The 144,179-nt window shown below is 33.7% G+C and overlaps 2 protein-coding genes and 3 non-coding genes across 7 annotated transcripts; 1 reads left to right on the forward strand and 4 right to left on the reverse strand.

Annotated features, from left to right (window-relative positions):
• Positions 1-27,879: 27,879 nt before the first annotated feature.
• LOC121214340 (small nucleolar RNA R71) lies at positions 27,880-27,986 on the reverse strand. Its single transcript, XR_005909923.1, has one exon. It is a non-coding gene; the product is annotated as a small nucleolar RNA R71 (small nucleolar RNA).
• A 35,298-nt stretch (positions 27,987-63,284) lies between these two features.
• On the forward strand, positions 63,285-66,450 carry LOC107920956 (RNA-binding protein 48). Its single transcript, XM_041087372.1, has 8 exons — positions 63,285-63,501; positions 63,668-63,751; positions 63,855-63,935; positions 64,100-64,239; positions 64,395-64,503; positions 64,597-64,666; positions 65,936-65,998; positions 66,120-66,450. Exons 1-8 carry the CDS (start codon positions 63,440-63,442, stop codon positions 66,195-66,197), a joined length of 687 nt encoding a protein of 228 aa, XP_040943306.1. The 5' UTR covers positions 63,285-63,439; the 3' UTR covers positions 66,198-66,450.
• Positions 66,451-80,319: 13,869 nt separating this feature from the next.
• On the reverse strand, positions 80,320-87,072 carry LOC107922333 (E3 ubiquitin-protein ligase BOI). 3 transcript variants are annotated; one of them, XM_016852324.2, is made up of 6 exons: positions 86,758-87,072; positions 86,607-86,659; positions 82,174-82,242; positions 81,899-82,076; positions 81,389-81,750; positions 80,320-81,020 (listed from the first exon to the last, which is right to left on the reverse strand). In XM_016852324.2, the coding sequence occupies exons 4-6, from the start codon at positions 82,002-82,004 to the stop codon at positions 80,469-80,471; spliced, it is 1,020 nt and encodes a 339-aa protein (XP_016707813.2). In that variant the 5' UTR covers positions 82,005-82,076; positions 82,174-82,242; positions 86,607-86,659; positions 86,758-87,072; the 3' UTR covers positions 80,320-80,468. The 3 variants fall into 3 exon arrangements, with proteins under 3 accessions (XP_016707813.2, XP_016707815.2, XP_016707814.2); XM_016852326.2 differs by having other exon boundaries at positions 82,166-82,242; positions 86,758-87,039; XM_016852325.2 differs by having other exon boundaries at positions 81,899-82,242; positions 86,758-87,039.
• A 3,745-nt stretch (positions 87,073-90,817) lies between these two features.
• On the reverse strand, positions 90,818-90,924 carry LOC121214271 (small nucleolar RNA R71). Its single transcript, XR_005909855.1, has one exon. It is a non-coding gene; the product is annotated as a small nucleolar RNA R71 (small nucleolar RNA).
• A 44,361-nt stretch (positions 90,925-135,285) lies between these two features.
• LOC121214146 (small nucleolar RNA R71) lies at positions 135,286-135,392 on the reverse strand. Its single transcript, XR_005909733.1, has one exon. It is a non-coding gene; the product is annotated as a small nucleolar RNA R71 (small nucleolar RNA).
• Positions 135,393-144,179: the final 8,787 nt, after the last annotated feature.

The following is a 144,179-nucleotide window of genomic DNA, read 5'->3' on the forward strand; positions in this document are numbered from 1 at the left end:
TGTCTTTGCTAAAGCTCAACATCTAGAGGAGGAACGTGCAAATCAGAATTGAAGCTCAAACTTGCTTGTTTGAACATATTTTTTTCTTAAAGAGCTAAGTGTGGAGATGAGTGATATTAAGGGAAATTTGGTAAATTGGTCTGATTATGTGTTAAATTAAAGGTTTAATTGGTGTTATTAATGACTTAATTGCATATTGGATGGTTGGATTTGCAAAAATTGGTTTTATTTTATAAAAGAGAAAAATGACAATTGGTTTGGTAAGTTGTGTATTATTCTTTTAGCATGATTAAATTGTATAAAATAAATTGATATTTGAAGCTTGAATTTCTGATTTATTGAACATTTGATAAATGTGTTCTACTTGGTATATGAATATTGGGAAAATGGTATTTGCTATGCTTAATTTAATTGATATTAAAATTGCTTACAAACATGCTTTTACTTGCATTTTAACATCCTAAAATAAGTGATTAAACAGAAGATTTTATTCCTTGTATGTATGATTATATTGAAAACATTGCATGGTGGACCCATCGGATATAGTTGTCATGCCATAGGAATTGTGAGTACTTACCATTATTTGTGATATTGTGAGCATATGACTCTTGGTGGACTGATTTGTTTGGAGTGGATAAGGGAGTGTTGAGCTTGAGTCTCCACTCATTGGGTTATTTGAGGTGCTATAAGGGAGTGTCTGGCTTTGGCCCGCTCAATTCGGAGGACTGTATTTGATTTGTGGGAGTTTAGAGATTCGTTTATTCAATGTATGATCACACATTTACTTATTTCCATGGATGTATTATGCCAATATAATTGATTGATTGTGCCAATATAATTAAATGTTTATCTTTTAAAAGATTATTTTACATGCCATGGAAAAATTGATTCTTAATTCTTGAAATAACATGTGATGTTATGGTGAAATGTTAACATGTTGTTACTGAAAATTTAATGCTTAATTGATTTGATTTATGTACGATTAGGTGCAAATTAATTGATGTTTTTACTACCATTCATTGAGTTTTTAAGCTCACACCCTCACATTTCGTGCAGTGAATTTCTAGGCGTAAGGAGTCAAGAAGCGAGTGTAAGGGCGATCCAAGAATAAGGCTCGATAGTGGCTTAAGAAATGTACTTTAGAGACTATATAGGGGCCTTGTGATGCTTTTGGGACTAGTGTTATTTTACTTGTAATGGACATTGGACATTAAATTTTGGACTTTAATTTTGGTGATTTTATAATTGCTTTAATACCTGATTTTATGTCTAATTTATGTTTGATTTATGGTATGTTGATGAGTGTTCATATACGATGGTTGATAACACAATGTATGAAGCATGTATTTTATACTAGCAATTTTTAATTGAAGCTTACCATGGAGTGGATTGCTTGCTACTAAGGTATATAACTTGTGTGAATTAATTGGTGTTTGCTAAGCGTGTAATTGGGTATTAAATTTTGATTAATTGTTGCATATTTGTTGTAAATAAATTAAATTGGAGATGTGTGGAAGTTTATGATAAATAATTGTAGCTATTTCAAGTTTAATGGGAAACTAAAATATGTAAAATTGGTTAATTAAAATGAATTTTTGACAAAATAGGTGCAGTGGACTACACATGGGCGTGTGAAAAGGGGACACGAGTGTGTGGAGGCTAGGTGTGATCACACACGGGTGTGTGCGATCGGCCTGAATTTTTTTTGAGATTCAAACACGGGTTTTTAAATGACACACTGGCTGGGGACATGACCATGTGAGTTTTTGGTTTTTGTAATCTAGTATTCTAATTTGCTTAATTTATAATTTAGTCCTAAAACTTGATTAGATTAATTGAAGCCTTTAATGATAGGGAAACTTGGTAATATTTTAGGATTAGACTTGTAACTGTTAATATTTGGTAGAAACACTCTTAATTTTTAATTTGAAAAATGTACTAAAATTTTGTAAAAGTTACAATTTAGTCCCTAATAAAAAGTTTGAATTAGACATAGTAAATGAACTCGAATTAAGCTAAAATTTTTAGAGCTTGCATAATTTGGCTAAAAGAAGGTAAAAAACTATTTAGAAATAAAATTGGGATAGTTTAAATTTAGCTGGTAAAATGACCAAAATACCTTTATGTTTAAATACTTAGAAAAAAATTAAAAATGGTTCACAAATTGCTTCCGCATTAATAAATAATAGCTAATTATTCATAAATGAGGTATTATAAGGTTGGGGTGTGTGTCGGGTGGTCGTTAGCTGGGCAGTCACTTCGGTGGCTAATGTAACGCATTGAAATCAGGTCGGCCCGTCCCGGTCAGGTTTGGGGTGTTACAATTTCAATGAAGTCCACTCCATATTGCTGGCTAAACCCTCCACAACCAATCTCACTTTATATATGTTGACTAATCCATCAAGATTCATCTTGGTTCTGAACACCCATTTAACACCAAATACTTTCTTGTTTATTGGTCTATCTTCCAACTCCCATGTCTCATTTTCTTTATCATGGTAATTTCATCTTTCATAGTTGATCGCCATTAAACTTCTTGAGCAGCTTCTTCAAAAGTGACTGGTTTTAGCTTCGCCAATTACACTGTTGATAGATTTCTGTGATGAACCTAGTTCCTCGTACTGGTTGTTCATCAAATTCATCATTTTTAGTTTGGTTCCAGTGGTTCGCAGATCAGGTCTTGGACTCCCTTGTTCACACATCTCCTTTTCTATTGCAGTCCAATTCCAGATTTTTGTTTCATCAAACTTCGTATCTCTTCTTATGATCATTTTCTTGGTGAAAGGATTATAAATTTTGTATCCTTTCATAACACTAGAATATCCAACAAATATTCCTAGTTGTGATCTACTATCTAGCTTGCTTCTTTCTTCTTCTGGAACATGAACAAAATAGGTGTAACCAAATACTTTTAAATGTGAAATAGAAGGTTTAACTAGACTTCAAATGGTGTCTTTCCTTCAACAAATTTAGTTGGTAGTCTGTTTAGCAGATAAACAATAGTGTTTACTACCTCTTCCTAGAAATCATTTAGCAATTTTCTTTCAAACAAAAAATAGCGAGCCATGTTCATCACAGTTCTATTTTTTTCTCACTTACACCATTCTGTTGTGGAGTGTATACATTGCTTAGTTGATGACGGACCCCAGCTTCTTAGTAAAATTTTTCAATTTTTTCTGAGGTGTATTCTGGCCCATTATCTCATCTTAACATTTTGAGCTTGCAGTCACTTTGGTTCTCAACCATGGGTTTAAACTTGAAGAAGATTTCAGCTACCTTAGACTTGTTCTTCATAAAGTACACCCAACAGAACCTTGTACTGTCATCTATGAACAACACAAAGTATCTACTTCCATTTAGCGAACTTGTTTTCATGGGTCCGCAAATGTCAGTATGTACTAAGAGCAATTTTTCAATGGCTCGCCATGCTGTGTTCACAGGAAATGAAGACCTCGCCTGTTTTCCAAGATGGCATACATCATCATTATCAACCATATTTGATAAATTTTCAACCAAGTTATTCTTGGGCATTTGACTTAAGGATTTGTAGTCAACATGTCCCATTCTTCTGTGCCACAATTTTGTTTCATCCAGCGAGCTGGTATATGTTGCTGAACTTGCTAAGTTCAAGTTGACAAAAAAACTTCTATCTGCCATCTTTATTGATATGAGCTCATATCCACTTGGATAAAAAATTAAACATTTGTTGTCTTTGAATACCATAGAGTAATTTTTCTCGAGCAGCTATCCTACACTTAGTCGGTTTTGGTCTATCTTAGGAACTAAAAGAACATCTGTAACAAGTTTAGTACCTAATGGAGTTTTGATAAAAACATCTTCCTTTCCAAATACTTCAATATACTGGCCATTTCCAACTTTCACCTTGGAATGGAACCTTTTGTTAACATTCTTGAAGATGCTTACTCGTACAACCACTATCTATGAGCCAATTCTTTCTTACTTCGCTAGAGAGTTCGCATGGTGTGGAAAGCTGGGCTTCACAGGAAACTATGAACATCAGTTCTTCTGCTTCCACTATCTGTGCCACAACATTTTTTTTGTTGAGTATGCCCTTTGTTTTTGCATGCTTTCTCTACATGGCCAAATTGCTTGTAAATTTTGCATTGAGCTTTAGGCCTGAACCAGTAGAACTTCTTAGGATGCCTCAACTTTTTGCATGGTGGTTATTTTTTCTTTCTTCCTTCTTTCTTTGACTTTTCCTTCTTATTTGACCAAATCTTTTTTTTTATTTCTGACTTGAGGAGCTCGCAGCATCTTTGTTTCTAGCTTCAAAAGCTCCTTTAATGTAACACCCCTTACCTGTGTTCGACGCTAGAACAGGATACGAGGCATTACCAGAACATAAACACATGCAATCGTGAAAAACCAAGAATTATATATATTTTTTAAAATTAAAACTTTTCGGTCAAGTCATGCAAGCTTGTACATCCACGAAATGCATCATCAACTTGATCAATATTAGCCAACATCAATGGCTTTATACAAAATAAAGTATCAAATAACATAGACCAAAATTTTAGGCCAAATCATTTATGACAGATAAAAAAATAACGAAACCTTCTATACATGCCATAATTCAAAATATTGATTTCAAAATACCAAAAGAGTATTGATAGTGTGGATGTATCATCGACGATCTTCGTACCCCGAGCTAGCTTAGTGACACTATAAGAAAAGGGGAAAAAACAAGGGTAAGCATATAGCTTAGCAAGTGAATATGTAAATAATAAACAATTTATTAATATGTTTTTATCAATCTTCACAATATGTTCTCAAAATAATACAATCATAATTGCACATAGTTTCAATATTTACTCAAGTTCATATCTAGCTGTCTACTCAAATCATAGTCACTAAATTATTTATATCTTGAGTTACAGAACTCTAAATTAAGTTCTACAAATTTTCTCTAAAACTAGACTCACATATCTTCCTACCATAAAATTTTCAGAATTTTTGGTTTAGCCAATAAGTACACTTTATTCTTTAAAGTTTCCCTATTATGCTGTCTGATAGTTTCGACCTTTCTGCACTAAAAATTTATTATCTTTTGGTACAGAATTCAGATGACATTCTCGTTTGTTTCTCTTAAAAATAGAATCATTTAAGATTTTAAACATATATATTCTAACAGTTAAATATTTTTTTTACAATTTTTAATAATTTTCCAAATTCAGAACAGGGGATTCTGAATCATTCTGAACCTGTCTCACAAAAATTTAAATATCTCATAATATGAAATTATTTTACTCATACCATTTCTTTTATGTGAATATAGACACAATAAGCTTTAATTTAATATCTTATTCAACTTATAGTTCAGTTTCCACCATTTTCGGTGATTTTTCAAAGTCACACAACCGCTGCTGTCTAAAACTATTTTATTTCTAAATTTCACTCTTTCATGTTTTCTTTATAGTAACTTTCATTGTAACACTTACTCCGTATCAATCTTACCAAAGTTGGATCATATATCGATTACATTGCTCATAAGTATACACACAAATACCTTCACTTATTCATCACATAGTCATATTCGTTTACACTTAGTCATTTCCCGTTGAACACATCGGAATAATAACGGATACCCGGTGGCCCACACATAGTACCACCCTTGTAGCCAAAGCTACATTCTTCACAAAGTGACCTTCACATAGTACCACACTTGTAACCAAAGCTATCTTTCTTCACAAAGTGGCCTTCACATAGTACCACACTTAAGTCACTAGTGACATGTCACTTGTATCGTATTCTATTCCTAATGTTCAATTGAGAAATTCCTCACTTTTCGATACTTGTCAATTTCATTCAATATTCAGCCACATTTCATAAAACATAATAAAATATGATAACGTAAGTAAAATCGATGCATTATTTTCATACAAACTTACCTCGGTGCAAGATATGACGAATTTGCAATTTAGTCTAGAACCTTTTCTTTTCCCCGATCAAGGTCAATTCCTCGCCTTTCTTGATCTATAATAACACATTTAACTCATTTAATACTCACATTATTCAATCTAGTCCAAAAATCATATTATGGCAAAATTACATTTTTGCCCCTAAAGTTTCACATATTTACAATTTTGCCCCTAGGCTTGTAAAATGAAAAACACTTATTTTTCTCAAATCCTAAGCCTAGCTGATTCATATTCCCTCTTATAGCAGCCCACATTTTCACTAAATCACATTTTCCTACACATAATTTTACAACTTTTACAAATAGGTTCTTTTATGCACTTTCATCAAAAATCTCTTAGTAAAAGTTGTTTATCACACCCCAAACTTTCATATTCTTCCATAAAACATCAAAACACATGCATGTCATCCATGGGTAAATTTTTAAACACAAACCTTAGATCAAAATAATGGTAGAAATAGCTAAATCGAGTTACGAGGATCTCAAAAATGTAAAGAACATTAAAAAACGGGGCTAGGATGTACTTACTATTGAGCTTGGAAGCTTAAAAAAAACCTAGCTATGGAGACTTAAAGAAATTAGGCCAAGCATGGAGAAGATGGAAACAATTTTGGCCTTATTTTCCCTTTTTTATTTCTTTTATTGACCAAATGACCAAAATGTCTTTCATTAAAAACTATGGTATTTTATCCTTCCTTGGGTATTTTGTCCAAACTAAGTGTAATGGTCTAATTACTATCTAAGGGCCTCCACTTTAAAAACCCATTACAAACAAGTACCTTTATGAACTAGAACACACATTTTTCACCTATTGTAATTTAGTCCTAATCCTCAAATTGGACACCCAATCGATAGAATTTCATTGCGAAAATTTTACACAGTCATTCAATCACACAGTAAATATTAAAACTTAATCGCAATAAATTTTTCTACTTTGGATTTTTGATTTTGAAACCAGTATTCCATTTAGGCTCTAATTCGGGCTGTAACAACTCTCCCCATTTTAGGGATTTTCGTCCCCGAAAATCTTACCGAAAAAGAGGTTTGGGTACTTTTTTTCATGGCTTCCTCCGGCTCCCACGTAGCCTCTTCTACTCCATGTCTTTGCCATAACACTTTCACTAATGCTATACTTTTATTTCTCAACTGTTTAACTTCCTGAGCCAAAATCTTTATCGGTTCCTCATCATAAGTCATATCCTGTAGAATCTCAATCTCTATTGGAGAAATTACATGTGAAGGATCAGAACGATAGCATCGCAACATCGACACATGAAATACATTATGTATCCTTTCCAACTTTGCTGGCAAAGCTAACCGATAAGCCACGGGTCCAATCTTTTCAATGACCTCATACGGCCCAATAAAACACGGACTCAACTTGCCTTTTCGACCAAATCTCAAAATCTTCTTCCACGGAGATACTTTCAGAAACACTTTATCGCCAACTTGATACTCGATCTCTTTTCTTTTCAAATCCGTGTATGATTTTTATCGATCTGAAGCAGCTTTTAGACAATCACGGTTTACTTTCACTTTCTCTTCAGTTTCTCTAACCAAATCAACCCCGTGAATCTGTTTCTCACTGAGCTCAGTCCAATACAAAGGAGTTTTACACTTGCGACCATACAATGCTTTGTACGGTGCCATCTGTATACTTGACTGATAACTGTTGTTGTAAGAAAATTCAACCAAAGGTAGGTATTTTTCCCAACTACCCTCGAATTCTAAAACACAATATCGGAGCATGTTTTCAAGAATCTGAATTACTCTTTTGGATTGACCATCGGTTTGTGGATGAAATGTGGTATTAAAATTCAATCTCGTACCCAAGGCTTCTTGTAACTTTTTCCAAAAAACTCAAAGTGAACCTCAGATCTCTATCCGAAATAATAGACATAGGCACTCTGTACAAGCTCATAAGTTCAGCAATACAACTCAGCCAACTTATCAAGTGAGTAGTCGGTACATACCGATATAAAGGAAGCCGATTTTGTCAATCTGTCAACAACAACCCAAACAACATCTTTCTTTTTAGGAGTCAGAGGTAAACCTGTCACAAAATCCATCGTGATTTTGTCTCATTTCCACTGGGAAACCATCACTGGCTGAAGTAAACTCGAAGGCATCTGATGCTCAGCCTTCACTTGTTGACAAATCAAATACTTTGATACAAATTCAGAAATATCTCTTTCCATACCTTGACACTAATATAATTTCTTTAAATCATTATACATTTTAGTACTACCCGGATGAATTGACAAACAACTATTGTGCGCCTCATGTAAAATTTTATGAATCAACTCATCATTCTTCGGTACACATATCTTGTCTCGGAACATCAAACAATCTTCTGAACCAATCCGAAAATCTTAATCACTACCCAATTCACACTGAGCTATTTTAGCTTGCAATTCCTTGTCATTCTTCTGAGCTTCACAAATCTGTTGAAGGAATAACGGTCTAGCCTTCAACTCAGCCAATATCAAACCATCATCAGACAATGTCAAACTCGTACTCATAGCTTTCAAAGCATACAAGGATTTTCTGCTCAAGGCATCTACAACTACATTTGCTTTCCCCGGATGATAATCAATCACTAGCTTATAATCTTTCAATAATTCGAGCCACCTCCGTTATCGCAAATTTAAATCCTTTTGATTCATCAGTTACTTCAAAATTTTGTGATCCGTAAAGATTCGAAATTTCTCACCATACAAATAATGATGCCAAATCTTCAAAGCAAAGACGATGGCGGCCAATTCTAAAATCTTTCTCCGACTCAGGTTGTACAAAAATCGGTGCTTTAATCAATCGTGCTTTCAACTTCTCGAAACTTTGCTGACATTTTTCTGTCCACTCAAAATTTACATCCTTTTGCAACAACTTAGTCATAGGAGTAGCAATCATCGAAAATCCCTCGACAAAACATAGATAATACCCGGCTAAGCCCAAAAAGCTTCTAACTTCGGTTACATTCTTTGGCGGTTTCCAATCAACAATTGTCGAAATTTTGCTCGGATCAACCCAAATACCATCACCCTAAACTATGTGTCCCAAAAATCTGACCTAACAAAGCCAGAACTCACTTTTACTGAATTTAGCAAACAATTTCTTCTCTCTCAGAATCTGCAACACGGTCCTCAAGTGGTCGACATGCTCGGATTCATCTCGAGAATAAATCAACATTTCGTCTATGAACACAACCACAAACTTATCAAATACGGTCAAAAAATTTAGTTCATCAAGTCCATAAAAATAGCTAGAGCATTAATTAAACCGAAAGGCATCACAAGAAATTCATAGTGTCCATACCTTGTTCTGAAAGCGGTTTTTAGCACATCTGACTCTTTAACTCTCAACTGATAGTAACCAGATCTTAAATCGATCTTTGAAAAAACTATTGCCCCTTTCAACTGGTCGAATAAATCATCAATTCTCGGCAACGGACACTTGTTCTTTATAGTCACTCTGTTGAGTTGAAGATAGTCAATACAAAGTATCATAGAGCCGTCTTTCTTCTTCACAAATAATACAGGAGCACCCCAGGGAGAAAAACTCAGTCTCACAAATCCTTTATCTGTCAACTCTTGCAACTGAGCTTTTAATTCTTTCAATTCGGTCGAAGCCATTCTATACGGAGCAATAGAGATCAGTGCAATCCCAGGTAACAAATCAATAGCAAACTCAATCTCTCTAATCAGAGGCAACCCAAGCAATTCTTTTGGGAATACATCCGGAAACTCACAGACTACCGGCACTGATTCAAGCTTCGACTCAGACATCTCAGTATTCAACACATAGGCAAGATAAGCTTTACATCCTTTTCTCATGTATTTCTGAGCAGACATGTGAGAGATCACCATAGGCAATTTATTTGATTCATCTATTTCAACCTAAAGAATCTCACTATTTTCACATTTTAACTCAAGGGTTTTCTGTCTACAATTTACCTTAGCATCATGTAGTGTCAACCAATCCATACTCAAAATAACATCAAACTCATCAAATGGTAACAATATCAGATTAGCCTGAAAACAGTGACCTTGAATCATCAAAGGACAATTCTTGCAAACCTTATCAACTAACACATATTTGCTTAATGGATTTGACACTTTAATCACAAATTCAGTAAACTCAACAGGTAAATTCTTACTAGACACCAAATTCACACAAACATAGGAATGAGTAGATCCGGGGTCAATCAATGCAATAACAGTAGTATCATAGAGAGATAAGGTACCAATAATCACATAAGGAGATGACGCCTCCTTAGAAGCACGTATGGCATAAGCTCTAGCAGGTGCTCTAGCTTCTGATCTCACAGTTGAATCTTTCACCACACTTTTACTGCTAGCTTCGCTTCTGGTATTTCTTGGTAGTCTACCTCTGCTGGTAGTATTACCCAGTCTAACACTCTGAAATTTTTCTTTTTCAACTTTCTTAGAGCAATCTTTAGTGTAGCGCTCTTAAGAACCACACTTGAAACAAGCTCAGCTAACTAACCAACCCTCACCAAAATGTCACCTACCACAATGCTGACACTCGGGTTTATTAGACCTCACATTACCCACACTTGCTATTGAAGTAGCTTGAGCTTTAGAACCCGAATATGATCTCCCATGGTCTCGGTGCGAATACCCAGCTGAAATAATTAATCGAGGATTCATCTCTTTGGACTTCTTTGACTGAGATTGGAATGACATACTCATTGGCCTTATTCTTACAGCTCGGGCCTCAATTACAGCTTTTATCTTTTCTTTGTTCAGTTCTTCAGCCTTGCAAGCTCGACCAACTAGTAACACAAATTCTTTCAGTTCTAAAATCCCAACTAACAATCTGATGTCTTCAGTTAACCCATCCTCAAATCTCTTACACATGATAGCCTCTGTGGACACACACTCCTGAGCATATTTACTGAGTCTAACAACTCTCTTTCGTATTCTGCCACAGACATTCGACCCTGCTTTAACTCAAGAAATTCTTTGCTTTTTTGATCAATGAACCGTTGGCTTATGTACTTCTTTCTAAATTCCTCCTAGAAGAAATCCATGTAACCATTTCTTTCGGAACCACAGATACCAGTGTCTTCCACCAATGATATGCTGAATCCCTTAGTAAAGATATAGCACATTTCAAGCATTCTTCGGGAGGACAAGATAGCTCATCAAATACCCGAATAGAATTCTCAAGCCAAAAATTTGCTTTCTCGGGATCATCATCTATATTAGCCCTGAATTATTCATCCCCTTACTTTCAGATTTTATCAACTGGAGGCTTATTCAGTCTTACCAAATCAACATTTGGGGAGCTACGGGGACCAGTTGGGGAATAGGAGGGGCTGGAGGAGGTTGAGCATTCGGATTCGCTCAAAAAAATTTTGTATACCAATTATTCATTATATAGAGGAAGGCTTCCCGAGCCCCATCTCCTTGACTATATGTTTTAGGTCTACTATCCACTGGTGCGGTCCCTTGCGTGGGATTTGGTGCATTACTCTCTACGTCATCTGCTACAGCTCGGTTGGGATCCATTTACTATATAAAAACACAATTTAAATTGTCAGGATTCATTACACTATCACAGTATATTTATCGATTGTATAGATAGACTTTCACACCCATTATGTTAATCTGAGAACCGACTAAACCATATCTCTGATACCACTAAAATGTAACACCCTTTACCTGTGTTCGACGCCGGAACAGGGCACGAGACATTACCAGAACATAAACACATGCAATCGTGCAAAACCAAGACTTATATATATTTTTTAAAAATTAAAACTTTTTGGTCAAGTCATGCAAGCTTGCACATCCACAAAATGCATCATCATGAACATATAACTTGATCAATATTAGCCAACATCAATGGCTTTATACAAAATAAATTATCAAATAGCATAGACCAACATTTTAGGCCAAATCATTTGTGACACATAACATAATAACAAAGCCTTCTATACATTCCATAATTAAAAATATTGATTTCAAAATACCAAAAGAGTGTTGATAGTGTGGATGGATCTCCAACGATCTCCGTATCCCGAGCTAGCTTAGTGACGCTATAAGACAAGGGGAAAGAAAGGGGGTAAGCATATAGCTTAGTGTAACGCGTAGGTTTGTGCAAGTGTACACAGTCGTTATCAAGTAATAAGTAAGTATCGAGTTATCGTCTCCACAGGGATTGTATTTGTGCTAAGTCACTTAATTTGTGAAATTATATTAACAATTTGGTAAATAAAAACACAATATAGTTGAGAAGTGGTGATTAAAATATATTAAACTAAATGCAATGATCTCTAATACAAATTATCCTAAGTATGCAAACTATATGAATGAAATAGATTTTAGTAAAATTAAATACAATTTGCAACAATTATAACATAAATAAACTAGTACAATTACTTTAATTAAACTCAATTTATTATCAACATGCTTAATAACATTCGGAAAAATATTCCATGGCAACTCGATCTTTAATGAGTTTGGAAACCACATTAGGTCCTTTTGGAATCCTTTACTTAGTAAATACGCATTTTACTGATCCTTTTTTACTAAAGGTTTCTTAGCATTTGTGTGAGGTAACAGGGACGTATTAGGTTTGAAACAATTTAATCACATAAATCTAAAAACTATGCAGATAACAGAGCTTGGTTAGAGTTGTTATGCAGCCTACAATTTAATCAGGTTAGGATCTAAATTGAGCATGCACATTTCTATTATGCGTCCATTAGCCGTCGTCTGGTTAGGATCGCTCAGCTAATTCAGGTGCATTTCAATCACGTATGAACGAAATACAGACTTGATTTTAATTGAAAACAAGATTGATTGAGGCACAAACATTATAAGCATGAATCAAATAAATATTATTTAATCAAAGCAATCATCCTAGCTTAAATAAAATTAAGCTAACATTGTTCTAAACAAGAACAAAGAACACATGTCAATCATCTTTAAATTAAATTAAAGAAAAGAAAGATTAAACCCAATTCAGAGTAGCTATCACCCAAGACTTTGACTGAATAGATTCCTTCGTTCCTTTGCTTTGCTTATTTGCTGATGATTCTCCAAGGTGGCCGACCAAGGGTTCTTTAAGAGGCTTAATTGCTAAAATCTCTATGAAGAGATGATGCTAGGCGTGGGAATGGAAAAGGCTAAGAAAGAATGATGCTTGATGGGTGATTGAAGAATGATTGTGGGATGCTTGAAGAATGAATGAGAAGGTCTTATTTATAGGTGAAGAGAGGGGGATAGTTTACTAAAAATAGGAGTTTTCATCCTTTGAAGAATCTTCCATGGGTGGTCAGCCATAAATCAAGCAAATTAAGCTGATTTTTCCTTGATTTTTGGTCAATTTGAGTGCCACAACAACTCAGGACTGAGACTCGGTCAAGTACAAATCTTGAGGTAAATCTCTAATTTCTTCAACTCTTCAAGGACCTTATACGATTAAACCAAAGAGTGGTTTTTGGACAGCCATGTGCAGCCGAATTTTGGGTTGACTTGGTCTCAAATTTCGACGGTTTCGTAATCCGAAAAAGCCGTTAGACCTGTCCAGAATAAATCAACAAGTTAGAGAACCAAAGAATAAAATTTATCCAATTTAATTAATTAATTAAAAACCCAAATTTATTAAAGAAATATTTAAAAATAAATTATTAAATATAATTTTATATTTTATTATTTAATTTAGTCATACATTGCCCACTTTATGTCTTAAAAAATATAATATATTCAAATTATATAAAATAAGCCATTTATTGCATGAAAAGTATATAATAAAGCATAAAATCACATTTTAATAATTTCTATGTCCTAATTTCATATTTTCACATATTTCATTAATTTATTGAACAATTACTTAATTTTAACAATGGATTTAAGTAAAAAGGTGATAATTTACATTGGAAAAATCCTATATATTTTTCCGTTTACACACCCCTAAACTTAAATCATTGCTCGTCCCGAGTAATGTTTATGCACAGCAAAAGATCTTGCTGAGGAAAAATTGCTAATTGTGCAAGCAACATCAATCTTTGTCCCATAATCATGCATTAATAACTTTATGCTTATAGATCTTCTTAATTAACAAGTAATTCATATGCAAACATTCCTTAAGATTATACTAAGTTTCAAAATATGCCAACATGAATCATAGTTTGCATGTATGTCAAAGCCATAAATAACATTCTTTAATCAACAGAATTTCCTATCAATCAAGAAAACAATCTTTATTCAACATAATTTCCTATCAATCAAGCAAACAATCACAATGTTGATTTATGATCTTCATATGTTGAACTTAGGAATTCCTCTCCACTAATGTAGGTGACATAATCATCAAATCAATAGGTCTTTTATAATGTTGTAATGGGGCTCGATTAGAGGTAGGGATTTTAAGAAATGGAATATTTCAATTTAAAAATCTTAACCTTTAACTTTGTCTTGGTTTTCTCGTAATACAACCTTTTCCTTTTCCTTTAAGTGAACCTTTTGAACACCCCTAAACTTATTTTGAACTCAAGCTCATACATTTTTCCTTTTTTTGGAGACTGAGCGAACTTTTCTTCACTCTTTTTTTATAGCATGAGCACATACATCTTTATGAAAATTTCCTCAAATGTTGATTCCCAAGACAACTTTAGTTAAGATAGGTGCACAAGATTAGGATAAAAAAATGGTAACTGGCTTATAATGTAGGTTTATTGCAAAAGCAGACCTTTAAGCTAAAAATTACAGTTTCAAAGGTCTAATATCATAGGGTTGGCTCGAAAAGGCTCGAAATAGTGCCTATATCATTTTAGATTTTTATGTCCCCTAGGATTTTGCCTCAAGAAAGTTACTAAGTCAATTCTAAAGATATAAACCTTCATGCATGTCTAATCTCAAAAGAAACTAAGTTTTCATGGCAAACATTACTAAGGCTAAGATCATACAAGCATTTTATTCTTCATGATAACATACTTTCACTTAGATAAAATCATCATTCATACTTGCATACAAACAATCTCAGTAACAAGAATATGTCTAAACATTCATTTATTAAAACATACTTATGAAAGAAATGATTAAAACATACTTGAAAAAAATTTAAACTTTGAGCAATTTATTTGCCGTACCTCCCCTTTAAAAAGAAGCAATGTCCTCATTGCAAGAACAAAGTAATGAATGAAAACTGAACACCAGGTAGGGTTGTAAAGAAAAAGAGGTGAGTTATTAAGATTGCTTAAATACGAAGTCTTCCTAATAACCCAATCCTAGACATGTTCATTCCCATTACCACATCACTTAGTCTTTATTCTTTCTAAAGAAGTGTTAAGTTGTTCATGCTTGCTATGTTTTATTTTGCAGAAATTAAATCCTAATTACGAAAGAAATAATTTCCTAAAGACCTAAAAATAATTAAATAAATAACAGGACAAGAATCCCCCCTTTTATTTTTCTGACTCATTCCCCTTATCTTCTTTAGCCCCATCTCCGCTTGCATAGTCAGTATTTTCTGTCCATGTCTCAAAGATAGCATCTGGGAACAAAAGTATTAGAGATATTCTTAAAAGTATTTCGAATTGAATCATCTCTAATTTTTGCATATTTCCAGTAAGTTTGTTGTTGATTGTGCGTGAACTTGCACATATCTATCAAAATTGACAACTGGATTTCCTTGAAGTACTTGCAGAAGCCGGCATAGGAGTTGTATATTCAGGTTCGACACTTATCTTGACTGGTTCTTCTTCTGGCTCAAACCTTGGTTCAGGAATGTTCGGTTCCTTATCAAATTCTTCCTCTTTAGTGTCTGTGACTGAATTAGCTTCAGTTTCAGTTCCATCTGTTAACTCCTTTGTATCCGGCTCAGTTGGCTCTTCTTACTCACCTTGATTCAGCTCATGCACCCTCTCTACTAAGCTTTCAAGATCATAATTTATAATGCATCCTTGAACATACCGCCCCTTCAAATTTGCTTGTGTTTTAACACGGGCCCTTAAGTAAAGTGAAGTGATTAATGATGGGAAATAAGCACTTCCTGCCTTCTTTTTAGCACAATTGTGAATCTCCTTGAGGATAATTTTCCCAACATTAATTGAATTTTCTGTCAAATTTTCATATAACAAAAGCATTCGTTCCATCAAGATGGTGGAACTATGTGAGATAGTCATAAAATTGTACCGAACAAAATAAAATCATACCTTTGCTACTAGTTTTAAGTATTCTCTTCGATAAGAAAGACTCCCATAGTTTCTTATAATCCATTGGGATCCTGAATTTGTCACAACATCAAGCACTTGTTGAAGAAAATCCCAATTGATATTGGTCATCATTGGGTAGTACTCATCTTCTTCAACATCAGGTAAATTAAACAAATCATTGATGGACTTAGAAGTAAGAGGTACCTTTTTCTTTCGAACGATGACTTCAGTAGCATCTTACGTAGTCAAACTAACAGAGAATCCTCGAACTAGTTCAGCATCGGGAAGTGAACAAGCATCACAAAATCATTCCCACTTGAGAGCATTGATTTTCTTTCGAATCAGTATAGGAACAACCATCAAATCATTATTCTTCAAGTCAAAACCTTTTTCCGGCATCATAGGTTGATGCTTGAAGATTGAATCAAATCTCTCTTTCACTTCTTCATCGATCAAAATCAGGTTTTCAGGAGTAGTCTTTGAAGATCTGGTTCTTTTGCGAGACATGGTATATTTTCTTGAAAATTCAGCAAATTTTCTACATAAGAGAGACAAGAGAAATCGGCAAAGTAAGTAGAGCTTGCCATGGAAAAAATCTTGCGACGACAAGGGTGGAACGGCGGTGACTTCTTTACTACGGCAATAGGGAATTTTAGAAAAAAAAGAAGAAAAGAACTAGGGTTTCTTTCAGGATTTGAGGTTGATGGTACAAAAGGGAGATTTAGGGATTTTTAGGGTGTAAGCAAATTACTTTGAGGGATATGAAAATTAGTAGAATGGATAGGGGTTTATATAGGGAAAAATTAGGGCAACATGTAGCAAAAATTTAGCTACATTAAAGTTACTTGGGCGAAAAGTAATGAGTGTGACGACAAGGCATAGATTTTTCCTTCCTTTTTACTGTCTTGGGCCTCAAACTCAGACTGTATCTTAAAAAAAGCTGATTAGTACTTGAGCCAAATTTTACCCCTTTTATTAACATAAAAATTTAAAATTTAAACTGAACAAATGAAACTTAAAAATTTTATTTAGAAAATTTCTTATTAACAAATTACATTAAATTAATTCCCATGAAAGGTTGGAGAGGTCACAAGGTTCCGCTTAAGTTCCAATATCCTTAGATAGAATTAATTAAATGTAATAAATTAAGAAAATAAGTTCTAATTATTTATTTATTTACACAATGAGTTCATGAAAAATTAAGGGTTTGCTAGTTTGAGTGAGGATTCAATTCGCTCAACTTCACCATCCTAGTAGTGTTTGAGACGTTGACCATTAACTTTAAACGTACCTCTATAATTGTCGTATAAATTCAATAGCTCCATAAGGATAAACTCGGTAGATGGTATAAGGTCCTTTCCATCGGGATTTAAGCTTCCCAGGAAGTAACTTCAACCTTGAATTAAACAAAAAAACCTTCTGACGTTCTTTAAACTCACGAGGTCATATATGACTATCATGCCATCTCTTTGATCTTTCTTTACACATTTTAGCATCATCGTAGGAAAGCAAACTCAGCTCTTCAAACTCATCAAGTTGTAACATCTTTCTCTTACTGGCTAGCTTAAGATCAAAGTTCAACTACTTCAAAGCCCAGTGAGCTTTATTTTCCAACTCTAATGGAAAATTACATGCCTTTCCAAAGACTAACCGATAAGGAGTCATTCCTAACAGAGTCTTAAATGTTGTTTGATAGGCCCATAATGCATCATCGAGCCTTCGAGACCAATCTTTTCTACTAGGGCGTACTACATTTTCAAGGATACCTTTGATTTCGCGATTCACTCTTTCAACTTGTCCATTAGACTGGGGGTGATAGGTAGTAGCAATCTTATGCTTCACATTATATTTTTCAAGCAACCACTTAAGCCATTTGTTCACAAAGTGAGAACCTTCATCACTAATAATAGCTCTTACTGTCCCAAATCGTGTAAACACATGCTTATGTAGGAATCCCATGACTGCCTTAAGATCTAACATGTGATCCATAAAAGGCAATGGAAAATGGTCCTTTAGAGTGGCTTTGTTCAACTTTCTGTAATCAATATAGATTCTCAAACCGGTAACAATTCTCATTGGAATTAACTCGTTATGCTGATTTTAAAAAATTGTGATTCCACCTTTCTTCGGCACATACTGCACCTGACTTACCCATGAACTATCTGAAATAGGATAGATGATTCACGCATCTAACCATTTGATCACTTCATTTCTCACAAATTCTTTCATAATAGGATGAGCCTCCTTTGCCCATTAATCTGAGCTCTTTGACCTTCTTCTAAAATGATTTTATGCATGCAAAAAGAAGGGCTTATACCTCGAATATCAGCTATGGTCCAACCAATTGCTTTCTTAAATTTCTTTAGAACAGCAATTAGTTGCTCCTCTTTATCTTTAGTCAGTTTTGCTGAAATAATCATAGGAAAAGTAGAACAATCACCTAAATAAACATGTTTCAAATGGGAAAGAAGTACCTTTAGTTCGAGTTTAGGTGGTTCTTCAATTGACATCTTGGGTTGCACAAGTTCTCTGACTTCCAACTCCAACGGTTTAAACCATGTGGATTGAATAAAATTTCCCAAATTGAATAAATAATTTCACGAAAAATGACTGTGGCAATAGTTGACAATCCCCGGCAACAGTGCCAAAAACTTGTAACGCATAGGTTTGTGCAAGTGCACATAGTCGTTGTCAAGTAATAAGTAAGTATCAAGTTATCGTCTCCACAGGGATTGTATTTGTGCTAAGTCACTTAATTTGTAAAATTATATTAACAATTTGGTAAATAAAAACACAATATGGTTGAGAAGTGGTGATTAAAATATATTAAACTAAATGCAATGATCCCTAATGCAAATTATCCTAAGTATGCAAACTATATGAATGAAATAGATTTTAGTAAAATTAAACACAATTTGCAACAATTATAACATAAATAAACTAGGACAATTACTTTAATTAAACTCAATTTATTATCAACATACTTAATAACTTTCAGAAAAACATTCCATGGCAACTCAATCTTTCATGAGTTTGGAAACCACATTAGGTCCTTTCGGAATCCTTTACTTTGTAAATACGCATTTTACTGTTCCTTCTTTACTAAGGGTTTCTTAACATTTGGGTGAGGTAACAAGGACATGTTAGGCTTGAAACAATTTAATCACACAAATATAAAAACTATGCAGATAACAGAGCTTGGTTAGAGTTGTTATGAAACCTACAATTAAATCGGGTTAGGATCTAAATTGAGCATGCACATTTCAATTATGCGTCCATTAGCCGTCGTTTGGTTAGGATCGCTCTGCTAATTCAAGTGCATTTCAATCACGTATGAACGAAATATAGACTTAATTTTAATTGAAAACATAATCGATTGAGGCACAAACATTATAAGCATGAATCAAATAAATATTATTTAATCAAAGCAATCATCCTAGCTTAAATAAAATTAAGCTAACATTGTTGTAAACAAGAACAAAGAACACATGGAAATCATAATTAAATTAAATTAAAGAAAAGAAAGATGAAACCCAATTCAGAGTGGCTGTGCTCCTTTGCTGATGGTTCTCCAAGGTGGCCGACCAAGGGTTCTTTAATAGGCTTAATTGCTAAAATCTCTATGAAGAGATGATGCTAGGCGTGAGAATGGAAAAAGCTAAGAAAGAATGATGTTTAATGGATGATTGAAGAATGATTGTGGGATGCTTGAAGAATGAATGAGAAGGTCTTATTTATAGGTGAGGAAAGGGAGACAATTTACTAAAAATAGGAGTTTTCATCCTTTGAAGAATCTTCCATGGGTGGCCAGTCATAAATCAAGCAAATTTAGTTGATTTTCCTTGATTTTTGGTCAATTTGAGTGCCACAAAAACTCAGGACTGAGACTCAGTCAAGTGCAAATCTTCAGGTAAATCTCTAATTTCTTCAACTCTTCAAGGACCTTGTGCAATTAAACCAAAGAGTGACTTATGGACAGCCATGTGCAGCCGAATTTTGGGTTGACTTGGTCTCCAATTTGGACGGTTTCGTAATCAAAAAAAGCCGTCAGACCTGTCCAGAATAAATCAACAAGTTAGAGGACCAAAGAATAAAATTTATCTAATTTTATTAATTAATTAAAAACCCAAATTTATTAATGAAATATTTAAAATTAAATTATTAAAGATAATTTTATATTTTATTATATTATTTAATTTAATCATACATGGCCCACTTTATGTCTTAAAAAATATAATATATTCAAATTATATAAAATAAGTCATTTATTGCATGAAAAGTATATAATAAAGCATAAAATCACATTTTAATAATATCTATGTCCTAATTTCATATTTTCACATATTTCATTAATTTATTAAACAATTACTTAGTTTTAACAACAGATTTAAGTAAAAATGTGATAATTTACATAGGAAAAATCCTATATATTTTTTCGTTTACCCTTGTGTTCGACGTCGAAACAGGGTACGAGGCGTTACCAGAACATAAACACATGCAATCGTACAAAACCAAGACTTATATATATTTTTTAAAATTAAAATTTTTCGGTCAAGTCATGCAAGCTTGCACATCCACGAAATGCATCATCATGAACATATAACTTGATCAATATTAGCCAACATCAATGGCTTTATACAAAATAAATTATCAGATAGCATAGACCAACATTTTAGGCCAAATCATTTATGACACATAAAAAATAACCAAGCCTTCTATACATGCCATAATTCAAAATATTGATTTCAAAATACCAAAATAGTGTTGATAGTGTGGATGGATCTCCGACGATCTCCGTACCCCAAACTAGCTTAGTGACACTATAAGACAAGGGGAAACAAATGGGGTAAGCATATAGCTTAGCAAGTGAATATGTAAATAATAAAAAATTTATTAATATGTTTTTATCAATCTTCACAATATGTTCTCAAAATAATACAATCATAATTGCACATAGTTCCAATATTTACTCAAGTTCATATCTAGCTATCTACTCGAGTCATAGTTACTAAGTTATTTATATCTTGAGTTAAAGAACTCCAAATTAAGTTTTGCAAATTTCCCTAAAACTAGACTCAAATATCTTCCTACCATAAAATTTTCGGAATTTTTGGTTTAGCCAATAAGTACAGATTATTCTTTAAATTTTCCCATGTTCTGCTGTCTGACAGTTTCGAACTTTCTACACTAAAAATTAATTATCTCATCATACAGAAGTCAGATGATGTTCCCGTTTGTTTATCTTTAAAATAGAATCATTTAGGATTTTAAACATATAAATTCTAATCATTAACTATTTTTTTACAATTTTTAATAATTTTCCAAAGTCAGAATAGGGGATTATGAATCATTCTGACCTTATCTCAAAAAAGTTCAAATATCTCATAATATAAAATTATTTTACTAACACCATTTCTTTTATTTTAAAATAGACTAAATAAAATTTAATTTAATACTTTATTAAACTTATAATTCTATTTGTACCATTTTTGGTGATTTTTCAAAGTCACACAACCGCTGCTGTCCAAAACTGTTTTATTTCTAAATTTCACTCTTTCAGGTTTTCTTTATAGTAATTTCATTGTAATACTTACTCCGTATCAATCTTACCAAAGTTCAATAATATATTGAGTACATTTCCCATAAGTTTACACACACATAACTGCACTTATTCATCACATAGTCATATTCGTTTACACTTAGTCATTTCCCGTTGAACATATCAGAATAATAACGGATACCTGGTGGCCTGCACATAGTACCACCCTTGTAGCCAAAGCTACCTTCTTCACAAACTGACCTTCACATGGTACCACAATTGTGACCAAAGCTATCTTTCTTCACAAAGTGGCCTTCACATAGTACCACACTTGAGTCACTAGTGACATGTCACATGTATCCTATTCTATTCCTAATGTTCAATCGAGAAATTTCTCACTTTTCGATACTTGTCAATTTCATTCAATATTCAGCCACATTTCATAAAACATAATAAAATATGATAACTCAAGTAAAAACAATGCATTATTTACATACAAACTTACCTCGGTGCAAGATATGACGAATTTGCAATTTAGTCCACAACCTTTTCTTTTCCCCGATCAAGGTCAATTCCTTATCTTTCTGTATCTATAATAACACATTTGACTCATTGAATACTCACATTATTCAATCTAGTCCAAAAATCACACTATGGTAAAATTACATTTTTGCCCCTAAAGTTTCACATATTTACAATTTTGCCCCTAGGCTCGTAAAATGAAAAACACTTATTTTCCTCAAATCCTAAGCCTAGCTGATTCATTTTCCCTCTTATAGCAGCCCACATTTTTCACTAAATCACATTTTCCTACACATAATTTTACAACTTTTACAAATAGGTTCTTTTATGCAATTTCATCAAAAATCACTTAGTAAAAGTTGTTTATCACACCCCAAACTTTCATATTCTTTCATAAAACATCAAAAAACATGCATGTCATCCATGGGTAAATTTTTAAACACAAACCCTAGATCAAAATAATGGTAGAAATATCTAAATCGAGTTACGAGGATCTCAAAAATGTAAGAACATTAAAAAAGGCTAGGATGCACTTACTATTGAGCTTGGAAGCTTGAAAAAAAACCTAGCTATCGAGACTTAGAGAAATTAGGCCAAGCATGGAGAAGATGGACACAATTTTGGCCTTATTTTCCCTTTTTTTATTTCTTTTATTAACCATATGACCGAAATGTACTTCATTAAAAACTATGGTATTTTATCCTTCCTTGGGTATTTTGTCCAAACTAAAGTATAATGGTCTAATTACTATCTAAGGACCTCCACTTTAAAAACCCATTACAAACAAGTACCTTTATGAAATAGAACACACATTTTTCACCTATTGTAATTTAGTCCTAATCATCAAATTGAACACCTAATCGATAGAATTTCATAGCAAAAATTTCACACAGTCATTCAATCTCAAAGTAAATATTAAAAATTAATCGCAATAAATTTTTCTACTTCGAATTTGTGGTTTCAAAACCACTATTCTATTTAGGCCCTAAATCGAGCTGTTAAATTTAGCATGTCATTTTTCTCTAATTGTCCTTCTTTGCTTTAGAGCATACAGAACATTGATTAGCTCTAAGAGTGAGATGGTTGATAGATCCCTTGAATCCTCCAGTGAGGATATCTTTGATTCGTATCTCTAAGAAAGTGTGGTAATCATCTTCTCAACTACTTAACTATCCACAAACTTATCACCTAATAGTCTTATCTAGTTAACAACCACCATGATTCGATTTGAATATTGCTTTACAGTCTCAACTTCCTTCATCTTAAAGTTTTTAAAATCTCGTCTGAGATTGATCATCTTCTGCTGCCTTGTCTTCTATGATCCCTAGAACTCCTCATTAAGCTTATCCCAAGCTTGTTTGGGAGTTTCACATGTTATGATTCTTGTAAAGATCACGTCTGAAGCATCGTTTTGTAGGAGAGAAATTGCCTTATGTTTTCTGGCACATTCTTCACTATGCTGTTTCATTTAAGCAAGAGTGGGGTTTGGCCTCAACACGGGTGGTTTTGTTTCAGCATTTACAACCTCCCAAAGATCAAAGGCTTGAAGATAGGTTTTTATTTTACTACCCAGATGTAGTAGTTTTCACTTGTAAAAATAGGCCTTTAAAGATAAATGGCTCTCCATACCAATTGTTGGAAATTTGATGAAGGGAAGGATTGAAACAGAAGCAAAAACAAATAAAAATTGAGTGAGAACAGGATGAATTACTGTTTCTTTAACATGAAAGCCTGATACAAAGATCACATGAATCATAAAGCTTAAATAGGCTAAAAATAATAAAATAATTACAACTTGGCTTAATCTAGTGACTTGATTCGTATAACTTTCTTATTGGCTGGTTTCTATCTAATCACCAACCAAAATGTCAAATCAAAATTTATCAAAATTTCAGTGCAACTTGGCAAGTTGGTAACTTGCAGAGTGAAGAGCTCACAGATGAGCTCTCAAGTTTGGTGAGTTCGCACTTTAAGGTGAGCTCACAATTTTGTAGAGCTCGCATATTTGTAGCTCGCAGTTCGCATCGATGATCATTTTGCAACATATACATATACAAAATTAGTTTTGGATTTCCAAACCAACAATGCCCAAAAAATTAGCAAGTCTTGTAGATATTGGATTGTAGGAAACGCAGATTTGATTAAATTATCTTAGTTAATATATTTAAGGGCAAACTAGATCAAGTTTACTCTATATTTTTTCTCCCAATTAAGCCACTCTAGTTAAAATTGTTTAAAGTAGTTATTCCCATTACAATTATCTATTTTTCATTGAATTGCTAACCTTTCACATTAGCCTAACTGACATGTAGCATTTCATGTAGTTGAGTGCTTCTTTTTCTTTTATTTCTTATGGTTTTCTGAGATTGCAGATGAGCCTTTCTGTCCTCCAATCAAAACCCAAGTTTCTGACACATCTTTGAAGACGCTCATGGTGGATTTATCTTACAATATCACAAATAATCTCTACACTAACTCTTCTTTAATTATCCTATTGTTAGTATAGGGTCAAAGTAGTTTGATTCTTTGAAAAGATGTAAAGTGACTCCTTCCATGGTTTCCATGCGTGATTTGAAACTTAATACACCTCTAGTCCCTAAACTTCAATTCGAGTCCAACTCCATTATCAGACATGCCATTTTTATAGGTTTTTTCTTGTGTTTAATTTCTTGATGAAAGTTATTTTTTCAAGAGAAATATTTTGTGTTGAAAATATGGAAAGTATGAATGAGTGTATGAAGGAATGCCCAGTCCTTAGCTAACTGCAAAGTTGAGACTATTTCCATATTTGTGTTAGAGATAGGAGAAGTGAATTTTGGAAAGGCCCTCTGTGACACTGGAGCTAGTATTAACCTCATGCCCCTCTTTATCTATTGTTGTCTAGGCTTAGGAGACCTTCATGAGACCTCGGTAACTCTACTGTTAGCCGATTGATCCTTAGTTCACCCCAAAGGTGTTTTAGAGGATATGTTAGTAAAGGTGAGGCAATTCATTCTTCCTATTGATTTCATCGTTTTAGATTTTGGGGAAGATTTTAAAATCCCCATCTTGTTGGGACAACCATTTTTAACTATTTCTAAAGCCTCCATAGATGTCGAGAAATGAGAGTTATCAAAGAAAATAGATGGCGAAATAGAAGTATTTAAATGTGCTAATACATGCCCCAACTTGATGGATATGTCTACTTCTCCTGTTCATGCTTGTCAATCAATTTGGGGGCGAAACCAATCACACAAGAAACACTTTTTAAATTTTCCTTTGGGAAATTGAACATTATTTTACATAATTCAGATGTTCGAGTTGTTAATCTGCCACAAACTGATGTGGCAAATTAGGCTTTTACAACGCCTTTAAGAAGTTTTTTCTCTAGAAAAATAGATTTTTTAGCATAGTTTTTCCTTATTTTTGTTATTTTTCATATTTTCGGTTAATAAGTGAAAATGTCTCGTTTTTGTCTATTTTTTAACCCAAATAGGTTGATAGTGCCATTGGAGGCCTAACATGTGTTTGAATGATGTAGGGACGTGTCAGAGGCCAAAAACGAGTGAGAACGACACCTAAGGCAAGGGTATCGCGATATCCAACCCTTGGAATCGTGATACCTCTGATAGTATAGAAGACCAAAGGTCCCCTTCAGTGGTATCATGATATCCTCTTTGGGTATGCAATATTCACCTCCCAAAGAAGACCCCAAGTTTCAATACTTCCTGAGATCTCATAATAGATATTGCAATATCACATTTGTCAAGGGGAAAAACTTGGACAAAAATGGCAGTCTTTCTCTACTTAGCCCACCAATCACACAAGGCCCGTGTATGGGCATTTTTGGTAATGAAAAGTCATCAGAATACACTTCAAAATAGACAAAATTTGCTCAAAAGAAGAGAGGCACACATTAGCTTAGTTTTAAGTTTAGTTTTCTCTAGGTTTTCTTTGCACTTTTCTAGGTTTTTATTTTTCTCTTCTTATACCTTAGATTAGAGTTTATTTTTCTTCATTTACCTTTTGTTCTTGTTGTTCTAAGTGTTAGTTAAGTTAGCTATTACTGTACCTAAGGTTAATTTACATTTTTAGTCCCTATACCTTGCTTTTAAGACTCTTTAAGCTTTAGTTTAATATATTTCAGTTTATTTTACTTTAAATCTTTAAAGTTTGTTCCTTTTATGTTTCTTGCTTTAGATTTTCTTGTTAAATGTTTTTGGTTTCATGTTATTTAAGTTTTCTTACATAAAAATCTCAACTTTTATATTTTTCTCAAGCTTTACTTTTATGGCTGCCTTATTTTCCATTGTTATGTCTATTTTATTTACTTTGAGCATGTGTAGCTAAACCTTTAAGGAGGTTGGTTGCTGGAGATGTGGGTAAACTAAAATCCCTTGGACAAAGGACTAAACCGTAACATATTGGACTAATTTGAATAGAACTAAGAACTTAGGTAGTGACATCCCAAAAGGAATATCAAAATAAAGTGAGACCGGAACGTAATCTTGTCGCGCACCCATTTATTAGTCTTGGATTAATCGGGGAGATCGGGAGATAAACTAGACCTAATTCGTCTAGGTCAGTAAAATTAAGATCGGAAGATAAAATGGACCCACTTGGCAATTTACACAATTTATCTTCCTAGTCCAAGATTTGGTGAACCACATAGAAGTCAACCAACCCCCATTAGTTATTTGTTGGATAGTCCCTCTACTTTTATATTTCTTATAATTTAGTCCTTAGAGTCGAATATTTAATTTTTTTTGCGAACTCATCTTGTTATGAATTGTCGTACTATAAAATTATATAAGTAGCCGTTTAGACTCTATTGTGTATGTTAATTATTACTCGACTGCCTCTTCCTTTAGGTTCGACCCCTTAGAATACTTCCTGTTCCATTGGAACTATAAATATTAGAACTGACACTATACGCTTGTAGTTTAAAATTTTTCTTTAAATGATTTCATAAATTTGTTGTTTTTAGCAAGAACAAGTTAGGTCAAGTTGTTGGCACCGTTGTTGAGGAAGACGGTGTAAGATTGAGTAATTTTTAGTGTACACTTTTAGGTAGAGATGAGTAATCAAAGTAGGATTTTTAGATAAGACCTTATTTTCTGTTTGTTTTTATTTTATTTCCAAGTTAATTAATTTTCTTCAATTTCTTATGCTTGTAAGAAACGTTTTATGAATTGAAACGATAACAGTGTCTTACCATTTGAGCCAGAACCAAAATGTATCATCACACATGCAAGAAGGGCACAACACCCTAGAGACATCCCAATTCCACCGAGAGAGCAACCTATTGAAAATCCGTAAGGAGAGCTTCAACCACCACCACAACTACCCATGGAGCAAAGAACTTTCCACAACTACGTGATGTCCAACTTAGATAGCATTAATCGTCTGATGATTAATGCTAATAACTTTAAAATTAAACTGTCCATGATCTAAACGATGCAATCAAACCTTCAATTTCAAAGGTCAATGAATGAGGATCCAAATCAGCACCTTAAGCGGTTTCTAACCATTTTTTACATTTTCAAGTATAATGGGGTATCCGATGATGCTATACGTCTTTGGTTATTCCCTTTCTCTTTTACTGACAATGCTTTTATGTGGTTAGATTTGTACCCAGTAGATTCAATCAACACTTGGGATGAGCTAGCGAGTAAGTTTTTGGAAAAGTATTTTCCCCCGAGCAAGACCATGAAACTTAGTATGAATATTACGAATTTTAGACAATTGGAAGCAAAGTCATTATATGAGGCATGAGAGAACTTTAAGTTAATTTTCTGTAAGTGCCAATACCATGGTCTACAAGATTGGTCGCAACTTCAAGCTTCTACAATGTACTTGACGGGAACTTACGCTCTAGTCTTGATGGAGCATCCATAGGAGCATTCATGTCCAAGACCTACGCCGAGGCTTGTCTATTCACCAAAGACATGGTGATGAACTCTTACTTGTAAGCCAACTAAATGGTTCAAATCGAGCCAAACAAGCAGCAGCTAACACTGTGGGTAGAGAGGATAAGTATCAATAAGTCCTTGAAAGGTTAAATCAATTGGAGATGAATGTGGCCACGGCACAAGTCCAAAACCAACCAAATCTAACCCATTTTAATGCAGGACACGACAATGAAGGCAACCATATGGAGGTGAATTATGTAGGGAATAGAGGATATAACCCTTACTCTAACATCTATAACCTAAGATGGCGTGATCATCTTAACCTTAGGTGGGGATGGAACCAAGCGGGACCATCAAACCAAGGGAACCAAAATGTTAACCCTCTAAACCCTAACGCACCATACCAACCTCAATTACCTTTTAGGGCACCCCAAGACCAAGAGAGAAAACCTGCCTATAGTAGTGACCGTCCATTGGTGATTAGGGTAAGTAAAGTAGAGGAAGGTTTGCATGTAGTGACCAAGTTTTGTAGTTGTTGTAAAAAGAAATTGAGCCTCTAGCATACCCAGTACTACCGAACCTAATCTGAAGAGGGAAGGAAATGAGAACGCCAAAACGATCACCCTTAGATCTGGAGTTATGGTTAAGGAACCTATCCAACCAAATTGTGGAGAGAAAAAAGTGGGTGAGAAGGACAAGAGCACTCGCACTTCAAAGATGGGGTGCTAGATAAGGAGAAACCAGAGAGTGAACCCACAGAAATCGAACCCGATGATAGAACAATTCCACTACCATCACCGAGCCCGAAACCCTTACCTTTTCCAAGTCGTTTGGAGGAGAAAAATAAGAGGGATAATGAGGAGTTTTTAAAATTCCTCAAAATGTTTAAAGCCTTAAATGTAAACTTCCCCTTGTTAGAAATCCTTGAGAAAATGCCCAAATATGTCAAATTCGTTAAGGATGTTATGTCTCCTAGGAGGAGAATAAGGAGAGGAGAGCAAATTACTCTTAATGAGGAATGTAGCACGGTAGTGTCTAAGAGATTTCCTCCCAAACTAAAGGATCTCAGTAGCTTTACCATCCCCATTGAGATAGGTAGAGTGAGTTTCAATAAGGCCCTGTGTGACCTAGGTGCCATCATAACCTCATGCCATTGTCAATTTATAGGAGGATAGGTTTCGGAGAGCTTAAGGAAACAACAGTTACATTGCAATTAGCCGATTGATCTTTAGTACATCCTAAGGGAATCCTTTAAGATGTGTTAGTGAGGGTTAGGTTATTCATTTTTCCTGTGGATCTAGAAATCCCTATACTCTTATGGAGACCTTTCTTAGCCACATCTAGGGTCATCATAGATGTAGGACGTGGTGAATTAACTATGGACATCGAGGGAGAAACCAAAATTTTCAAATGTGTCGAACCCGAGTCTAGGTCTAAGGAGGTGTTAGCAACCACATACTCATTTAGGCATACATTACCTTACACATATATACATTTTAAGATAATTTGAATAGCAACCACATACTCATTTAGGCATACATCACATTACACATATATACATTTTAAGATAATTTGCATAGCAACCACATATCATATAATCTCGTAAGCATATTTTAAGATAATTTGACACTTGAGCTATGAAACGTAAAAGTGGGGTCTATCATCACTCATCAGATACACGGATCTCCAACACACCACATAGACTTATAGAGTCAAATATGTCCCAAAAGTGAAGTGTAAAGCTAACACTCTCTAACACACCAAACATGTCTTGTTGAATGGAGCTTAGCTCACATTCCCTTATCTCTCCAACATGACCCAAGGCCTCAACGACCAAATCACAAAACACATATAGGTGAGTACTCACAATCCTATGGCATGCCATCTATATCCAATAGTCTCATAAGGTCACAAGACCAAAATATCCACAATTACACAATTTTAATTACTGATTTAATACACATCATCTCTGTTCATATTCATCAATTCACATCACAAACTTGTACACAATACATGCTTATCGATTTCACATTTAATTGCACTTAAAGTGCCACAATAATGCTCATTGAGCCATCACATAACCACATATGTGTGCATTAAAATCGGTACATCATATATCACATACAAGTATTCTCACATATTACTTGTCATAATAATATCACATTCCACAATTCAACACATATATACTTACCGAAATTCTGCTTGCTTTCGCTACATATTTGCATAATTAGCATATCATTATCATTTTCATTTGGCATGTATATCATGCCCACACACAATTCATAATAGTCATCACACATGTCTCATAACACAATATCTCATCATAATAATCAATCCACAATTATTCATATAATCACATAATTTGCCAAAATAAGACAAGGGAAATAGAAAGCTTACACTCAAAACTTAGGACAGTGTTTTAGGTTATTTCTAAGCTCCCATTTAACACTATGAATCATTTCTACAAGTAGCAATTTCAAACACTTAAAGATTACGCTTTCACCGAAAAGCTGAAAGCTTAAACTAGCTTTTTCTTGCCTTTTGCCTTGCTTGAAGAAGGTTCCAACAGTTTCAGCACTTCACACATAATAACCACACAATATACACAATCAATATTTAGCCAAAGACTCGCTTAAACCAACTAAAAACGCAAGTCTAAGCTATATTCCTCATGAAACTGAAATTTCGACTAACAAACTTGAAACTCAAATACCTTCCTTTATACTTAATATTTTTACCTAAAATTGATTCTGTTCATCTAATTATTCACCTATGACTAATTCTACCTTTAAACTACACAAAACTACTCAATTCATGGTATCAAAATTTTTAACATGTTCATGGCAATTTTCAAGAAAATTCATTAAATCCTTAGAAATCCTTAGAAATCCTTAAAAAAAACTTTAAAGTAAGTTTAGAAACCTTCTAATCATGTTAAGACAAGTTGAAAGACATTTTGAAACCATGTTTTTGCTCAAAATCCTAAAATCTGCCATTAACGAGCCAATTTTCAGATTTATTCAGAACATGTGATTTATGGCTAAAAGCTTAGTTTTAAAGACTAAATAATATATTCAAATATTTAGGAGTTGAATCGTTAACTTAAACGATGAAAAATCAAGCATTTGATAAAAACCCAAAAAAAAAAAAAGCTTGACAATGGAGAAATCAATGGTGATTTTGGGTGTTTTTCTTAGTATTTAATGGATGTTTAATGATCTAGAAAGCGATGGGAATCAAAGGAATGTAGGTTTGACAAAGAAAATTGAATGGGAGGAGTTGGGAGAGCATGGACGGTAAGAGCAAATAAAAGGGAGAAGTTAACGTGAAAATAAAACTAAGTGGGGGAACATATAGGATGAATTTTAAAATTTGGTTTACTTGCCTCTTAAAACTCTGAGTTTTGACTCTTTTACAAATCAGTCATATTTTCAAAATTAAAATTATTTAAAACTCATTTTCATAAATTGATTTAATTTTCTAAAAACCATATTAAGAAACATGATCGATCTACCATGTTGCAAAATTCCAAACACTCTAAGGCTAAAATTCCTAAAATACCCCTAAAACTCTTAGGCCCTATTTTAGGGTGTTACAAAAAGAATATGAGGAAAGCTGAAATAAGGTGGTAAGCCTAATGATCAAAATATAGGGAGAAATGGGGACAATTTCATATGCTATACTATTTTTAGTGCTTAAATCATTTTAAGATGACCTATTTTTTTTTAATCCATACAGCTTGTAACACCCCATATCTGACTTGATCGCCAGGTTCAAGCTATGGGATGTCACATCCGTTGTCAAAGCAACTATGATCAATTATAAACAATGTACACATGCAGATAAGTATATTACATATTCATAATATGTTAAATAATTATTTTTGGGTCTTATACGAGCTTACGAAAGCTATTTTTCTAACCCAAGGTCGAATTAGTACAAAATTATAAATTTTGTAAAATACCAGATTGGCGTCGCAACTTTGGGGGTTCCTTGTCGTAATGCAATGTTGGTTCTAGTGCCTAAGTGTATTATATTCATTTGTATACTTGTAAATTTTTCAAACAAATTGGTTTAATAAAATTATCAATGAATTACATTAATATCATTTATATATTGTCCTCAATGGTTTTTGCATGCAAAGAAGAATGGAAGAAAATACTAGCTCACTGATTATCTAATGTCTAACTAATACAAAGCAGTATTACGTGGCCAGATCATGATACGAAAATGTAACTTATATTAGTAGATGAACCTAAACATATCCTTAGTCTAATCAGAAATTAGCAAATTGATTCAAAGACTAATATGTCATCTATCAAGTCTAATTGGAGAGATTTTTTGTCTTAGGCATCGAAAAGGATGACTCCTAGAAGATAGAGACATATATGTGACTAACTAGACTAATAATACATTGAACAGGACCAAAATAGAATAGATCCTGAATCCGTTTATGGATTTGTTCACTTGTGACATTCATAGCGTGGCATGCTTTAATCCTGAGTAGATGATTGACTATGCATGGGTGACTCGTATACTTTGATTTAAGTAAAAGTCTGAGTTTAAATAGATAAGGAACCAAAAGCTAAAGCATTAAGTACACGACTTCAATAGCATGTAGCATCATTCACAGTAATGAAATTCATAGCCCAAGAGATGGGTAAATGATATACTCTCATTCGCATTACAAGATAGATGAAAAGTAAACGTGGTCACGGGTCATTTGTCTTTGTGATGAATGACTTAATTATTATATGATAGAATATGATCATACTAGGAGAACATTTATCCCAAAAAGATTAAGAATATCCTATGAGGGTAATACACTTCTGACAAGGTCATTGGATGAGCACAATCGAGTAGCTTTCGTAATGGTATGTTATTAGGGAGAGTTCATTCACGATGTTATAGTGGAATGACTTCTTGGCTAAATGAGTTTATAATTAATTGGAAAAAAGCTGGAACTTAATTATAAATCATTTGAGCCCTAATTATATATGTCAAATCAGTCCCTCCGCTAGCTCATTGAAATAAAAAATAAATTGAATATTGAATCAAATGAACATAAATGGATCGAAATGATAAAGTTAGAGAAATGAGTTACATTCAGAAATGAATATGGTTTCTCACTAAGTATGAAAATGACCTGAGAATTAATTTAAGTTTTTTAAATTATTATTTAATTAAATAATTAAAGTTCAAAAATGGAATTAAATTAATTGGTCATTATTCTACCCAAAAATAGTCAGAATTTATTTCTAAGTATAAATTCTATTTTTCAGGAAGAATAGTTATTTTGATTTCAATAAGAGAGAGATTTACTTTCCTATTGAAAGTAAGAAAATAATTTCTAGTTCGATGTCTGATTAGAAATTTTTCGAGCCCACACTCGAAAAGTAAGAAAATAATTTCTAGTTCTATTGATGATTAGAAATTTTTCGAGCCCACACTCGAAGTAGTTCATGATACGAGAATAGTAGATAATGTTGTTTGGTTGAAAGCTAGAAAAATCTAAGATCCGTCTCGCTCAAAGTACAAGTACTTGTCAGGAAAAGTTTATTGCTATAAAAATCACAAACTGACTCGATTTCCAAATTTTTATTTTTCCGTTGCACAAGAAAACCATTTTGAAACCAGATTTTTTTCCAACAATTAGTATCAGAGCTAGGTTGTGCTATGTTTATAATATAAACAAATTCTGAAATTTTCTCTCTTTTTCATGTTTGGTTAATTTTTTGATAAGATGTGACATTCTTATAACTATTAGCAAGTTCTGAGTTATATATGTAAATGGGTGTATTTTTATTATTTTATTATTTACATGATAAAATAATTTTCCCGAAGTTTTGATACTTAGAAATTTTGGTTCTAATTATTACTTTTTTTGGGATATGTAATTAGATCGTGGACTATCATCTCTACGTAGGAATTATTTTATATATTTATCTTTACAATAATTCATGTGAACCGAAAACGGATATAAGTATTATGTAATCAATTTTCCCCATGAATCTCGGAGAATTGAGATGCATCCAAGACTTATGAGAAGATGAAAAATCGACCCAGCTAATCAATAAAAGATCGATGGTAGTTTGGTGACGAAGGCTATTGGTGGTTCAAGGGTGTTGGCCGACGATGGTCGGCGAAGACCCGACGGTGGTCTAGCAATGGCCCGATGGTGGGTTGGAGGTGGTGGCTATGGCGAATCAATGATTATGGCAATGATGTCAACCATGATAGCAACGGAAGTTCGTGGTGGCAATAACAGTTCAATAGCAGATCCTCTAACGATTATGTTTCAAGTGGTGCTAGAAAATATGGTTTCAGGACCTTGTTTCTGTAAACCAAGTCTATAAATATTAAATAAGGATATTTACGGAGTTAGTGTATAGATTAATTTAAAATTGATTAAGCAATTTAGCTGAAATTGTGAGTAATTAAGGCTTAAAAACTAAATTGTAAAAGTTTAATCGTTATAGATTTTTAATTAGAATAAGGCTTGGGGACCGAAATAACAGTTATTCAAAGGACCAAAATAGCACATGGACCTAATTGAGATATTTATTAATGGGTTGTGATGTTAATTTTCATTAGATTAAGAAATTTTAAGCCTAATTAATTATAATTCAGTTAATTAACTAAGTTTAATTAAAATAATCTTAAGTACATAAGTAAATTTAAATGGGAAAATGATGAAAAAAAGTTGTCATCTTCTTCCCAAAGACCGTCGAAACCATTTTAGAAGAAAAGAGAAAGCTTTCAAGCTTTATTCAACATTCAACCCTTAATAGCAAGTAAGTCCCTAACCATTTTTCTTTAATTTTTATGGAAATTGAATCATGGGAGCTTGATTTAGCTAGCCCATGTACCACTTTGTGAAACTTTTAAAGTTTTTGAAGGTTATCATTGTTGAGAAATAGATGAAATTGATGTGAAATTGTTAGAAATTAAGCTTAGATTAAGAAAAAAAAGACTAAATTGTAAAGCTTAATTGTTGGTTTCATACATTATGGACCAAATTGAATAAAATGTGAAACTGTTATGAAATTTCATTGGAATAGGATGTGAAGGGTCTTGTGAAATGTGTCAATATTGTAGTAAACATGTAACTATTTTCTATATATTTGAACGATGAATAAATAAATTTCACATTTCACTATTATTTCTTTTTTATATTTTTGTCTTTCATATTTAGCATGCATAGAAAAATTGTGATAAGAAAATATTAGCTCATTGGTTGTCTAAGTTCAAACTAATGATAAGTGGCATTGTAAGAATGTTACATTGTGAGAAAGCCAACTTACTTTAGTAGATAATTTAAATGAATCCGTAATGTCATAAAAGAATCAGAGTGAGCATTTGATTCAAATACTAAGAAGGATTATTATGTCGTCTACAATTCCAATTGAAGAGATGGCTAATCTTGGCTATTGGAGCAGTTGACTCCAACGGTAGAGGTATGGGTGTCTTCATTGGCAGAATAATACATTGGACTGGACCTAACATGAATTAATTTTGAATCTATTTGTGAATTAATTCACTTGTGACATTCATGGTGTGATTTACCTAAATCCTGAGTTAGTCATTGACCATGCGTATATAACTTATGTGCTTTGATATAAGTGGAGTCTTATGCTCTAAAGATGATCAAGCCGATAGGCATGTTGGGTACATGTCTTCTGTATGGCATGGTTTTACTAGCAACAATGGAATTCATAGCTCAATTAAAGAGTTCACGATACCCTCTCGTTAGCATTGTGTGGATTGATAAATATGGAACGTGACCACTAGTTGCTTATTCTCGAACGTGCAATTTATCACAGTCATTTGTTGACAGTGATCATATTAATCATTAAAAAGACACAATAGTAACAATAAGATAAAATATAATTGTATTGAGTGAACGAATTTCACTCAAAGGAATCAAGGATATCATATGAGGGTAACACACACATGACGAGGTCATAGAACAAAACAGTTGGATGAATTGCTTTCGTAAAAAGTATACAATAAGGAGTTTTCAATCATGGTACTTATTGTGGACTCTTTCATGAATAAGTAATTGCAAATTATCGGAACAATGCTTCTTAACATAATTGTAGTTATTAGAGCCTAATTGTATATGTTTGATTAGCCCTTCCGTTAGCTCAACAAAAGCTCGATTGGACTTTGGAAATAAATTTAATTGAGTTGGTTTATTCAATGTGAAATTAAATTGGGCAGTTGTAAGAATTGTTCGACTAGAGAATTTGATTAAAGAATTTTCTTAAAAAATAATTTGGAAAATCTAAATGATTTTTGGAAAAATTAATTTTGATCAAATAAAATTAAATTAATCAAATTAATTAAAACTAATATGATATTTTTGGAAATTAAGTTTCAAGTCAAACAATTGGCCTAATGGGTAATTGAACTTGAAAATTGGACCTCAGATCGTAAATTGGGCCCTAGAGCCTAAAATCGAGACTAAGACCCAAAAATTGTTCAAACCGAGCCTAGTATGTGACATCGGGCCGACAGTCTAAACCAGTAGAAACTGAACCAGCTCGAGGTGTTGGCTGCTGTGACGGTGGCATTTCGATGGCCGAAAGATGGTCGGCGACGGCAGTTCTTTAGTGGTTGAGCAATGGAAGAATTACACTTCTACTGAGACTTTACTAGAGAATTTGATTTTAGATTAACTATTCCAAAAATAATATTATTTTAATATATTTAATATTAAATTTAATTTAATGTTTATCTTATAGATAAATATTCTATTAATTTAATAAGATTTAATATTAAATTTAATCTAATATTCATCTTAAGAAATATTATATTAATTTAATATTAAAGTGATTAAGTTTAATGATAGTTGAACTCTCTAAACTCTCCCTATATAAAGAGAGCCTTGGATCATTATTTACACACTTGAATTCAAGAGAAAATTGTAGAGAGAAAATTATCTGAAGAAATTATTTCAAAAAGTTTCTAGAGATATTTTTCTTATTTGCAACTTAGCCTAAAAGTTTAGAGAAATTGCAAAACTACCTTATTGGTAATTTTTGTGAAATTTTTGACAGACGTGAGCTTGAGGATAGAGGTGAAGACTATTCGGTCGAAGCGTTTATCCTAGATGAATCGAAAAGGTATACTTTTGATTAAGTGTTTATTACTTTAGTTATCACAACCAAGTTCTTGTTTTGGAAATTTTTTTAAAACTCTGGTTTTTCCGTAAGTATATTTTTCATTGCGTTTTTCAAAAGAGGGTCCCTAATGAATATATGTGAAATTGGATTTTAATCCGAAGCTCTTGATTGAAAGTTATGCTTGTCCTGATTTTAGAGACTAAATTGAATTTATGTGAGTGACTAGACTAACAGTACATCAAACTGGACCCAAGAAGAATAGATCTTAAATCCGTTGATAGATTTATTCACTTGTGACATTCATAGATTGACATACCTAAATCCTGACTGGATGACGAGCTATATATGTGTGACTCATACATTTTGATTTAAGTAAAAGCCTAGGTTCGAATAAATAAGGAACCGAAAGCTGGTGTGTTGGGAGTACGACTTCTACAGTATGTAGCATCATTCACAACAGTGAGGTTCATAGCCTGAGACATGGGTAAATGATATCCTCTCATTGGCTAATAAGAAAGGGGCGGAGGAAGGATTGTATTCAAGTTGTTCGGTTCGAAAAAGAAAGATTTGGAAGAAAAATTTAGAAATTAAAGAAACTGAAAACACTAAAAGAAAAAAATTTAAAAATAAGAATAAATATTCTAAATAAATAATTATATGAAATTTAAAAGTGGAAGATGGATCGAATAAACCTATGGATGTGATGGATAAAAAAAATTAGGAAAAATATTATGCTGATAAAAAATGAGTGACAAAAAAAGACAGAAAAGTTATCATTACGTTTATCATTATGTTATAAGAAAGAAATCCACTTGTTTAGTTCTTTAGTTCTTTAGTTCTTAAGGAGCACAAAAGAAAGGATAAAAGGGGAGGGGCCGATTGAGAAAAGAAAAGTAGAGAAAATTTACAAGATATGATCTATCTGTATCTAACGTATCAACTCCAAATATTGCAAATAAAAAGCGAAAGTCTTTATTTCGATTTGATATATGAGATGAATCCAGTATTTCGATTTCTTGCTTATTTTGTTACTGAATTAAGTTGAGCGGTTTTACATTTACAGACGCATAAAAAACTATTTTTGTGGACAAAAAAAACTGTTTTTTTATGTTATGACTGTTTTTTGTGTATAAGTGTCCAATTGAACCCTTTGAGATATAAATCCCAAAAAACTCAATTAACAGCTTTAATCAACCCTCCAAGAAATAATCCATGGCAAATTTAAGGACGAAGAATCAATTCCCACAACTCATTAAAGAAAATTGAAAAGAAAACTACTTCTAAAAATCACAAAAAAAAAATTGCACAAAGAAGCTAACTCCTAAAGTTGAAAACTTTATTAATGAAAATAATCGTATATTAATGAATAATGAAGAAGCCTTTATATAGGCTAGATAAGTACATCCAAATAAAATTCTAAAGCATACTAAAACTCTAATTAATTTAAATAAAAAGTAGCTTTAAACTGAACTTTCTTATTTGACTAAGAAACAAAACTCCTAAACAACTTAAAATACTTAAACAACATCCAAAATTTGAGATAAATAAATAAATAATAAAACATAATAAATACAATACTGGGATCATATATAATAAAAATTAAGCCTAAAAGTCAAACTCAATATGATTTAAATACGAACTAAAAGCCTGAAACTCATAATTTCTGTCATAATCCCGTCCATAAATTTTGCTTGAGTTGTCTTCATTAAAATGGTCATAACTTGATCTCCCAAAGACAAAATCGACTGGTTCAAAGTGCATTTTGAATCTAAGAGACAGATCTTCAAACGCTATGTAGATATATAAGCCCATAAATGTCTAGATCATGTCAAAAATTCATCGCAAATTGACAAATATTTTCAATTTGAAAATTGGCAGCTTGGTTGAATTTACTTTAAATTTCAACTATTCCATGCATGTATCATTCCCCGTTTCTTCAAAAATATTTATCCTCACATATTTTCTTTGATTGAATCTTGGTTTGATTTGCTTAGGCTTTGACCTTATTGTTGGGACTTGAGGTAGTGTAAGCATATCACATCCATGGGTCTAAAAGGTCGGAGGAAGGATCGTATTCAAGTTGTTAGACTCGAAAAAGAATTGGATCTAACCTGAAAGAAGAAATAAAACAATTTAGAAATTAAAAAAGTGACTAAGAATAAATATTCAAAATAATAAATAAATAAATAGACGAAATTTAAAAGTGGAAGATGGATCGAATAAACTGATGAATGTGATGGATAGTTTGATAAGTGTCCAATTGAAGTCTTTGAGATATAAATCTCAACAAGCTCAATTAATGACTCTAACCAACCCTCCAAGAAATAATTCTTGGTAAATTGAAGGATGAAGAACGAATTCTCACGACTCCTTAAAGAAAATCGAGAAGAAAAATAATTCTAAAAAATCACAAAAAAAAAAGAAATCTTGTACAAAGAAACTGACTCCCAGGGTTGAAAACTTTATTAATGAAAACAATCGTATATTAATAAACAATGAAGAAACCTTTATATAGTCTAGCAAACTACATCCAAATAAAAATCTAAAGTATACTGAAATTCTAATTAATCTAATTAAGAAGTAGTTTTAAATTAAACTTTCTTACTTGACTAAGAAACAAAAATTCCTAAACAACTTAAAATACTTAAACAATATCCAAATTTTGGAATAAATAAATAAATAAATAATAAAATAATAATACCTAATAAATACAATATTGGACTCATATATAATAAAAATTAAGCCTAAAAATTGAACCCATTATGATTTAAACTCGAATTAAAAGTCCATAACTCAAAATTTCCGTCATAATCCTGTCTATAAATTCTGTTCATGCAATCTTCACTAAAACACTCATAACTTGATCTCCCGAACTCAGAATCAAGTGATTCAAATTGTGTTTTGAAGCTAAGAGATAGATATTCAAATTATATGCAGACATCTAATCCCATAAATGCTTATGGATCCCATCCAAAAATTTATCGCAAGTTGACTAATCTTTTCAGTTTGAAAATTGGTAGCTTGATTGATTTGACTTTAATAAAATTCACTCATTTTGTGCATGTATCATTCCTTGTTTCCTCAAAAATATTCATCCTCACATATTGTCTTTCATCAAATCTTGGTTTGATTTTCTTTGCTTTTGACCTTGTTGTTGGGCCTTGAGGTAGTGTAAGCCCATCACATCCATGGGTCTGAAGTAGGGCCTTGAAACTCATATCATTGACATTACATGGTTGATGAAAAGTAAATATGACTGAAGATCATTTGCCTTTTTGATGAATGACTTGATTACTATTTGATATTAATTGAATTTTCATGAAGGAAGATGTAATGGTTGTCATGAGATAAAATAGGATCATATTGGGAGAACGAATATTATCCCAAAGAGATTAAAGATATCATATGTGGGTAACATACTTATGACAAGGTTATTGGACGAGCACTAATCGAGTTGCTTTCATAATGGTATGTCGTTGGGGAGAGCTCAGTCACGATACTATAATAGAATGAATTCGTGACTAAATGACTTAATAATTATTAAGTGAAAATCTGGAACTTAATTATAAATCATTTGAGCCTCAATCGCATATATCCAATCAGTTCCTTCGCTAACTCATTGAAACCAAAAATGAATTGTGTATTTTAATTGAAATGAATAGAATGAATAGAAATAGAGAAATGAAAAACATTCAGAAATGATTATGGTTTTCTCCAAAATAGAGAAATGAAATTATTTGGAAATAAATGTGGTTTTTTCAAAATGAGAAATGATTCATTTGCAAATGAACATGGATTTCTCAAAAATGATTGGAAGAACAAGTTTATATTTTTGAGCTATTTAAAGCACAAAAATGAAAATAAACCATTCGGTCATAGTGAACAAGTTGAATGATTAGATATTAAATATATTTTCTAGAAATTTTACTAGGAGTAAAATTGTCATAATTTTATCGAAGGTAAAATTAGGATGAAAAAATTATTCGATATATATTTATAACGGTTTATTTTCGGAAATATAAAAGCAAATATTGGGTTGATCAAATTATAAATTATTGGTTAAAAGTCCGCTAAGTACCTGTAATTGAACCCGATATGGAAGAGGCCCAAATGGAAGAGGCCCAAAAGCCCCTCATGTTAATAGGGTGGATGGCTAACCCTAGTTAATATTAACTAGGGTTGTCGCCACCTATACTCTTAATTAGATAAGGAGTTCATTTTTTTAGTTGAAATAAACTTCTACAATTCAAAAAAAGATTTACCTTCTCTTCCTCTAAATAGATGACACAGGTAGAGCTAAAAATACAACCTTTAAGATATTGTTACTCTACCGAAAAATAGAGAGAATTTATTCTTAACTATTAAATATATTATTTTGAAATAACAATTCTATTGTTATCTATTTGAGAAGAGAAATTTTCTTTCCACATAAAAGAAAAGAATTTCTAGTTCTATGTTTCGATTCAATTAGTTCGAGCCCACACTCGAAGTAGTTCATGGTATGAGAATAGCGGAGAAGCTCGTTTAGTTGAAAGTCAAGAATGACAAAGATCCATCTATCTAAAAGTAGAGGTACGATTTCATTTTAAGGTTTATTGCTATAAATATCACAAACTGGGTCAATTTTCAAAATTTTTATCTTTCACTGTGTAAGAAAACGATTTTCAAATCGATTTTTTTCCAACAGATAAGCATGTCATATAGTTTAGGAAAAGAATGACACATGTACTTGTCATGAATTTATTAATCGTTCATGTTTAAAACTGGACATAAAAATCTTACCTATTTTTAAAAGATTGAGTGGGAGAAGGTCCCTAAACAAGACCTACAGTCTCCATTAATGGTCTCTTGTGATTCTATGACAATATAACTACCCCATAGTAGGATTTTCATATGTATTTCACTGAGGATATTTCCTAAAAGAAAGAAGAATTATCTTGAAACCGTATGATAGTTGGTCAGCCATGTTATAGGTATCATCATGCGGTATAACAAGAAGTTTTTTTAAAGAGGACAACTAGTCACAACATGTTACTCGGTGAGATTGTCCCACGATGACTCATTTGTGATACATGATGCGATAGGTGTTGAGTTGATGGTTATATACTTAAGATTTTCTAATTAAGTAACTTCCCACGAAGATCTACTTAAGCTAGAATTATGGCCAAATGTAAAATGATTATTAGTACGTGTGAATGCCTAAGGAATGAGGTTCATGTATTAATTTGATAAAAATCTATGTTCTTACTAGTTGATTAAGATTGTTCCACAGTGGTTTAATTCAATGGGTGTAGGAATTCTCTTTGCAATGACTTACAAATGTTTTAAAGTTTTGATGTAAGACGCATGCATCATCTTAATGCATATCATATTGTTGCAAAATATTTTCTCAATATTTGCTAAATACAAAGATATTAAGGAATGAATATTTTATTTTTCAGTTAAAAAATGACACCTACTCCCTTACTACACCTTCTTACTAAGAACAAACTAAATGGAAATAACTATAAGGAATGAAAAAAAAACCTCATGATTGTCCTAAGCTGTGAGAAACTCAAATTAGTCCTTGATAATAAATGCCCTCTGGCCACTCAAGCTAAGGATATATACCATTATCAAACATGAAACCTAACTATTTGGCTATATCAAATTTACCATTTCTAGCTTTACATATCAACAAAATCTAATATTATGCAAAACTGACTCAAACCTAGGTACATACCATATATCAAAAAAAAGGAACTATATAAACATCATTGAGTCGAGGACCACAAATTGGATGCTAAAATCACCTCTCGAAACTTTGAGATCTACCTAAACATGCGCACAGAATAAACAAACCGTACACTGAGCAATAAAGCTTGGTGATACTTTCATGATACAAGTCAATATAATTCAAGCATTAATCAAATGCATACAATCAATTCAAATTCAAACTTTAGCCATTTCAAATACACATTCATGCGAAAAGCTTCCATTATTTCTAACCGGTTCGCATAATCTTTTTATACTTTCTTTATCATGAATTACATATATACACACATACAATTTCATCTCCTCATATCATTTCATATACTAATATCAATTCACAAGATCTTACCATTTCAATTCAAATAATACATTATACTAGTTTACCAAAATTTGATTTATTTCATTTTTCAATTTCAAGATTTGATTTCAATGTTTCACCCAATGGAACCCTAGTAAAATGGACTTGGATACATGGATGAACTACACGACACCAAGGTAGCTCGTATGAGCTTAAACTACACCAGACCAAAGCACTGAAGCACAAAAAACTCGTAGGCATCAATGTATATACATATAAAAACACATCCCTCCACCACACCAAAGTCTCCATAGAGACAAAGAATACTCGATGATCCGCAACAAATGCTGGATCTCGATATGACCTGTCATAATCTCCAAATCACCAAATATCCCCTACAAGCATGCAGATGACCTTATTGGCATGCCGCTCGTATCCTAACCTTTTACTAAGTTCACATAGGCATCAATTATCCATATTTGCATTATCATACCCTGTAATCGTTCATATTTGCATATTCATACTCTGTAATGGCTTACATTTACTTGTCATACCCTATAACCGGTCACATTTTCATTTCATACCCTGTACACTATACTATTACATAACAGTCATTTATCTCATTTCATTTCAATTCAATTCAATCCAATTCATCATCAACACACAAATATTTCATATAATATAACATGTTTCAATCCATTCTCATATTACACATCAAATGCCCACTAAATACTACTACTTTTCATTTTTTAAAATTCAGTCCACTATCTCAATAATCATTATCAATCATAGCAAATCAATTAATACAACCATTGTTAACTAGCTTCGATACTTAATCATGCAATAAGACATGAATATGCAAATAAATAGATTGATCTGGAATCATAAAAGCACGGATCGAAATCTCGTGTTACTTGTCAACAACTCTCACTTTTCCTTTCCTCTTGACGGCCTGGTGTTGTCTTTAGCTACGATCGATAATTAATAAAGGAACCATATCAAAATTAATCCAATTCAAATTCAAATGTAAAACCAAGCATATTTTTCATTTTATTCAATTTAGTCCCTAAACTTGGTATAAGCCTATCTTTCAGTTTTAGCATCGGATCAAAATCTGATTCGACATTCATTCATTAGGGACCCTATAATTTTTATTCCTAGCATAATTTCATAATAGTTTTTCACTTTATTCAGTTTGGTCCCTAATGTTACAAAGTTAACAACCAAGCTTATAAGCTTTACAATTTTGTCATTTTTATAATCTAAGCTTAATATTTATCAATTTCAAGCATATTTCATCAATTTCTCAACAATGGAAACTTACTAAAAACTTAAAAATTGCACAAATTGATACATGGGTTAGCTAAATCAAGCTCCCATGACCATAAATCTATAAAAAAAATTCATGAATTTAACTTGGTTACCTTATTAGAATTGATGGTCGAATGTATAGGATGGTTTCTAGCTCTTTCTTTCTTTTTCTCTTTAGAAATCAGTGGAAGAAGATGATAATATCATTTTTCTTTCCACTAAAATGCTATATATACTAGGATTTACATTTAATTAATCATAGTTAATTAGATTTGTAATACCCGATTTTTGCCCCGGGTACAAATAATAAACGGGCCCAAATGAAACTGCCCAATTACAACAAAATATGCCCAAGCCCAGACCCGATTAAACTAAATAGGCCCAAATACAATGGCCTGAAAAATATTAGAAACCCTAGGGTTTCTAAGTCATCTGCGCCGCAACCGGGCCAAGCTCCAGATCCTCGCAATCTTCACCTGCAAACACAAAAATGGAATGGGAATCAAAGATTGGCAAATCAAATCGGAAGGAAATTTGTTACTTTATTTATTTTTATATACGGCTATAAGAAGCTTTTGAACAGACTGTAATCGAGATCCGATTTGGGGGGAAATTAATAAAAAGAACTACTTTCAATCAAAAAAGAAAAAAACTCAATACAAAGCAAAGATAAATAATAAAGGTAAAGAAACGACCTGTTTGTTTCTGAAACGGTTGAGGGAGCCATCCCCGAGGATCGGTGGCTGGAAACTGAAAGGTTTCTTGACATTTTGAGGCTTTGTGTCGATTTTTTGGAAGTTTCGAACCCGGAATCGGGCTTAGAGTGGCCGAGAAGGCCAAAAGGGGGATTTTTCCCTCTTTCAGCCACCGCATACGGCGGGGTCGGCACCGGAGATCAGCGGCCGGCGCGGTGGCTGACGAAAGGCCGATGACCGGCTAATGGCTGGAGAACAGAGGAGTTGAGAGAGAGTTTTTAAAGGGATTTTTGTTTTTTCTTAGAAAGGTTTTAAAATGAAAATTTTTGAAGGAATGGAGGCTTTTATACGGTACCAAAATGGTACCGTTTGGAGGGCCTCCAGACGTCCAAAACAGCATCGTTTTGGGGAGGCCGACCTGTCTCCGACCCGACCCGGCCTAGGATCCGCGTGTTTTTTAGCAGAGGGGTAAATTGCTTTTTTAGCCCTTCCGCCTTTTAATATATTTCCAATTAGGTTTCTTTATTATTTTAAATTCGGCATTTAATTTATTTTAAATTCTAATTTAATCCAGTTGAATGGCGCCGTTTTAGAGGAGAAGGTAAAATTTCCCTTCCAGCCCCTCTATGTAATTCGCACGTTCAATTTAGTCCTCCAGACTTTATTTATTTGTGAATTTACCCCGAATTTTTACTTGCAATTCAATTTAGTCCTTTTTTCATATTTCTCTTAAAATCAATATTTTTAATAATGTATTTGTTTTTTTATTTTATAATTTCCATAAGTAATTATTATTTTATATATATAGGTTTTTTATGTATGTATTTATACCTTTGAAAAAACCAATGTTTTTCGTATATTTTATACACATGTTTAATTTATTTAATTAATTTTGATATTATTTTAATTGTTTTAAACTTATGTATTTTTTATGTGTACATGTATATTTTTTTTGTTGTTTATCATTTGCTTATTAATTTATGTTTGCATATTTTTATTATTATCTTGCCTATTTATTTGATATTTTGCATGTCATTATTTTATTTGTTTGTTTGTTTATTCATATTATTTCTATGAAATTGTTGTATTTATTATTGATATTTGTTTAAAGGGCATTTATTCACATATTCAACATAACATTACACTATCTTTTATTTAATTTTAAAATGAAACATTTCAAAATAGAGATAATACTCGTATTTAGGACTTCTCAAGGAAATTGAGCCCTAACGTATTGGGTTCCGATTTTTTTTGTAAAATCTAACAATGGAGGATTGCTCTTTAAATCAAATAAAATAAAACTTATCATTGGGAATTCAACGTGTTGTGTCCTAACGTATTGGATGTGACACGTTGATTTCTCAAGATAAAGATTTTTAAAAAAAATAAAGGAAATATCGAATGTTTGGGATTTTAAGGAATTGTGCCCTAACGTATTGGGCCGCGATTTCTCTATAAATTTTAAACAATTAGATATTTTCTTAAATTTTATTACACGAATTTTTTACCAACTCATTGTGAGGAGAATAAAATGTTGTGCCCTAACGCATTGGGTGTGATGTTTTTCTTTTCAAAATGAGAAGGTCTTAATAAATAATTTAATTTAAGGATCGCGTTTGTTAACTCTCGACTTCAAGACATTTTTTAATCAATTTGGTACAATATTTTGGGCGTTATAAGGTGCTAACCCTTCCTCGTACGTAACCGACTCACGGATCCATTTTTCTAAAACTCGTAGACCAAAGTTTCTTTTTAGGTGATCCAATCACACCTCAATAAAAGATTGGTGGCGACTCCCAATTTTTGTTTAAAGTCGACAACCTAAAATTTTTGTTTTCGAAAAAAACGGTTTCGACAGCTTGGCGACTCCACTGGGGACATTTTTTTTAAAAAAAATAAGAGAGTCGAGCCACAAAGTTGATTAAATTTTGTCTTATGGTCGAGAAAACATTTTAAAGAAAATTTTTATCCTTTTGCATTTATTATTATTGCTTAAATTGATTATTTTTTTGCATTATACATTACATGAGTCGAATAATTTACCCTTCTAAGTGGGAATGAGAAACTATTCCTTTGTGAGGTTTTCACCTCCGTATAGGATAGTGGATTGCTTTCGGAATACATCGGTACTTATGACTTCGTGAGATTATCATCTCCGTATAGTTATAAGGAAAATGTGTTCTCCTAAACCGAACTTGATCTATATGAGCCTATAATGGGTGAGGATCAAGGAATCTACTGGTTCGGGTACCTTTGCCCTAGAAGCCGAACTTCATATAATGAACCTTAGGAATCCACCCTAGATAGAACTATACCAAACCCTAGAAGATATCCGATTAGGTGTGTTGCTATTTTTTGCTTATATTTTATGTTCTTATATGATACTGACTTTTTTATGTTTTATTTTGATTGCATGACATGGCATCTCATTTCATCATAAAATGCGTCAGTCCATATTCAGTTGCTAGATAGAAAGCTTATCATGGAGAGAGGGTTCCTTGATAAAGTGGAGGACAATGCGACTGTCAGAACTTGGTCAGAAACAACGCAGCAAGAAAAGGGTGATAGTTTGGTTGATGGGTACATGTCGGAGTTATGGGATTTTATGCGCATCAGTGTAACTTAAAACAATTTGCAAGAATTGAAGGAGATATGGGATCAGTGGAATGACGAGGTTAAATAGCTATTTTATGATAATTATGGAGATTTGCCTTATTTGCTTGACGTAAAGGTAGACAAGCATTTGTTTCGAGCCCTCGCCCAGTTTTAGAATCCTACTTACAGCTGCTTTACATTTGGGAAGGTTGATTTGGTGCCTACGATATAAGAATATGTGGCTTTACTTTGATGTTCAAAGTTTCAAGTAGACAGGGTTTACTCGAGAGCGGTAAATGTGCCAACCTTTTCAAATAAGCTGATGAGTATAACAAGGATTAGTGAGCAGTGGGTCGCCGCACGGATTAAGCAAAAGAGGGGATAGCAAGTGCATTCCTTGGAGAAGCTTGAAGGATTCAATTCTCACACACCCAGACGTAAGAAAGAGGTTAGATGTCTTTGCTTTAAGTATATACGGCTTGGTTGTCTTCCCTAAAGCCTTGGGGCATGTGGATGAAGCAGTCACTGATTTATTCGACCAACTCGATAAGAAGGTTACACCGATTCCAGCAATTTTGGAAGAAACCTTCAGGTCATTGAGTGCATGCCGAAAGACGGGTGAAGGTAGATTTATTGGATGCGCACAGCTTCTACTCGCATGGTTTCACAGTCACTTTTGGAAGGTGGATAAAGTTTCGTATCGGGTTTTCTCTGAAAATTATTCACCACTAAATGAGATAGTTGCTACACTGAGGAGAGACGACATTTCGGAGGAGAAGTGGATGGCAATTCTTCAAAATCTTTAAGAGGAGGACGTTGAGTGGAGGGCTCCTTGGTTACTTCCAGATGATATCCTGTATCGGTGTGGTGATTTTGATTGGGTTCCTTTGCTGGGTATTTGGGAAGCTGTTAGATATGCCCCATTATTGGTGCTAAGGCAATATAGGTCAAGGCAATTTATACCTGTGACCTAAGGGATAGCTGATTGTGAATTTTTGTACAATGATTATGGTTACAGAAAAAAGATTCAAGAGATGTCTAGTGCATGGAAATAGACTCACCAAATGAAGAGGTTAGCTGTGAGGCCGATGACAACTCCTGAGTATCATGGATGGTGGGCTAGGAGGATTAATGATAATACACCTAAGTTAAATCAGGAAGACAGCCACTCCATAGAAGAGCATTTGCGAGTCATCCCTTTCGAGTTGGAAATTATAAGGCAAGATTTTGAGAGAAGAAATACAGATTTAGAGAAAAAAATAGAGCAAATGGAGTCAAAAAAGACGAACTTGAGATTGGATATAGGCGTTCAGAAACTTGAAAATGAGAAGTTAAAGAAAGAGAAAAACAAGGCTGAGGAGGAGTTGGATAGTTTGAAGACAAATTATAAAAAGTAGTGTTTGTCAATAAGAACTGCCGGGCTGAGAAAGACTTCAGAACAGTGGTGAGCAGAAATTCGAGAAGAAAAGGACAAAGCTGATAGATGGGAATAGAAATTCCAAGAGATGCAGAGACAAAACGAAGCTTTAGAAAAGAGTCTGTCAGAAATCCAAAAGGAAAAGGGCGAGTTAAAGGATAGGGTGATCATGTTGGAAGGATGCCTTCGTCAATATCGAAGTCAAAATTCCGCAATAGAGTTGAAAGCAAGCTTGAGCAAGATTGAAGAAATGAAGAAAAGAATCAAAGAGCTAGAAACGGTGCTGTAAAAATTGTGAGATCCAGATCAAGCACTTAAAAGCAAATGAGAGTCGTAATAATGAACAACTTCATCACTTTCAGAGTCAAGTTAGGAGTAGAGATCATCTTATAGAGGAAGCTGTGGTCCAGAGTCGAGGAGTAGCTGATCATATGCAGACTTTAGCAGTACAGGCTGACATGGTGAGTGTGAAGTATGAACTAGAATCAGATCGAGGGCAAGAATTAGCTTTGTTACTTAGAAAGATTAGAGTTCTGGGTACTAGGGCAAAGTCTTATTTGTAATTCACTTTATGTAAAGGAATTTAATTTCTAGTAAAGTTTTCTTATATGGAATTGAATCAAAATTGACGCTTTTTTTGCATTCATTTCATGCATCGCATTGTTTCATATACATTAAAAAATATATCAAGAGATTCTAATTAATTTAAATCACTCCAGAATCTGGAAACCAATCAACCTGCCAAACACCGCTACGGTACTCGATCAAAAACTAAAGGCATGGATCAAAGGCTAGAACAGTTCCAAAAGGAAATGCAAGAACAAATGAATGAGCAGCTCGAGAAGATTCAACAAAAGATGATGGATAAAATGATGGAATCTCAGGGGAGTATGATGGCTAAAATAACTCAGTTGTTGACTGGTGGAGTTGATAAAGGGAAGGGCTCTATGCTCAATATTGAAGAAGGAGATAGCGAGGGACCTGTTTATTCCCCAGAACTTACCTCTCAACAAGCGGAGGTATATCCGCGCAAATCCTCCGTCACCATTAAGCCTCAAGGCGGTGCTGTAACACCAATGAACTTTCAAGTTAGATCAGGCTCTAACCCTGGAGACAACCTTGCTAATCCTGCTATCCCTGATTTCGACGAGACAGTTGAGAAAATGAATGGTGAATTGTTGAAATAGCTCGAGCAAAAGTATAAATGGCTGGAGGAAAAACTTAGAGCGATGGAAAGTACTGAGAGCTACCATGGAATTGATGCTAGAGAATTGAGCTTGGTTCCAGGTTTGGTACTTCCCCACAAATTCAAAATGCCAGAGTTCGAGAAGTACAACAGAACTAGTAGCCTCAAAGCCCATATTACTATGTTCTGCAGGAGGATGATGGGATATGCTAGTAATGACCAGTTGCTGATACATTGCTTCCAAGATAACCTCGCAGGGGCTGCATCCAAATGGTACAATCAACTGAGCCGTACCCAGATTAATTCATGGAGAGATCTAGCACAAGCGTTCTTAAAATAGTACAGCTATTTGACTGACATGGTACCTGATAGAATTACCCTGCAGAACATGGAGAAGAAGTCTGGTGAAAGTTTCAGGCAATACGCACAGAGATGGAGGGAGGTTGCCATCCAAGTTCAGCCATCCCTTTTAGAAAGAGAGATGACAATGCTTTTCGTTAATACGTTGAAGGCCTCATTTATTACACATATGTTAGGGAGTGCTTCCAAAAGCTTTTCTGACATAATCATGAACGGGGAAATGATAGAGAATGCTATTAGAAGCGGGAAAATAGATGCTGGAGAAAGTAGCAGAAGGTTGGCCTCGAAGAAGAAAGAAAATGAGGTCAACAATACAAGTTCATATTCAAAGACGATCACGGTGAATCAACCGGGAAAAATGGCGGGTAACCAGCAAGGGTCATCAAAGCAGAGATCTGATACAAGACAAAATATAGAGAAGAGTCAATTTTACGCCAATTCCAATGTCGTATAGGGAGCTATATCAGAATCTATTCAATGAACACATGGTTTCCCCTTTCCATTTGAAACCCCTGCAGCCTCCATACCCCAAGTGGTACGATGCAAATGCACAATGCGACTATCACGCGAGAATTGAGGGGCATTCCATAAAGCATTGTACGCCGTTCAAGAAGCTGGTAGAAAGACTTATAAGCATGGGTGTGGTTAAATTGGATGATTCGCCCAGTACAGAGAATCCGTAACCAAGTCATAATGATAAGGGAGTGAACATGATAGGTGGGAGCATGGGTAGAAAAATCAAAGAAGACATAGCAGAAGTGAAAATACCTTTGAGGCGGGTCTGGAGAAGTATGGTAAAAAGGGGATTGATTGTTCTGAATTCAGAGAGAAGCTTCGAAAGGGTGGAAAACTACTGTGAGTTCCATCACGATGAGGGACATGAAATCTAGGAATGCGCAGAATTCAGAGCCCTGGTTCAATGCCTGATGGATAATAAGGAGATGGAATTTTATGAAGAAGTTAAGGAGGAGGGGAGTATTTGCGCATCCGAGTCCTCGAAGGTTCCAAGAGTAGTGCAGCCTGTGGTCATTATCTCGCGACCAAAAAAGGATGAGGTGAGAACACCAGTAATGCCAAAATCATAATAAAGAAACGTGCAACCTTTCCTTTCCAGGACAGTATGAAGGTTCCATGGAGCTACGAGTGCAATACAACTGTCCCAGGAAAAGAGACTGCAAAGAACCAGTGTGAGAGTGCCAATCCAGAATCTATGAAAGGGGCCATAATAGGGGAGCAAAAAGGGAAAATAGTTGAGCCGGTGAAGGAGGAAGAAGCTGTGGAATTCCTCAAATTTTTGAAGCATAGTGAGTTTAATGTCATCGAGCAGTTGCATAAACAACCGGCCCGCATATTTGTACTGGCCATACTCTTGAATTCAGAAGTACATCGAAATGCGCTGATGAAGATGCTAAATGAGACCTATGTGTCCAAGAATATTTCTGTCCGCAAGCTAGATCGGTTGGTCAATAATATTATACTGATAATTTCATATTTTTCAATGATGATGAAATACCTCCTGGGGCATGGGATCTACCAAAGCTTTGCATATCACTGCACGATGCAAGGGGCATATTTTGCCGGGAGTATTGATTGACAATGGATCAGCTTTGAATGTACTACCATTATTCACACTTAACAGGCTACTCATAGACAGTTCACACATGAAAATGTGCCAAAATGTAGTGAGGGCGTTTGACGGTACAGAAAGGAAGATCATGGGAAGAATTGAGATACCCCTACTGATTGGCCCAACAGTTTATGAGATAGATTTTATTGTGATGGACATCAGACCTTCCTATAATTATTTATTAGGAAGACCATGGTTACATTTGGCGGGGACAGTACCGTCACCATTACATCAGATGTTGAAGTTAGTGTCAGATGGTTGGCTAGTGACAATAAATGCCGAAGAGGATATAATAGCAGCAGTATCCAATAAGACGCCATACGTGGAGACCAATGATGAGTCAGTAGAATGCTCATTTCGATCTTTGGAGTTTGTAAATGCAGAATTTGTTCCTGAAGGGTGCAAAATTTTGGTGCCAAAATTATCCAAAACTACAGAGATGGGTTTACAGTTGCTGGTAGGAAATGGAGCTTTACCCGGAAGAGGACTGGGGAGATATCTTCAAGGGAGGACTGAGGTTCCAATGCTGAAAGAAAAGCAGGATCACTTTGGCTTAGGATACAAGCCAGATAGAGGACAGAGAAAAAAGGAGATAGAAAAAAGGCAGGAAAGGAGAAGGGCGCGTCTGAATGGGGATGAAGCTAAGTGGGAGCCAATGATAATTCCCCACATATCCAAAATGTTCGTATCTGGAGGAGTTATTCATCATGAGAGAAGGAAATCGGCTGAGGAAAACATCGAGGAGACGTTGGGAAATATGCATCAATGCCATTCATGAGCATGTGAATGAAGAAATGAGCTAGCTGGACATTCGTCCTTATGAGCCTGGAAGTGTTCTAGACAATTGAACTGCGGAAGAAATACCTAAAGTCTTTAGAGCTGTCTCAGAGTAATATTCAGAACAAACTTGTTATTTTAGCCTAGAAATAACAAGAATTCTTTTGTGAAATAGGTTTATGTTTAAACATAATTATTTTAATAAAATACATCTTTGCAGTTGTTTCGAGTAAATATTCCTTCATTCTTTCCATACAAGTAAATATATTCTTTCATTACACAAATAATTGTACATAAATTCATACATTCTTTTGTAACCATATTAGGTCCTTGTGTATCAATGACGTGAATGACGCCGCTACGAGCTCAGAATGCCCTTTTGAACGAAACGTGTGTTTAGAGGGATCGCACGACTTTGAAGGTGATGAAGATAGTGGTTTATCTTTGGGCTTGTTGAGGATGGTAGAACAAGAGGAAAAGCAAATCCTACCTCACAAAGAATCAGTAGAAATTGTGAGCTGGGAAGAAGGAAAAGAGGTGAAAATTAGAACTGAGATATCCGCAACGACAAGACGAGACCTCATTGAATTACTCCAGGAATTCAAGGATGTCTTCGCATGGTCATATCAGGATATGCCCGGATTAAGTGCAGACATTGTAGTGCATCGTCTACCTATAAAAGAGGATTGCAAACTAGTTCAACAGAAGCTCAGAAGGATGAGGCCTGATATTGTGCTCAAAATAAAAGAGGAGGTTAGGAAACAGTTCGATGCTGGGTTTTTACAGGAGGTCAAATATTCTGAATGGGTAGCCAACATCGTTCCAGTCCTTAAAAAAGATGGAAAAGTATGAATGTGCGTGGATTATAGGGATTTGAACAAGGCAAGTCCAAAGGACAATTTCCCATTGCCACATATTGATACTTTGGTGGATAATACTGCGGGATTTTCATTGTTTTCTTTTATGGATGGGTTCTTAGGATATAGTCAGATAAAGATACATCCGGAAGATATGGGAAAGACCACGTTCATTACTTTGTGGGGAACATTTTCCTATAAGGTGATGCCATTCGGATTAAAGAATGCAGGAGCAACATACCAAAGAGCCATGGTTGCCTTGTTTCATGATATGATGCACAAAGAAATTGAAGTATATGTTGATGATATGATTGCCAAATCCAGAACAGAGGATGAGCATATGCAAGTCCTAAGAAAATTGTTCTTAAGGTTAAGGAAGTTCCAGCTCAAGCTTAATCCGACAAAATGCACTTTTGGAGCCAAGTCAGGAAAGTTGTTAGGCTTCGTAGTCAGTGAAAAAGGAATCGAGATTGATCCAGACAAAGTCAAGGCAATACGAGATTTATCGCCACCACGTACACAGAAAGAAGTTCGAGGTTTCTTAGGAAGATTGAATTACATTGCTCGGTTCATTTCACAGCTGACCGAGAAATGTGATCCCATATTTCACCTTTTGAAGAAACATAATCCTGATGTCTGGAATGAAGAATGCCAGAAAGCCTTTGAGAAGATAAAGCAATACTTATCCAATACTCCAGTGCTGCCACCACCTAGCCCAGATAGACCCTTGATTTTGTATTTAATGGTGTTCGATAACTCCAAGGGATGTGTGATGGGTCAGCATGATGTGACTGGAAAGAAATAAAGGGCAATATACTACCTCAGTAAGAAATTCACCGATTGTGAAATGAGATATTCACCTATCGAAAAATTATGTTGCGCCTTGATATGGACAACCAAGAGGTTGAAGCAATACTTACTCTATCATACGACTTGGCTAATTTCAAAATTAGACCCTTTAAAATATATGATGGAGTCAATGGCGTTGAATGGGAGAATGGCTAGATGGCAAATCTTGCTCTCCGAGTTTGATATAGTATATGTGAGTCAGAAGACCATCAAATGGAGTGCGATAGCAGATTTCTTGGCTAGTAGAGTTTTAGAGGATTATGAGCCTCTGGATTTTGATTTCCCAAATGAAGACTTGATGTGTGTAGTGAAAGTTGAAGGGGATCCCCAAGAAAATCATTCTTGGAGGTTGAACTTTGATGGAGCTTCGAATGCATTAGGCAATAGGATTGGGGCAATTTTGGTATCTCCAGACGGAGATTATTATCCTTTCACCAGTAAATTGGACTTCGATTGCACTAATAATATGGCCGAGTATGAAGCCTACATTATGGGGATTCGAGCAGCCATAGAACGGAAGATTAAGATATTAAAAGTGTATGGAGACTCAGCATTGGTAATTTATCAACTAAAAGGGGAATGGGAAACGAGAGATCCCAAGTTGATCCGTTACCGGAGATTGGTTCTGGAATTGATTGAAGAGTTTGACAACATTACTTTTTGTTATCTCCCACGAGAAGAAAATCAAATGGCTGATGCTCTTGCTACTTTAGCTTCCATGATTAAAGTGAATCAGTTAGAGGACATGAAGCCCATTCAAATTAGTATTTATGAGATCCCAGCCCACTATTACAGCATTGAAGAAGTGGTGAATGATAATTGTCCCTGGTACCAAGATATATTGCAATATGTGAAGAATCGCGAATATCCTGATCAGGCAACATTTACGGACTCGATTTATGGATATAGGATTCCAATATCGCATTTTTCGACACCATTGGAAACTGGGTCGTTACACCGCCCTAAGCCTTAGAACGTTACAAGTCTAAAAGTCTTGTGCGACTTTAACATCTCTGTTTATAAAACCAAAACTTGAAATACCTAGTGAGAAATGAATAAGTTAAATTCCTTCTTGTGTATATACATCATATTTGTCTAGCTTATTTTGATGGAATAATATGAAGTATAATGCCTTTCTATAATTGCCTCTATATCTATTACGGTAAAGTTGTTATGATTTTAACGGCATTAGAATTGGGTTGAGTAAATTATTTAATTAGAAAATTAATTTAATAAATAATATTTATTTTGAAAAATAGGAAAACATGTATTGGGTTGGATTAAATTATAAAACGCTAGGTTAAAAGTCTAGAAAGTACATATAATTGGATCTGATACAAGAGAGGCCCAAAACCCCCTTATAACAAGTATGAGGGGCGAAAACCCTAGTAAAATAACTAGGGTTAGCTGCCACTCTCTCTTTTAATTCAACTAGGGGGTTATTTTTCTATTAAGTAAATATTTTTTATATTATACTAATTCAATTAGGGTTTCACTACCTCTCCCTATAATAGATGACATTGGTAGGGCTGAAAACACAACTTTAAGATATTGTTATTCTACCTGAAAATAAGTCAGAATTTTTTTTCTAAGTACAAATTCTATTTTTAGGGAATAACAATTCTATTGATTTCGATAAGAGAGATTTACTTAATTTCCTACTAAAAGTAAGAAAATTATTTCTAATTTTGTGTTTGATTCGAAATTGTTCGAGCCCAAACTCGAGGCAGTTTGTGGTACGAGAATAGCGGATAAGGTTATTCGGTTGAAAGTCGGGAACGCCTAAGATCTATCTCACTCAAAACAAATTTACTATTTCGGGAAAAAAATTATACCATAAATATCACAAACCGACTCGATTTTTTAAAAAAAATTATATTTTCTACTGTGTAAGAAATTTATTTTCAAACCAGATTTTTTCCAACAGACAACTACAACCAAACCTTGAGGAAAATTGCATCTAATGCCAGGATGTCGCGACACTAATGCCAGGATGTCGCGACACTAAACCTTTTCCACCTTAGTGGAGCAAAACTTCAACGAGAAACCAATCTAAAGCAATTTGCCAAGGGTGTCGCAACACTAGGTGTGCTGTGTCGTGACACTGAGCCCAAGGTCGTGAATCCATTTCTCCAAGGTCGTAATTCCACTTCTGATGGTTAAAGTGAAGAAGTCAAGGCCACTTTTGAGGATGTTGTGACATAAAGAACCCTCAAAGCTAAGATTGTGCCACTATCGAGGATGTCGTGACACCAAAGCTTGGGTGTTGCGACACTAAAGTCTGATAGTGTGAAAATATTGCAAGGGTAATTTTGTGTCCAACACCAACTTAAGTCAGCCCATACACTCAAAAGGTATTTTTGTCAAATTTGAGGGTTGTAACTTGGTTGTATTAAAGGCACTTTTGATTCCAAACAAAAGAGAGAGAGAGAGAGAGGGAGAAAGTCACATTTATCATCTTTCTAGCTTCTCTTTTACTCTCTTAACCATTTTTAGGTTTAGAGTTCTTTCCTTTCTTAGCTTAGTTAGTTGATATTTGTTAGTTTCTTTAGTTTTACTGTAGCTTTAGCTTTCTTGCAATTAGGTACAAAAACTCTTCTTTGAATTTTGATTTCTCTTTAAAGCATCTAATAGATTTCATCTTTGTAACCTTAAAAAGTGTAAAAATCTCAACCTTGGTTGTGCTTTCATCACCATTGGTACTGCTATCATCTTCCACAAAAACTCCATCAAAAGTCACTAAGATTTTCTCAACCTTGCTTTTTATGCTTTCTTTTATGAATCATTTAAGGATGACATTATCTAATGTTTGTATTTTGATGATGGGTAGTTGCTAAATTTTATGGTGGTCGGTTGATGGAAATGTTGCATGGTTAGTTTTTAGGGCAGAGACTAAATCATAAAAAATGACTAAATTGAATAGACTTCAAAACCTAGAATTGACGCCTCTAGGTGAATAATTAGATAGGCGTGACTGAGAGAAGAGCCTATCGAGAACCAATTTGGTTCTCTCGATTTAGTTTAGTGAGATTGAGAATAAACATGACTAAATCGTCTAATCGGGTAAAATGGTGACCTAAAGGTAAAATTAGACCAATCAGGAGTTTGGATGATTTAGATCCTTAATCTAAGAATTGACTAGCAACATGGAAGTCAACCAGCCACTTTAGTCCATTGAATTGATATTTGTGTACTTTTGTATGTTTTGCGATTTAGTCCTCCTAGGTGTAAGTTAGTGTAATTAATTCATGCTGATGATTTTCCGTACTATAATGCTTACTGAGTAGCTAGCTAGACTTTGTAATTGGATGCATTTTCATTATTAGTCACTTTATCACCCAATCTCTCTTGGGTTCGATCCTCGGAATACTATGTGTTCCGTTGTAACACAAATATCACAACTGACTTGTCACACTTGCAGTTAAGCCGCATTTATTCTTAATATTTTGTGTTGATTCTCTACTTGGTGTTCATACCCCGTGGCGCAATCAATTGACCATTGTTGAGTGGTGTTGACTGGCCATTGATCGTCCGTGTGGCACTATTAGAACATGTTACATGTCCCTTTCTCAGTTTTTAAATGTTATATATATCATATTGATTAAAATGTAAAAAATATATATAATATATAAATAATTAAAAAAATAAAAATTTTTATAAAATAATTTTTATAAAATTCTAAAATATATAAATATAAATTTTAAAAGTTCAAAATAATATATATAAATTGTAAAATTTTATAATTTTAAAAAAAGGTATTTAAATTTAAAAATTGTAAAAAGGATACTTAAATTTTCAAAAATATATAATTTAGAAAAAAATTAAATTATTTTGAAAAAAAATAAAATGTATGAATTTTTTAAAATTATATATTTTTGAATTTTTATTTGTTTTGTAATTGTTTTAAATTTAAATACCTTTTTAATTTTTATATATTATTTTGAATTTTTAAAATTTGTACTTATATACTTTATAATTTTTTAATTTTTTAAAATTATTTATATATTATATATGATTTTTACATTTTTAATCAATAAAATATATATAATATTAAAAAAAAGACATGTGCCACGTTCTAATAGCGTCACGTGAATGGTCAATGGTGGTCAACGCTAGTCAATGGTGGGTCAAAGTCAAATGTATTTTTTTAATATTTAAATATTTAAAATTTTAATTTTTTAAAAATTTTAATTTTAATTTAATTTTTTTATTTTGAATAAACTTAATTGTCACATGACACATTTTGATTGGAGTATCATGTCAATTGATTTTTTTAACATCATTACAAAAAAAAGGGTTGAACCAAGTAATAAAATGATAGTTTAGGTACCAAAGTGGAAGAACATGTATAACTCAAGGGCCAAATGAGTCGGGCAAGGTAGCCAACCAGGGCGGGAATAGGTCTATTGACCAATCAACAACTACATTGACATTAAACAATCAAATCGGGTGAGCCAAGACTTATTTGGAGTAATGATTAAAACTTTCATTTGACATACAACTGGCATGAATTGAAACCCTATCATTCCCCTTACATTCCTCTAATATTGTAACCATAAAAAATATGAAATCGGAAATTAGTGTTACAAAACTTCATGGCCTTGAAAAGTCTTAAAAAGAAAAAGGAATAGTATTAATGTTTTAAGAAGATGAGCAAATTATACCATAGGTCACCCAATTATGGGCCTTTTTTTTTGGGTCACTCAATTATGAATTTTTTTAAATTGATCATTGAACTATTGATTTGTTTCTTTTTTAGTTTCCTAACAATGATTTTTTTTAAAAAAAATTGCTCACCCAACTAATCAAGATTGTTTTTTCTTTTGTCAATTTTCATTAATTGCATTAATTTGAGGGCGACATGACAAATAAAAAATTGATCTAATAATAAATTTAGCCATCAACTTTTACATATTATATCGGCTTAGTCATAATTTTAAAAAATTAACCCTCAAAATTTACAAATGGTCTCAATTTGATCCTAATTCTAAAAAATTCAAAGAAATATATAAAAATGCATAAATAATTACAAAAAAATATAATAATAAATTTTAAAAAATATATAAACATAAAAAATAATTGTTGACAAGAAATAATAATATATAAAATTTTAAAATATATAAAAGAAAATAAATATTTTAAAAATTTGTATAATAATGAATTTAAATTTTATATTAGTATTAAATAAAAAAGCCCCTCCATCAAGTTGGGTTTTGTGGATACTCCATAAAAGTAAAAGAAGCAAGAAATCATATGAAGAGGACCAGAAAAATTGATAAAAAAGAAGAAGAGTGAAGCATAGCTAAAATATGAAACAGAGTATTCAACTTGCCTGTAATCAAGTTGGGTTTTTAATGCAAAGATAAAATAAAAATAAAAATTATTATTTAAATGTTTTTTACTAAATGACACTACATAATACATAATTCACACTGCATAATATAACAAAGAAGGGGAGAGAGGGACGCGAGTGGGTGTTAAACAATACAACAAAGATAGAAACATAATGCTTAAAGTTTCATTTTCATTCAATCTTTCATGCCTGAAAATACTTGAGCTAGGGTATTTATACAATAAGGAATACTTTTGCTACCAACAATAATAACAACACTAACCACATTAACTACTAGTAACTAACTTACAATTGACTTACAACTGACTTAACAAACAATATTTATCTTAACATTTCCTTGGTTTCTAACTTTTGCTGAATTGATCTTCACTTGACAACACTCGTAAAGCTTCTCTAAAAGTAGAAAACTTTTTAATGTAATTGGCTTTGTAAGCACATTAGCCACCTGTCTTTCTGATGGAACAAAATTGACCTAAAGCATGCCATCAAGAACTTTCTTACGCACAAAGTGATAATCAATTTCCACATGCTTCACCTTATCATGATAAGTAGAGTTTGTAGCCATTGCCATTGTTGATGTGTTATCACACCATACAACTAGTGGTTGTTTTACAAACACACCAATCTCAGTTAGAAGTTGCTTTATCCATAACAACTTAAAAACACAATCTGCTAGGCTTCGATACTCTGCTTCTGATGAGGATCTGGACACAAAAACTTACTTCTTGGAGCACCATGCAACTGGATTGGAACCAAGATAAATGCAATAGCCTGTAGTTGATATTCTATCTTCAACAGTAAAGGCCCAATTAGCATCAATGTAGCCAACTAGGTTAAACTGTCCTTTTTTGAAATACAAACCATAATTCATAATGTCATTCAAATACTTTAATACCCTCTTTATAGCCTTCTAGTGAGTGTTACAAGGTTCATTCATGTACTGACTAAGCTTGTTGACATAGAATGCAATCTCTGGTCGTGTAATGCACACATATTGTAGTTTGCCAATAACACTCTAATATTCATGAACATCAACAAGTGGACTACCATCTGTAACAGTCAACTTGGGACTGCCTACCATAGGTGTAGGTGTAGCAGTGGCTGTAGCCATGCATTTGCTATGAAGCAAATCTAAAACACACTTCTTCTAAGAGAGAAACAAATCAACACAGGAGGTGCGGTGAACCTCTATACCCAGAAAAAAGTGAAATTCACCCATGTCTTTGAGAGAGAACTTGTTGTGAAGCTGCATGATGACTTGGCTGATTTCTTCAGATGAGCTATCTATCACAGCTATATCATCTACATATACCATTAGAAAAATTTTTGAGGCATCAGCTATTCAAAAAAACTGTGATGGATCAACTTTAGAAGCTTGAAAACCAAGGTGCTCCCCTAAATGTTGCCTCAAGGTATGAAACCAGGCTCGAAGGGCCTGTTTTAAACCATACAGTGCCTTGTTCAATTACACACAAGCTGTTCTTAATTGGATCTATACATCTTAAAACCTGGTGGCTGATCCATATAAATTTCCTCAGTCAATGTGTCATTAAGGAAAACATTATTCACATCAACTTGCCTTAACACCCATCCATTAATAACAACAATTTTCAGAACAGTCCATATTGTTATAGCTTGAACCATAGGGCTAAAAGTATCACAAAAATCAAAACCAGCATGTTGAGAGAACCCATTAGCTACTAGTCTTGCTTTATACCTATCCATAGATCCATCAGGCTTCTTCTTCATTCTGAGCAACCACTTACAACCAATTGATCTCCTAAAAAGTGGGAGAGGGCAAAGGCTCCAAGTATTATTTCTGAGAAAAGCTTGTAACTCACTGTTCACCGCTTCTTACCAGTAAGATGAGCTCATTGCTTCATGAATATCAATAGGTACAGTAGCAGATAAACCATTAGTAGGCACATATCAGATGAACTGGTTACCTTGGTGACATATACTTTTGGTTTAAAGGTTCATACTTTGTTTCAAGTAACCATAGGATGAGTATTAGTGGCCTGAGATGGCTAACTTTGAGGTGGACATTGAGTTAGTGGATGGGAAACAACTAACACATTTTTAGAAGGTGAAGATGTTGACACACTAGGAGAAGTTGATATAGAAGTTGAATTTATTGTTGTATTAGATTATATAGATAAACTTGTGGACTCATGAGGTGACCCTTGATTTGTAATTAAGGACGATGGAAATATAACTAATTTAGAACTAGATGGTACAATTGAGGGACTACTAGACAATTTGGATGTATGTAGAATATTTTTAAATGGAAAAATACTTTCATGAAGCATGACATGACGAGACACAAACACCTTACTTGAAGGATCTCGACACCTATAACCTTCTTGGTGGAAAAGAAGCGACTATCAAAAATTGAATAAAAAACCATTGTTGGTGCAATGGAACAACCATGAATGCTCCACAAATCCTCAAAAATTCGTAAGGAGATACCTTTGATACCATGTTAAACAATACAACAAGGATAGACACAGAATGTTTAAAGTTTCAATTTCATGCCTGAGAATACTTGAGCTAGGGTATTTATACAACAAGGAATACTTTTGCTACCAACAATAATAACAGCACTAACTGCTTTAACTGCTAGTATTTAACTTACAACTGACTTAACAAATAATATTTATCTTAGGGGGAAAGAGGGAGAGGGATGGGGGAAGGGGGATAGTGGGAGAGAGGATTTTTATTATTTAATATTAATATTAATATAAAATTAAAATTTATTAGTATATATATTTAAAATAATTATGTATTCTTATATATTTTAAAATTTTATATATTATTATTTTCAACAGTTTTTTATATATTTTTAATTTTATTATTATATTTTTGAAAATATTTATTTGGTTATATATTTTTTAAAAATTTTAGAATTATAAATAAATTGAAATTATTTGTAAATCTGTAAAATTTATTTTTTAAAATTATATGTAAATCAATATAATATGTATATATAATTAAATTTATTATTTAAAAAAGTGATAGTTAGTTGAAAAAAAAAACAGCCCAGTTGGTTTACCCTAAAACGATGCATCGAGATTTGCAGGCAATCGACAAAAGGGTCAGCGTTCGCGCGGGGAGTGCGTGGTGAGTTTTGGAGGTAAAAAGCCAACAATTTTCAACATGCCTCGTTACAAAGAAGATCCGCCAGCGGTTTGCGTCTATACAGTCTGCGACGAATCCAGGTCAATCCTATCCTTGTTTACTTACCAATTGTTTCCAGTTGAAGAATTCAAGTTCATTTTATTTCACCAACAAATCATCAAAAAGTCCTAAAATTGAAACTGTTGAAGCTAAAATCTATCTTGCCACAAACACAACCAAAAATGAAATTGAATTGTTGGTTGACAGATATTTGATTGTGAGGAACGTTCCCGCGTTGGGATGTGGCGATGATTTGCTGAAACTCTTTGCTAATTACGGAGACGTTGAAGAGTAAGTAAGTTCTCTCTTCTTTTTTATTTTTTCCTTTCCATTTTTAATTATTTGAAGAAAACTTTTGATGATGCTTATGCTCACATTTTATTTTGCCTTTCAGATGTAAACCAATGGATGCAGAAGATTGTGAGCAATTTACTGATGTTTATTGGATCAAATTTCGACTCATTAGCAATGCCAGGTCATTGAACTTGACCCTTTTCTAACATTTTCCTCCAATAACTGTCACACTGTTTCATGTACTTAGTCAATAATATACCTCTGTTGGAAAGCTAATTTTAATATGCAACCGTGCAAATTGGTGAAAAACTGAATATATATTTTGTTAACCATTTAATCCATTAGGTTTGCGAAGAGAAAATTGGACGAGTTTGTGTTCTTGAGGAATAGTTTGCTGGTCTCATATGCTCCTCAATTTGAAAGCCTTGATGACACCAAAGATAAGTTAGAAGGCAGAAGGAAAGAAATCCTTGCAAGATTGAATTGTATGCTTATACATTACTCTAAAAATTTAGCTTTTTGACGTACCTATCTTTTACATATAATTGGAAAAAAGAATGTCCATGTTTCAAATAGGAACTGCTTTCTAGTTGTGATTATATATTCTCATGCATGTTATGTTGTTATGCTGTGATATCAGCTCAAAGATCTAAAGGGCATCCAGTTCATCGCGTGCTCTCTTCCAATGAGGCTCCATCACTTCCTGCTTCATCTCATCATATTCCTGACCAGATTAATAATCGACTGAGGTAGTACGCTGTTCAAATTCATGTTGCTACTGTCATCATTATTTCCTTTTTGCATTCTTTCTCTAAATAAACTATGGTTTTTCCTCTCCTTAGGGATGTTGGGGATGCAGAGTTCAGGTCTCACAGTAATAATGCTCGAATAACAAGAGTGTCATCTGACAAGGTGTGGAATACTTTCTAACAACATCATCCCAGATTTTAATCCTTTAACTTGTTTACTGTTTGAAAGTAAAAATTAACTCATTTTATTTCTTTCTTCTTCTTCTTTATTACAATTTGACCAGTGAAGTTCACTGGCACTACATGGTATTCTAGTAGTTGTTTATGACTTAGATGAAGCATGTTGTAAGGCTAAGTTTGTAAATGCCTTTCAGTTGCCGACCCCAGTTGAATTAAGTTAGGTCCAGTTGATTGAATTAGGACAGAGTACATGTCATTCCTGAGTATGTATAATCTTCTTTTATTGTGCATCTGGCTGTGTATTATAATGCTTTAATTTAGGGCTTTGTTTGTGTAATCCATTTTGTTGTGACTGAGATGGATTGGGTTCTGTTACTGGTCAAAATGGATTTATTGGGATTACATTTAGGAGCTGATTGTAGCATTTTCCCGTCACCCTAACATAAATGAAATGTCAGAAAGGGTGTTAAAGAGAGAAAAAAGCCTTGCTAATCTTTGGGTGTTTGAGTTTCACATTTTGGTCCTTGTTTTAGACTTACTGGTGGAAACAAACAATAAATTGTTGGAACTTCTTCTAAAGGAAAGTTTGTTGTTACCTTCCATTATTTTCTTTTCCTTTTTCTTAATTATTGCTCAGATTTGAATGTAGACGTACGCCTAAAGATCTAGAAGTTTCACTCCTCTTTAAAACAATTGAGCCAAACATGCTAAAGCATTTTGATCTAGATGTTCTTTTAAATTTGTGGGTGTTAGAATGCTCAAGTGTTTGATGGGGTTGCTGAAATGTTGTTTCAGTTCTTACCAAGAATAGGTTCTGTCAGTCAAGTACTTTTTATATTTTTATCATTTTTACATGAATATAGTTACGAATATGCATTTTATTTTTATATATGCCACTTATATGGAAACTGCATACTGAGATTTTGAATTGGTTTCAAAATATTTAGTAACTCATATTGGCGCTATAAGTGCTATTATATAAAATATTATTATTGTATATTAACATCTGACTCAAATCAATGCATACGCGGCCGAATAACTAGAAATGAATTAGGTGTTTTATGACTGGAGAAAGTTTAATATAGGTGTTTGTCGGTTAACTGTTGCGTTGTTTTTCACCATTGCTTTCTTTGCTTTTGCTAGAGTTCTTTATTAATGCCTTGGTTGCTATAGTAATATAAGAATATTATACATGGTTGTGGAGTTTGTGTGATAAATATTTGCTCTATGCTGATATGGGGACTGCTTTCAGGACTACTTCCCTTCCCAGTCAATGAATCAGACGGTTAAAACGGTTAGGGACAAACTCAATAAGGTGATAAATCTCTGAACTGCATGATTGTCTTGTCTTTAGAGAAATATTTTTAGTTATGTTATATTTTCATAGTAATATGACTTTTTTTTTTTAACCTATACTCTACAATTTCTTGCTTTAGATTCAATCAAGCACTGAACATTTGCAAGCCGGACCTACACCCAAGAAAACACAAGTGGACAATAGAAGAAGAATCTGATCAACCTTACCTTTAAGATATGCTTATCTACAAGTTAGTCTTTCTAGTTTTTGTTAAATTCGCTCTAATGAAATAGAGAAGGAATGGAATGGTATTCGGTGGGAATTGAATAGAGATATTATGCAATTTGGTGGGGTGAAATGTAATAGATGAGGAATAGAGTAATACATTGTTTGGGTTACAGAATATGCAAAGAATAAACAAAAATGTCAATTTTACCCTTTATTATAAAATCATATTTTTATTTTAAAAATTTATTTTAGTAAGATAATAATTTATTTAATAATTATAAGATATTATTAAAATATTATTTTTAGAAAGCTTTATATTACAATTTATAAGATGTTTCATATTAAAATGATATAATATAATATTTTCAATTTATTATTGTTTAATCAACCTAAGCATTTTATATTTTTTTCAAGTAGACTTTTTTAACAAAATATTAAAAATGTTATTAAAAGGTTAATGATGTTACGATTAACCAAATATATACCATAAATGTAACATATTTTGAAGGTTATTTTGGAAAGTATAAAAAATTTGTTTATTCTTTAGAGCACCGAATGAGCCTGGGGAAAGCTCAGAATAGAAAACATTGAATAAACTCTGAATGGTATGGAATAGTGGAAGCGGCCGAATTATGCGCGATTCAGTTGGCTGTAAACTAAAATGCTGGAAGTTCAGTCACATGTTTATTTAAGATTAGGTTTTGGTGATCGAATTTTAAAACTTTTTTATGTTATGGTTATACAGCTCTTAACTCCCATTAAAAACAATGGCATTTTAATGTCATATTTGATATGAAAATTTAGAACGAATTTAATTCTTTTATCTTAAAAAAAAAAAAAAAAGCTTGCCACAGTCAACAAGTACTTTCCGCCCCTTGACATTTTCACTGGACTTGCAATCACAAGCATGGATAACATCACCACCAAACTCATACAGTCTTTCAATATCGGGCATGACACATGCGACATTTTCACTGTTGGCCATAACTAGCCAGCGACAAATGTATTCGAACTCGGTCTTGTTTGAGCCACTTGTAACAACAGCCTTGATCCTTCACAAACCATTGCTCTTATCATATTTAGCTGATAGTATCGAATTTTAAGCTGACAAATTTTGCAGTTTTAAGCGAATTTGTTGCGTGAAATTCATCCAAGTCTTTACTCTCAAATCGAACAAAAAATTCACAAGAAAGCAATGCACACAAGGTATTTATATAACACCCCTAATCCGTATCCGTTACCGGAATAGGGTTACGGAACATTACCGGAAAATTTTAACTTAAAACATTCAATTTCAACCATTTTGTAAATCATGGCATAATTCAATCAAACTAATGCATAACGTCCCTTATTCGAGGCCTTAGGAACACTTTAGAAACAATTCAGGACTAAATCGGAAAAATTTAGAACTTCATGGAAAAAGATAGAATTTTTCACACTGCAGGGGTCACATGGCTGAGAGACACGCCTGTGTCTCAGGCCGTGTGGACATTCGAAGTAGGGACACAGCCATGTCCCAGCCCGTGTAACTCTTTGACTTGGATCACACGGCCAAGCCACACACCTGTGTGCCAGACCATGTAACTCTCGAAATGGCCTCACACACCCGTGTGCTAGGCCGTGTAACTGCCTAACTTGCAACCTTTTGAAAGCTACAGGGGACACACAGCCGTGTGTCACACACAGCTGAGACACACACCTAATTCTTAGGCTGTGTAGACAAGAAATAGGTCAATTTCAAGCCATTTTTTTCACCCAAACCATGCTCACACCTACAAGCCATTTGCACATATATTCAAGCATTCAAAATGTACCTAAAACATGCATAATAAAGCTAAATTACTATGGTATCTATCCAAACAACCAATATGCCAAAAGGCACCTCTATCATAAATCTTAAAATCAACCTAAACACAAACATGTTTGGGCATAAATCAACCACACAACCACAAATCATCATGCCAATACATAGCACAGTTGACCATATGTCAAACCACATCCACATATACCAATTTGGTCATTCAAAACATATATTTACTTGACCATTTCAACATCTACCATCAAAGCATTAAAATGTCAAAAGTTCATAAATCAAAATACCACATTTACAAGCCAAACATAATGGCTATTTCATCAAGCACAAAACACCTATACATGCCATTATAATCATGACTCAAAACATCAAAATCTACCGGTATAGTCGTTGGATAGTGTGATAGTTCTTCGATGAGCTTCCAAACCGATCGAGTTTTCGATAATTTATAAAACATAGAAAATAAACACAACGTAAGCATATAATGCTTAGTAAGTTCGTAAATCATGAACAATGCTTACCATTTCAATGCATAAGCTTAAAAGTAAACATGAATCAATCCAACATAGCTTGGCACAAGCCTAAGCATCATCAATAACACAAGTTAGTGATTAAACACATAACTTAACAATACCATCACATGGTAAGATAATTTCCATGAACTTAATAAATATGAATTCATGCTTCTCATGACATGGCTATACACAAATTGCTCATCAAGATATCATACCTTTCTATAATTTCATAGTGTAGACAAATGGAACCCTTTCCGGTTCATCCATTTCATGCTCGTTGAACCACTTAGAATAATATCGGATACATGGGAAGCTCACACATAGTGTGCTAGCACATGGCCGAAACCATTCATTTCTTTTTCCTTTATGTAAACACTCTTACGAGCCATAAATGGGCCTGCTCACACAAGCTAATGGCCGGAACATAGCTACACGATGCCACTCACACGAGCTGACGAGTATCCACAACAAATGCTGGAACTCAGCCATTGGTAAGACATTCAGGACCAACACTCGAAACATGGTAACCCTAATGGCATGTCATTTGTATCCTATATATTCTTAAGGTTCAAACGGGGGTCGATAATCGTCATAACATCGTTGGATTTTCCGTCGAAGCATAATATGACAATTAACATAATAGCATTTAAATCAAATACATTAAAATGCTATTTAAACTTACAAACTTACCTCGACCACAAGAACGATGAAATAGGATCGATTAGTCCGACACTTTATCTTTCCCTCGATCTAAGTCCGTACGAGGCTTAACTTGATCATGCACATAAGAATTCAATGGGTGAACCTAGCATGCTCCCATGGTTTCTTTACTTTGAATTTTCGGTGAAAAAGAAGTGAAAAGATGATAGCTTTTGTCTTTTCTTTATTTTAATAACATATATTCATTAAATTACAACTTTAACCTTAATTATTAACCTTTAAAATCACTTAATTAATGTCCATATTTGTCCATAAAATATATCAATAGTATAATTACCACATAAATCCCTTAACTAATTAATTTCATAGTCATTTAGTGCCTTTAACTTATAGAACTCTCATTTTGCACCTTTTACTATTTAGTCCTTTCACCAAATTAAACATGCAAACGATAAAATTTCTTAACGAAATTTTTATACGATACTACTAACATGCTGACATTAAAATAATAATAAAATAAATATTCTCACATCAAATTTGTGGTCCTGAAACCACTATTTTGATTTCAATGAAAACGGGTTGTTACAGTTTAAATAAATGCTCTGAAATGTATTCTATAACTATGAATAGGATGATTACAAATGAAAGGGGATGACTCTATTTATAGCTGAGCTCTTTCATATCCGTATTACAGATTGAGTTATATCAATGGTTGAGATTAGAGTCTATCTACAAGATGAGAGTCCTAAGGGATTTAAACTCTATACAAGCTTATCCCTTAGGATTTAAAATATTCACCTTGGTAACTCTAGTTTTAATTGTATGCTTCATTGGGCCACCGAGACTTCAAGTAGATAAATTTTATCTACATGTTTCACAAATCGAGCAAGTTCAAGTGGTTTAAATGAGCCTCATTTAATCAATTGAATTCCATGGGATGCTTCATGTGCATTTGTCACGAGCTTTGATCCGTAGCTCGTGACATTCTCCCCAACCTATTCTCACGACGCCTTCTTTGCATACTCAAGATGACACTAGTTTGACTCGTATTGGAACCACCTCAATGCCTTAACTGATTCTTGACTAACCACCTTGTTGGGTAGTCCTTTCCCTCGGAACCTTTGCCTCGACTTGTGTCTCTGTCGTTGCCTAACTCAAATCGTTTCTCTCTTTTGAACATCTCATTCGCAAGAGCCCACCGCTCTTACTTGCCCTCATTTTGACTTGCCTCGATCAGGATCCCCTTGATCTTCACAAATAGGCTTAGACATGCTCACATTGAACACAGGGTTAACCTTTAGTATTGTCACTGTAACATTCCTAACCCTTATACGTCACTAGAACAGGGTTACGGAGCATCATTGAGATTTACAGATCAAATACAGATAATTTCATATCATTACTCATTCATATCATAAACCTGTAATAATCAATCATATTGTCCCTTATATGATCCATCGAAGCCCAAATTACACATTAGAATCAAGTCGGGACTAAACCAGTTACTCAGAGAAATTTTCGCGAAACTTTAAAATTTTCCTTGGTGCAAAGGACACACGCCCATGTGGCCAAGCCGTGTGGCTCACACGGTCAAGAGACACGTCTGTGTCTCAGGCCGTGCGGGCATTCGAAGTAGAGACACACAGCCGTGTCTCAACCCATATCCAAATTAGAGTGCTCACTAACTTGGGTCACACGGCCAAGCCACACGCTCATGTACTAAGCCGTGTGAACAATTCTGAATATTCTGTTTCTCAATTTTTAAGATGCAGGGGACACACAGCCAAACCACACACTCATGTGCTAGGCCGTGTGTGCGTCTCTGCCCGTGTGGACAAAAATAAGTCATTTCTAAGGCCACATTTCTCACCCAATTTGTCTTCCACCTACATCAACATTTTAACATATTCACAAGCCAAAACCAAACATTCAAATCAAGCCAAAACCAAGCCTTAGGCATAATATATCATCACATATATTTAAGTATCCAAACTTACCTATTTAACCAAAATCACATGTATGCTTATTTATATCACACATATTAACTCAATCAATTCAAACATAACAACCATGATAAAGCCACATATATATACATATAAAATATGTCCAACTCTAGTCATTCCAATGGCTAATTACAACCAATAACGCACATGCCATCATTGGCCAAATTCAGCCTATACATGCCATTATAACCAAAATTAATTTGATATATATATAACGAAAAGCCCGAGGGATAGTGTGATGTGGCTATGACCAGCTTCCAACCTTAGTGAGCTTTCGAATTACTATAAAACAGAGGAAATCAAATAGAGTAAGCATTTAATGCTTAGTAAGTTCGTATAACGGGAAATTAACTTACCATTCAATAGCATTTAAGGTAAATATATATGACATGCTCAAATTAATTTGGCCATAAGCCTAAACACATATCCTCATCAAACATGTTAGTAATGTAATTCATATAATAACTCATAATCACAAATGTACATAATCATCAGGCAAGTCTCATACATGTGTATTTTTCATCTAATTTTTTTAACATAACAGGTAACATCATTTTCATGTAATTCCGACATATACAGGTAATAATTCATTTCATCCTTATATTGTCTCATGTCAGAACTTTACCCGTTGAATCATTTAAAATATCAATGGATACACGGGTAGTATACAAGAAGTGTAAAAAACTGTAATTCGTCAATTCATATTCGAGAGTGCTCATACGAGCATATAATCGGGTAGCTCTTCCGAGCCATATATCAGGAAGCTCATGTGAGCCATATAATAGGAAGTTCAAGCGAGCCAACATCGGGAAGCTCTGGAGAGCCATTAACGGGAAGCTCATAAGATCCATTTATCGGGAAGCTCTGAAGAGCCAAATAATGGGAAGCTCGTGAGAGCTAAATATCGGGACACTCAGAAGAGCTGCGGTGTGTCCACAACACATGTAGGATCACAACCAATCGGGATGCTTCGAAGAGCTATTAACGGGAAGCTCGCAAAAACCATATAACGAGAAGCTCATAAGAGCTAATAACGGGATGGTCTTTCGAGCTGTGGTGTGTCCACAACACATGCAGGACTACAACCAATTCGGGAACCCTATATCCATCGAATTTCATTTATTCAAATGGGACTTAATACTTGTCGGGTATATTTGGATATATGTTCAATACTCATATATGGCAATTATACATTCCACATACAAAAATATTCAATTTAAAACACTTAAATACACAATTTAGTTACATGAACTCACCTCGACAATTGTTCGTGGATTTGTAATCTACTAATCCGATACTTTTTCTTTTCCACGATCTAACTTCGTATTCGATTTATCTAGATCTATACGAATGAATTTAAAATTAATTCATATTTAATTCAATCCAATTCACATTTTTAGCAAAATTATCATTTTACCCCTATACTTTTGGTTAATTACAATTTCATCCCTAGGCTCGGAAAATGAAATTCATGCAATTTAATCCTCATTCCAAGTCTAGCCAATTTTTACATGTAACATTAGCAGCCCTTGTATTCCACAAAATTTAGAATTTTTCCATGAATTTTACATCTTTTCAATTTAGTCCCTAAATCATAATTTCATCAAAATTCACTTTATAATAGTTGTTTATCTATCAACAACCTTCCATTTTCTACCATAAAACTTCATAACTCATCTATATTAATCCATGGCAAAACCCTAGTATTTTTTTTATAAATTTGCAAATTAATCCCCGAGATAGCTAAATTAAGCTATTACGATCTCGGAAACATAAAAATCATTAAAAACGAGACAAAGATACTTACCCAATTAAGCCAAATAAACTTGCTTGAGTTCTCTTCTTTTAGCTAGGGTTTCCATGTAATTTTTTAGGAAAGATGATGAGAAATGATGATATTTTATTATTTAATTAACTTATCATCTTTTATTATTTCAACTTTCCAATTTAGTTCTTTTCTTTAATTAATTTTCCATTGATGATTAATCATACTTATCTATTAACTCCTCTTAATGGTCTATTTTCCAAATAAGGACCCCAAAATTTTTAATTCCATAGCTATTTGATCCCTTTAGCTACTAGAACTCAACTTTTGCATTTTATGCAAATTGTTCCTTTTTATCAGATTAAACATGAAATTAGTAAAATTTCTTAACAAAATTTTCTTACAATATTCCTATCATAATATAGACCATAAAATAATATTAAAATAAATTTTCTTCTGAACTCGAATTTTTGATCCCGAAACCATTATTCCGATTTTACTGAAAACAAGTTGTTACAGTCACTAAATCTGGTTTGTAAGTCTCTTGGCTTACCTCTTTCAAGACTTTGAAAAGGCCCCTGTGTCTTTGCCAAGCCAACAGCAAGCCATAATGTAAAACACTAGGAAAGTGTTTGAGATGTACTTCGCTCGTAGCATTTACTCGATTCGACTGCCTAATTTGCATCACCACTTTTCCCATAATTTTGATGCACAACCCACATATTTCATCAGTGGTAGTCCCACTGATAACTCAATAGGCTTTACACCGGTTTGTCGCACTTCTATCATTTCCAAAGGGGTCTCCTTAGCACTCCGATCTACCAAGTCGATATTCTTACCACAATGAACATCCTTAACTAGTTAGATTGCTGACAGTACCTTAGTTCCACCTTTTTCATCGTGAGTCACCAGCACAACACATTGTCTGTAATGACTTAATTTTTAATGGTATCAGAAAGTGCGATTTTAGAACCCTATTTCCGTAAATCGAGTCCGTAAATATTAAATACTAATATTTATGTGTATAATATATTGTTACATCAAATTTTGGTCAATAAATTTGTCACATTGAATTGTAAAGTCCAATCACTATAAGTTTTTAATTGACCAAAGGCTTGAGGACTTAAATGACAATTAACCAAAAGTCTAAAATGGTAATTAAACAATTTCCCATGGAAATTGGTGGATGGTAATGAAAGAACCCACTAAGTATGTTTAAAGAATTATTAAGTTAAACAAATCATGATTCGTTTAATTATTCAATTTAGTTCATTCTTAATCTTACTATATATGTAATAACCCGTTTTTTAGTGGTGTCAAAAATAGTGGTTTCGAAATCTCATTTCTGATGAGCGATTCACTAAATAATATTATTTAATACTTACAAGTCTAAATTAGAAATATATTGAGTTTTGGTATAGTAATTTTGGTGAATTTATAGCTAATTAAGGTAAAAGGACTAAATCATAAAAATGGTAAAAGTTTAATTGCTATAGATTTTTAATTAGCTAATGGAACAATTATGAAATTGGACCAAATTTATATATTGAATAATGGAAAGCGATATAGGAATGCACTAACTTAAGTTAAATATGTTTAATATTAACTAATTAAGGTTTAAGTAAATAAATTAAGATTAATTGCTAATTAATAATTAATTTAAGTATATAAAGGAAATTAAAAGAAAAAAAATAAACATTCCATGTTTTTCTTTCAAAGGCTGAATGTTAGAAGAAGGATACCCTTACCAAAATTCAAACTTTAGTCCTTGATTTGGTGAGCAATTTTTAGTTCGTTTCTTGTAATTTTTATGTTTTTGAGGACCTGAAAGCTTTATTTAGCTCACTCGTGTACCAATTTGTTAAAATGTTAAAGTTTTCAAAAGTTTCCATTGATGATTTCTTGAAGTTTTTGGTGTTAAATGATTAGATTGTAAGCTTAGATGTGAAAAAGGACTAATTTGTAAAGTGAAATTTGTTAGTTTTGAACATAAAGACTAAAGTGTGAATATTTTGAAATTAATATGAAATTTCTATAAATATAGATTTTAGAGAGTTGTAGAAGGATGGAATTGAGATCAGTTTCGAAATCAAAGCTTAATTTGAAAGTTATAACAATTTCGATTTTAGAGACTAAATTGAATAGAATGTAAAAATTTAGGGAACATATAAAAAATGAAATTGAACTATCATATGCATAAAATAGAATGTTATAAAGTATTTGGAATTGATAATTGAAATGAATCATTATTATAGATCGAGATTGAACCAACCGATAGGTAATCGAAGAAAGGCAAAAATTGTAGATTAGTCTCTAACTTCTTGTTATCGCAGTTTCTACTAGGTAAGTTCATATGGTATAATTATGTTTAATAATAGTATAAAAATTTTGAATTATGAAATTATTTGTGTAAATGTAATTTTGAATGTGTTATGATTTGGTACAAAAATGTGAGATATGGACTAAACTGTAAAGAAATGTTCTATGATGGGATGATATGTATATGATGACTCTACAGTGATTTAAATGGTACGGATACAGTATTTATGACCGTGTGAACTTAGTAAGCGATTAGGATATGATTGACATGTCAATAGGTTTAGTTGCGCTTTAGTACAGGTTTAACACTTTTATGCTCTTTGTTCAGTACTTCGGTAATCTCTAATCAGCACTTCGGTGCTCTCTACTTAGCACTACGATGCTCTCTGGTGTGGTGTAGCTACCTGTGTATCCAAATCTTTTTATTGTAGTTCGTCAGGCTACTCAAATAAAGAAAAAGAGGAACGAAAATGATATGTTACTAGTTTAATACTCAAACGGTTATATGATGATTAAGTGATGAAAATGCTTGTAAATTGTGGAACTTATGTGAATGTACTAAATCAAATAGCGTATTAAATGTTGAAATGCTCTGCGATTCAGTTATATAATGAACTCACCTATTTGTTTTGAATTGCGATGTTAGGCTTATTATGTCTCATTAACTAGTTTGATACATTTATTTATAAATCAAGGTAAGCTATTGTTTCAATACCTATGAGCTTACTAAGTATTCAAAATACTTACTCTATTTTTGTCGTCTTTTCTATAGTTGTTAACTTACGGGATTGGTCATCTTTTCTATAGCTGTTTAATTATTTATCTATTTTGCTACAGTATTTCCAGTCCAAATGTTCACACGTCTGGTGGCGGTTAAGAGGGGAGGAGAGGGTTGTGTAAGTAGGCTGATTCAAGTTGGGCCAGGGCAAAAAAAAATCCTACCCGAGGCCTGGCCTATTTAGAAAATGAGCTTTAATTTTTATCCAAGCTTATTTTTCAGGCCTATAATTTTTCCCAAACCCTCCAACTTTCGAGTGAGCCTTTAGGATTGGATGGGTGGCCTGGTCCATGATTAGGTTTACTTGTAAGTAATAGTTGGGTTTTTAGCCTTTTGCATGTGTGTATATTTTGACTTCTAAGATGGTGAGAGAAATGGGATTTCACTTTTTAGTTGCAGTCCTTTTTTCTTTTGGCATGGGGTGGGTCGTGGGGGAGGGGAGGAGAAGGTTGTGTAAGTAAGTTGATCAGGGCGGGGCCTAGGCCAAAAATCCTACCTGAGGATCAGCCTATTTAGAAAATGGGCTTTAATTTTTGTCCAAGCCCATTTTTAGGGCTTATAATTTGGCCCAAATCCTCCCATTTTTTGGACAGGCCTTCGAGCCTGGATGAGTGGCCCGACCCATGATCAGGTCTAGTTGGACCAAAATTGATTGTATGATCGGTTTGACCACTGGCCGGGTTCTTAAAACATTGATTTTTTAGTCACAAGTGGTACCTAAATTATTCTTCTATTACCCATTTTACACAAAATATTATATTCATTAAAAAATTTCAACCAATAATAATTTGCCACGTCATATAAACTTAAAAATATATATTTTTTAATTTTTAATTTTTAATTTTAATTTTTTTTCTTTTTCTCTCTCCTTTTTTTTTCTTCTTTTATAATGTATGGCAATACTAGCGGTGTTCGAAATTCGCCCTCCCGATGTTGAGATACTGGCAATTAATTTTATTTTCAAACTTCATTGTCTTCTTGCCCGACTTGATGAGATCGAAAAAGTTATTTCATCAATCAAAACCAATGCTTTCATAACTAGACTAGAATGGTCGATTGAACCGATTAGATCGGGAATTGATTGGGATATCTGTTCGAAGATAAGGGTTGAACCGATTGGCCTGCAAATTGATACAGATTGGTTGAACCAAGCTAAAAGAGCAATTGATCCAGTTTTCTCTAATCTTATTTTTTATTATTTTTTAATATTTTATTTGATTAGACTAGAAGAATTGATAAAATCGAGAATTGGTGGCTTGACCAGTTCGACCAATAGTTTAATTTTAAAGAAATAAAGAAAGGAAAAGCTATATATATATAAAAGAGAAAATATTTTTTTATCTTTTTTTGCCACATGTCAACTTTTAATTGGTTATCTTTTTTAAAAATAGACTTAAGGTTTAACTAATGTTTGAACTAATAGATGTACTAATTTGGAGAAAAAAAAGTAGTTTAGGTACCACTTGTAACTAAAACAAGGTTTAGGTACCAAAATGGAGAAAATGCATGTTTAGGTACCAATTTATTGGTTAAGTTTTTTTTTTTAAATAGCCTTAATGGTTTGACTAACAGTTTGATTAAAAGAGTTACCAACTTGGGACAAAATGTAATTTAGGTACCATATGTGACCAAAAAAGAATTTAGGTACCAAAATGGGAAAAATGGTGTAGTTTAAGTACCAATTTGAGAGTTAAACCCTTAATATTTTATAATGCTTAAATATTATAGTAATTTTTAACATATATAATATATATTAAATATTATTTGTATTAATATTTTATACTATTAAAATATTCATATTTTTATATTATAAAAATTAATTAATAAACATTATAAATTACAATCTATATATTTGTTGTTAAAATGTCATATTTAAATGAAATATTAAGAATGCGATTTAAATTTCTATATAGTTAGTAATGTTGACATTTATTATTAAAATAATAGATTTTAATATTACATAATAATTTATTAAAATATAATAAATTTATTATTAAATTAAAAAATATATTACATATATTTTTATTAAAATAAAAATATGAATATATTTAATAATATTTAAATTTATAATATTACCCTTTAAAAAAAGAAATTTATAATATTTAAAATCAATATTTTAATGTTCTAAGATATTAAAATAAAAATTAATATTTAATACATGTTATTGCATGGGTCTCATGCACCACCAATTAATAATAATTAATAAGATGACACATCATTATTGGTGTAAAATAAAAAATATTAAAATACTTTAAAATAAATATAATTAAATTTATTTAAACATAATTAAATATTAACTATAATTATTTTGTTTCACGGTTGGGTTTTGGGTTTTAATTTTTTGGTTTTGGATTTCATATTTCGGTTTTGAGTTTTGAATTTGATATTTTTGAATTTATTTATATTTAATAATAAATAATATTTATTTTTAAATAAAAATATTTATATTATTTTTAAACCTATTAATAATTTCTTTTTTGTTTTACATTGATGGCGATGTGTCATCTTATTATTAATTGATGTTGTATAAGACCTGTGCATAGAAAGTGTATCAAATATTCTCTTAAAATAGAACCCAACTATGATATATGATATTAGATAAATTTTAAGTATACTTACCTACTTCAAGAAATTTTAATTTAAATGATGTAAGATAACTTCTTTATTTAAAAAAAATTACCCATCGTAAATAAATTCTTTTAAAAAATATATCCACTTAAAATAACATTTAGGGTCTATTTGGAGAGTATGGAATAATTGAATGAAAGTGTGATTATTAGGGTAGTAATTACACTCTCTTGCAATTACAAAAAATTGTAATTCTCTAGATGTGTTTGGCTAACATAATGTAATTATATCGTAATTTCATAGTTACATGATTTATATTTTTAAAAACTATTAATTACTATCGTAATTCCCAGTGTCATGTTTGGTAGTACAAATCGTAATTACACGGTTACATAATTTATATTTTTAAAAACTATTAATTACTATAAAAAAATTACTAGTATGATAAAAATAGTTTCTAAATAAGTAACAATAATTGAAATCAAATAATCATATGTATTATGTTAGTCTAAAAAAGTAGTTGATAATACAAATACAAATTAAAATAACAAGAAAAATAAACATTATATGCAATTTTATCTAATTGTTTTAGTGCATATTTACTGGGATACTCCCTTTTTAATATTTAACATGTGCTCCTTATAATCATTTGAATTTGAATTTGTATCGTTAAAATTATCAAGATCTTCTTCTTTTATGCACTCTTCGAGGTATGGATCATCTTAGTTCCACCTATGATTGAAGTTATGAAATATGCAACATGCTAGTACGATCCAACCTTATCTTTTTTATGCCATACGAAGGTGATGTTAATATGATAAATATCTTTTCAGAACAACAAATATGATCTCAACCACATTTCGAAGCCTTGAATATCACATATTAATGAGTTCGTGCACTTTCTATGGTGTGTGTCTGGCACCATTCTCTTAAATGGTATCATACCCCACTATATGATGCAAGAAATCTTTTCTATTTGCATAACTATCATCGACCTTAAAATATTTGGGTTCATAGTTCAAATAGATTGTAGCTTTAATTATAAAAACTTATTTTAGAGAAAGACTTATGCTAAGTTATATCCTTTTTTATAACATATAAATTAAATAAAAATAATATAAAATTTATAATAGAGTAACCTTTATTTAAAAAGATTATAAATTATCTAAAACTTTCATAACATTTTTTTATAAATAATATAATTTTTTTATTATAATTTCATAAAATACACATTATTTTTATAGTATAATTTTTTAAGATTTATATATATATATTTGCTATAATCATCTCAAACACTAATAGTGTTAATTTATAATATATTTTTTTAGATTGTATAGAAATAATTTTTAAAATTAAATTTGCATGTAATTCAATTCTCACCCTCCCCTTAAGCCCTTAAAAATTGAAAAGTGTTTGAAAAGTGTAATTGAATGCCCTAATTACACTCAATAGTGAGAACATGCCACCCTTATATAATTATAATTACAAACAATTATACCTAAATATTTTTAATATTACATATATATATATCAACCAAAAATCGAAAATCATTTTTTTTTTGTAAAACATATACCTTTAATCTCCAAGCATTTAAAAAATCGAATTTAGAAAACAGATTTCTTTTGCTACTAACACTTGAATAGACATAAAAACCATGAGACGTGCAACACCTACCAAAAGAAACAAGAGAGAACAAAGGATGCTTTGCAAACTCCATTTCAACAAATCCTTTACTTTCATACATCGGTTAGGAATAAGCAGATGCAGGCAACACATCACAATGAAGAGGGTATATATATACTCTTTTTTTTTCTTTTAATCAGTAATTTGCTTCACAGTTTATGATAAGTAAACTTGGACACGAGCTGTTTTCTTAACCTGGCAGACAGGACAAACACTAATTAGCACATCACAATCTTTACATATGCAAAGGTGCCTACACGGCATCAACAAAACGGACACCTCCTTTGCGTTGCAAGCTCTGCAAATCATGCCATGGCGATTCCTGGAAACACATTTGGCACCACCAACATCAGGAATGCTGAGTAAGTTGTTGGGGTCAATATACGAGGCAGCATCATCGACTTCACTTTCTCCAAAACCTTCCTTTCCCTGCTGCTCACCACCCTGTGACTGTGACATTACTTGCTCCAGGTTTCTCTTCAACACATTGACGACTGACTCATTGTATTTTGCTCTATGGTGCCAATTCTGGGCTTCCATAGTCACCTGCTTTATCCCGTCAACCAGTTCCCTATTCTTGCGATTCACAGTCTCTAGTTCTACGTCTTTCTCCCTAAGCTTTTTGCTAACACCTTTCTCAATAGCAGCAAGAAAAGAAGCCGTGTGTCTTTGTTTCATGTCTCTTATTCCCTTCGTCAAGTGCTCTTCCTGATTAAGAAAGAAAATAGTCTGAATAGAACGTCCTCCTAGGCACCATAGTGCTAGGCGTTACCAGCAACCATAAACATGTGAGATTTATGGAGTATAAAATAGTAAAATCATAATCAGGACGGATGTTAGGAGCCTTGAAGCAAGGACACCTCCAACACAGAACTTATCGGAATTATTATGGTAAACAAAGAAAATTACTAAGCACCTATGCCCAGCCAAAAGCAAACGCATCAACATAAATACGAGTTATTAAGATTGACTAGTAAAAGCTGTTTTAATCCCGTCACTAAGAAACCCCCTATATTGAGAGATCATACAGAAAGGTGACATTTTATTTTACTTGGAGAGCAATACCACAATAGTACCTGCATTTTGATATATTGATCAAATTCTTCTTTCTGACGATCAAGTTCGGTTGTAACATTGTCACCGAGAGCCAAGATCATTAACGGTCCATGTGTCATGCTTCCGCTAGCAGAAGTCATAGATGAGTTCCGCTCATCATCATCATATGATAGCCGTAAGCCAGTAGATACAGCATGGGGATTAGGAATGCTACCAGAACAGTCAGCTTCCTCTTTATAAATTTTATAATTCAATGAAATTTGTAGCTTCTGTTGCCTCAGAATATCTTCTGTTTCATGGCCTTTTTTATTGGGTGGAACCATGGGAGCTAAATGCTCATTTCCAAAATAATTCACCACATCAACAGTACATCCAACGGGTACTGAAAGTTTAAAAAAAACTGATCAGTTGCCATTAAAAGTTTAAGAAAAAGAGAATGGATCAGTGTGGTTTTACCTGACGAAATAAGACATTGAATGACATTAAAACATAAACTAACTGCTAAATAAATGAAAAAAACAATAGCTTACGTCTTCCAAATAACTGCAGTTGATTTGATGCATTAGTCTGATATGGAAGACCATTCTCATCCATGCAAATGGGCAGCATAGGATTACCTTCATTGCCTCCTAGCATTTTCCTATATCAATACCTAAACTATTATGATTTATATAGCTCTTAGAAGAGTATCCAAAGTTGAGAATTTGCCTGCACAAGAAAATGATATACAGTTAGATGCCAAATAAACAAGCTTTTTTTATCCAGGAAAATGGGAAGCACAGGATTAATGTTGTTGCCTCCTAACATTTTCCTATCTTAAAGCCTAAACTATTATGATTTATAGTTCTCCGAGAGCTTCCACAACTGAATTTCCCTGCGCAAAGAACAAAGAAAAGAATCACGTCAAAATCCAAATTATAAAGATGACAATAGTGGCAATCTAGCAATTCTAAACATGCCTGCATAACAGTCAGATCCAACTAAATTTTCAACGGAAGGTCCTAAGGTCAGACACATGAGTTCAATATTGATAATTGACACACCTTTGTGTTCCTTGAAGATAAGACACTCAACCAATTCATGTACTATATCTCAGTTTTTTACATTTATTCACGATAAATTGCCTTGCACCATCCAACAGGAATAAAGTTAACTACCACCTATTTTATCACTACTAAAAAATAACAAAAACTCTCAACGGTATCTATTTACATATTTTCTGTTCTCATGAAAGCAAAGCCAACATTTTTACAAGCAGGTGTAAGATAGAACAGCAAGGGATTGGTTGTGATGCAACATGCACTGAAGAATCGTCGCATGCCATTTATACTTGGTTACAACAGGAACAAATGGGAACCCAGATGGAGAATTTGGAAGCTACCCACAAACAATTTGACATAAAAGAAGGTGGTTTCATTGATAAATCTAATTATGGTGAGTAAAACCCCTTTCATAATGTTGTACCCACAAACAGTGGTACAAAGTGAATTGGAAGAGTAATTGGTGCATGACCTTGAATTGAATAGGGGTGGAACTAATATTTAAGTTGCTGATTTTCATTACAGGATGCATGTGAAAGCACAAGAGTATGATATGCTACAACCTATTTATGACAGTATCCAAAAGAAAGTGAAGAATATGCATATCCAGTTCAAGGAGAGTCATTGATTGTTTGTGATGTGTTAATAACAAAAATTGAAGATAAGGAGGAGACTAGTGTTATGGTAGTGCATTTACCCAACTATCTTCCCTACCAAAGGCATTGAGGGCTCAAGTGAAGGGTTTTGAAGAATTAGGGTTCAGTATGAAACAATCCAATATTTCAACACAAACATATTTGAGAGTCCCAATATGTTCAACCCATAAGACCTCTGGAAGTGAATTAACAATAAAGATCAAAAACAATGATGTGAGACCAAATTAAGTATTGACATAGAAGCTCCCTTGAGTGAAGACCAAGATCTTAGCCAGCATTCCAGAAAGAAACATTACCATGCCATACCCAACATCCAACCCAAGGGATGGAAGGATTCTAAAAGAGTGACCTTATCTAGATGATGAGGCATTGTTTTATGTTTCTATGGATGTAGGTCATATTCTCAAGAGGTGGTCTTGGTTGAATGTTATGCTTAATCAATTGGCTAGTTCTATCCAAGGTTCTCAAAACTGGACTGGAGGTTGAACCGGTCAGACTACCGATTTCCGGTCTAACAGATTCGACTCAATCAGTCCAACCGGTTTGACCAGATCAATTGAATAAAATATTTAAAAAATAGAGAAAACCAGTTCAACTGATTCCACCACCGGTCTGACTGCCCGGTTCAACTAGTTAAACTGATTCACCACGAGCCAATAGGTCCAACTCCTTTTTCCAAACCGATACCCCAGCTGATTCTCAGTCCAACCAGTGAAAAAATGGTTCTATCATGTTTTTGAAGAACAAATATCATAATAATAGGTTGACAAGTGTTGAAGAATGGAAGACAACTTTTAAGACTCTGGAAGGTCTTTATTGAAAGGAGATTGTCACATTCAGGATGTTCAAGATTGTCAATTCCAGATTATAAGAATTGCCAGAAGATACACAAACAAGACAATAAGTAGGAAGACTTCACAGTAGATTCTATTGTCATATAAAGAAATAAATAGAAAAGAAATTAAAAATGGCCATAGGAGAAGTAGAACTTCAAATTATCTTGATAGCCTAGGAATTAACCCTAGAAATGTGTCTGTCTTGTAACACCTTGTTTTGTTTGCTACGACAAGAAAAAAAACCTTGAAAGATAGTCCACAAGACCCATTCATTTCCCATCATCAGGGTCTAGTAGCTTGATTCCAGAATCAAAAGGTGTAGACTCAATGTTTATAATCTTTCAAGTTTTGATTAATGTATTTTTGGTCAATAAAGCTGTAGCAGGGAAGAGCGATCAAGGTTCTGGAGCCAGCCAAAGTCACAAAATACAAGCACATAAAATTCATTCTCTTGTTGTTCCAGTTGGTTCCAAATTTACTCGAAGACAAACAGCTGAAGTCAGTTATGATGCCCAAGTGATGAAGGTAATTTTCTCTGGAACCTGCTTACTGAAAACTAATACTAACAAACCTGCTAGCGGTGAGGAGAGGAATACTCCTACTCCATGAATATCAAACAAGACGCTCAATGAGAGGTAGACAAGAAAACTTTAGTTGGTAAATCAGCTATCAACATACCAGCTTATCATAAGTTGCCTTAGCTTATGGCATTCCACGAGAAGAAAGTAAAAAATCATTTGTTACTAAAGCTGACACCAAAGAACCAGAGTGCTCTCTCTAAAAGATTTATTTTAGAAGTGGTGAAAGCTCCTTGCCATGTTCAAGTTTTTCCAAGCGAAGGAGAATGATATAAGAGCTTTTAATTATTTTATATTTCATTAATAATTATTAGACATATTATGGACTAAGATAATAAGATATCTTTAGGGTTTAAATCTATAGTTAGGATCATTAGTTGAGTAAATCTAGGGCTAACAATAAAAGTTCAGTTGCAAGAAAGCCTAGTATAAATAAGTTGTAAGCTATGCTGCCAACATTAACATTTCATTCTTCTTTTTTCTTAACTAATAGAGAGAAACGAGAGGTTTTTCATAACCTTTGGTTTAGAGTTCCAACTTCTAGCTCATTTTCAAACTAATTCTTTCAATTGCTTGTGTGGTTTAGGTAGAAAACAACTATATTCGAAAGAAACAAGGCTGAAAATGAGTTAGAAGTTGGAACTCCAAACAAATTAGGTTTATAAACAACCTCTAGTTTCTCTCTATTAATTCAATAATAATAATAATAATCACTTTGGTTGTAAAGCTTACAAGTTATCTATATTAGGCTTCCTTGCAAATAAAATATAGTCCTAGCACAAGATTTAAACCCTAAAGACATTATATTCTTATATGTACATAATATGTCTAATAGTTATTAATTATTACGGAAATAAAAAAGTAAAATAAAAATAAAAAGCTCTTGCATCAGCAAAGCGAGGGTGTGCACAAAACTAAATAAAACAATTTTTAAATATGAAAAGTAATTTGTTAAAAGAGAGTTTTGATTAGAACTACAATGGAAAAACTGTATCAAATTCATCGACAAGTTACTGAATATGTAATCATGTCAAGATATTATTTCAATTACTTCAACACTGTAAAACCATTTGGCTATAAAAGAAATTTCCACTCTTTATGGACGCTTCTAGTAGATTTTAGCAGTAAATATGGTACAATGACTCTAGGATAAGAGTTGACTATGTCCACCTTCCCACAATAATGCAATAGCCAATTATTCTAGGCCATTTATCAGATATATGTTCCAATATAAATTTTTATTGGTGATAATACCCTACTAATACATATATACTAATCTGAATATTCAGGAGAAGAAACAAATTGATCATGTAATTGTCTTCCTCTATTAGGTTGACAATAAATGCTAAGCTATTCTATCAAAAACTACGAGGGTCCCCACATGAATTATTACCCCCAAAATTCATGCACCCAAGATTTATGCATACATGAATCGCATTCATATCAACAATGATGAAATTATTAGGAATTCAAATACAAATGAATCAAAGAAACACCTTAATCTAAGCTGATGATAATAAAAGGGGAGGAACACTTTAATGTTCTACCTCAATATCTTCTTTATTTATTGAAAAAAAAAAGGAAAGAAATCTGACGGAATTACGGATTGAACTATCGAAATATTAAAGTTAGGTTCCAAAAGTAGATTCTACAGTCAAAAGGGTAAAAAAAAATAGGGGAAAAAAAATCACGCCGATGACCTAGTGATATCTTAAAAATGAAGGTTGGAAAATGTACGAGGTATAATTATGGATAATGCTTCATAAGGAGATCAACATGGAAGTTATGTTTGTTTGGTTGCAACAAAATTCCATGATAATTACCGACAAGATAACCGGATGTAAAGTCTAGACAAGAAGGAATGTGGGAGATGAAGTGATGGAAACAAAAAGAAAAACCAGAAAGCAGAATATCAAGATCAAAAGAGAAAACAGAAGGAAAAATCAGACATCAAATTAACAAGGAGTAATAATCATTACACAAACTAGGAGATTAAGATCAATTTCACATTCTAGATGAATCTCGAGAAAAAGAATTATTTTTTTTGAATGACAACCTAAAATAAATAAAAGTTCTAAAGAAAACATCATCGAAGACATGGAAAACCCAACAATCTAAAAGACCGTACCTGCGATACGTATGCTATTTTATTCAGTTTCAACAACAGTAACTGCGCAGAATCTGCAATTCCCAAACCAATCTTCAATACCCAGAAACAAATATACATATATATATATATATAAAGAAAATACATCGTAGAAAGAATAAATAAAACGTACCACAAAATGTAACGTTTTTGGAGAAGATATCAAAGAGAGAAACCGATCATTTAGGATCTCAAAGTATTGACCTCAGAAAATCAAAGAACGAAAGAAAAGAAGGAAAACGGACGGATAGAAAGAAAATTAAAAGAGAGAAGAAATAAATAGAAGAGGAAAAATAAAAAGCCAAAGGGAAAAAAAGAAAAGAGAGAAAGAGGAAGTTGGGAGAACAAAATTATTGAAAAGAATAATACTAATGATTAAGAATCGGTGGCATTAACAAAGCACGCCCAGTCCTTTCTACTTAGTGGTTACGCTAACTGAAATCAGTAGAATTTATTAAAGTTTTTTATTCACAATTTATTTTTTGCATGAATTATATAATGGGTAAATTACACCGAGTCACCTAACTTTAATGTAGCTGATAAATTAGTAATTCAAGTTTCAATTCAGTCACTAAACTTTTAAAAAATGATAAATCGGTCACTAATGTTATCAAAAAATGACAAATCAATCACCTACTAACAGTTTTCGTTACAGACCTAAGGGGACAATGACATGGCCAGTTAACTAGCTGATGCGGCCAATTAACTAGCCACGTTGGATATGTCCACGTGGAAACCCACCTAATTTAAGAAGAAATTGAAAAAAAACCCTAATAGTAGAAGAAGAAGAAGAATAAGAAGAAGAAGAAGAAGAAGAAGAAGAAGAAGAAGAAGAGAAGAGACTGTAAAATCGTTAAGGTTTTTTTCCCATATTATTTTTTCTTCCCTTAGTTGTTGCTATTGTGGATTAAAAACAACAATTAACAAACCAGGGTGTTGCCAAAATCGTCCCCCCAATGTGATTGTTCTCATGAAGAGGTCACTCAGACCTTTGATAAGCATTCTAATGCTTGTTGCATTGACTACAACCTTAAGCTGTCGGATTGCCAATCCCCGTCGCGGTGTCTTTACTATTTCAACTGAGTTGGAGTCAACCAAAGTCCTAATCCAACCCTTACAAACCCAAATTTTTAACTCCACTCTGCTCAAGTTTGCATTTATTGATATAGGTGAAGCAAACTCTAAGCTTAACATAAAACAGCTGCTGGAAAGGGACTTTTCAAGCAATGGAAAACAAAGGAGCTTTGCAACTTTGAGGAGCTTCAGTAATCATGATGCCAAATCAAGAAATTCCTATGGATTACTGGTATTACTTAGGTCCCCAAACTGGTGCAACTTTCCATTTTTTTCTTTTCTTCTACTAAACCCTAAATTGGTGTTAAAAAAGGTTGTTTAAATTAGTGCTTAACATCCAGCTGGCTGGTTAATAAAAACAAGGAATTTGTCAACTGCCATGTCACTTTTTCGTTACGTCTGTAACGGAAAATGGTTAAAAGGACTAATTTGTCATTTTTCGAAAGTTGAGTGGCTGAATTGAAACCTGAGTGACTGTTTTGTCAGCTACATCAAAGTTGAGTGACTGTTGGTGTAATTTACTCTTATATAATACTGTTTTTTTTATTTTTTTTATCTATTTTGATATCGATTTGTTAAGGATGGGTTTGGATGAGTGATTGGGTATGTGTAAACGAAAAAATATATAGGATTTTTCCTATATAATTCATCACCTTTCTACTTAAATTTGTTATTAAAACTAGGTAATTGTTTAATAAATTAATGAAATATGTGAAAATATGAAATTAGGACATAGAAATTATTAAAATGTGATTTTATATTTTATTATATAGTTTTCATGCATAAAAGGACTTATTTTATATTAATTTAAGCATATTATATTTTTAAGCTATGAAGTGAGTCATGCATGATTAAATTAAATAATAAAATGTAATGTTATATTTTAATAATTCATTTTAAATATTTCATTAATAAAATTAGGTTTAATTAATTAAGTAAATTGATTAATTAAAGTGGTTAAATTAATTCATTTGGTCCTCTAAACTATCTGCTATTTTTGACAGGTCTGAGAGTTTTTTTCTAATTGCAAAATCGTCCAAAGTGGGGACCAAGTCAACCCAATTTTCGGCTGCACATGTTTGATCACAAACCAATTTTTGGTTTAATTATACAAGGTCCTTGAAGAGTTGAAGAAATTAGAGATTTACCTGAAGATTTGTTGGAGACCGAGTCTTAGTCCTGAGTTGTTGTGGCATTCAAATTGACCAAAAGTCAAGGAAAAATCGGCCACATTTCCTCAATTCACGGCCGGCCACTCTTGGAGGAGGTTTCAAAGGATGGACACTCCTATTTTTAGCAAACTAGCTCCCTTTGTCTCACCTATAAATAAGAGCTCATTTCTCACTTTTTCAATCATCCCTCATCCCTCTCATCTCTCATCCTCTCTCTCAACTCTCTTAGCTCTCACGCCTATCATCATCCTTGCATAAGGATTTTAGCAAATTAGCCTCTTAAAGAGCCCTTGGTCGACCATCTTGGAGAACCATCAGCAAAGGAGCAACGCAAAGAAGCGAATGAGCCTCGTCAGTCAGAGTCTTGGGTGACAGCCACTCTGAATTGTGTTTAATCTTTCTTTTCTTTAATTTAATATAAAGATGTTTGCTATATGTTCTTTGTTCTTGTTTACAACAATGATAGCTTAATTTTATTTAAGCTGGGATGATTATTTTGATTAAATAATATTTATTTGATTCATGCTTATAATGTTTGTGCCTCAATCGATCATGTTTTCAATTAAAATCAAGTATGTATTTCGTTCATACATGATTGAAATGCACCTGAATTAGCTGAGTGATCCTAACCAGACGACGGCTAATGGACGCATAATTGAAATGTGCATGCTCAATTTAGATCCTAACCCGATTAAATTGTAGGTTGCATAACAACCCTAACCAGGCTCTGTTATCTGCATAGTTTTTAGATTTGTGTGATTAAATTGTTTCAAACCTAACACGTCCCTGTTACCTCACATGAATGCTAAGAAACCTTTAGTAAATAAGGATCAGTAAAATGCGTATTTACTAAGTAAAGGATTCCGAAATGACCTAATTTGGTTTCCAAACTCATGAAAGATCGAGTTGCCATGGAATATTTTTCCGAATATTATTAAGCATGATGATAATAAATTAAGTTTAATTACAGAAATTGTCCTAGTTTATTTATGTTATAATTGTTGCAAATTGTGTTAAATTTTGCTAAAATCTATTTCATTCATATAGTCTGCATATTAGGATAATTTACATTAGGGATCATTGCATCTAGTTTATACCACTTCTCAACTATATTTTGTTTTTATTTTTCAAATTGTTAATATAATTTTACAAATTAAGTGACTTAGCACAAATACAATCCCTGTGGAGACAATAAATCGATACTTACTTATTACTTGATAACGACTGTGTACACTTGCACAAACTCCAGCATTACAAGTTTTTGGCGCCGTTGTCGGGGATTGTCAACTGTTGCCATAGTCATTTTTTCGTGAAATTATTTATTTTCAATTTGATTTATTTTTAACATTACTAACTTATTCTTTTTAATTTTTGTGATTTTCTTTTCAGGTGTTTATGAGCATAGATCAAATTATCGATTTACTCATTGTAGACCCTGAAATTGAGCGAACTTTCAGATAAAGAAGAAGTGAACGAACAGCTCAAAGACAAGTCAAGATGGACCTTGGAAATCAGAATCAAGACCAAGGTAATGAAGCCGATCATGTACGAAATCCTATCCTCATTGCCGATGATAGGGATCGATGCATCAGACAATATGTTGTGCCACTTTTTAACGAGTTAAACCCAGGAATTAGAAGGCCAAATATTGAGGCAACCCAGTTTGAATTGAAACCGGTGATGTTTCAAATGCTACAAACATAGGGCCAATTTAGTGGTATGCCCACAGAAGATCCACATCTCCATATTCGATTGTTTATGGAGGTGAGTGATTCATTCAAGATAGCCAGTGTGACTGAAGATGTACTGAGGTTGAAGTTGTTTCCGTACTCATTGCGAGATCGAGCACGAGCATGGATCAACTCATTGCCACCAAGTTCTATATCTACATGGCAAGAATTAGCAGAGAGATTTTTGGTTAAGTATTTCCTAACTAGCAAAAATGCTAAGTTAAGGAATGAGATCACAACTTTCCAGCAACTAGATGACGAGTCTTTGTATGAGGCTTGAGAGCGATTCAAGGAGTTACTTCGTAAGTGTCTTCATCATTGGATTCCTCATTGTATCCAGTTGGAGACTTTCTATAATGGTCTCAATGCACATACAAGATTGATGGTAGATGCTTTCGGGAATGATGCAATTTTGTCTAAGTCTTATAATGAGCCTTATGAGATCATCGAGAGGATCGCGAGTAATAACTATCAATGGCCAACAAATCGAACAACTTCAGGAAGACGAGTAGCCATAGTTCATGAAGTTGACTCTCTCACTTCGTTATCGGTTCATGTATCGTCTATTTCCTCTATTTTAAAACAGTTAACCGCTAATAGTACTAATTATTCTGCAACTTAGCCACCAAGTCCGTTTGAAGTAGTTTCCTGTGTGTACTGTGGGGAAGGTCATTCTTTTGGGAATTGTCCATCAAATCCCGAGTCAGTGTACTATGTGGGGAACCAATATCAAAATAGAAGTGGATAAGGACCCCGGTCCAACTTCTACAATCCTTCATGGCGTAATCATCCTAACTTTTCTTAGAGCAACTAAGGAAATGGACTGAACAATAACTTATTACAGTAAAGACCTAACCAATCTCAAGGGTTTAATCAGCAAGCTCCAAAATCACCTCAAGCTGAGACATCAAACAGTTTGGAGAACTTGTTGAAAGCGTATATGGCAAAGAATGACGCTTTGATCCAAAGCCAAGTACCAACACTAAAAAATTTGGAAAACCAAATAGGTTAGTTAGCTACGGAGCTTCGTAATAGACCGCAAGGAACCTTGTCGAGCGATACTGAGAATCTAAGAAATTTGGGTAAAGAACATATCAAGGCAGTGGCATTGCGAAGTGGAAAGACTCTGGAACCCCGATTGATTGATGTCGATAATGAGCACGTTGAAAATGAGGAAAGTCAACCAGCTATTGAAGTTCTTACACGTTGAAAATGAGGAAAGTCAACCAGCTATTGAAGTTCTTACACCAAAAGAATCAGAATCTGTAAAGTCTGACAAGGTAAACCCTGACCTAGTGAATTCAGATATTTTAACATCTTCTTTGGATGCAGATTTACCTACTAGAACAGTTGTTCGATTCAACCGAAAGTTCCATCACCTCCATATCCACAAAGATTGCAGAAACACAAGCAGAAACATGAGGTGCAATTCAAGAAGTTTTTGGATGTTCTGAAGCAGTTACACATCAATATTCCGTTGGTGGAGGCTTTAGAACAAATACCAAATTATGTGAAGTTTATGAAAGATATACTGTCCAAGAAAAAATGACTGAGTGAGTATGAGACTGTTGCTTTGACAAAGGAGTGCAGTGCGTTCCTGCAAAACAAACTGCCACTGAAATTGAAAAACCTAGGAAACTTTACTATACCCTGTAACATTGGTGAATCTTACTGTGGTAAAGCTTTGTATGACTTAGGAGCGAGTATCAACTTGATGCATAAGTCTATTTTCAAGATGTTAGGAATAGGTGAAGTAAGACCTAAAACTGTAACGCTTCAGCTAGTGGATCGATCTTTAGCATATCCCGAAGGAAAGATCGAGGATGTTTTGGTATGAGTTGATAAATTTATTTTTCCTACTAATTTTATTATTTTAGATTTTGAAGCAGATAAGGAAGTGCCAATCATCCTTGGGAGACCTTTCCTAGCCATGGGAAGAACGTTAATTGATGTGTAGAAAGGTGAACTCACCATGCGAGTTCAAGACAATCAGGTAACCTTTAACATTATTAAAGTAATGAAATTTCCCAATCCGACAAAGGAGTGTTCAGTTACGGAAGAGATAGAAACCTTGATTTCTTTGGAAAGTAATTTTGAAGAAGATCCATTGGAGAAAGCTTTAGATCTTGACCCTTTGGAGTATGAAGAATGTGAAGAAAACATGGTTTTGATGAAAGCCAATCCGAGAAATTATATTCAATCCACACGGTTTGAACCGTTGGAGTTGGAAGTAAGAGAATTTGTGCAACCCAAGTTGTTAATCGAAGAATCCCCTAAAATCGAACTAAAGGTACTTCCTTCCCATTTGAAATACGTGTATTTAGGTGATTGTTCTACTTTTCCTGTGATTATTTCAGTGGAACTGATAAAAGATCAAGAGGAGCAACTAATTGATGTTCTAAAGAAATTTAATAAAGTAATTGGTTGGACCATAACTGACATTCGAGGTATAAGCCCTTCCTTTTGCATGCATAAAATCATTTTAGAAGAAGGTGAAAGAGTTTTAATTGATAGGCAAAGGAGGCTCAATCCTATTATGAAAGAAGTTGTGAGAAATGAAGTGATTAAATGGTTAGATGCAGGAATCATCTATCCTATTTCAGATAGTTCGTGGGTCAGTCCGGTGTAGTGTGTGTCGAAGAAATGTGGAATCACGATTGTTGAAAATGAGCATAACGAGTTAATTCCAACGAGAATTGCTACCGGTTGGAGAATCTGTATTAATTATAGAAAGTTGAACAAAGCCACTCGGAAGGACCATTTTCCGTTGCCTTTTATGGATCAGATGTTAGATCGACTGGTAGGTAATGAATTCTATTGTTTTTTAGATGGCTATTCGAGATATAACCAAATAGTTGTAGCCCCGGAGGACCAACATAAAACAACCTTTACTTGTCCGTATGGTACGTTTACTTTTGGGCAAATGCCTTTTGGTTTATGCAATGCACCTGCAACTTTTCAACGATGCATGATGGTAATATTTACTGATATGGTCGAAAATTTCATCGAGGTTTTCATGGATGATTTTTTTTTGTTTTTGGTAGCACTTATGATATTTGTTTGAGAAATTTGGCTAAGGTACTGAAGAGATGCGAAGAGACAAATATTGTCCTTAACTGGGAAAAATGTCATTTTATGGTCAATGAAGGAATTGTCTTAGGTCACAAGATCTCAAAGAAAGGAATTGAAGTTGACAAAGCAAAGGTGGATGTAATTGAAAGATTATCAGCTCCAATTAACGTGAAAGGAGTCATAAGTTTCTTAGGCCATGCCAGTTTTTACCGAAAGTTTATGAAGGATTTCTCAAAAATTTCTAAGCCGTTGTGTTTGTTGTTAGAGAAAGATACAGTGTTCAATTTCAACAAAGTATGTTCGGAAGCTTTTGAATATCTAAATAATCGGTTAATTACAGCCCCAATAATCGTTACACCTGATTGGAACTCACCTTTTGAGTTGATGTGCAATACAAGTGATTATGCTGTTGGAGCTGTGATGGGTCAAAGAAGAAATAAAGTATTCCGCCCCATTTACTATACAAGTAGAACCTTGACGGGAGCCCAACTCAATTATATGGTAATTGAAAAGGAACTATTTGCTATAGTTTTTGCTTTTGACAAATTCCGTTCATATCTTATAGGTACCAAAGTTACAGTATTTACTGACCATATGGCCATTAAATACTTGCTCACGAAGAAAGATGCTTGGATACTTTTACTCCAAGAATTTGACCTTGAGACCCAAGACAGAAAAGGTGTCAAAAATCAAGTAGCTGATCATCTGTCGAGGTTGGAGCAATATAAGGTAACCCAGTCTGGTGTGCCTATCAATGAGAATTTCCTAGATGAGAACTTATCTGAGGTAAGTCGAATTCATGAAATACCTTAGTTTGCTGATTTTGCCAATTATCTTGCATATGGAATAATTCCTCGAGAAATGACATACCAATTGTTGAAACCATCTTCTTGAAAAAAAAATATGGCTGTTGACTTAAAAAATGAAACGAAAATTGGAGTCGCCACCGACCATTTATTAAGGTGTGGTCGGCTCACCTTGAAAATGATTTTGGTGTGCGAAATTTGAGAAAACAGGTTCGGGATTCGGTTACGCACGAGGAAGGGTTAATACCCTCGTAACGCCCAAAATTGGTACCGAATTGAATAATTAAGGTCTTAATTTCGAATATCGAAAATTCATGAAGAATTTTAAAAAATATGATCCTCCCTTTCATTAATGTTAATTTTATAAAAGATGCTTGGATAAATCGATGCGGATGCTAAAGACCTCCTTGTCTCAGAGTAATAAAATGTCACACCCAATACATTAGGGCACGACATTTTTAGTCCTTGAGAATAAGCTTGTCTTTGATTTCCAAAACTTGTGCGGTGAAGTTTAAAAAGGATATTCAATTGCTTTAAGTCAGATGAGAAATCGAAACCCAATATATTAAGGCACAATTTCTCAAAATTCCTAGCATTGAATATATCCCTTATTATTATTTTAAAAAAATTCTCATCTTGAGGAATCAACATATCATGTCCAATACATTAGGACACGACGTATCGGATTCCCGAGAGTGAGCTTTTATTATGTGTTTTGAATAAAGAAAATTTTCGATTATTTAGATTCAACGAGGAAAATTGGAACCCAATACGTTAGGGCTCAATTCTCTCGAGGATTTCAAATTTCGAGTATTGCGTTATTTTTGAAAACTTTTGTATGAAATAACTTTGACATTTGTAATCTTTTGAATGAATGAAAAACGATTGAATAATAATGTACAACATAAAGGATGATTTGTAAATAACATACACTAATGAAATACAAATAATCAATAGGTAAATACAAGCAAGCATAGTAACAATACTCTCAATCATACATTATGCCAATGCTAATAATATCGACATTCAAAGAATAAACGAATTATCAATACAGAAAATGAGTTATATGTGTAAAATTTTAAAATAAACAATATACATATATGAGTTTAAAATAAGTCAAAAATGAAGATAAAAAAAATGAATACTATAAAAAAATAATATCAAAATGAAGTTTAAAGTGAATATTGTATATGAAGAAAACCAAAATACATGAAATAATATATACATATTAATTTAAATAATATTACACATGGATTGGAAAATTTCTTATGATAATATATGTATAATAGTATGTATAAAAGGTTGATATAAATCGAGTATATAATGAAATAAAATTTTAAATGAAACAAGTTATATATGTAATAAGTAAAAAAATGTAAACATGAATACATTAGGTGTATACGTATAATAATAAAAAAGTTAATACAAATTATATAAAAAATAGTATTATGTAAAAATGTTATTGACTTTTAAAGCACAAAAGTATATATACATAAATATTTAAAAAAGTATCATAAAAATAAAATTATTAAAAATATATAGATAATATTAGATTAACATAAAATATATACTAATATATTAGATAAGAAAAAGAAGCAAAATCAGTATTTAATAAAGTAATTTACGTATATAAAAAGTAAATATACGAACTAATGTAATAGTAAAACCAATAATAACAAAAGTAATAATAATGAACTAAACAATAATAACAAAACAGAGGACAAAATTGACATTAAAGCAGTAATTCAGGGGAGAAATCTAAAATAAATAAAAGGAAAGGTCCAAATTACAAAGCGCGAATGACATGGGGGACTGAAAGGGGAATATTCCCCACCCTCCAAAACGCAACGTTTCATGCGGACTCAATTAAAACAAAATAATAAAATGCAGGGCAAAATTTAAAGGAAATAAAAAGATCTACTTAAACACGCTATAATAATTAAGGGACCACTTGCGCAAATCACCCAACAAGCGTTAAAATGCGCGGATCCTTCCCCGGGTCGGTCACCACGCGGGTCGTAGGCCTCTAAACGGCGCCGTTTTAAAACCATTTCCTTGGCATCAAACGACGTCGTTTCCTGTACTGCCTATAAACTAAAAAAAACCCTAAGTATCAGCAGACCCTTTTTATCTTAAAGGAGAGCCTAAAGCAGAGGAGCACCCCCCATGCGCCGCTTCAACGTCGGAGTCCCTAACCATCTGGTTCCGATCGGTATCAATGAGGGGTTCGACGGTGGACTTAACCAGGTACGGGCTCTTCCCCTTTTTTATTTTGTTACTCAGTTTATGAAAAACAAATCCAAAGAAAAAAGAAAAATAATAAAGAAGAGGAAAAAGGAAGATCGGAATCAGAAATCACCTCCAAAGTATGCTATATTTGCTGGTTTTTTGAAAGTTTTTTTTGTATCCTTGTATTGATGTTGTGTGTCCAGTTAAAAATTCTGGAAAATGGCTTTATAGCTTAAGATAAAACGAAATAAAAAATACAACCAAAATATATTTCGCTCTTTTCTATTTGCTGTTGTTTTCTGTTCGTTTTTTGCTTGTTTGCTTGTGTGCAGGTACGGCCGTACGGAGTAGGGGGCGTGGAGGCATACGTGGAAGGGGCGCTGGAGGCTCGTTGTTGCTGCTAGGGTTTCTGGTCGTGTTGGGCTGCGTTGGGCCATGATAGTGTGTGGGCTAGATGTAGTTGGGCTAGGTTGGGCTTGGGGTAGTGTCTGGGCTGTTTTATTTGTAAATAGACTTTTAAATTTTTTTATTTTTATTTATAAAATTGGCCGGGAAAATTAGGTATTACAGCTGCCCCTCTTTGCTCAGTGTCGTGCAACGAGAACGAAGCAAAGACTTCAACAGGACCAAATTTGCCCGGCCTTCTTGGGTCTTGACCTCTCTTGGTGCTTTTCTTTATTCATGTAGCTACATTCCATCTTGCTGCATCTTTAGAGGCATAGAAACTAATCTTCCACATATTCCACTGCTGGTTAGGGAGAAGGACTGACAATCTTCCACCTATTCTACTGCTGGTCAGGGAGATAGGACTTACAATCTTCCACCTATTCCACTGCTGGTCAGAGAGATAGGACTTGTAATCTTCGACCTAGCTGGTCAGGGAGATAGGACTAACAATCTTCCACCTATTCCAATGCTGGTCAGGGAGATAGGACTTACAATATTCCACCTATTCCACTGCTGGTCAGAGAGATAGGGAGATAGGACTTACAATATTCCACCTATTCCACTGCTGGTCAGAGAGATAGGGCTGGTATCTTTGATCTGCTTCGTTGTCAGTACAAGAAGGCAAGATTCATTATATTCAACCTGCTCCGCTGCAACCCAGGGAGGCAAGGCTAGTATCTTCGATCTGCTTCGATGTCAGTATAGTAAGGCAAGGCCTGCTATCTTCAGTTTGCTCTGCTACAACTGAGGGAGACAAGGCTGGTATCTTCGATTTGTTTCGCTGTCGATGCAGGAAGGCAAGATCTGCTATCTTCAACCTGCTCCACTGCAACCGAGGGAGGCAAGGCTAGTATCTTCGACCTACTCCACTACTGCTTAGGGAGGCCAGATCTGCTATCTTCACTAATCTGTTCTCTGAGGAACATGACCCGTATAATGAACCTAATTATGCCTAATGATTAGGATGGCATGATCAAAATGAATCAAATGCTCCTAACTAGACATGTGTAAATGGTATTTGCATAAATTGTAGAATTTTATTTTTCCGAGAATGATCCCACTTAGGTTGTCATTACTCGAAGTTTATTAAGGTTTTGTGACTGGCGTGCTACAACACCTTCTTGCTTGACTGGCCTTTCTGAAGAAACATTTAGTCAGGTTGCCCCCCACTGTAAACCTCAAAGTTGAATCCATTGGGGCGCAAAATTTGTACCATCATTCTCCCACTGTAATCCAAGGGTAGAAATATATGGCTTTTCCTTAATCCTTTCCTATCACAATTCAAGGATACCGGATTTAAATCTTTTTGGTCCTTTACACCATTCTCAGGGTGTCGTACCAAAGGCTTATGCACAAATGAATGCTCTCTTCTTCGAGGAAACCTCTTTCTATTGTTTGATAATCATTGCTTGCTTGTTTATTTAGGCTTTGTCACCAACATGACATCTTGTCATTTTGTTCAATCAATGCATTCGACAACAAAATCCAAAGAGAAAGTCCAAATTTAGACTCTTCCTTCTCAAATTTTCAACCTTTAAACTTGGTACGTTCTAAACAATAGTCCTGTTTCAAGTTCCTCTATTATTTAGAAGCTTCTAGAGTAATATGCAAAACTTCCCTTGTGAAAGTTTTATTAGTCCATTAATCATTATTCCAATGCAACATGCTTACAAAAAAGGTCATAACAATGGATAAGAATAAAGTTGGCTCTGAGCATAGCTCGAAAATAATAAATTATCAAAAATAGTAAAGAAGGATAATAAAGAAATTAATTGGGAATATGTATCTTGGAAAAGAATGAAGTAAGAACAAATTCAATATAAATAGTATGAAAATTGGGTGCCCTAGACATCGCAGCTTGAACTTCTCTGTACAAACTTTCTGAAGACCATTATGTATTTAGGAGATCTACAGTGCTTTGTCGATGCCCCAAGATGTCGCCTACCCTTTCCTGTTGATTCAGACATAACAAGATTACCACATGCCCCAATCTTGATCAAGATTCGAGTTGCTCTGATCATTTTATGCCCCATTCTGATCAATATTTGAGCCGCCCTTTTCGGGTTTTCAACTCAAATCCCCTTTGGCCTAAGGTGCCCTTTGCGGGTTTTCCCCTTAGCCTCTCCATTTTTAATTTTTACTTTTTCATTTTCCATTTTCATTTTTTCATTTTTCGCATTTTTTTGACTCAAAGTTCCCTTTGCGGGTTTTCGCCTTGGTCCTTTCTTATTCTTTGTTTCTTGACTAGATCCGAGCTTATAGGATTAGCAATCTCACTCAGGATCAGTGCTTCTCTGAAAAAGGTCTTCTTTACAATATAGGGACATTCCCGGTTTGGCATTCATTTCCCTCTAGAATCCTTTCATTGAGGAAAGATCTTTTTTCAACATCCAGCCCTGTTGTGGAATTCTCTGAGATGACCCTGTTTATTATGGGCTCGTATCATTTGTTTCTGGTACCTCCAACCCTGATGAGTAGCTATTAACCCATTTTCTAGGTTCAACTGATCACATTGCGATTGGATCCATTCTATTTCATCCAACTCTAACTTAGCTAATACCTGGAGAGAGTGGATTTCAATAAGTTAAACTATCTCAATCTCGTAAACCAAAAGAGAGGTGTTGCCCCAATACAGATGTTCGACAAGCAAGGAGGGCAAATGGTAATTTCTCATGCCAGTCCTTGCAGGTTTCAGTCATTTTTTGCAATTCAATACAGTGATGAACTATGGTGTCTGATTTTGAATTGATCACAGACCTCAACTATCATGCTAACATTCATGATATCATCTTTTCTTTAATTCTATACCGACATATGATGACATTAACGCATGAAGCGGCCTCTACCCACTTGACGAAGTAGCTAATGATCTCAAAAATGAAGCAATGCCCATTAGAAGTCTTCGATAATGGTGATGTCCATGCCCCAATTCACTCAAAATTTGAGTCGCCCTTTTCGGGTTTTCAACTCAAAACCACATTTGGTCACAAGGCGCCCTTTGCGGGTTTTCGCCTTGGCCTCTCCTTTTTCTTTTTCTTTTTCCTCCTCTTTTTCATTTTCATTTTTTGACTTTGATTTTGATTTTTTCTTTTTGCTTTTGCTTTTGCTTTTGCTTTTGATTTTGATTTTTTTCTTCCCCCTTTTTTTTGAATTGGATCTGAACTCATAGGATTAGGCAAGTCTTTGTTATCCCTTCCGAAGAATCTTATTTCCTTCAGAGAGCCTTTTGGGGCGCAACTACGACAGAGAACTTTGGATCTTCCTCTTTAATCAGGATAAAATCCCACAACTTTGAAGAGATGAAAAGTCGACTTCAAAATGGGCAAAGCTATGCTGAATCGAGAAAGGCATTGCCGCGGCAAATGATTGCATCATTCATACTGCAAATTTCTGACATTGCGCAGTTGTGCAGATTTCATTATCAGCGGTTAACCTGGCATATCCTGGTATGGTCATACAAAGACATCTTTGAACTCTAGAGGTCACTCAACAAGGTGTTGCTTCGTCTTTGCGGTCAGGTCAATTCTAATCTTCACCAAGCTCACAATTTCTAATGATACCTTGTGAGGTAGGATCTGTCTATCCTCTTGTTCTACCATCCTCAACAAGTTCGGAGATAAGCTACAATCTATGTTATTTTCAAAGTCATGAGATCCCTCTAAAAACATGCCTCGCTCAAAAAGAAAATTTGAGTCTGTAACAGTGTCACTCCTGTTATTGATATCTGAGGACCCATAGTAAGTACCAAAGAATATACAAAAGATGTATAAATTTATGAATAACTATTTGTACAATAATATTATGAATGTATGAATGATGTGGAAGAAAATCCAAAAGAATGAAAGAATAATTATTCAAAAAGAATGAAAGAACATTGGCTCAAAAGTGATTGCAAAGATGTATTTCATTAGAATAATAATGTTCAGACATTAGCCTATTTCACAAAGAAGTTCTCATTGCTCCTAGGCTAAAAGCAATGAGTATGTTCCGAATATTACTCTAAATAAGCTTTAAATGCTATAGGGATTTCTTTCGCAATACAATTGCTTAGAACATTCTCAGGGTTATAAGGGCGGATATCTAACAAGGTCCCTTATTCAGTTGCTTTTTCGTCGATGCGAACATTTCCCACTCTTCTTTATGCGTTACATTCACTCCATTTATCAATTATGATTGGACAATGGATTTTTCGCACTGGAGGAATCATCAAATTTAATGACGCCCATACTGATAAGCCTTTCAATCACTTTTTTAAAGGCAATGCAAATTTCTATGGAATGCCTCGTCATTCCTGCATGATAATCGCATTGTGCATTTGCGTCATACCATCTGGGGTATGGAGGCTGTGGAGGTTTTGAGTAGAGAGGGGCAACAATGTGCGCATCGAATAAGCTTTGATACAGCTCCTTATACGACATCAGAATTGGCGTGAACTGGAGGTTCTCAGTGCATTGTTTCACACCAGATTCTTTTCTTGATGAACCTTGTTGACTAGCAACCACTTTTCTTGGCTGGTTCACCGTAATCGATTTGTTGTATGTGCTCGCATTGTTTACCTCATTTTCCTTTCTTCTCGAGGCTGACCTTTTGTTAATCTCTCCTACTTCTATTTTCCCATTTCTTATGGTATTCTCAATCATTTCGCCATTCATTACTATATCTGAGAAGCTTCTTGTTGCACTTCCCAGCATGTGCGTGATGAACGGGGCCTTTAAGGTATTGATAAAGAGAATCGTAGTTTCTCTTTCTAGGAGCGGCGGCTAGACATGGATAGCGACTTCCCTCCATCTTTGTTCGTACTGCCTGAAACTCTCACTCGGTTTCTTCTCCATGTTTTGTAATGTAATTCTATCGGGGGTCATATCCGTTATATGGCTGTACTGTTTCATGAATGCCTGTGCTAGGTCCCTCCATGAACTAATCTTGGTACGGCTCAATTGATTGTACCATTTAAACGCTGCCCCTACCAAACTGTCTTGGAAGTAGTGTATTAGTAGCTGATCATTGTTAACGTAGTCATTCATCCTTCTACAGAACATGGTGATGTGGGCCTTGGGGCAGCTAGTTCCATTGTATTTTTCAAATTCAGGCATTTTGAATTTGGGAGGAAGTACTCAGTCTGGGACGAAGCTTAGATCTTTAGCATCGAATCCCTGATTACTATCAGCACTTTCCAAGGCTTTGAATTTTTCCTCCAACCATTTATACCTATCTTCCCACTGTTTTGGCAATTCTGCACTTGCATTTCCTTCTTCAGCTGTTTCATCAAAATCGGGAATAATAGGATTAATTAGGTTTTCTCCTTGGCTTAAAGTTGATTGTCCCTGAAAAATTGTAGGGATCGTGACACTAGTTTGTAATTGTTGCGGCATAATTGTGTCAGACGATCCTTTTTGGTATATTTCAGTTTGTACATTTAGTGTAGTAAAATACGGAGAACACAATGGATCCTCATTACCTTCTTCAGGATTGGCCATAGGGCCCTTTCTCTTATCTACTTTTCCCGTCAGTAGATGGGTCAATTCAGCCATCGCATCTTTTTGAGCCTTGATCAGTTTTTCCATCATGTCTTCTTGGATTTTATCTAGCCGGTTTTGTGTTTGTACTTGTAACCGTTCTTGCATATCCTTTTGCATTTGCTCCAATTTCTCTAATCTTTGATCTATTTCTTTAGTTTTGTGACTAGTATTGTAATTGGTTGGTTTTCCAGATTAGCTTAAATAAATTTACTCAATTAGGCTCTTTCAATGGATTTTAATGCATTGATGTCATGTAATGCAAATGCATGAAGTGAATGCCTAAAGAGACATTGATTTTTGATTCAATTACATTTAGGAAACCTTTCTAGAAAGTGAATTCCTTTACATAAAGCAGATGCATGTACGGCCTCGCCCTTATATTCCAAGAGACAATATTGATCTTTTTCTTCATCTGCATGTTTTGAGATAATCTCGCCAATTTCCGATAGATGTCACTGCTAGCTCCTTTTCTTGATCTTGGTCACGATCCATTATCTGCCCATCTTCATAAGGCTCATCTGCTTCTTTAAGGGAGTTGAAACGTCAAGGCTCTTAGACAACCGCCTTGAATCCTCAGGCCACGAAGCAAGGTCACAAACTCTTCCATCGTTCTTCTTATGTTTCTCAGAATATATTCAGGCAACCGTATTGTTTTCCACCTTATCAAGGAATCCGTATTCCATGACAAGCTTTCTAATTTAGTAATTGGACTTGAATCAATATCTCTTTCTTAAGATGCAAATGCAATGCAATCATAATAAAAAAAAACAAGATGGGTTAGTACAAAACAAAATCAAACAAGGAAAACAAAAGTAGCTAGTCGGGTGACTACTAGGGGTTTAGAGTGGCTCTACCTAGGATGGGTTCCTAAGGTCTTCTACATGTGGTTTGGCTCTAAAGTCAAGGTACCCGAACCAGCAGATTCCTCGATCTTCACCCATTATAGGCTCATACAGACCGAGTTTGGTTCAGGGAAATACATTTCCCTATGGCTGCACGGAGATGAAGATATCATGAAGACATAGGTACGAATGTATCCTGAAAGTGATCCACTATCCTGCACGGAGGTGAAAACCTCACGAAGGAGTAGCTTCTCACTCCCACTTAAAAGGGTAATACTAACAGTCTTTATGCAATATGATGCCAAGGTATAAAACTCGATTTACAGCAATCATACAAACAAGTGCAAAAAAGAGGATCGTAACTTTTCAAATCAAATTTTCAATTTTAAACAATAAGACAAAAAATAATCAATTTTACGGCTTGACTCTCTATCGTCCCCAGTGGAGTCGCCAAGCTGTCGAAACCATCTTTTTGAAAAAACAAAAATATGGCCGTTGACTTAAAAAATGAAACAAAAATTGGAGTTGCCACCGACCCTTTATTAAGGTGTGGTCGGGTCACATTGAAAATGTTTTGGTCTGCGAAATTTGAGAAAATAGGTTCGGGATTTGGTTACGCATGAGGAAGGGTTAGCACCCTCGTAACGCCCAAAATTGGTACTGAAGTGATTAATTAAGGTCTTAATTTCGAATATCGAAAATTCGTGAAGAATTTTAAAAAATATGATCCTCCCTTTCATTAATGTTAATTTTATAAAAGATGCTTGGATAAATCAATGCGGATGCTAAAGACCTCATTGTCTCAGAGTAATAAAATGTCACACCCAATACATTAGGGCACGGCATTTTTAGTCCTTGAAAATAAGCTTGTCTTTGATTTCCAAAACTTGTACGGTGAAGTTTAAAAAGGATATTCAATTGCTTTAAGTCAGATGAGAAATCGAAACCCAATACATTAGGGCACAATTTCTCAAAATTCCTAGCATTGAATATATCCCTTATTATTATTTTAAAAAAATTCTCATCTTGAGGAATCAACATATCATGTCCAATACATTAGGACACGACGTATCGGATTCCCGAGAGTGAGCTTTTATTTATGTGTTTTGAATAAAGAAAATTTTCGATTATTTAGATTCAACGAGGAAAATTGGAACCCAATACGTTAGGGCTCAATTCTCTCGAGGATTTCAAATTTCGAGTATTGCGTTATTTTTGAAAACTTTTGTATGAAATAACTTTGACATTTGTAATCTTTTGAATGAATGAAAAACGATTGAATAATAATGTACAACATAAAGGATGATTTGTAAATAACATACACTAATGAAATACAAATAATCAATAGGTAAATACAAGCAAGCATAGTAACAATACTCTCAATCATACATTATGCCAATGCTAATAATATCGACATTCAAAGAATAAACGAATTATCAATACAGAAAATGAGTTATATGTGTAAAATTTTAAAATAAACAATATACATATATGAGTCTAAAATAAGTCAAAAATGAAGATAAAAAAATGAATACTATAAAAAATAATATCAAAATGAAGTTTAAAGTGAATATTGTATATGAAGAAAACCAAAATACATGAAATAATATATACATATTAATTTAAATAATATTGTATATGAAGAAAACCAAAATACATGAAATAATATTACACATGAAATAATATATGCAGGTACGGCATATGGAGTAGGGGGCGTGGAGGCGTGCATGGCAGTGGTGCTAGAGGCTCGTTGTTGATGCTATGGTTTCTGGTCGTGTTGGGCTAGGTTGGGCCGTGATAGTGTTTGGGCTAGATGTAGTTGGGCTAGGTTGGGCTTGGGGTAGTGTTTGGCCTATTTTATTTGTAAATAGACTTTTAATATTTTTTTGTTTTTTTTTATTTATAAAATTGGGCCTGGCAAATTAGGTATTACACCAAAAAAGGAAGAAATTCCTTCATGATAGTCGATATTATATTAGGAGGATCCATTTTTGTTTAAACAGTGTGCAGATAATATAATCTGAAAGTGTGTAGCTGAAAGTTAGATTGCTGAGATCTTATATCATTTTCATTCATCTCCAAGTGGGGGACACTTTGGTGGTTCACGTACTGCAGCAAAGATTTTGCAAGAAGGTTTCTTTTGGCCTATACTATTTAAAGATAGTTACGCTTATGTGAAGAACTGTGATATGTGCCAAAGAACCAAAAATATATCAAGGAAGAATGAGATGCCCTTTACAAACATTTTAGAGATTGAATTGTTCGACGTATGGGGCATTGACTTCTTAGGCCCATTTCCTTCTTCATATGGGAACAAATACATCTTAGTTGCTGTGGACTATGTATCCAAGTGGGTTGAAGCTGAAGCATACCCTACAAATGATGCTAAGGTGGTCATGCAATTCCTACATAAGCATGTGTTTACACGATTTGGGACACCAAGAGCTATTATTAGTGATGAAGGTTCTCACTTTGTGAACAAATGACTTAAGTGGTTGCTTGACAAATATGATGTGAAGCACAAGATTGCTACTGCCTATCACCCCCAGTCTAATGGACAAGTTGAAAAAGTGAACCATGAAATCAAAGGTATCCTTAAAAATGTAGTATGCCCTAACAAAAAAGATTTGTCTCGAAGGCTCGATGATGCATTATTGTCCTATCGAACAACATCAAGACATCGTTAGGAATGACTCCTTATCAGTTAATCTTTGGAAAGGCATGTCATTTTCCATTAGAATTGGAGAATAAAGCTCACTCGGCTTTGAAGCAGTTAAATTTTGATCTTAAGCAAGCTGGTGAGAGAAGGATGTTACAACTTGATGAGTTGGAGGAGTTGAGTTTGTTTTCCTATAAGAATGCCAAAATGTGTAAAGAAAGATCAAAGAGATGACATGATAGTCATATACAAACTCGCGAGTTTAAAGAAGGTCAGAAGGTGTTATTGTTTAATTCAAGGCTGAAGTTATTTCCTGGGAAGTTGAAATCCAGATGGAAAGGACCCTATACCATCCACCGAGTTTATCCTTATGGCGCTATTGAATTGTACGACAATTACGGAGGTACATTTAAAGTTAATGGTCAACGTCTCAAACACTATTAGGATGGTGAAGTTGAGCGAGTTGAATCTTCGTTCAAATTAACAGACCCTTGATTTTTCATAAACTAGCCTTGTAAATAAATAAATAATTAGAATTTATCTTTCTTAATTAAGTACATTTAATTAATTCTGTCTAAGGAGATTGGAACTTAAGGGGGACCGTTGTGACCCCTCCAACCTTTCCTGGGAATTAATTTAATTTAATTTGTTAAGAAGAAATCTTCTGATTAGGTTTTAAAATGTTTTTCTAGTTTAAATTATTTTATTAAATTTTAAATTTTTATGTTAATAAAGGGGGTCAAATTTGGCCCAAGTACTAATAATTTTTTTTAGTGAGATACAGTCTGAGTTTGAGGCCCAAGATAGCAAAAAGGAGCAAAAAATTTAACCCTTGCCGTCACACCTATTACTTGCCGCCCAAGTAACTTTAATTTAGCTAAATTTTTGCTACATGTTGCCCTAATTTTTCCCTATATAAACCCTTCTCCATTCTACTAAATTTTCATATCCCTCAAAGTAATTTGCTTACACCTTAAAATTCCTTAAAATCTCTCTTTTTGCGCCGCTAGCCTCAAATCCCGAAAAGAATCTCTAGCCCTTTTCTTTTTTTTTTGGCTGAAACTACCTAGTGTTACCACAAGAGAATTGCTGAAGCATCGATGTCGCTGCCGCAAGCAGCCTTTACCACCGCCGCATACCACCATTGTTGCTGCACATTGTCGTCACCGCTGCAACTCCTTCATTGTAGCAGGGTTTGCCGAAGCAAGATCCACCCTCTTTTGCCTCTGCAAGTAGAAAATTTGCCAAATTGTCAGGAAAATACCATGTCTCACAAAAGAACTAGATCGTCAAAAACTACTTCTGAAAACCCGATTTTGATCGATAAAGAAGTGAAAGAGTAGTTTGATTCACTTTTCAAGCATCAACCTATGATGCCGGAAAAGCGTTTTAACCTAAAGAGCAATGATTTGATGGTTGTCCTTGTGCTGAGTAGAAAGATAATCAATGCTCTCAAGTGGGAACGATTCTACGATGCTCGTTCACTTCTCGATGATGAACTAGTTCGAGAATTCCATGCTAGTTTGACTACACAAGAAGCTACTGAAGTCATCGTTCGAAAGAAAAAGGTATCTCTTACTTCTAAGTCCATCAATGATTTGTTTAATTTACTTGATGTTGAGGAAGATGAGTACTACCCTATGATGAACAATATCAATTGGGATTTTCTTCAACAAGTGCTTGATGTTGTGACAAATCTAGGATCTCAATGGATTATAAGAAAGTATGGAAGCCATTCTTGTTGAAGAGATTATTTAAAACCAGTTGCAAAGGTATGGTTTTATTTTGTTTGCTACAGCTTTATGCCTATCTCACACAGTTCCACTATTTCGATGGAACGGATGCTCTTGTTATATGCAATCTTCACAGAAAAATCCATTAATGTTGGGAAAATTATCCTTAAGGAAATTCACGATTGTGCTAAAAAGAATGCAGGAAGTGCTTATTTCCCATAAATAATCACTTCACTTTACTTAAGGGCCCGTGTTAAAACACAAGCAAATTTGAAGGGGTAGTATGTCCAAGGGTGCATCACAATTCATGATCTTGAAAGGTTAGTAGAGAGAGTGTATGAGCTGAACCAAGGTGAGCAAGAGGAACCAACTGAGCCAAAAACTGAAGAGTCAACAAGTAAAACTGAAACTGAAGCTGATTCAGTTACAGACACTGAAGAAGAAGAATCTGATAATGAACCAAATAGTCCTTAACTAGCTGAAGGAATTGAAAAATCTGAACCAAGGGTTGAGCTAGAAGAAGAACCAATCAAGCTAAGTGTTGAACCAGAATTTACAACTCCATTGCCGACTCCTGCAAGTACTTCAAAGAAATCGGAGTTGTCAATTTTCATGGATATGTGCAAGTTCATGCACAATCAACAACAAACTTACTGGAAATATGCAAAAATTAGGGATGATTCAATTCGAAATACTTTTAAGAATATCTGTAACACTTTTGTTCCTGAGTTCCCAGATGCTATCTTTGAGACATAGAGGGAAGATACTGACGATGCAAGTGGAGATAGAACTTAAAGAAGATAAGGGGAATGAGTCAGAAAATAAATAGGGGGGATTCTTGTCTTGTTATTTATTTAATTATTGTTTTGGTCTTTATAAATTTATTTCTTTAGTAATTAGGATTTAATTTTTGCAAAATAATACATAGCAAGCATGAATAAATACTTCTTTAGAAAGAAAAAGACTAAGTGATATGGCAATGGGAATGAACATGTCTAGGATTGGGTTATTAGGAAAGACTTGGTATTTAAGCAGTCTTAATGACTCACCTCTCTTTCTTTATAACCCTACCTGGTGTTCAATTTTCATTCATTACTTTGTTCTTGCAATGAGGACATTGCTTCTTTTTAAAGGGCAGCAAGGCAATTAAATTGCTCAAAATTTAAAATTTTCAAGTATGTTTCAATCATTTCTTTCATAAGTATGTTTTAATAAATGAATGTTTAGAGAAATTATTTTTAATAAGATAGCTTGTATGCAAGTATGAATAATGATTTTATCTGAGTAATTGTATGTTATCATGAAAAATGGAATGTTTTATGATCTTAGTCTTAGGTAATGTTTGCCATGAAAACTTAGTTTCTCTTGAGATTAGACATGCATGAAGGTTTATATCTTTAGAATTGACTTAGTAACTTTCTTGAGACGAAATCCTAAGGGACATAAACATCTAAAATGATATAGGCACCATTTTCGTTAGACCGTTTGAGCCTTTTCAGGCCCACCTTATGATATAAGACCCTTGAAACTACAATTTTGAGCTTTAAGGCCTTTTTTTTCAATCAACCTACATTATAAGCCAATTACCATCTTTTTAAAATTATCCTAATTTTGTGCACATATCTTAACTAAAGTTGTCTTGGGAATCAACATTTTAGGAAATTTTCATAAAGATGTATGTGCTCATGCTTAAAAAAAGCAATCACAAAGATAAAGAAAGAACGAAGAAAAGTTCGCCTAGTCTTTAAAAAGGAAAAATAAGTTTGGGGGTGTTCCAAAGGTTCACTTGAAGAAAATGGTTGAATTTGGAGAAATCTAGGGCAAGTTAAAGGTTAAGATTTTTGAAACCGAAATGCCCCATCTCTTAAAATCCCTACCTTTAACCAAGCCCCATTACAACCTTATAAAAGACCTATTGATTTGATGATTATGTCACCTACATTAGAAGAGAGGAAGTATTAAGTTCAACATATGAATATCATAAATAATCCTTATGATTGTTTACTTGATTGATGAGAAATTGTGTTGAATGAAGAATATTATCTATAGTTGTGACATACATGCAAACTATGATTCATGTTGGCATATCTTGAAACTTAGAATAAAATTTTCAAAATGTTTGTATATGAGTTACTTGTTAATAAAGAAGATCTATGAGCATGAATTTGTTGATGCATGATTATGAGACAAAGATTGATGCTACTTACACTCTTAGCAAAATTTGCCTTAGCAAGACCTTGTGCTGTGCATGAACATTACTTGGGATGAGTAATGATTTAAGTTTTGGGGTGTGTAAGCAGAAAAATATATAGGATTTTTCCTATATAATTCATCACCTTTCTACTTAAAATTGTTGTTAAAACCAAGTAATTGTTTAATAAATTAATAAAATTTGTGAAAATATGAAATTAGGACATAGAAATTATTAAAATTTTATTTTATGTTTTATCATATAGTTTTCATGCATAAAATGACTTATTTTATATTAATTTAAGCATATTATATTTTTAAGCTATGAAGTGGGCCATACATGATTAAATTAAATAATAAAATATAATCTTATATTTTAATAATTCATTTTAAATATTTCATTAATAAAATTGGGTTTAATTAATTAAGTAAATTGATTAATTAAAGTGGTTAAATTAATTCATTTGGTCTTCTAAACTATTTGCTATTTTTGAAAGGTCTGAGAGTTTTCTTCTAATTGCAAAACCGTCCAAAGTGGGGACCAAGTCAACCCAATTTTCAGCTGCACATGGCTGATTACAAACCAATTTTTGGTTTAATTATAAAAGGCCCTTGAAGAGTTGAAGAAATTAGAGATTTACCTAAAGATTTGTTGGAGACCGAGTCTTAGTCTTGAGTTGTTGTGGCATTCAAATTGACCAAAAATCAAGGAAAAATCAGCCATATTTCCTCAATTCAAGGCTGACCACTCTTGGAGGAGGTTTCAAAGGATGGACACTCCCATTTTTAGTAAACTAGCTCCCTTTCCTCACCTATAAATAAGAGCTCATTTCTCACTTTTTCATTCATCCCTCATCCCTCAACCCTCATCCCTCTCATCTCACATCCTCTCTCTCAAATCTCTTAGCTCTCACGTCTATCATCATCCTTGCATAAGGATTTTAGCAAATTATCCTCTTAAAGAGCCCTTGGTCTGCCACATTGGAGAACCATCAGCAAAGGAGCAACGCAAAGAAGCGAAGGAGCCTCGTCAGTTAGAGTCTTGGGTGACAGCCACTCTGAATTGGGTTTAATCTTTCTTTTCTTTAATTTAATATAAAAATGTTTGCTATGTGTTCTTTGTTCTTGTTTACAACAATGGTAGCTTAATTTTATTGAAGCTAGGATGATTATTTTGATTAAATAATATTTATTTGATTCATGCTTATAATGTTTGTGCCTCAATCGATCATGTTTTCAATTAAAATCAAGTCTGTATTTCGTTCATATGTGATTGAAATGCACCTGAATTAGCTAAACGACCCTAACCAGACGATGACTAATGGATGCATAATTGAAATGTGCATGCTCAATATAGATCCTAACCTGATTAAATCGTAGGTTACATAACAACCCTAACCAGGCTCTGTTATCTGTATAGTTTTTAGATTTGTGTGATTAAATTGTTTCAAACCTAACACGTCCCTATTACCTCACACGAATGCTAAGAAACCCTTACTAAATAAGGATCAGTAAAATGCGTATTTACTAAGTAAAGGATTCCGAAAGGACCTAATTTGGTTTCCAAACTCATGAAAGATCGAGTTGCCATGAAATGTTTTTCCGACTATTATTAAGCATGATGATAATAAATTAAGTTTAATTAAAGTAATTGTCCTAGTTTATTTATGTTATAATTGTTGCAAATTGTGTTAAATTTTGCTAAAATCTATTTCATTCATATAGTCTGCATATTAGGATAATTTACATTAGGGATCATTGCATCTAGTTTATACCACTTCTCAACTATATTTTGTTTTTATTTTTCAAATTGTTAATATAATTTTACAAATTAAGTGACTGAGCACAAATACTATCCCTGTGGAGAGGATAACTCGATACTTACTTATTAATTGATAACGACTGTTTACACTTGCACAAATCCCAGCGTTAGGGTGTGCTGTGTCTAGCTTGCTTTTTCTCTCACACTATAGCATCACTAAAGTATTTAATTTCACCGTCCCTGTTGTTTTTACACTAATCACAGGTAAACATCTAGACCTACCTAAGTCAATGATTGAGTTGTTGTCATCCTTAAGAGAGTCACTAATTAGATAAAAAAATTATGAAAATGGTTCTGCATAATTAAAAAAATTATATTATTAAAGATATTTTAGTCTTTTCATTTCAACAAAAATAAATTAATATATGTATATATATTAGGATTTGAACATACACCAATTTAATTACTTAACCAAAGTTTTATTTTAATCTATATTATACATTTTTGTTTTAATATGCACAATTTAATATCTTCATCAATTGCATATATCTATACTATTTATTAAGCCCCTAATCTATACTATTTACTAAGTCTTTGACTGAATTGGTGTCACTCTCAACCAGGTCACTAACTCGGTCAGGAAATTATGAAAATGTACTTCCGTAATTAAATAAAAGTTATATCATTCAACGATATTTTAATCTTTTTTTTTATTGTTTATTTGATGAATTTATGTGTTTAAAATTCGTTTTACTTATAATTTAATCTAATTTTTATTTTAATATCGTATATATTTCATGTTTTATTATGATTAATTAATTTCAAACCATACATTTCATTATTTATCGTATGTTACTTTTAAACAAGCATATGTATTTTGAATCTGTGGTTTCCACACGCAAACATGAGTGACAAGATTTCTAATTCAAAATTTAATTTTGTTCAATAGTTTAGTTCCTGAATTTAATTGTGTTAAAGAAACTGAGAGGACACATGAACCTATCAAAAGGCATAAGTGGCTTTATTCATCATCGAGTTAAAAAAATTTGGAAGGATACATGAGCCTACCAAAATGCATTTGGCAATTTTCGTCACATTAACAAATGATTTGGCATCTAGATTTCTATTATATATGTGTATGGAAATCACATATTTAAAATACATGTAATATATAAACAATATGGTGAAACACTTTGTTTAATAACATTAAAATATATGAAAACATCAAAAGAAAGATATAATGCCCCAAAATTGTCCTACTTACTGTAGGGTGCTTTTTCGAGAATTTAATTAATATTTTGATATGAAGAACCAATTTCTATGATTTATTTAAGACAACATAAGTAAGTGTTTTAGTTGTTTTCTTTCAAATTCAATTAGGTAAAAATATGAGTTGAGAGATAACATGATATTTTTGCCATCAAGAGTATTTTGATCATTTAAGGTATAATTGTTATTAAATATTAATGTTTGTATAAGCGTGTAGTGATGGGATGATATTTTGAGTTCTAAAATCCAATTGTTTGTGTTAAGAAAAATGTAGATCACATTAAATTTTTGACCTTTTGACTTTTCTTAATTTTCTTTAAACATTAAAAAGATAAATAAAGAGGACAAAAAGCCCCCATTTACTGCCCTTGCGACCAACCATTGTAGAGAAGAAGAGAGAGAAGCCTTGTTCCATTTTCAAGCTCTTTTCTTTCAAAATTATGGAGATAGTTGTTGAGGTTAAGCTCCCTTTAACTAGTGAGGAGACTTCAATAAGATCACATCATCTACAAAAAAGTCAAATTTAGGAAAGAGGGATTGTGGGAGATTTCATATACTTCAAACAATTTTACAGACATGTGATTTGTTAGATCTAGGCTTCATTGGTCCCTAGTACACTTGGTATAAAACGCCTAATTGTTGAAAGCCATTGAAGGAAAGGCTTGATAAAGTCTACTCTAATACATATTGGAGGACTATGTTTTCTATTGTTGTTGTGGGTAAAATTTGATAATTGTCCAATTCTTATAAATATTGATGAATTCAAACCTTCTCTTAAAAAAAAGTCATCTTTGGTTGGAGAATGCGTGGATGTTGCACTTGGATTTTAAAGATGGTTTTCGACATAGCTAGAGGAAGCCTATTGAAGATCTCCAAGTAAAACTTAATGGTGTGACTTTGGACAAGTGAGAATTGTTTTTGTAATATTTTTTAGCGAAATAAAATACAGTTAACAAGGTAAGAAGGATTCGGTTGGCTCAGGATACAAGAGATAATCCATTCCTAGTGAAACTAGAATTAATTTACAGGGAAATTACTATGTTTTAAAAGGCAAGAACTAAAATGGATTAATTCGGGAGACAAAATACATTTTTTTTTCTATACGACTGCCTTGGTGAAATGTAATAGAAGAAAATTTTGTGTTTTGAAGAATATTAGTGGGGAATGGGTTATTGATCAAGATGCTCTTAAGAAGATGGATATGGATCATTTTAAGATGTTGTACACTGAGACCCTTTGGTCTTATTTGAGGAGATTGAATTGCTACATAAAGTTGTAACGAATGGAAGGATCAGAAGTGCTATTTTTCCTCTAGAGGCTCACAAAGAACCTGGGCTAGATGGATTTCAAGCTTTCTTCTTTTAGAAGAATTTGGATATGTGGAACCTGAAATTTTACAAATGGTTAATGATGTTCTCCAAAGTGGTCAACCGAACCTGCATTAGTCTAATTCCTAAAGTCAAAGACCCTGAAAGTACAAGTCAGTTGTGTCAAATAAATATTTGTAATGTAATTTATAAAGTGGTTTCTAAGATTTTGGTAACTCAGCTCAAGGAGATTCTTCCTAAAATTATTTCACAAAATTCGAGTTCTAGGACGCCAAATTATGGATAATATCATTCTTGTACATGAAATGCTTCATTCGAGGAGGAAAAAAAGGTAAATTAGGAATAGTGGCATGAAAATTTGATCTAGAGAAGGCATACGATAAGATGAACTGGTTTTCTTTCAAGATATTCTAGTTAAGATTGGATTTAATAGTTCTCTTATCTCATTCGTAATGAATTGTGTTCGGTCTAGCTCATTTCAAAATTTGTGGAACTCTGAGGCTATAGAGGAGTTTAATTCATCTAGAGGAATACGCCAAGGATATCCATTATTGTCGTATCTTTTTGTTCTACTTTCATATATCTTTCAATATATAATGGACAAGAAATTGATGAAGCTAGTTCGACACACACAACTTCTCCTAATTAATGAAGGATTGGAATATGATTTCCCTTGCTAAGCTTGGTTGGAGATTAATGATTAAGGAGGATAAAATTTGGTACAAGTATTGAAGGCTAAATACTATAGCAAAGACTAGTTTTTAAATATATGGAAATTTGCCAATAGCTCCTACATTTCGAGAAGTATCTTATATGGTCAACACCTATTTTCTAAAGGGCTTAAATGAAGGGTGGGTGATAGTAAGGATATTCACTTTTGGATTGATAAGTGGTTTATCAATGCACCTTTGATTGAGAGTTGTAATCAACCTATTCCTTATAATTGGTGTCATGGGATAAAAAAATGAAATAAGAAAAAAATGAGCCATGATCAAAACGGTGCGCTTAGTATTATTGTTTTAGTTAAATAGTACACAACAACATTAATGAAAATGTTGCGTTTTGTGCAATAATGGTCAAGTTTGTTGGTAACAAATTCTTGAAACCATTTTCTCTTTCTTTCCTTTATTTTTGGCAGTTTTGAAAACAAAAAGGCATGGAATGAATTATCATATTTTTTTCTTTCTTTCTTCCCCTAATTTCTCTCCTTTCTTTTCTTTATCTTTTTCTTCCCTTTTCTATTTTCTTCTTTTTGTTTTGATTCATAGCGGTATCAGAGCTTCAATCGATTCTCATGGTTGGTGATGGGATTACTACTCGATTGCAAAAGGATGTTGGGCTTCTGCAATAGGAGGTTGCCAAGCTCCAAGGTAATCTGTCTCACTAGGATGCTAAGTTAGAGACCAGATTCAAGGAGTTTAAGGATGAGTTCAAGTGTGAGATATGGTGTGACACCCTTACCTGATCCAAATGTCGAATTCAGGTATGGGGCGTCACAAATGAATCGGGTTCATGTACAAGATTAAAATATTATTTTAAATCAAATTGTATTACTTGTTTATTAAAAATTAAAATAGAAATAAAATTATTTACAATAAAAGTTCACTGTCCAAATTTCGAACTCTAAGGGAACTACATAAATACAATATAGTTGCTCCTATGGAAAAGTTCCTAAAGGTATTTCCCCCTTTTTCCTATGTGCATGACACTTTACTACGGAGCTTCTTGATCCAACATGGCCTGGCTTGGTCCCTCATCGAGTTACTCATTTTGCAAATCCTACAACTATAGATCAAAAATCTGCGAGTACCAAAAAAACTCAGTGATTCTCCGAATTGGAGTGCTTATATTTAAGCCTCTACTCGCAAGGACTATAAAAGAAAAGAAATTGAGTGTAGATAAATCCATGCTTATGTGAAAAATTTCCTCTTAACCCGACGTGGTGGACTCTAACTTAATTTTAATCCTATCCATTGGCAGACAAATCATTGAGCGGTTTCCTTCTGGATAATCCTATCAACCCACAATCAACCTTATCGAATTTCTCGGATGTCTCGCCATTTCCACGGACTCTGCCATTCCTTTACTTGTATTCTTTTTTCCATTTATTCCTAGTGTCAAAATCTTCCTTCCACCATGTCCTTATGAGGTAATCCTACGGCCTACCCTTCTAATGGCCCTTGGGTACCTTCCCTTTGGCAGTCATTCCAAATCTGCTTAGTTTATGGCGAACTCCTTTTCTTACCCTAATTCCGAAGGACTTGTTGTCATCTCATCCTTTGGGATACTTAGTGAGATTCCCATCACTCTAGTGCATTAAGTCCCACTTGGGACGTATAGTGGTTGAATTGTTTCCTTACAATCCACCATATTTGAGATACCATGCTCGAAATCATGTCTTGTCCATTTGTTGTAAACCACTTTGGCCTTCCATACCCCGCAGATTATTGTCAGAGCGACCATCCATTTTCATGATTTCTCTCTTATTTTGGTTCCCTATGGAACTAAGCGTTTGACATATACTTCCCAATAGTTTTCCCTTTGAAGAGGAATAGTCTTTACAGACATATTTTCACTCTGTTTATCCTTCCTGGTACCACTTTCTATTAAATTGGTATTAATTAACCCCTTCTTACTAGTTTGACTAATCAGAGTATTGACAATTAATCCTCCCCGCACTTCCTAAGCGTTGACAAATTGTATATTGGAAGCGAGACTCCCCATAACTATCCGAAGTTTTCCTCTAATATGCAAGGCCTCCTTGAGCACTTCTTTTGTGGCTCTTAATGGTGGATCCTTAACCGCCATCTAAGATAAGTCCTCTTTCCTTGCCTAATTACAAGGTATTATTGGTGCATCGTTTCCCATGTCTAGTTTTTGCTAGGTTGCCACCCTTATGCCCTACCAGCTTTCATGATTACTGTTTAACGGACTATTTTCCTTTGTACTTCATTTTCCTTCTTTGACGGGCTCCTCAGAACCTACTCGCCAACACTTATATTAGTCTTCTAACCCTTTTTTCATATGCGTGAATTTCCTTAATTTTCTTCCCAGCGATTTACCCCAAGTTTTATGTCCCGTTGGACTCTATTGATTTCCACAGCCGAGCTATGGTTTTACCCCCTTTCGCCCTGTGTTTACTGTCTTGGCAGACTACTCTGTGTTTACAGTCCTGGCAGGCTACCCAAGGATGCAATATCATCTTTCAACTATGGTATTAGTCATATTTACCATTCTAGTGTGTTTTCATATGATGTCATTGTTTCTTTCAGCTATGGTCTTACTCATGTTTACCGTAGAACCAACACATGATGTTACACCCCACGCTTGACCCGTCTGCCAGATTTAGGTATGGAGCATTACAAATGAACCTATACTTAGTTTGGCTAACTTAGTTACCAAAGATCAAACTAAAATAAAATTAATCTTGCTAATAATTATTCTTATAGCTAAGGCCTCAAGCCACCAAATATTAGTCCTTCACAGTTTCAATTTCTAACTAAACCAATTGTTTACAAAAAAAAAATCCTAAATCTTTGCTAAGGACTATTTTTCCTAAAATTCTAGATTCTAAGAGGGCTATCAAGCTTCATTGTTTCGATCCTAAGGTGAAGCCTTTATTGGTACCCCTTTCTATGTGCATGACTCCAACTACCTGTGGTTCTCGATCTCGACATCGTCTGGCTTGGTCCCTTCTCAAAGTCCTTGATCAACCTTGCAAATCCTGCGAACATTACGCAAACTTTGGTAAGTTTAAAATAACTTAGTTAGTTCCCTTATTACAACATAATTATACCCCATCAGATGAGGGAAAAAGTATAAAATAAAAGAACATAAATAAAATACTCTCTGCTTGGTCATAGCAAGTTTACTTTGTTAGGGTGGTGAACTCCACCCAATCCTTTGAGCCAATCGACTCTCTAGAGGCTTTCCCTGGTCGAACTCTCCAATCGAATGAAATCCTGACACCTCCCCACATCCCCGAGTTCTATTCTTATTTCTCATATTTTCCTCTTTTTGACACACCGCATACAAGGTTTTTGATAACCTCTATAATATCCCATCTGACGAAATCTCTGTCTCTGGGTACTGTTTTGCGTTTAGTTAGTAAAATAAGGATAGATATGAGTAAGTAAAATGTTTATCTGGCTAAGTATAGAATTATGTGTATTGTACCATTGATGAACTCTTAGTTTTGGCGAGTTATATGGTTTGGCAGACTCTTCTATTAAGTATCCACCCAACCCAAATACTCTAGGAAAACTCGTTAATTTTGTAGTCATTTATGTTTATTTATTATTTTAAGTATGGTAAGCCTGCAAAGGACAGATAATCCATAGCTAAGAATTAGGATTTAGGACAAATAGTCCTAAATTTACCAAACCAAATATTTAGGATTTGGCCACTTGCATGGTAAGTGTGGTAAGCTGTGGCAATGTGGAAAAGGAGTCGTATGGTCGTGTGGCCAGGTTGTGTAAATCACTAAAGCCGTGTGGGTCAACATGTAAAAATTCAACAAAAGTCACATGACCATGTGCTTGGGTCGTGTAACTACCTGGGACAGTGTGCAAAAACTAAGTGTCCATATCTATAGTACTCACACGGACGTATGGCCAACCCATGTGCCAATCGGGAACTGTGTAGAACATAAAATAACTTAACCTAGTGGTTATACAGCCATGTCACCAGCCTGTGTGGAGACACACTGTCGTATGTCAGGCCATGTGCAGCAAAAATGTACCTTTAGGTGCAAGTTACCAATTTTACACCTATTCAAAACATGCCAAAACATAACCTAAACCATTTCCTTAAACAACTAACCAATATGCCTCAATGGCACAAATTCACAACAAAAACTTTTAAACCTATTGCACATAATTTTTATACCAAATCTTTGCATTATGAATACACCAATTCAGCATCACCAAATGTAACATTCAAGCCTCTCAAATACTAACCAAAATAATAATCATCCACAATTTAAACTTCCATTTCATTCTAGCCATTTTAAACCTCATTCATACTATCACATTAAAGCATATTCATCTACCATACTATTTCCCTCTTAAAGAGTCATAACTTAACCATTGGTGCATACTATTTCCATCTTAAATGGTGTTTTGGGATCTATTTTTTTCAATTGACAACAAGAAAGGGGAAGGGGTCATGTGTCTACCTTAAGTGAAATGAGAAAAATAGGGTGTTTTAAAATTTTAGTTTATTTGCCCTTGAGCTACTCCCAATTTAGACCATTTTACAAAATAGCCCACTTTATAAAATTCAAGGTCTTTTCCACACTATTTTCATAAATCATTTAAAATTTTCAAAAGCCATTGAACGAATATATTTTCGGGTTGCATATTCCAAATTCTTGAACACAAATTTAGGTCATAATTACAAAACTACCCTCAAAACTTCTAAACTCAATTTTGGGATGTGACAACTCTCCATCTCTAAAAAGAATTTCGCCCTCGAAATTTAACTGAGCTAAACAAAAAGGGATATTTTCGTTTCATCACGTCTTCGGCTTCCCAAGTAGCATCCTCCTCCTTGTGGTTACGCAATAAAACTTTAACCAACAGAACTCTTTTTTTTTTGCAAAACCTTATCTTCACGATCTAAAATCTCAATCGGTTCTTCCTCATAAGTGAGGCCAGGATGAACCTCAATCTCCTCTAATAGCACAATATGCGATAGGTCTGAGCGGTACTTCCGTAACATGGACACATGGAAAACATCATCGATTTTTTCAATTTTTGGTGACAACTTGAGTCGACAAGCTACCGAACATGTTCGTAGAATCAATAAGACTTAAAATCTAAAAAAATAATAATTTCTTTCATGCTTCGAATTAAATTGAATGAATAATAATCAATTCAAGAATTCATGTTTCTACGGCTATCTATAAGCCTTATATCTCATATGGCATTATCAAACATTCTTACCTAGGTACTTATAATCTATTATGCAATTTAACTAAGTAACCTAATCAATTTCCCTTAAAAATAATCAAATTATCTCATATCAATAAAAAATTTCACGCTTGACAAAAATCATTACATGTTATTATTTTCAGCCACTGTTCACAATTTAATATAAAACAATCAACATGCAACATGCAACAAAAACACATTCCATTTTTTCATTTTTTTCGGTAAATAAATAATTGACTAAAACAAAGTAAACACACAAATAAAAACACACAAAATAGTCCTACGTATTCCCCCACACATTAAAGCATACATTATCCCCGATGTAAAGAAAACATAACCATAAATAAAGAAACTTCCTTGAAGGGTTGCTTCCTTGTTTTCGTGATAGTCTCGGACTCTGTGTGTTCCAAGAAGATAAAAAAGTACCTACAAGAAAATACTATGACAAAGAATATGAAATATAATATAAAAGAGAAAAAATTTAAAAAGAAAAAGAAGTTTTGATAATGGGAAAAAACCTTCTAAATCAAGAAATTCAGATGAACTTGACCCTTTAATATTGTGATGTGGTATTCTATCATGAATGTCGCGACCTCATAATACAATGTCGAGACATCAAGCCTAGTTCCTGGCTTATTCAATTTTTTGATTTTGTCATTTCATGGTATCTACGTCTACTATGGAAAAAGTAACTAAACTCAAATAGAATTAATATTACAAAATAGAAATAAAATAAATGTATAAAATAAACAAAACAAAATGTAAATAGAGAATAAAAGTTCTTTAAAAACTCAGACGTTCCATGTCGCCACCATAGAAGAACTTTCAGCTGGTTCTCGACACTTTGATTCGATGTTTGTTCCCCTGTCGATATATATAAACCAGCATCTTCGGTTGATTCCATTGATATTGTCTTATTTTTTTATAGTCACGACATCCACATTACAAACCACTTGGTAACAAATCCGAGCCAACCCTAAATCATTTTTCAGAGTTTTCTTTCCTCGAGCTTCCTCCTCTCCATATTACATGAAGTTTTGGTCACTCGAGCTTTATAACACTTGTTGGATGAGAATAAATCAAACTCATTAATCTCTTCGGCTAGTGCCTTTTTTGCTATGGCCAGAAAGTGTATTGACTCTTCTAAACTTTCATTCAGAATTAGTTTAAGCTCTACGTTAGTGGTTATTTCTACTTTTACGTTAGTGGCTACATCTATTGTTATGTTTGATTCTACGTAAATTGGCTCGGGACCACCTTGGGTCATCTTCAATTTATTATCACAATCCTCGATTCCAAACTCTTGTTGATTGCCATTTTCTAATTCAAGGCTGTCAATGATAATACGGGGGTCCTCAGGACCAAGTTTTGGAACATCATGCATGACCTCTTCCCTTGGAGGTAGCACCTCGGATATTTCTTTGAGCATTTCCCTTATCTTTGTCACCATGTTTACAATGTTCGATAAAAACTCAAAGTTGGACGACTTAGCAATTTTGCATGAGAGCATCTGATAAGAATCACAAGGGAGCTCGTTTGAATGTTCGAGCATATCATTCTCTTGATCGTGTGACTCATACTGAGGTTCATATTCAGTTTTCCACATTTGCTATCATCGCTCAATTGGTTTCTCGAGGCTCTACTCAACCAACCCATTATGTAGTTCCATTCATCATCCCAATAAGTCTTCTCATCATTAAACGACCTAAAATCAAATTTCTCCATGATTAAATCATCTAGTCAACAAGGTAAATAAAAAAAATTGAAAATAAAACATAAAACAAATAATGAATATAAAAATTAGTTCACTATTTAGCTCGTTCGTCTTTTGATTAATATTATTTAAAAATTAATTGATTTAAAAATAATCATCGTCGCAATCCCTAGCAACAGCGGGAATAACTTGATTGCCTCCCAATGTACCAACGTCGAGATTATGAATTGCACTACAAAATATATGGAATTGAGGCAGTGTCCGCAAGCATATGGGTCAGGTTTTAATATAGTTTGTTTAAAATGAAACACTTGGTAAGTATTCTGAGGATCGTACCTAAGGGGTTGCAGTTTAGGGAAAACTACTATTAAGCTAATTACCAAAAATAACTACTACTCTACTTGAGTCACGAATAAATTGAACTAAACCTAAATCATGATGATAATAATAATAACCAAATAAATTGAACTAAACCTAAATCTAATCCTAAGTTCATGTATCGACTTTTCTATTCCTTATTTCGACTATGAGAGTTCCTTTAGCCTAGATCCAATTGTTTTAGCTAATTAATTATTGATGTAGGGTTTTAATTACTTGGTTACTAATTAACCTAACAGGGTTTCTTAGCTTTCTACTAACCTAACTAGTCGCCAAGAATTACTCACCTCATAATGACATAGTTCAAACCGGGCTTGGGTAAGGTTTTCACGGATAGGCAATACCGATTTTGGCTTAATTCCTTCCTATATAACTTCCTAGGGTCGTCAATCCTAAGGTTGAAGTTCTTCCTTCCCTAACCGTAGATCTGGTAAGTGATTCTTTGTAAGTAATATCAATTTCAGGTTAATTCCTACCTAAATTACTTTCTACTGTCGTCAATCCTAGGGTTTAATTGCACTCAAATAGATTCAACCATCCAAATTAGACTCCACCTATCAGTAAATTAATTAGGTTAATACAGTTGAAACGTGAGAAATATGTATAAAGCATAAATTGATTCTAATATTTGCACAAACATTCAATTAACGATGTTAAAGAAAGATATATAAAGAATAGAATAAAGGAAATAGATGATCGTGAATTTATCGAATAAAGCATGGCTCCGAAATAATCTCTGGTCACAAAAGTCTCACTTCGGAATAGGATGTTCCGATTACATAAGCATAAAATAAACTAAATAAAAACTAAGAATGAAATAAAAGCCTAATAATAATTTATGTCTCTCTAAAATTGTGTGTTTAAATTGATTAAAATGGCCTTTATATAGGATAAACTTGAATATTAAAGTGCCTAAACTATCCTTGAAGTACTTAGAGTTTGACTGGGGAAAATACTCCTAATTTCTCTAAAAATATAATTGTCACATGCAAAGAATTTTTGGCCGCACAAAGGTTGTGTTACAACATAGGCCTGCGGTGTTGCAACATCGAATCTGGTGTCGCGACATAGTAGAAAATTTTGCTCTAGGACTTGTTTTTGCTTCTGTCTTCAGTGTTGTGAGTCTTAGTGTTGAGACATAGGCAATAGTTTTGTCCTGAATATTCATCTTTAACTCATGATATGTCCTACAAGACCATGTAACCTTATTTATACATCTAAGATGTAATAAAAATTACTAAAATGCATAAATTACTACTTCAAGTATGAAAACATAAATATATAATAAGTTGCTTTAATTAAATATTAAACAAGGTAAAGTTATGTGTAAAAAGGGATGTAAATTATAATGTAATTTGTGGCAGATCACTTGTGTATGTTTGTGAAATTGTGAACTTGATAGAACCATCTACAAGCAAAGACAAGGGAAAGGTGAAGCTTGTTTAAAGCTTTCAGCAAACTGGTGAGTGTTTAGGGGTCGTCACTTGTATGTGTGAACTATAGTGTTAATTAAGATCTTAGGGCTTTATCTTAAGTTTCGAAAGTAAGTCTTCTCTAAACTCTATTTTTTAATTGTGTTAAATATGTGGTTTTATGAACTGTGATATGCGAGCACTGTATTGTGAGCTAGTTATGAATAGTATTTTGTGAGCTTTATGTTTAAGTAAATGTATTGACACTATAATATTTTGTAACAGTTGCATATAATGACATGCCAAAGGATTGTGAGTACTCACCCATGTGTTTTGTGATTTGGGCGAGAAGCCCTAAGGTAGGTTAGGAGAAATAAGGGAATGTCGAGCCAAACTCCATTCAATGGGATATGTTGGTGTGACGGAGAGTGTTAGCTTAATGCTACACTTATAGGATATATTGGACTTTTTGAGTCAAAGTGAGGAGTCATAAGGAGGTCCATTTATCCAACAAAAAAGAACATGTGAATAAGATTGTGTTTTACTATTTTAAGCTAACTGACAGTAAGTCTCCACAAACCAAGCTTCGTGTAGGTACAACAAACTCAGTTCTCAGTTCAGTAACCTTGTTAAAGCTTTTGTTTAACTTATTTTTTGTGAGTGCTATGTTATGTACATTCACTAGGCTTGTAAGAGCTCACACATTCTTTTCTAAACATTGCAGACAACTAGATTGCACGGTGTATAGTGGCAAAGAGAGTGATCTAGGCAAGGCATAAACACTGAATAGTTGGTACAGATAAACTCTGGACTTAAAGGCAATGTTGGATTCCGCTTGGGCTTAAAAACATCTTTCTATCTATTCCATCATCGATTATTCTACCACTTTTTTTCTTTATGTTTTTATTTATTTATACTTTTTACGAACCGATAAAACCATATATATACCTAAATTTTAAGTACATGAATATAATCCAAGCCTGGTTTGATGTTTTCCTAATTTACAAGTTTATGCTTAAGTATTTAATTTGTAATAGAGTGTCTGCCATAAACAAAAGCATGAAATAATCAAAATAAACAAAAGCATGAAATAATCAAAATTGACTAACTTATATAAAGTTCGCCAAAGTTTCCACAATGTGACAAGGCTGTCGAACTGTGCAAAGTGCGAACCTTTAATAACTTACAGTACGCGAAATAGGAGAGACCTTGTGAAACGTGTTCGTAGAATCTAAACACATAAAGGTCATTTGTGAGACCCACTCACTTAAAGGAGACTTACACCGCGAAGACTTAAAATACATGAGCTATGCAAAGTGTAAACCTCGATACCTGATAGTTGAATTACTATTTTTAATTCTTTTCATCAAATATCTATGTCTTCAGGGAAGGAGAAGTTAAGTTTTTGCAAGTGATGTAGATTCGCATATTACTACTATTGCATTCCATGAAGCAAGCGATGTGATTTCGCGAGCTTGTGTATTCTCAAATCTGAAAATGTTTTGTGCGGTGTGTTAGAGGTTCGGTTGGTTTTTGATTTCAGATTCATTTAGGTGGCTAATGTGGTGTTCCATTGCTCAGGACCGACGACCGGACCGGGTATGGGGTGTTACGTAAAACAAATAGGACATAAGTGGATCTACAAGAGGAAAAGAAATGCAGACGTAAAAGTGGAAAATTTTAAGGTTATAGTTAAAGGAAAAAGTTATACTAAAAAAGAAGGTATCGATTACGAAGAAATCTTCTCTCTGGTTCCTATGCTTAAGTCAATCTATATATTGCTATCCATTGCAGCGGCCCTTGATTACGAGATCTGAAAAATGGATGTCAAGAAAATAATTTTTTAACAACTATCTTAAAGAGAGCATCTATATGATGCAACCCACCAGATATATGACCACACGTTATCCTCTGGCTTGCGAACACCATGGCTAGGTGTAGAATCAACACTAAAACAAATATAGTTATAGCGGCTTTAATGCAATTATGATAGATTAGTTGTAATATTTATAATGTTCAATGGAACACTCGAGTATTCCAAGGATCGAACCCAAATGAATCAGTTGTTAAGCGAATTCCTAGACTAAGGAGTCTAATTAACTACTCGCTAAATACTACAAACATAATGGCAAAAATAGCTCCTAACATTTGACTGTTTGGTCACTTTGGCCCTTTATGTTTTTATTTTGGATCACTTTGGCCCCTAACGTTTTTTTGTCAAATTGGTCTACTTTTAACGGAAATGATGACGTGGCCGTTAGTTCACTAACGGTCAACATTAACCACTGACATGGCGATCCAAGTGTTTAATTTTTTGTCAAATTAGTCTACTTTTCTTATATGCCACGTCAGCAAATCATTTTAAAATTATTAAAATTAATTAAAATTTATTAAAATGATTTTAAAATCATTAAAATTATTTAAAATAATAATAAAAAACCCTTAAACATACACGAACAAAATTATAAAAATTTCATATTCAAATTGACACAATTTCAAAAATCAAGAACCGCAATCATAGAGTTGAGAACACAATCTACAATATCTTAAAAACTTATGCCCTGTTCAAAAACCATACAAATCCCAGATTGAACATAAATCCATGAAACACAGTGCTTTCCTTGCCATCACAATTTTCTCGAGAAAACCAATAACGGATCTAAGATGAAACATAGTTATTTATGAGAGCCAAAGCATTGCTCGTTAAATGTGTGATCTTAATAATTTGTTTCGTCACCATCATTTTCGCATACCCATTCATAGCCCTAATTGAGAATCCATCCACACAAGTATCTTTATCCGTCAAATCAGTACTAACTGAGGTTTGAAGATTACTCATAATAAGCACAAAGTTGGAGTGTTTGATACGAACAATTTCACCTATAGATTTTTGGAGCTCGTCGATAGAGTTGTCGATTAGTTCGATGTAATCCGCCATGGCAAAAGTGACCCGAGGTTTCAAATGATGAGTTCTGGTGACTTTTTTCCTGAGCCTAGATGTGGATTTGTTTGCTTTGAAGGTGATGAGGAGGGTGGTGTGAGCAATCCCCAATATCTCCAAACTCAAAAACCCTAAACAAAAATCTCCAAAATAAAAACCTTTACCCAAAATCCCCAAATTTAGCTATCCAAAACCCAAAATCCCAAATTCAACAACCCTAAATCCCTAAATTTGACAACCCTAAACAATTTATGGTGATATTTAGAAATAGCAACTCAACTTCAAGAGACGAAATACACAAATAAATAATCTCCATGAAAGAAATTTATACGCGTACATGGTGTTGAGAAAGTTAGATTTAGGAAAACCCTAAATTTTTTAGGAAATCTTCAAATGCGACAAAAGAATCTTCCATCTAAATCAGGAAAAAACTGGGAAAAGAAAAACTCCACAAATAAACTGTATAAAAATTGATTTGCAGATGATATGCGATGGATTCAGAAATAAAAATATTTGAAGAGAGAAACTTATCAATTAAGAAAAGAGAGAATTAGGAATGATCTATTTTAATAATTTTATATTTCAAAAAAATAATATAATAATTTTAATAATTTCATATTTCAAAAAAATAATTTTAATAATTTTAAAGTCATTTGCTGATATGGCATATAAGACAAAATAGTGCCACATCAGCATTTAAATACAGTTGGACCACTATGTCAGCGGTTAATGTTGTCAACTAATGGCCAAGTCATCATGCCCGTTAAAAATAGACCAATTTGACAAAAAAACGTTAGGGGCCAAAGTGATCCAAAAAAATGGGCCAAAGTGACCAAACAGCCAAATTTTAAGGGCTATTTTGGCATTATGCCAATATTATAGTATGATAGGTCATTCAAGAGTTTGATTATACCAATCAATTACCTAAAACTAGGAAAGGACTAAATTGTAAGGAAAACAAACTACATGACTATAAAATATGAACAAATATGATAGTAGAGACCAATTGGTTGATTTCCAAATGGTTGGTTAGCTTTAAAATTGGGGATCTAAATTGTGATTACTTCTAAATTGGCTCCATTTTACGTCTCGGCCTCAACTTTACAAATTTTGACAAATTAGTCTAGTTTATCTCTCGACCTCACCAACTAACTCGATACAATTCAAATTGATGACCTATAAGATCTCCTTTCAGTTTCGCTTATCTTGATTTTCCCTTAGGCACATTAATCCTATGTTTTTAAGTCTGTTAAATTTAGTCCAATTTTGCAATTTAGTCCCCAAACCCAAAAATCAATTACCTAACATTTCCATCAACCAACCCCTAAATATTTAGCCACTCCTGCTTGTATTGAAACCCATTAACAACAAGAAATTAGATAAAAACACCATTAAATTAAACCCTAATAAAATCGATAAAAATCCAAGCTTTCTTACCAAAGCTTGGATAGAAAAACAATGGTAGCAAGAAAAGTAAACAAGAACACTAAAGAAGTAACTTTTAATAGAGGAAATATAACAAAGCTAAATGACATTCGATTAACAGATTAGATTGTAACTATAAGAGAGTTTGAAGGACTAAATAAACAAATAGATCATAACTACAGTGGTAGCTAACTTAACTAAAGATAAAAAAACTAAGAAATATCTGAAAATGAGCAAGAATTTAAACCCTAAACTATAGAGAAGAAACTAAGCAATAAAAGATGAAGAACAGTCCTAAAAACCTGAAAATGTAAAATGTGTCCTTTGTTTCAACTAATTTGGCCTATCTTAATAAAGTTCATGTACAAAAATATTGACCAAATTTCCCCTAAAAATATAATTTTGGTTGGGGGACATGTTAGACAAGAACTACCCTTATGGTCATTTTTTGTCTCCCTTAATAGTGATATAGCAATACCTAGAGCCGTGTATCGTGATATTAACATTAGTATTGAAATAAGGGTCCTTGGGAGTCTTGGGCATCACAATACCACTATTGGTGGCTCGAGCTTCCTTGTTTCAACACTGTCAGGGGTATCACGACTGTAATGCTTTGATATCGCGATACCCCTATTCTTGGTGATGTTCTCACTCTATTTGGCCCACCATGGGCTCCCTACATCATCCACCAACCTCATTAGATCTCGGTTCTCAAAATAACATAAAATGCACACTAAACACTTATTTGTGCAATGAACTAAAACTAAGTAAAAACATGACAAAAACATATAAATTGCTTGAAAATAATCTCGTTAAGCATACTAGGGAGCCTAATTCACATATCAAATTACGGCAGGTCAATATATAGCTAAAGGAAATGAGTATAAAGTTTGCAAACTGCTTAGATCTATATATAGACTTAAGCAAGCATCCCACTCATGGAATCAAAGATTTGATAAAGTGATCAAGACTTTTGGATTTGAGAAAAACATAGAAGCAAATGTTGCTCACTGGTGGTCTAATGTTTAACTAATACTAAGCGATATTACACAGTCGAATCGTAAAACAAAAAGACAACTTATATTAGTACACGAACCTAAACTTGTCTTTAGTCTAGTTAAAAATGAGCAAATTTATTGAAAGACTAATATGCTATCTATCAAGTCCAATTGAGGAGATGTTTTGTCTTAGGCATCGGAGCATATGACTCCTAGAAGATAAATATATAGATGTGACTAACTGGACTGAAAGTACATCAAACTGGATCCAAAGAGAATATATCCTGAAACTTCTTATGGATTTATTCACTTGTGGCATTAGAAACACAAAAATATATGAACTTTTTCAGCACCTTTTGAGCCCTAATTCATGCAGTTTTGTAGTAAAATTTGTCGAAATTCATACTTTAATCATGAAATAATTAAATTTCTCTTAAATTATTAACATATTTAATTTTAATTATTTTTATAATTAAATTTCACAAATTTGGTTTATTTTTTACAATTTTGCTCAAAAGCTAAAAGTTGGCTCTGTAGATACCTCAAAAGGCTTGAACCGTTGGAGAAATTTTTACATCGAGTGAACCAAGAGCAAGGTTGAGTATTTTTCCAGCAAAGGACGATTCAAATTATCATTATTTTATATACTTTATATTTAATTTTTATCCAAAGTTAATTGGTTTAGAAATTAATATAAAGCCTGAAGGAGAAAGTGGCCCAGTGTACTAAGCATTGAAAACTGATCCACAAAGCAAATTGGCAGCTCAAAACCATCTAATAAGCTGACCCAATCAGCTGATTTTTTCTAATTTTTATACTTTCAAAATAGCCCTCAAAGTTTCCCTAAACTCCATTCAAACCCCTTCATTTTTTGTGCCCTTGAAGATTTGCCCCTAGCTTAAAATAGCAAGTTTAGAATATTTAAACTTACTTGTTGTATGGCCGGCCAAGGAAGATTGTGTGGCTGCTAATTATTTGCTATTTTTATCAGCCATTCACACCTCTGAATACTCACTTTTGCTACTTCATTCAACACACCTTCATTTCCCACACATCTCTCTCTTTCACTTGCTTTTCTCTCTTCCATTCCATTTCTTATTTTCCCATTTCCTTTTCCGATTTAGCTATTGAAAAAGAGCCTTCTTCCACCCTGGAATCGTAGCATTCAATTGTTCATAGAGGCCTCGGTTCAACAAAACAAGCAGAGAAGAAGAGGAGTACACTAGTTTGGCTTCAGAGAAATACTGGATTTGCTTCTTAGTTCCCTTCTCTTTAATTTTCTTGTTTATGTTGTGATCATGAATATGAATAATTTTTTTTATTTTTTTTCTTGTTCTAATTAAAATTACTTAAATTAATTCATGTTAGATTGATTGCATTCTGTCCACTTAGATTATTAAAATCATGTTTGTGTTTTTATAGGCCTTGGTGAGTTGTTTAATGAAATAAAATCATGCCTATGTTATACTTGCATTATAAAATATAAGGTAACAAATGAATTAATTATTAAACATATTGAAATTGTAACACCCCTAACCCGTATCCGACGTCGGAACAAGGTTACGGAGCATTACCGGACTTATAGATCAAACAATCATACATGTCATATTCATTTCTCATTCAAATCAAACAACATTCAAACTCATTCATATAGTCCCTAATACGAGCTCTTGAGGCCCCAAATAGACATTAAAAATAGTTCGGGACTAAACCAAATACTCAAGAAATTTTTAAGAAAACATTGAAATTTTCAAAGTGCAGGGGACACACGCCCGTGTGGCGAGGCGTGTGTCCTACACGGCCAAGTGACACACTGTGTCTCAGGCCGTATGGGCATTCAAAATGGGGACATACAATCGTTTCCCAGCCTGTGTCCTACCCAGTGTAACTCACTAACCTGGGTCACACGGCCACACCACACACTCGTATGCTAGGCCGTGTACCCTTCGAAATGGCCTCACACGCCGTTGTGCAAGGCCGTGTGAAAACTGGAGGGTATACTGACTTGTACCACACGGCCAAGCCACACGCCTATGTGTTAGGCCATGTGAAGCAAGTGACTTGTTTTCTAAGGAAATTTCGGGGACACATGGCCGTGTCACCTAGCCATGTGTCACACACGGATGAGACACACGCCCGTGTCTTTGCCCGTGTGGACCAAAAATAGGCCATTTTCCAAGTCATATTTCTCACCCAAATTGGTGCCAACCTAAACTCAACAATTTGCATATGACCATGACATAAATAGGCATGCAAAACCAACCAACATCAAGCTTATAACTTATAATATCCACACATAACAACATGATGCCCATAAGCACCCTAATTGATCATTTATAATCAAGCAAACTATGCATCTCAAACATACCTACATGGTCAAATACATATATGCCTCGTTTTGCCTAAAGCTTAACATGTACGTCGCTTATCAAAATCAACAATTTGAAACTCAAAACATCAATTCACAAACAAGGCATTTACATGACAACCATACACCACATATAATAAGGCAATTTACACATATATACATACACAATATACCTCAAATACAAGCCAAATCAAATGGCTACAAACATAACAAAACATGTAGGCTTTCATTAGACAAAATGACCTATAAATGTCATTATAATCAAAATTATAAAATCACAAATACCAAAATAACCGATAGATAGTGTGATGAAATCTCCACCAACATCCAACCCGAACGAGCTTCTGATATCTAAGTACACAAAGAAACTAACACAAAGTAAGCATGTAATGCTTAGTAAGTTCTAATTCAAAAATAAAGCTTACCACTTCAATTTATAAGCATAATACACTTTAGTCAATCCAATATATCTTGGCCTTAGCTTAAACAACATTAGCCTCTCAATTTTAATTATCACATAAACTAGCAATCAACTTAAAACATCATAGCATAAGTACACACTACTTAAGTGCATTCAAATTTTCAAGCATGTGTCAAAGCATATTTCGATCATCTAATAACTCATACCTTTCCATGCTTTTATAGCAATTCTAATAGAAGCATTTGTCCATCCTTCCTTCTTCTCATACCTATTTAACCATAATTTAAGTAAGTAAAATAAGGCATATCACAACTCAAATTGGCCCAAAAGCCTAACACATAATCACCAACCAAGTTAGCCATACTATCTATTCATATGTCATAAATGTATACCATTGCCATGTATTTTGCATACATACCTGTACTAGTTCGTATAAAACTTGTATGACCTCGTAACAATACTGTGCCCGTTGAACCACTTGGAAAACTATCGGATACACGAGTATCTTGCACACTATGTGCAAACACGTGGTCGAAATCACTACAATCTCATATCTCGTATCAATGCTCTCTCTTGAGCCATAACTAGGTCTGTTCACACAAGTTGTTAGTCAAGACGTAGCTACACGGTGATGCTCACACAAGCTGTAAAGTAACCGCAACACATGTTGGAAACTCAGCCACTGCTAGGAAGTACGAGAGCAGCACCCAAAACACGGTAACCCCTAATGACATGTCATTTGTATTCTATATATTCAAAAGGTTCACATGGGGTTCGACAGTCGTCAAAACTTCGTTGGATTTTTCTGTAGTGTCACAATATCAATAATATGACACAAAAACATTTAAATCAATTATAATTTAATGCTAATTAAATATACAAGCTTACCTCAACTCATACGGAGAAAAACGATCGATTAATCCTACACTTTAACTTTTCCCCGATCTAAATCCGTACGTTACTTTTCTTGATCTATATAATCAAATTTAACTAATTCAAACTTCATTCTAATCAATTTTGTCCAAAAATCATGTTTTGGAAAAAATACCATTTTGCCCCTATACTTTTGATTTCTTTACAATTTAGTCCCTAGGCTCGTAAAATGAAATTCATGCAATTTCCTCCCTACCCAAGCCTAGCTGATTATCATGTATATTCATAGCAGCCCATACATCTCATTAATTCACAATTTATACCATGATATTTCACATTTTTCAATTTAGCCCCTAATTGAGAAATTTAACAAAAATCACTTAACAAAAGTTGTTTATCTAACAACAAGGATGCATTTTATTCCCTTAAACTTCAAAACCCTAACTTATTCATCAATTGCAAAACTCAAACAATTCAATAGTTTTGGAAATTAGTCCCCGGGATAGCTAGGTTAAGCTACAACGATCCTGAAAACATGAAAATCATTAAAAAACGGAACAAAATTGCACTTACATGCAAGGGATAGTCTAGCAAAAAATTAAAGATCTCCCATGGTGTTTTCTTTGCTGTAAATTTAAGTTGGAGAAGAGAATGAAAGATGATAGCTTTAATTTTTGATTACTTTTATCTTTAATTGCCTTTTTACCAAATTACCCTTACCTAACTTTAATAATTTCACATTTACCAAGCCATGCACATCCACTAACTCATTTAATGGTCTAATTAACATGTAAGGACCTCCACTATAAATTTATATAGCTAATTAATACCTTTAGCTAATAGAACACAACTTTTGCATATTACGCGATTTAGTCCTTTTCATCAAATTGAACATGCAAACTGTAAAATTTCTTAACGAAATTTTTATACTATAATATTATCATGTTGTAGATATTAAAATCATATTAAAATAATTTTTTTGACATCAAATTTGTGGTCCCAAAACCACTGTTCCAATTTCACTAAAAATGGGTTATTACAGAAATTATAATTAATTGACACGGTATTTAATTAGTACATGTTTAATCTTCTAAGGTAGCTGAAGGTTAAATTAGCGACAGTATTAAACGGTACATTAGCCTTGCCTAACTTGCAGGTTTATTGTGATTAAACTCTTTTAATATAGAAATATATAGTTACCTCACTTAATATTTTATATGCTTATGAAGATTGATTAATTGTTTGAATTGACATTGAAAAATGTTCAAGAGAGTAGTTAATTTAGTAAGTACGTATGAGCAGTAGTTAGCAAATTACCAAGTTGTCGTGAAAATATTAGTAACAACATGAACATGGGTTTAGTAATTCTAAGTTAAGGAATGTAATTGGTCTAACACAATTATGTCATATTGATTAAAACCATCTTTTGTAATCGTGCATTAAAATTTTTATTTTTATTTTATTTTAGTTTGTTAAATTTTAGTTTTTAATCACTTCCTCAAAATCAAAATATTTTTAATCACCAAAGTGTTTGATTTACATTTCATAAATATTTTTTTTTCACAATCCCTGTGGGTACGATAACTCAACATTTACTTGTCACTTTTTTACTTGTTGTGATTGTGCACGCTTGCACATTGCCATCGTTTCAGGTTTTTGGCGTCGTTGCCATGGATTGTTTTAAAAGATACTATTTTTGAAGTTGTTAATTTTGCATTTTGGTTTATTTTTCTGTTTAATTTTAATTCTATTATTTTTTTCTATTTTTATTTCATGTGTTTATGAGTATTGATCGAATTATTGATTTACTCCTCGTAGATCCTAAAATTGAAAGAAATTTTTGACAAAGAAGAATACAAGCAAGTCAGAGAAGGACCGAAGATATGAACTTTGAAAATCCGAATCAAGGAAACGAAGCAAACCATGCTCAAAATCCTATCCTTATTGTTAATGATAGGGATAGAGCTCTAAGCCAGTATGTTGTGCCAGTGTTTCATAAGCTTAATCTGAGTTTTAGGAGACTCGAAATTGAGGCATAACAATTTGGGTTGAAGCTTGTCATGTTTTAGATGCTTCAGACAGTGGGTCAATTCAATGGAATGCCTACCGAAGATCCTCACCTTCACTTAAGATTGTTTATGGTGGTGATTGATTCTTTCAATCACTTAAGTTTGTTTATGGTGGTGATTGATTCTTTCAAATTAGCCGGAACACCCAAAGATGCACTACGATTAAAGTTTTTCCCATATTCACTGAGGGACAGAGCTCAAGCCTGGTTGAACTCATTGCCAATAAATTCCATTACCACATGGCAAGAGTTAGCAAAAAGATTCCTTATGAAGTACTTCCCACCTAGCAAGAATTCTAAGTTAAGGAACGAGATCACTACTTTCCAACAGATGGATGACGAGTCTTTGTATGAGGCATAGGAAAGGTTTAAAGAACTATGACGAAGATGCCCTTATCATGAAATCCCTCATTGCGTCCAATTAGACACGTTCTATAACGATTTCAATGCTCACACGAGGATGGTAGCAGATGATTCTACTAACGATGCTTTCCTTTCTAAGTTTTATAACGAGGCTTATGAAATCATCAAGAGGATTGCCAGCAATAATTATCAATGGCAAATCAATCGAGCAATGTCAGGAAGACGAGTTGCTGGAGTACATGAAGTAGACACTCTCACTTCACTCTCATCTCAAGTATCTTCAACATCCTCAATGCTTAAAAACTTTACTACTAATGGGTTTAATAATTTTGCAGCTCAGCCACCGAATCAATTTGAGACTGTAGCCTGTGTTTATTATGGGGAAGGACACTTGTTCGAAGAATGTCCATTAAAGCCAGAATCCGAGTAGTACATGGGTAACCAAACCTAAACTGAGGAAGGCAAGTACTGCAATCCAATTTTTATAACCCATATTGGCGAAACCACTCAAATTTTTCTTGGAGTAACCAAAGGGTTGGAACCAGTAACACTTATGCACAACCTAAACTGACCCAACCACCTGTTTTTACCCAAAAAGTTCAGAAACTAACTCAAGTTGAACCTTCCAATATCTTAGAGAACCTATTGAAGGCATAAATGGCAAAGAATGATGCCACTTTAAGGAATTTGAAGAATTAAGTGGGCGAACTTGCTATTGAACTTAGGAAACTATCACAGGGTGCTCTGCCTAGTGATACAGAAAATCCAAGAAATCAAGGGAAAGAGTATTGGAAAGTATTAATATTGAGGAGCGGAAAGACATTAGAGCCCAACACAGTTGAAGTTGAAGAGGAGTCGGCTGATGTCAAGATTTAGTGGAAGTTCAACCAAGTGTTGAAATTCTAGATTCACCAGAACCAGAATCTGTAAAATCTAATAAAGTAACTTCTAACCCAGCCAATTCTGATAAACTAATAACTTTGTTAGATACACAATTTTCACAAAAGACGAATCAACCAATTCTAGTAAAGAATCATCCACCACCTTACCCTTAATAATTTCAAAAGCAGAAATAAGAAGTTTAATTTAAGAAATTCCTAGACGTACTTAAGCAACTTCATATCAACATCTTGTTGGTAGAAGCACTTGAGCAGATGCCAAACTACGTCAAATTCATGAAGGATATCATGTCTAAGAAATGAAGACTTGGAGAACTTGAGATGGTAGCCCTGTCAAAGGAATGCAATGCATATCTTCAAAATAAATTACCCCTAAAGATAAAGGACCTTGGATGTTTTACCATACCTTGCAACATTGGAGCAACTTATGGTGGTAAGACACTATGTGATTTAGGTGCAAGAATCAACTTGATGCCCATGTCTATATTTAGGAAATTGGGGATAGGTGACGTTAGACTTACTACGGTTACACTTCAATTAGCATATCGATCATTTGCACATCCAGAAGGAAAAATCAAGGAGGTATTGGTATGTATAGACAAATTTACTTTTTCCTACTGACTTTTTTATTTTAGACTTTAAAGTAGACAAAAAGGTGCCAGTCATCCTAGGGAGGCCTTTCCTAGCAACTAGAAGGACACTTATTGATATGCAAAAGGGCAAGCTTACTATGCATGTTCAAAATGATCAGGTAACTTTTAATGTTTTTAAGTGTATGCAGTTCCCTAACATAGTTGATGATTGTTCTGCAGTATCTGAGTTAGAGGATTTAGCTGTAGAACGAGAACTCAAATTTGTTGAGGACACATTAGAACAAGTTTTGATGTCAGACCCTCGAAGTGATGAAGAAGGGGGAATACTTAGCTTTTTTATAAGCTATCAAAGGGGATTAAATCCGCAATCCCACTTTGAATCTTTGGAGTTAGAAAGTAGAGATTATGTCCAACCAAAGTGTCAATCGAAGAGACACCTAAATTAGAACTTAAGGTACTTCCCTCGCACTTAAAATATGTTTATTTAGGTAATGCTTCGACTTTTCCTGTGATTGTTTCAACTGAGTTAACTTAAGAGCAGAAAGAGAAACTCATTTAAGTTCTAAAATAATTCGAGAAGGCTATCAGATGGACTATAGCCAATATCCGTGGTATTATCCCATCCATCTACATGCATAAAATCATCCTAGAAGATGGCGAGAAAGGAATGATTGATGGACAACAAAGATTGAACCCCATTATGAAGGATGTGGTAAAGAACGATCATAAAATGGTTATATGCAGGTATAATTTACCCCATCTCGGATAGTTCATGGGTAAGTCCGGTCCAGTGCGTACCAAAGAAAAGAGGTATTACAGTCGTTGAAAATGAGACTAATGACTTAATACCAACTAGAACGGTTACGGGATGGAGAATTTTTATAGATTACCGAAGGTTGAACAAGGCAACTACGAAAGACCATTTTCCTTTGCTGTTCTTGGACCAGATGCTGGATAGACTCGCGGGGAGAGACTATTACTATTTTTTTGATGCATACTCAGGATACAATTAGATCACAGTAGTACCAAAGGATCAACACAAAACAACATTCACATGCTCATACGGTATATTTGTATTTAAATGCATGCCATTTGGTTTATGTAATACAACTCTTACATTTCAAAGATATATGATTTCTATTTTTACTGACATGGTTGAGAAGTATTTGGAAGTTTTTATGGATGATTTTTCAGTGTTTGGAGACACCTATGATGATTCCTTAGTTAATCTAGCCAAGGTACTAAGGTGGTGCGAAGAAACAAACCTTGTACTCAACTAGGAAAAGTGTCATTTCATGGTACTATAAGGTATTGTTCTGGGGCATCGAATAACAAGACATGGAATTGGGGTACATAAAGCAATCGTAGATGTTAACAAGAAACTCTCACCTCCAACATCTATAAAGGGCATTAGGAGCTTTTTGGGATATGTCGGTTTCTATCAAAGATTCATTAAGGACTTTTCCAAAATCGCTAAATCCTTATGCAAATTATTGGAGAAGGACACGATATTCAACTTTGATGAAGAATGTTTGAAAGTGTTTAATAATTTAAATAATCGATTAGTTTCAGCACCTATTATTGTCACACTGGATTGGGATTTACCATTTGAATTTATGTGTGATGCAAGTGACTTCGCAATAGGAGTTGTGATGGGTGAGCAAAGGAACAAAGTTTTTCATCCCATCTACTACACAAGTCGGACCCTGACGGGAGCTCAGTTGAAATATACAGTAACAGAAAAAGAGGTACTCACCTTTGTATTTGCTTTTGACAAGTTTCAATTTATCTTGTAGGTACCAAAGTGACTGTTTATACGGATCATTCGACAATTAAATATTTACTTGCCAAGAAAGAAGCCAAGCCGAGATTGATTCAATGGGTACTTTTACTCCAAGAGTTCGATCCAGAAATTCAAGATCAAAAATGGGTAGAAAATCAAGTAGCAAATCACTTATCTAGGTTGGAGCTGCAAGAAGGAAATTTTCCACTTATACCCATTCAGGAGACATTTCCAGACGAGCACATACTTAAGGTAAATCATGTCCATAACACCCATTGGGTTGCTAATTGTGCTAACTATTTAGCTTGTGGTTTGATGCCGATTGATAAGACGTATCAACAAAATAACAAGTTTCTTCGCGATGTGAAGTAATATTTCTGGGAAAAGCCATATTTGTTCAAAAAGTGTTTATATCAAATGATCAGGAGATGCGTGGCAGAAAATCAGGTACATAAGATTTTATATCATTGTCATATAATTTCGAGTGGGGGACACTTTAGAGTACAAGTACTGCAGTCAAAGTATTGCAAGCCAGATTCTTTTGGCCAATGCTATTCAAAGACGCATATGCCTACGTAAAGAGTTGTGATGGACGCCAAAGGGTTGGAAACATCACCAATAGAAATGAGATGCCCCAAAAAAACATTATTGAGGTAGAATTATTCGATGTTTGGGGTATTGACTTTCTTGGTCCATTCCCTCCTTTTGGTCACAAGTATATATTGGTAGCAGTAGCGTACGCATTTAAGTGGGTTGAGGCTGAGGCATATCTGATGAACAATGCCTAGGGCTATCATCATTGATGAGAGGTCCCATTTTCTGAACAAATTGTTGAAATGGTTACTCGACAAACATGGAGTGAAGCTTAAGGCTGCCATAGCTTACCATCCGCAAACAAATGGGCAAGCTGAACTGACAAACAAAGAGATAAAAGATATACTCGATAAGGTAGTTTTTCCAAACTGACGAGATTGGTCCAAAAGACTAGATGATGCTTTATGGGCCTATAGGACAACATACAAGACACCTTTAGGGATGTCTCCCTATCGGTTGGTTTTTGGGAAAGCTTGTGACTTACCCTTGGAGTTAGAACATAAAGCTTACTGGGCTCTCCAACATCTCAATTTGAATCCCAAGCTTGCCAAAGATAAATAGATGCTTCAAATTAACGAGTTAGAAGAATTCCAAACTTTCTCATATGAAAATGCCAAGTTATTCAAGGAAAGATTAGAAAGATGGCATGACAAGCACATCCAAGTTCGAGAATTTGAAGCAGGTCAACTAGTTTTGTTATTCAATTCCATGTTAAGGTTTTTCCAGGTAAGTTAAGATCACGTTGGCCCAGTCCATTTACTATTCACCAAGTTTTTCCATATGGAGTTGTCGAATTTTCAAGGTAAGGGAGGTAATTTTCGAGTTAATGCTCAGCACTTAAAACATTACTGGGGGGATGAAATTGAGCAGGATAAAGTCTCGTTCATTTTATTGGATACTTACTTTTCTCGTTTTCTTTTAAATAAATGATTTAGGGTATATTTTTGGGATTAGTATGTTAAAATAAATTTTGTCTAAGAGATTGGAACATAAGCGGGACTGCTTGTGACCCCTCTAATTTTTCCTGGGAATTGATTTTAACATAATTTTTCGAGAAATTATTCCCTAAATGACAAAATAATCTTTTTTTTAATTTTACAAATAAAAGGGTCAAATTTTGATCCAAGTTTTAATTGCAGCTCAATTTTCAAATTTTGTTTTAGGTACTTAATTGAATTATTTACAAAATTTGGTTGTTCTTTTTGTAAATATTGAAATTAGCTGTTTCTTTTTGTAAATATCTTTAAAATCAACTGAAATAAATTTTTTAATTTAATTTTTAATAAATAAGATGATAATAACTAATATATAATTATATTTATTATAATGTATATTAATTATTATAAACTTGGTCTAGAATTAGAATTGGTTTAAATTTTATCATATTTTAATTAAGAGATTTTCTTTCAATAAATAAAGTAATAGAAAATAATATAATAATATATCCTATATTATTTATTAATTGTTATTAACTTTATATGACATTAGGACTTAGAATATTTTATTGTTAAGTTTTTCTAAGAATTATAGTTGAACTCCTTCCCTCTATCACTTTAAATACCACCACTTTTATCCATCATTCACATCATTCACCGCACCATCAAACCAACCTCCCATACACCCTTTCCACCATCAACCTTAGCATCTCCATACTCCAAGTGATGCACAACCAAAACTACCAACACCATCATCGACAACTATTAGTGGCATCACCAGCAGCTTCATTCTCTAGCAGCAACTATCAGACGGCCCAGTAGCTCCCGCACTAGCTCGCGTGCCCAACAGCTCACATACTAGCCTCTGCGCACCCCACTCGTGCCCTGCAGCTCACACCAGGCCCCGTACACTACTGATGCTCCCTGGCGCACCTGCCCCTGCTCGTGCCCTTTTTGACACACACCAGCCTCTGCTTGCGAGCTGCTACTGATCCCACAAGTCGTTACTGCTCACGCCCCTAGCCATTGCACATTGTTGTTTCTACTTGCTAGCTGCACAGGCCTTGTCACATTTGCACCGCATATCCATCACAATTAACCATCAACCGATCACCCTCCAACCAACCCTCAATCAAATTATTGAATTTAATTATTTATTTTTCTCCTAAAATTCAATTTAATTTAATTATTTATTTTTTCAAATTATTGAATTATTAAATTTTATGCAAATTGAATTTTTGAGAAAATATTTATTTCAACCTTATGTTCAGGTTAATTATGTCTCGCATAAAAACTCGTGCTTCTGTCCAAGTCGATGAATCAAAAAATAAATCTTACTATGAAAAAGCCAAAGCGAGATACGACAGCATCTTCAAAAATCAACAAATGCTCCAAGAAAAAGGCTTTACACTAAAAGAAAGCAATTACACTAATTTCATGGCGAGCATTAGAAAAGTTACTGAAGCTTTAAATTGGGAAGTGTTTTGTGAGAAAAGGCTAAGTCTAGATGAAGAGTTAGTTCGTGAATTTTATGCAAATTTGACCTCAAGCGAATTAACAGAAGTCTCTGTCCGAGGAATCAAGGTACCAGTAAATTCAAGTAGTATTAATGACTTCTTTGATTTACCTAATTTTGAAGACGACAAATATTCTTCCTTAATGGAAAATATTGAGGCCGAAAAATTGTAAGAAATTCTCGAGGAACTTAAAGTGTCGGATTTTAAGTGGACTATGTCAAAGCATGGAACTCACACTTTTCACAGAGAATATTTGACACCACTAGCGAAGGTATGGTTTTATTTCATTCGGTTAAGGCTTATGCCTATTTCACATCGAACCACAATTTCATTAGAGCGAATGGTCTTATTATACTTGATTTTAACGGCAAAGACCATTGATGTGGGAAAAATCATTTTAAGAGAAATTCAGAATTGTGCCACTAGATGTTTTGGCCCAGCATACTTTCCCTTTACGATAACAAATTTGTGCTTGAAAGCTAAAATTCTTGCAAACATAAAGAAGACAAGTTATAGCCAAGGCATAATCACGGATTGAGACCTCTACCGAGTAGCCGAAGATTCTGTTCTACAGCAACGAGTTGAACTAAGCGAGGAACCCAAAGAAGAAGAAGAAGATCCTACAGAGATCGAACCAATGCAGTCAGCTGAAATCCTTGATAAGCAGAACGAATTGAACCAATGACTGAACTTGACATGGCAACCCCAACATTTAGAACTCATTTGCCTCAGCTAGATCTTCGTGGTGAGCTATCAAAGTTAATGGACCTAATGTAAAATATGGAGTGGCAACAACAAGCTTACTAGAGTTATTCAAAAATACGAGATGACTCAATGAGAAGCGCTTTTACAAAAATATTCTATGAGTCTGAGTTTTCAAATTTTATATTTGAACCATGAAGTTCAATATCGAATAATGAACAAAATGATTCATCCAAAAACAAAGACAATGGAGCAAAAGACGAGTCAAATTCTGACGGATCTACGAATAAATAAAAAGGAGAGATATTTACTTTATTTAATGTTTCTTAGGATATTTAATGTTTTTTGGATTCTTTCTTAGGATATTTAATGTTTTTTGGATTAGGTTCTATTAGGATTTTTATTTCTCGCATAATAAAATAAGAGGTGGAAATCATTAATAAAATTGAACAAATTGCAAAAGAAGAAGTGTGGCAATAGATATGAACATGTCTAGGATTGGATTTTCCTTGGAAAAGCTTGGTATTTAAGCACTCAAACTTGACTCACTTCCTTTTCCTAAGGTCCTGCCTGGTGTACAGTAACTATTCACGTCTATATTTTCATTCTCTCTATTGTTTTTTACAATGGGGGCATTGTTCATCTTAAGTAGGGGGACCAAAATTAAAATTGTTTTTCAAGATGTATTATTTTTATAATTATGATTAAGTTATATTTTGTTAAAAATTTTGAATTTTTGTTAATAATGCTAACTTTTAGTATAAATAAAGTTCTATTATCTCAATAATTGCTATGTTAGCTGAACTATGACATAATATTACTCTTAATAAAATTTGCAAATCATACCATAAAATTTTTAATTCTTTAGGAGCGCTAGACATGCATGAAAGATTAAGTCTCTAGAATTGACTTTATAATTTCTTAAGGCGAAATCCTAGGAAGCATGGAATTTTAAAAATGGCTTAGGCAAACTTTTGTTTAGACCGGTTAAGCCTTTCAAGCCAACCTTAATGAATATTTATCCCTTGAAACCCAACTTTGAGACTATATGGCCTAATTTTATTTGAACCATTGCAATATTTAGCCATCACTTTTCTCATAATTATCTTTGAATTGTCCCAAACACCAGACTTAGTACTATTCAAAATATTCTTTGAAAATAAGTTTGGAGGAGTTGAAAAGAAGTATCAAATGCTCAAAAAAATTGTAGTACATACAGTCAAATGCTCGTGTTAAAAAAAGAAAGAAAGAGCATATGTACGCAAAAGAAATAGATGTACAAAAGAGCATGTGAAAGTAAAATGAGTTGGTACATTAAAGGTATTTATTTCGAAGGTCCGATGCAAGCTGAGTCTAGGGTTTTTAGATGCTCGTGTTAAAAAAAGAAAAGAAAGAGCATATGTACTCAAAAGAAATTAGTTGTATAAAAGAGCATATGAAAGCAAAATGAGTTGGTGTATTGAAGGTACTTATTCCGAAGGTCTATTGCAAGCTGAGTCTAGGGGTTTTAGCTTAAAATTATCTATCTTTTACCTACCCCTAGCCCAACCACATTACAACCTATTTAAAAGACCTTTCGATTTAGATTTCTGTGTTGCCCACATTAGTGCAGAGAAATTGCTAAGTTCAACATATGAAGACATAAGTTAAACTTAGTGATTGTAGTTTAGTCTTGAATAAGGGAATAAAAATTAAGTGGTAAGAATTAATATGTCTTTATTAAGAAAACATTTAGTCTATTCTTGCTAGCATGATAACAATTGAGAATAGTTCGAGCAATATGTATACCTGAGTTGCATAATTGCA

Source organism: Gossypium hirsutum, chromosome D01, assembly GCF_007990345.1.
Source record: "Gossypium hirsutum isolate 1008001.06 chromosome D01, Gossypium_hirsutum_v2.1, whole genome shotgun sequence".
Lineage (NCBI taxonomy): Eukaryota > Viridiplantae > Streptophyta > Magnoliopsida > Malvales > Malvaceae > Gossypium > Gossypium hirsutum.

Coding starts and splice junctions, on each gene's coding strand:
- LOC107920956 (XM_041087372.1), top strand. CDS start 63,440: ATGCCTCGTTACAAAGAAGATCCGCCAGCGGTTTGCGTCTATACAGTC. Junction 64,240..64,394: donor AATCCTTGCAAGATTGAATT/GTATGCTTATAC, acceptor CTGTGATATCAG/CTCAAAGATCTAAAGGGCAT. Junction 64,667..65,935: donor CAAGAGTGTCATCTGACAAG/GTGTGGAATACT, acceptor GACTGCTTTCAG/GACTACTTCCCTTCCCAGTC.
- LOC107922333 (XM_016852324.2), bottom strand. CDS start 82,004: ATGCTAGGAGGCAATGAAGGTAATCCTATGCTGCCCATTTGCATGGAT. Junction 81,751..81,898: donor ACTGCAGTTATTTGGAAGAC/GTAAGCTATTGT, acceptor TTAAACTTTCAG/TACCCGTTGGATGTACTGTT. Junction 81,021..81,388: donor ATCAATATATCAAAATGCAG/GTACTATTGTGG, acceptor TTTCTTAATCAG/GAAGAGCACTTGACGAAGGG.